The sequence below is a fragment of the Pangasianodon hypophthalmus genome, chromosome 9 (genome assembly GCF_027358585.1).
Source record: "Pangasianodon hypophthalmus isolate fPanHyp1 chromosome 9, fPanHyp1.pri, whole genome shotgun sequence".
Taxonomy (NCBI): Eukaryota; Metazoa; Chordata; class Actinopteri; order Siluriformes; family Pangasiidae; genus Pangasianodon; species Pangasianodon hypophthalmus.
The window spans coordinates 9,460,040-9,581,556 of NC_069718.1; the positions used below are offsets into that span (position 1 = coordinate 9,460,040).

Below are 121,517 nucleotides of genomic sequence, written 5' to 3' on the forward strand. Positions count from 1 at the left end.
CACACGAGTGTCTCCTGACGTGTGTGGAGAGACTAGAGAGATGTACAAGGACCATCGCTTACTCATGTGAAGTGGCTGCTATTCTGTCTGTCCTTTCCCTGGCACTACACACCACCTTGCTGTCTCCTTTGCTTCTGTGTTAAGCAAATTGAGCCATTTTAAACATTAAGCACAACACTTTTGGGCTGTCAGTCAACCCTGATGCTGTGTAGGCAATGTTCAGGTAGTCCACACATTTCCAGCACTGGTCCTGGAGTACTCCTGGTCCAGCACATTTACTCCAGGACCAGGGTTGGGAATCTGAGAGGTAGTCATTATCCAAGACCTATGGAGTGTCATGCAATGGATGTTTATTATTAATAATAGTAAATTTAATGACAAATCTAAATCCCAAGTTATCATGTGAGATTTACCAATACTGTATTGAATGCAAATGGAGGATAAAGTGTTGATGTATTGCTTTAATTCCAGTCATCAGTCAGTGAAATGGTAACACGCCAGTGAGTGGAGCATGTGCTGTGGGTCAGGACGCTTTAACAGGAAGAGCTGTCACATCAGCTTCACCCGATCCACCAAACATGCTAATGCTCTCCGACTTTCAAATAAATATTTGCAGGACGCTGATTTATGTCCTTTTAGGCGCTTTTCAGGTTCCAGGTTTGTTTTTTTTCTTTCCGGTTAAGAAACCGAGGGCTTTCGAAGTCGGACTGATGGTCGATTCCTGAAGGAGCTATAAAGCTGTCATTACCACCCACAGCTTACTGAATGAAAGTCTGTAATGAGCTCTCGAAAAGATTGAAGGCTGACTCTAAACACAGTGGAGAAGTCTGTCCGGGAAAGTGTGCTGTTATTTTCTCATCTTTATTAATGGAGAGGCCGGTTTTTAACCATTAACCCAGGCACACACTTCAGAATGTATAATAATAATAATAATAATAATAATAATAATAATAATAATAATAATAATAATAATAATAATAATAAATAGTAGTACTAGTATTATAGTATGTATATATATATATATATATATATATATATATATATATATATATAAAATGTACAATATACATCCCTATTGAAGACAGAAAATGACGAAGAAGAAGAAGAAGAAGAAGAAGAGTTGGGTAAAAACAAAGGAATCAACGTTTGAAAATGACGCACGACAATAATAATAATAATAATAATAATAATAATAACCGAAATAGAATAAATGGTAGTAAGCTATTAGTAGTAGTCGCTATTTTATAAACTATTTTTATAGTTTATATAGTATAATAATTTATATAGTAGCTATAATAGTTTCGGTAATATTATAAAATATTTATATATTATAATATTTACATTGAAAACACATATCGAAGGCAGAAAATCAGAAAATAACCAATAATAATAATAATAATAATAATAATAGTAATAATAATAATGATAACAACAACAATAATAATAATAATAATAATAATAATAATAATAATAATAATTTCTTCAAACCAAATCATCATTCCATTTTCCCATCGAGTTTATTTTAGATTACAGGATTACAGATCATGCTACAGAAATGGACTGTATGGAAACCTTTGCACTGACAGCCGACTGTATTGACACATAGTGTGTGTTTTTATCACTTTTCAAGTGTGGGTCCGCTTTCAGTGGTCACCCAGGTCAAACTCATATGAGAACAAAAATATGATATGAAAACAAAACAAAAGAAGCAAACATAAACTCACACTGTTGCATGTGTTTGGATGTCCGGCTTTGGTGTTTTCACTAAGTTTTCATCTTTCAGAAGCTGAATTCGTTAAAAACGCCACATTTCTAAACATAGCCTTTTAAACCACGCGTAAGAATTAAGTTAGGCTATATTTCTTACAGTTCTACAAAAGAAAAAAAATACAGCAAACCACATTTAAGTCAAAAGCAGAGTTGACAGCAGAAGCAGAAATGTCGCTACAGTGGTGTGTGAGCAGGAGGAGGACTGGTGCACGTGATGCACAGCTCTGAGAGGCAACATCCCCAGCACGTTTCCTCACTCTGCATCCTCTCATTTCCTTACAATGTACACAAATACAATGCAAATAAAACCATTCATTAATCCTTTATGAGATAGTCCCTAATAAGTTACAGTCTATAGTTAATTAAAGATAGCTAATGTAGAGATTTAGCACCTATGAGCCTGGTACTGCTATAACCCATGAGCATTAATGAGTAAATATCAAATGTATTTTTCTTCATTTAATAAATAGATCTATCTCTCCTTAACAGGCCCTTAACCAGAGAGTGCTCCTTTTTATTTTACTTCTATAGTTTTAGTTCCTGTGTTCATTCCGAAAATATTATTTCTGAAAAAAATAACAATAATAATAATACATTTTTGAAGATCTGCTTAGATGTTGTTATCCATGTGTTAATTTCATTCTCCTGGCAACCTTCTTGAGTGTCGAGTTTCCAACCCTACAGTGAAATATCGATATATTATCATAAATAGCTTTTAAACTAATTATGAAAATACGCCGAAGGAAATATGAACATAAATGTATGGCTCTAGTGACAAGAAATTCACAGAAAATCGAGTTTATCATGTGTTATCTAGACAACACACTGAAAAAAACAATGTATAGGGTTAAAAAATGTTCTTTTTCATTCTTCTTTTCTTTTTTTCCTCCAAAAAACCTATACAATTTTGACTAAATGGCCTGGGCTACTGGTGAATAGTAAAGACGTTAAAAAGAAAAGAAAAAAAAAGTATACCGAATGAATTCCCATACATTTTGCAGAAAAATGTGATAATATCTGCTACTGGCTATTTACATTTTATTTTTTTGACGCAGAAAATATGGAGTATGGCTGTGGCTACACTCTTAGGGGTTGAAAAAGGGTCTTCCAGGGTTCATTGCATAATTTGGGACCTTTTCTGGTAGGAAAACACTCGAGAGATCTCCACTCCCAGAAATAAAGGCACCAAACTGTACAATCCAGGGGACAGGTTTTGCACCCTTACTGTGTATCATTCACCTGGAAACCTCAATAAAAATTAAATAATTAAAGTTATATAGTTAAGGACCACTGATGGACCTTTAAAGCTTTACTCTAATAGCTAATTAAAGCACATGCAACTTCCCAAGAAAAAAAAAAAAAGTTGGTCCCACCTCTACAAGGGAGAAGTACAGTCTGGTATCTTTATTTGTGAAAGTGTACAATCTGCAGCAGAAGCACAACCGAGAACCCTTCAGTGTTCTGAATTTTCTAAGAGTATATAGACAGGAAAAGGACGAGAGCTCTACACACTCCGATTCTGTCCATTACAGAACAATAAAAACAATAAATTAAAAAATATGGGGCCTGTATATGTATATGTTAACTGCATTTTTTCAGCCGTTAATGAATTGAAAACCTCCCTTAATATTTAATAGATTAACTTGAAAGTTCACATATTCAAAACTGCATAAACACTGATTTACAAATTCTCCTGAAGCGGTAAGAATACTGTGTGTGTTTTTGACCATTCGTGCAGTTCAAGCTGGCAGTGTTGCCTCACAACAAGTCGCCTGTGCATCCTGGCCGTGAGAGTTTGCTTCACCAGGCCCGAATGCCGTGTAACGAGGAAACTCCGCCGCTGGCCTGAAACGGCGCCTGCACGTTATTCAGATCCCCGACTCCAAAATTCACGTAATTACCGCTGGACGGTGACGTCTGCACCGGAGGCACGTTTGCGCTCGCCGAGTAGTTGCACGTGTAGTTCGTGTTTCCGGCGCTCGGGAAGTTCACGTTCCCGAAACTGTGGTAGGCGTTATAAGGGAAGTGGTTGATCCCCATGTTGTATGACGCGCTGTACGCGGACGCGGCGTCTCCCAAACAGCGCTTGCCGTCGCGCACGAGCACGGGCACGGACACGCGCCTCGGCGGGCCCGCGCCCACCATCTCGAGCGTCTGGTCCTGGCGCTGCCGCTTGCACTTGTAGCGCCTGTTCTGAAACCAGATCTTCACCTGCGTGGACGTCAGCTTGAGCACGTGCGCCAGGTGATCCCGCTCGGGCGCCGACAGGTACTTCTGCTGCTTGAAGCGCCGCTCGAGCTCGTACACCTGCGCCTGCGAGAACAGCACGCGCGGCTTCCGCCGCTTCCGCTGCCCGGGCCGCTCCGCCTCATCCGGTTTCTGCCGCTCCTCCGGTGAACGCAGCTTCTCTGAAACGACACAGGTGCGCTGATTTTAGTTATTTATTTATTTACTGGGGTGCTGGATTTACGCGGTAGTCTCCTACAGTGGCAGAGAAAGTATCCTTTCAATCCAAAATTTGCCAAAATCTGAATCACATTAAATACATTAAACACACAATAAATACATTAAATACACATTTTTATATAAAACTGAAAATCTATACTATAAAATATCCAAACTAATCAGAGACGATTGTTATTTTATTATTTTAAATTGATAATGTGGTTTGTTATTGCTCAGTGGCCAATTAATAACAGCCAAATCCTTGAAGGTAAATTAACACGTACAGCATATAATAACTGTTATAAAGATAAATTAACACCTACATCATATAATAACTGTTATAAAGATAAATTAACACCTACATCATATAATATCTGTTATAAAGATAAATTAACACCTACAGCATATAATAACTGTTATAAAGATAAATTAACACCTACAGCATATAATAACTGTTATAAAGAAAAATTAACACCTACAGCATATAATAACTGTTATAAAGATAAATTAACACCTACAGCATATAATAACTGTTATAAAGATAAATTAACACCTACAGCATATAATAACTGTTATAAAGATAAATTAACACCTACAGCATATAATAACTGTTATAAAGATAAATTAACACCTACAGCATATAATAACTGTTATAAAGATAAATTAACACCTACAGCATATAATAACTGTTATAAAGATAAATTAACACCTACAGCATATAATAACTGTTATAAAGATGAATTAACACCTACAGCATATAATAACTGTTATAAAGATGAATTAACACCTACAGCATATAATAACTGTTATAAAGATGAATTAACACCTACATCATATAATAACTGTTATAAAGATGAATTAACACCTACAGGATTGTAGTAACTGTTATAAAGATAAATTATTACCTATAGAGGTATATTATATTATAACGATGTACTAAGGCAGCAGATAGAGAGTAGGGCTGTCCTTACACTCTTATAAATAAAAAAAGAGTTTTTAAGGGTTCAGTGATTCATTGAGAGTTTATTAATTCACCACTGTAATTATTAATTCAACAATAAGAGGTATTGCAATGCTGCAGTTCTGTAAGAAGTGACTGAACACCTTCAGCATATCTGATGTTAAAAAAGAGCACCCTCAGCCCTAATCAACATTTTAGGCAAAAGCTACTGTAAGAGTTCATTCAAAAATTTCCACTATTAATTCACTGAGTGTATGTGTTGCTTCAGCAGCTGAAGTGTTGCTTCACGGTGAGAAATGTTACTGGGTGAATCTGGATGCAGTAATGCTGACACTGCGAAATCAGCCTCCTTGGTCATTTGTCAAATTGTTTGGATGAGTTTTCTGGGAAAGATTATAAATCGCGCACAAATGTTCACTTGTAGTAATCATAACAGTGTAACTCTGACATGAAATAATTATTACTGAGATAAACACATTTCCGTGGAGCAGAGAAAATTTGAGTCTGAGATTACCAAGTTCACTTTTTATAAACGCCAGCACCTTGACAAACAACATGGAAAATCAATCGAAAATAATAATAATAATAATAATAATAATAATAATAATAATAATAAATTTTAAAAAGCGAGGGGAAGATATTGTGGAGCCTCGTGCTGTAAAGGACACAGCGATAATGTGGGAAACCAAAATACCTGGATAGAAACAATAGGTTTACATATTATTATTATTATTATTATTATCATTATTATTATTAGTAGTAGTAGTAGTGGTGGTGGTGGTAATAACGATAATAATAATAATAATAATAATAATAATAATAATAATAATAATACTTTTTTCTTTTGAATAAATTATGTGGTGTTAAACAACTTGAATAATTCCGTCCAACTTTGTACAGCTGCCCAACACAGAATATATGCGAGATTCTAAATATTTTAGTTAGCATTTCTGTGACCTAGTAAGCTTTTCATTCACATACAATATACTTCTCATATAATATCACCTTTTCTCTCTTTGGCATCAAGCGTGTCGTCCGACTTTGCGTCTTTGGCTAGATCCATTTCTAAGAAACTCTTCCCATAAAAGGCAGGACTAAAGTCCAGAGACGTGCTCCTGTCACAGTGTCCTGCTTTAGTGTCCTGCTCGTCTCCAGGAGCGAAGAGCGCGGCTCCGTTCACCGCGTCCACGAACGGCTCCGGTTTGAACATCATGCAGGAAGAAGTGGGGAGCGACATTTCCAGCGAGACCATGTCTTCGTGGTTCTGTTCCAGGTTCAAAATGTCCCGGACTGAGAAGGGAGTGGAAGACATTTGGCTCGAAAACATCGCCATGTGGCAGCAAGTCCTATTCAAACACGTCCGAGTGCCCCTGCTGTCATTTACCAGGGCGACGCGTTGCGTCTTTACTGCATGGAGACCCAGCGATATTTCTCCAGGCTGAATTTCAGTCGCTCAGATCGACCCCTGAAACATCTCTTTCGCGGGTCCTATAGGGCGGAGGAGTGAGTGCTGTGTGTAAGCAAGGGGGGCTTAACGCGTAATAAGGTTCCAGGGATCTGATTGGCTTAATGCAGATTCCGTGACGCCGTAATTTACAAATGCACTGTCACAGCAAATATATGCACACGAACCGACCAATTGTTCTACTCCCATAAGTGACTGATATTATTAATGGCATCTTTCTTTCTTTCGTTAGTTTTTATTAATAATCTTTATCTGGGGAAAAATGTAGATTACATTTTTAGACATCTCATTTATTTTTGTCACTGTATAGTATAGTATAGTATAGTATAGTATAGTACCAAAGCAGTACAGCCGCATGCTTAGAATTAAAGCATAGAATTAAAACATATTCCTCACATAGCAATTGTCACTCCATCCACATACACACATTACACAGGAACTAGAGATTTCACACATCTCAAAACCAGCACACCATGACTAACAACATTACAGCAAAAACATTCCAAACACTTAATTATAAAGAGGAAATTGAAAAGCAACTTTTATTTTAAACAGATCGACATGCTAACTGTTATAACTGCTAAGCATGTGGGGGAATTATTCAAATGAGCAAATCCCTGATTGGACGCAGTGATGCCATAGTAGAGCACAGTACAGTATAGTGGAGTATAGTAGAGCAGAGTGTAGTAGAGTAGAGAGTAGAGTATTTAAGGACTGTTTTGCACTAAGGATGAGTCCTTTCCAAAAGTGGGCTAAAGCTATAGTATAGTATGGTATAGTGTAGTAGAGTATAGTATAGTACAGCATAGTACAGCATAGTACAGCATAGTATAGTGTAGCAGAGTATAGTATAGTACAGCATAGTACAGCATAGTATCGTATAGTGTAGTATAGTATAGTGTAGTAGAGTATAGTATAGTACAGCATAGTACAGCATAGTACAGCATAGTATGGTACAGTGTAGTAGAGTATAGTATAGTACAGCATAGTACAGTATAGTATAGTATAGTGTAGTAGAGTAGAGTATTTAAGGATTCTTTTGCACTGAAGGATGAGTCCTTTCCAAAAGTGTCCTAAAGCCCAGTATGGTATAGTGTATTGTAACATTTAAGGAATATTTTTCAGTCAAGTCCTGGCAAAACATCACAAATGGTATAGTATAGTATAGTATAGTATAGTATAGTATAGTATAGTATAGTATAGTACAGTATAGTATAGTATAGTATAGTAGAATAAAGCTTTTAAGTACTGTTTTGCACTTTTTGTTGAGTCCTTATAGTATCAAGTCTATCTCAAGCTAGAGTATAGTGTAGTACAGTTTTTGAATACTATTTTGGACAGTTGGACTGAAAAGCGTTAACTTCAAAAGTTATTGATCGTTAAACTGTTTTTTTTTTTTTTTAAATACGTTTATTTCAGGAAAACCGGGGGTTGAGAAGATTCTTCAGAGAGTGTGTGTTCCAAGATGCCATAGTGCTGGAACTTGAAACCTGCATTGACAAACCCAACTGTCTTCACCGACAGATCGCGGTGTCACCGACTGTTATCAGGATGTGATAACAGATGACAACAAACCAGCAGCCACCCACATCCACCCAACAGCAGCCTAGTTATAAAGGTCAGGCCAATTATACCCCAAACAAATAGTGGATCTCAGCAGTCTACATGCAGGAAAGCGGGATGTTGCTTAAATGGACATCAACATGTAAAGTTAATGGATAAAGTAATTTTGGATGTAGACCTCAGTCCCTATCCTCAGCACACCAAACCCAGCTCGTTAAGCGCTTAATCATTAGCTGATCAGTTGAACTGAATCAAGCGTGGCGCAGTAAGGAAGACCTGAAACATGCTGATGTCCATGTGGGATCCCAGGTCTGAATGTAGAACCCTGCTTCAGCCTTAACACCTTTCCCAAAAGATATTAAGGCATTTTTTATGTATATATAGTCTGTGTTTATTTTTATTCTGATATCAAACTGGAGATTGTTTTAAACCGATATCATTAGATCTAAAAGCCTAGGAATTACACAAGCCGAATTCTCAAAAATTCTAATGGAAAAATTTATAAACAAATCTGATGCTAAATTTATGTCCAGTCTGTTATGGGCTAAACACAGTCTCCGGCAGTTTTGGCCCCTGGTGTGAAAGCTAGAAGCTTGGCACGCTCCGGCCTCAACTAGAAATAGAGAAATCGAGAGAGCTGTAATTCCTCACGGCAGACAGACAGCATTATCGTTTGTTTTTATCTCCCCCGGTTGGCGCTGTACGCCAGTGTAAATGGTCCCGCCGTGTCTCCGGCTCCGGCTGCGTGTTTATAGTGTTTTTAGGGGAAGATCTGCCCGTGTCTGATGAATGAACGCCAGCACTTTTGGGCGCAGTGTAGAGTGAGCAGTCCTGCAGGCCACCGCAGCAATAATTGGCGAAATAATGTAAACTCGCGTAAGCTTATGGAAAGCTGGTTTTCCTCAGGATGATTTATGAACAGACTCCTGCTGTCCGCCTCTTCCAGTTTTTTTTTTTTAAATGTGGGTGACAATGCTGATGAGGAAAGAATCAGGAGGAAAAAGTTAATAAGAATAAGAAGAAGTAAAGAAAAAGCTTAAACAGAGAGTTAAGAGAGTTTTACGCATTTTTCTTTGAAATGAGTAAAATAATGTCAACACGTAGGTTTCATAGCTGGACCTCTTAAAGGATTTAGCCTGGTGGTTTGCTTGCTTGCTAAATTTGATATTAGCCTGGTTTATAAAATGATAAGCCTGATGGTCGACTCTGGATGGGATGGGATGGATGCGACTTGCTCGTTTACGCGCGTTTGCGCCTCAGGGTTTGTCTTTCAACAGCGCGCTTCCAGCAGATAAAAAAAAGAGGATAAGAGTTCTTGAAAACTTCCTCCTTGGTGACCTGCAGAGGATATTCTCGGGCTGAGGGCTGAAATGGCCCAATGGGTCTTATCTAAATTGGTCTGGCTTACTGAACCCACGAGTGCTGTGTTTCCGTCTCTTCACCTGCGTATCCGCTGTTATCCTGCAGCTCCCAGACTCAACGGCATCCACACTGTTATCACAATATTCAGCTAGGTGCTTAAGATATGTACTCCCTGAGTAAAAACCCAGATCTGACCTTGCTATAGACCTAGCCTAGTCTTTGTTGGTGCAGTTTTTAAAACAAATAACCTAACACCCATCTTAAGTTTGAATAATGCTCAATGGAATAAATATTTATCTAATTCAATTAATTAATGTCCCCATTACTCTGTGTTCACCCCGACCCTTAGCCACTGTCCCAGGGAGTAAAAGTCAGCAATGTGCACTTTTTAAATATCCCCCAAAGTATCTATCACAATTTCTCAGTGACCAAAACTAGCAGCCACTTAAAGAGATTTCTACTCTACACTTTCTCTCTTTTCCAGTGTTACTGAATCTTTTCAGGGGAAAGTAGTAAAGTATGCTAAAGTATGCTCAAATAGTTCCTAGAAGTTGCCAAATGACCCCACTGACTAATTTGCATAATTATATAATCGTCATAATTATTTGCATATCCAAACGTGTCAGATGAAAAAGGAAGATTTTCTGAAGACACTTTTTTTCATATACCAAAATAATCCATGCCAGAGTGGTGTGATGCCACAGCACTACTGGATTCTCAAATCAGAAACTGATGCTGATTTATTTCTAGACATTAGTTCCAGCAGTAACATAAATGATAGGTTTATATTATTGCCCTTATTCTAATATGTTACTGTTTCTATAACAGCTCATTCACACCCTGAAGTGTGATATTCTACCTATGCCACAGCAATACGCAAACAATTACATTTTCGAATGTATTATTTTTTAATCATGCATTTTATCTGTTTATAGCTATGTTTAATGCTATAAAATGTCCATGAAACAAGTTAGCTCCTGTCCTCACTTAGTTATATCAGCTATAAACAGTCATTTGCTCACCAGTCTCTCTTTTTCTGTCTCTCCTGAAATTAATGAGACACCGGACAGCACAAAGTCTTCTGTCTCGAAGATGCTCCATGTCAGGAAACTGTTACAAACTGCTGAGACTGGAGATTCCTTCCATAAATGTTACATAAATGTCTCCTAAGAGAAATCCTCACCTTATCAATGATTACATGTTTTCCTTTGTTAAATAACATTTTCTTAATCTGTTTATTATTAGGCTAAGATTATGCTTGAGTGTCCACCATACAAGTTCCTGTGAATGAGCTGTTACTATAGACATGATAACCTACTGTATTAGAACAAAAGCATTAATATAAAGCTGTTATTTATGTTATAGCTGGAACTATTATCAGAGCTGCTGTTATAGAAAATTAATTCAGTAACTCTGTGGCATAATAGATTATAACTTATTTCTTATAGATAGATGAAGTAGTTGGTCCTAGCACCACAAACTATTTACATATTTTACAAAATACTATAATTTCTATCAAGAAAGACAAAATGAAGTAGTGGTAGTAGCTGGGAAAAGACATGAAGGAATATAGAAAATGGAAAGATTTTATTACTTGTAAATTTTGCCAAGAGTTCACAATGAAGAATAAAGAAATGTGTGGGTGGACAAACAATGGTGATCAGTGATTGGTTCAGGTGAAACAATGGTGAACAGTGATGGGTTTTTGGAAACGTAGACTCATGCAAGCACAGCTCAGTCTAGCTTTACACACTGGTGTTGAGTCGAGCGAACCTGCTCTCTCATCTCGTATAATCAGCAGCTGTGATGTGAGCTGGAGAGCCATATTAAGTGCAAGACAGTCACTAACATCTGCCCACAAAGTCGCTAGATCTGTCACTAGGCTCGTTTTTGAAATAAAGTTGCTTAAGGAGTCTAAAAAGTCCAAAGTTTGGCAACACAGCTACTAAAGCTAATATGTTGTGCATTATAGGCCTAATATTTACCTCTGTGACCTGACAGATTGGTCCCCAGTTTAAAGGACTTCAGAAATAATATTTTCTCTATAACATCACTATAACTGTTTTTGAGTAATTTCACTATTGAGATTGTCTTTTATTTTAAATAGTTTACATTAGATATTACTAGACAACAGATACTATAATATTCTTTATAATATTTAAACATCAATGGTTGTTTTTTTACATGTACAGTATTTTTGTGAAACAAACATTAACCAACATTTAATATTGCCTATCTATAGGCTTAAAACCAGTGCATGTTCTTGCTGCTGATTCACTGGCACTAAAGTAATGTAGATATTTATTATTTTAAATGACTTCACATTAAGAAATTCAGTAAAGATCCTCCCAATGTCTATCACACAGTCTCACCGAGAGTCAAGGACAGTCTTAAGTGTCCCACCTGTCTCACTGTGTGTTTCTCACTTCACACATATGATATTCATTTCATATTATACAATTATTTTTAGAGAGCTACAGCTTACAGTGGCCTTGACCTGGGAGTCAAGATACTGCATTACATAGCCACCATAATGGCTTCAAATACTGTACTCTGAGCTTGTAGTGATAGTTTACATAAAATACTGGGAAAAAATAAAATTGTACAATTTTATTGTAAAACCTTGATGACTTTTACATATAAATCTAGTTTATTCTACAATAATTATGATTGTTAACATACTTGTCTTTTCAGTGTTAGTTTCTCCGCACGCTAACATTTATTGGTGCTCTTAGCAGTGTTTTTAGCAGGGCTTGTCTTTTTAAAATAATAAAAGATAAGGATCTGCTAAAAAGCTTCAAGTTAGAAAAGAATTTACAAAATGTATAACAAAACACATGACATTAAAGTACCATTGAAAATGAAAAATAATCAGAGCAAATTCAAACCCAAGTCTTTTATCATCGCACAATTTGTTCTCCATTTGTCTCGGGATCATTGGTTCATGTTCAGATGTTTGGCAGTAGATTAGACAGTCTATTAGCGTCCAGAGAGTAACATGGTGGCTCCCACAGGGAGTTAGATGACCTGTCCTCTGTTAGATGTCAGGAAATAGTTTTGTCTACTTGCTCAGATTCAACTGATGTTCAGGTTCTCGCATTTCAAAACCTTAGAAAAGGCCTTGCACCTAGAGTCTATTCGTCATGTTTAAGTGATACTTTTCCTGCTGGGGATTTTCCGTTAAGGCATCTGAAACTGCAGATGTCATTTTCTTGACTTGTTTTAACTTTGTAATTCTTGTTCTCTGTTTATGTAAATTCAGTAGTTGTGCCCTGAAAATGGCACCATGGTACAGCATACATTCTGAACTTTAAGCCTCAATTAAGACAATAATGGCATAACCTTGGAGACTATATCTATTGGGGACTATTACTATATCCATTGGAGTGTAACCAAATATGAATACATTGTTTGATTCAGTGGAGAGAACAGATAACAGTTTTTCCAAGTGAGCAGTTAGATATGAAGCTCTCGGGACAAAGAAAGACCACATTCTTTAATATGTGATGCATTTGCATCATTCATTCATTCATCCTTAGTAACTGCTACTAGTTTAAGGCTACTAGCTTGCTTATATTTTGGGAAATAGAACCAACTAAATTCATTAGAAAATATTGTGAGCAGGTCTAAATAAAAATAATAACTGTGTGAGTGGGATTAAAACCATATCTAGTTGAGATCTATTATGAACTTGAGTGATATAGCTGAGGTTGAGGAACTGTCAGAGCCTCAATTCACATACCATGCTGACAGTTCTGGCATTTCCACCTCTGGGGTTTTTTCAGTGTTTTCAGGGGAATATTGGTAAGGTCACATCCACTTCAGTTCTTCATGTGAATACAGTAATTGTCATTACGCTACTCCCCTAATATCCATAATAGCAGTGCTGTGCAGGTTGGTGCTTGGATTTTCACCTTTCTTGCAACATCATGGAAGATCACAGTGCTCTAGTCCAGTTCAAACTACCAGTTCTTAGTGTGTTAAGGAAATAGTCCCGAGGGAGGAAGTGCTGAACAAGGAAGCCTGATGGTTGCAATTTGCATTTCAATAACAGAATCAGTATCAAAATTAGATACATTGCCAAGATTTTGAACACACTTTATTGTGTTGCTTAATATTCCGGGAACAAATCTCTCTAAAATTATAAAATCTATGTAAAGAATCTGGATACGAGAATAGAGAAATGTCTGTGATGTATTTTACTGGAAACAATTTAGATCTAATAAAACAATGAGCGTTAATATTGATTAGTCCAATTAAGCAGTTGTAGCACACCGCATGTATTTCTGTTAAAATAGATCCTAGCCCTGTCTAGGAGTCTTTATCTATAGGCTTAACTTGTTTACCTTCCTTTAATAAGGATCTAATGTAGTGTCCCATTAGGATATGTGAGTGGCCAGTTAATAAATCCTTAAATGTTATGTCTTCCTTAGAACATTTCTTTAATATATTATTTTCTTATTTATTTAACTACCATTTCATATCATTTTATGATACTTATAGCAATTAAACTAATAGAAAAAAACTGAAACTGGCCTTGTTCAGAAACTTTGGCTGGTATTGTAATCTTTTAAAAAGTACTAAACAGTAGCCAATGACCTCAAAACTATACGTAGGTTCTATTAAAATTCTTTATAAATGTCATGAAGTCATAACAAGACTATAAGGAGGCTGAACTGAGCCCTGAACATAGACTTTAAAAGAGTGCCAGGACATGATAGTCTGAATAAAAGAGTCAGAGAAAATGATAGTTTGAAGAGTCTGAAATGACTCATGAGTTATAGACAACTCTATGCCACATAAATTGACCCATATACTGGATTGTTTGGAGTTTCAGTTATAGTTGTATACAGCAGATCAAACATGAGCTAACATACTTCCCCTCCTCTCCCACTGAACTGCACTGTGTTTGAGTGGATGTGTGAGGAACATCAGCATGCTGTCCATCATCTCCCTGTGTGTTTGGTTTTTGTCTCCCCTTGCTGGAGCCTTTTCTGCCTCCTTTTTTATCCCACTGAGCCATGAACCATGTCTGATGCCTAGAGTTAGCTAGAGCCTGTTAAGTGGTCTTTGTTCTCTGTTAGTTTGTCTCTGTTTCTGTTGGTGTGTGCCTTTTTGTGTTAGTTTTGTTTCTTTGAGTCACTTGTGCCCTTTTCTCCCCATGTTCTTTTCCTCTGTGAGTTTTGTCTGGGTTCTCCAATTTCCTCCCATGTTTCTAAACAAGCACCCAGGTGGATTGGCTGTGTTAAATTGCTCTTAGATGTCAGTGTGTATGTGTATGGTGCGCTGGTGTGTGCATGGTGTATTCCCATGTCATGCCTCCAGATTCACCCTGACCTTGACCAGGAGAAAACATTTGCTGAAGATGAATGAATGAATGCACTTGTCTCCTCTGAGGTGATTTGTCTTGTGTAGGACTTAACATGCCTAAAGTATGGCAGTTAACTCTTCCCTGCTCCCACAGTATTTTAGAAATTCTAACTGATTAATGTGATTTTTGATTGACAGCTCAGAATTTTATAGACAAGGGGAACAAAAAGTGAGTTCTGATCAGAACTCTGATCAGAGTTGTGTGATCAGTTTAAAAATTGTTTCTGGAAAACTGACCTGAAACCTGAAGGCTTTTCACCAGCTGTGGACATGATAATCTCCAGTGTGACTCGTTTATGGGTCCCCAATTCTGACGGGATTCTGAGTGGCACAGCAGTCAAAACTTTGCATTTTTTGTCTAGAGATCGTGATCTGTGAGAAGTGGCAGACTCCACACATCTTGGAGAAAGCATGCATTTGTCTTTTACTGCAGTCATGTGGGAAAAAAACGTAATTCCCACCTTCTGACTGGGAAAAGTTGGAAGTTTTCCCATTCTCCAAAATTCTTCAACATGACATGAGTTTGTACAATTGCATTGTCTCTTTTTTTTAAAAGCACTTTTACATTATCCCTTCCTCTAGAAAGAACTTGGATCTGTTTAAAGTGCAGGATGCATGATTATACTTTGTGTCCAGCCTTCATATGCAGTCAAACAGTGCTGTAGTTCATATTTTTTGGCCTAATGGTTGCATTATGCTCAGCAGTACTGAGCTTTAAAGCCATGCTGTTTATGTATGCTGTTGTTGTAGGCAAACACTTAGTCTTTTAGGCAATTCCTTTTATAAACAAATATAATGTAAGCAAAGCAGCATGTTACTGAACAGGTTCCAAACCTTGGTCCTGGGTTACCCCATGTTCTGCACAGTTTAGTGTTTTCCCTGCCGCTTGACCTCAGGAAAAGCTGTTAATTAGCTGATTAGTTGAATCAGGCATGTTAGAGTAGGGAAAACACTAAAATATGCAGGACAAGGGGGACTCTGGGACCAGGGGGTTACTGTATAATGGGTTTTGTATGTAATTTTTTGTTTGTGGAATTTCTTTAACCATCACAAATGGCTCTAACAGACTTTTATTTCTTATATATATATATATATATATATATATATATATATATATATATATATATATATATATATATATATGACAAAAGCTGGTTAACAGATAGTAGATGATGTTTGGGCATAAATTATGAAACTGTACATTGAATTTTTTCAGCTACCGAAAAAACAAAAACAGTTCAGATGCCCCATTAGCTGTTACAAAACAGGGGTTATTTGTATGAAGCCTTGTTCTCTTTGGAAAGACAGCAACGGAACAATATAAAGTCAATGGACCTCAGTGAGGAATCGAAAATATCCAGATGAAAATTATTTTCATCTGCAAACTGTCTATAAATGACCTCAAGGGGGCAGTAATGCATCATTGTTCTTCAGGGGAGATCACACTTTTTCAAGAGATTAAGTGATACCAGTGTCTTTTATCCAGTATGTATTTGGCTGTCACTTTCCTCCAAAGCGTCTTACAAGTGAACTCAATTCAGCTTCCTATCTGATCTCAAGTGGTTGAAGGTTAAGGGTCTTGTTTTTGGCTGACTGAGGACTAGTTCTGGGTTATGGATTAGAAGGTTGTGAGTTCAAATCCCAGCACTGCCAAGCTGGCACTGTTGTGGCCCTGACCAATTGCTGGATCTTTATCAAGCTTCTGCCAAATTAGTAAAACTAAATGTAGGTAAAACAATAGGTATAGATAACTATTGATGCAGTATATCATCAGCATCCTTACTTCCATACTAGTGTCTGTGGGAAATGTTTGATATTGAATTTGTCTGAGAGTGATTTACTGTCCCAGCTTGCCCTAAGTGTAAACCAGAGCACTGATGCTGAGGACACACTGGGTGACATTCACTTATATCTCTCACCTGTCTTGACTTCAAGTTACTCTGCATGTAACTCACCCCACCAGAATGTGACATGTTAGCATGACTGCTTGTAGGAAACTGGACAGAGTGTCCAGTATGACATCTCAGTAATAAGAGACTGTAGTGTGGTTGTAATATGACGTACGAGTGTTTATGCTAACCTGCTCCAGAGTATAGGTTCCCAGGCCTACTGGAAGGCTGACTGAGCGTCTTTGACTATCCAGACCAGTTCCCCCACACCTCAAGTCCTGTAAATTCAGGAGTTTTCAGAAAGGCCACTTTGTTGCGGCACTGGGCAGTCATGTTTCAGGTGCAGCCGTGCCCGCCGGGGCCTTGTAAAGCCTGTTTATAGATCTCCAGCCTAGTGACGGCGTGGCCTGGGCCAAAACGTGGGGGAGCTTATTTACGGTGAGAGAGAGAGAGAGAGAGAGAGAGAGAGAGAGAGAAAGAAAACGTTTTTTCCCAGGCAGGCCTGTGGGATTCTGCAGCAGCATGAAGGACGTGCTTGCTGCCATGGCATGGCTTGACGCCAAGGCCATGCCACACACCCTGACAGCTTTATGTGCCAGTTTCGTGGAGCGCTCTTCAGATTATTGCTGCTGGATCGGAGCAGCATTAAGGCTTGCTGTTTTTCCCGTTAGAGAGAGCAGATTCTTAGAATCAGCGCCTGCTTGGACCCCACAGTAGCATGATTAATGCCTGTGTACTCTCTGGTGTCAAATAATCACAGCTTGTGTGTAAATCCAGACATGGTGTCAAGCGCACTTGGCCATACATTTACTGTGTAATTGTAATGTAATGTATGGACAATGTAAATGCAGAAAATTAACTAAAATGTGCGACAGAGATATTTAATAAGTAGTTTAAATGTATGCTGCATTATAAAAAGTATTGACATACTGACACTAAATACTGATATGATTGTAATGAGATAAAACTTAAGTAAGTAACTTAACTTACTAATATTTCAGTACATAGATAGGGCAAAATTTCAGAAATAACATATGACTATGACCATTATCCATAATAATGTCAAACATTTAATTGCAAATCATTAAATTACTTTTCATAATGAGAATGCATGCATAACTAGAAAATCTAACATCACAGCCATAAATTTAAAGGTCTAAAACCCTTTTGTATATGCAAGCATCAACATTTAACGATTGTTTTTCTATTTTTTTTTTTTTTTTTTTTATCAAGAATGTTCACAGTGCTTGACAGAAGCTTGTAAATGGAAGCCTTTTTTCCATAATATTATTCAGTCCAAGACTAGATTTAATCTGGAAATCTAACAATAAAAGCTTCACAAGTTTTGTCTGTATGCAGTACTGTGGGCAAATGGTGATAGATTGCGCCAACAAAAATGGCCAAATTATGCACTTAAATGGTTAAAAAGTGCACTATTTGTGTCTCTGTACTCCTTATAAAACCCTTCTACTGTCAGGGCTGAAGGGAATTCTCCTATGGCTGTAGCAAAGGTGGTATTTTCAACAATAGTATCCATAATAGCTTTTGCTTCTTGTGTAGACTTAACCTAGTTTCTAGGTCTTAGACCAGTTTATTATGGCTCCAACCGCTGCCTCTTTTCAGTGGAGAGAGCGAGGGCTGCTATTTTTTTCTACTTGGAACCAGTAGAGTTGTCTGAAGGGTTGGCTAGAACACAAGCAGCCTGGCTTTCCATGACACACACTCTGAGCTGCTGCTGTTTTTGTGTCAGACTAATGTGTTTGGGGTAAATCCCAAATAGTGCATAAGTGACACACAAATGAGATAATCATAGACACTTCATCATTCTGGGACTGGTGAGTGACTGCATTTTCGTTATGTTAGCAACCACTGTGTGTGTGTGTGTGTGTGTGTGTGTGTGTGTGTGTGTGTGTGTGTGTGTGTGTGTGTGAATAAGATAGTTAAGGGTTGTGTGTATTCAGGCATCTGAATGTTTAACACATTAAAATATTCATAGAAAAGTATTTGTGTAAGATTAAGGCTTTTTGTGTTGCTTTTTTCAAACCAATAATAAGCTCTTATTATTTTATGCACAACAACTGGACTTTACTGTACACTTTATATTTAATCAACAAGTATTCCAAATTACAATACACGCAAAATTTCAAACTTTAAAAAACAAACGAAATATGTTACATATCTACAGTCTGATTGTAGTAGGTGAAATAATGTAACTAATACAACAAGCATTTATTTATTATGTATACTATATTACATATAGTATATCTGTACTGCATACAATGGCTATATTTATACAGGCTTGTGTAATTATAGATATACATGTATTTATATGTACATTTTATATTTAAACATTGCATAAAGAATAAAATAAATAACTTACAGGGGGTATGCTTATGAAATAGAAATGCTATGTTAGAGTCATGTGACAAGAACAAAAGGACCTATGATCTGCAGTATCAAAAATGAGCTACATCACGAATACCCTGCAAAAGTAAACAAACAGTCTGGGAGATCTGGAATGACCGCTGGAAGGGAAAAGGACAAGAGGAGAGCTTCACTGGGCCTGTTACTCAGTCTGTGCTTGGGGGATCTTCACCTCCGGATGTCAGTGTTCTCAGGGTCCTCCTGCTCAGCCATTGTGGCGTCGAGGCTTGCGCGCCGCGCACCCTGGCCACGACTTCTTGGATGGGTGCTCGATCCCCCTTTGCCAGGCTTTTCTTTGTCTGCTTGACGCGGACTTTTAGGGTGCTCGTGTTGGCTTGCATGGCGCTCCTGGTTGGCAAGGGGGGGTGGCGATGAGCAGAAGCTCAGGCTGTGGCAGAGGGCACCCCAGTTTTGCTCACACTGTATCCGCACACTTCTGCTAATGGCCTCCTTCACTTCTTCACCACAGGCTAGTAAGATGTTCACCAGTTCCACATAGGGCCTAAGAGAGACAAAACATTGCACCTTTAGGACCATGTTGCAAAATACAACACCAAATAGTGCACGTTTTGGACCACGTGGAATTCTGGGACTTCTGGCCAAAGCCTGGAACTCTAGCTCAGTATGCCAGCAAAAAGAAACGAGAGAAGCAAGCCACTGCACTGGAAGGTTATGTCACTGTACCGATGACAGCATGGACCTTCCATGAGACTCTACAAAGACCCATTTAACACTCTTCTGACTTAAGCCCTCCCATTATGCAAGCCTGTGCACAAACATGGGGTTGAAAAACAGATTTGCCATTTTTACATTTTGCTTCTGTCTAGTTATATTTAGAAGCTAATTTTTTTTAATTTTGAGAAAAATTATCTTTCCAAACGTAAAGCAAACATGTAGGTTTGGACACTCCACAGTCTTTTTTCTTATGCAAATTTAAGTGCACAGAAATGTGGCATTTAATAGAAAGTGGCTTTGTTGGTTTGCTTGGCAGGTTCACTAAGCAGCACTCCATGTAAAGGAAGGAACATGCAGGGAACTGGGTGAAAGACTGGCCTGTAACTGTGTGTGAGCACTCACCCTTTTGGGAGCAAGTCCTGGAAGTGGATCATCTCCACAATGACATTAACGTTGTCCTTAGCCGCCGCACACAAGTTGTGCTTTGTGTAGCATTCACGCTGGAGCTGGAACACCATGTCTTTTATGGCCAGGCACTTTCGACTGATGCAGCTGAATTTGTGCCTCAGGCCATGGGCCATGCATTTCAGTGCATCTTTGATGAAAGATTTGCCCTGCAAACACACAAGATTAGATTTTCTCCTGATGCTTAAGGGTACAGCGGAACTCTTGCACAAGATACAATTTTGTCACACCAGCAAGCATTGCAATACACACAATATTCTCAAGCAGAGGGCCCCATGCATCTGCTGGGATAACATGATCCAGGGCAATTCCTGCAATGCGAGTTAAGAGGTCATTTATGTTTCAACACAAACTTTAAGGCCCCTGTGTGATGCAGAGCAGACGGTGTCATGAGGCTGTTTCAGGCCGAAAGCCTTCTGCTCCAAATCCACCTGCAGCTCGTGAAACCGGAGCCGAGGCTAAGACCACCTGCCATGGGGGGACACGACCTCTGTGAGAGAACAGAGTAGCACTCAGGGACCAAGAGACATTTCATTACCTGGGAGTCGAACTTCCCGGCATTGTGCAAGAAGGTCAGGCAGATTTCCTGTAGTCCCCGGATTTCACACGAGTTGTTCTCGAAGCACTCAAACACACCGCAGCCCACATCTCCAGCATTCACCAGACAGTGTTGGATCTCAGCTGAAACAGCGGAGAGAGCGAGAATGTGATTTGTCACTTTAGTAAAAGGCAGACATTTGAGCCTAATCTTAAGATTCCTTTGATCCTATACCCTGAATGCACTTTCAGACAAATTTGAACTCCAACCTCTCTTTTTATATAAGATTGCTACTTGCTAAAGGGCTTGCTGAGTTTGGAGAGAAATAAAGCTAAATGGCACATGAGTATGTAAAAAGACATAACCTTTCACCTCATGTGCTTGGAAGAAGATCGCCTAGTGCCTATTTTAGACTTTGTTTCTCATCTGAAAACGCAAGAACTGTACTTAGAGGACAGATTTAGCACAGAGAGAGAACGCGCGCAGCTGAGGTAATTAAGGTATGCTATTAAAGTCAAACTGGGAGGCATCTGGCAGTGAGTGTCTGTGCTGTGGAAAAGCAAGGTTAACTGTATGGGGGGCAGGATGAAATTATGTTTATCTCACTCTAGAGAAAGGCTGCAAAACTGCAGAAGAAACTCAGTGACACAGGAAGCTCGCGGAAGAACAGGTAGCTTGGATGTGAACGTGTGACAGTGACTGAGAAGCTGGTGGTGCAATGCAACTGCCTTTCTGCTCTTATGATTAAAAGCCTCACGAAAAGGCTTGCATATTGCATAGAACCCTAATAGTAGTCACTGATTTTGGTTCTCCGATGTATGGAGATAGATGAGCTCACATGATCGTATTCTGGTGTGCAAAATAAAATAATTCACCCAGCAGAGGAGTGTCTGGCAAACATGCCGATACTGATTCATTGACACAATGCTTATACAGGACTTGTTTAAAGCCTACACCTATTGTAGAAGAAAGGTTCCACTTAGCACCCTGGAATGTTCTTCAGTTTGTCCCTCTGGAAAGAATGCATAAAGGTTCTGTAAAGTAGAACCCTACAACAGAGTGTTTTTCTGTCAGAAAATGTTGCAAGAAGAACCACTTTAAAATCCCACGACCATTAACCAATCATGGAAACCTTGAGGACCTCTTGAGGAGTGTAGCAATCTTTAATTAGCAATTTAGCTACTTTGAATCATAAGAAAAGCTCTGTGTAAAAAATATACAGATGAGTAGTCTTAACTGACATCGTTAAAATTACATGCTTATACATATATTCAGAAAAAAAGTATTTAAGTGAAGTTTGAAGATATAAATGCTCATCACATGGGTGATACCCTCAAGGGTGTATCTTTTTTAAATTTAGTATGTCACATAATTGAATGTATTTTATTAGATCTTAATGACTGTGGTTGGAAGAACTTTAAGGGGAAAAAATACACTTTTAAGGAAAAATGTTCCATGTGACATCCTAAAGGGTTCTTCCACTGGCCCCATGTGGAACCCTTAAAGGTTCTATGAAGAATTCTACTGAAAATGATTAGAAAGATAGAACTCTTGAGCATCCAAACAGCCAAAAAAAACTGTTTGTAAAAGTGTATAAAAGTGTGGCATTAATGGGCTTAAAATGGACCATCAACAGTCCAGTGCATCTAGCTGCATTATAATAATAATTTGGTGCTGGGTAGAGGTGTCCTCCATGACTGAGGCATTTCTTCTTTAAGATCGGAAGTGTGCACGATGCATTCTTGTGCACTGAGAAGGCTTTAATAACTCCTTATTAGCGCGTTATGAGTCCGCGCCTTCGGTGGACAGCAGCGCTCTGTCCGTGATGAAGCTCGGCGCGCGCCTAGGAAAAGTGAGACTCTCGGTCGCTCCGCGCTGCTTGTGTTGGCGCGCGCGGGGAATGCGCTCGGAGCGCGCGAGCCTCCCGCAGCTTTGCATCGGGTTACAAGAGGCGATCTAGGGACTCTGCACCTACCTACATATATACATTCCTGTATGCGCGGCTGCTGTATATCAGCTCCTGCCTCCTGCATTTCTAACCACCACCAAAAGTCTCTGCAGCGACCCTTCTGATCGAATTCCAACGGAATGATTTCAGGATTCAGTGTTTCTTGCTGCACGAGGTGTCGTGTAGTGCTCTTTAAAAGTTATGCAAATCAGTCTGGCTAACATGAGAAAGGCTTAACGCGTGTAATGTGAGGGGTCATTGCATCACTCATGCAGCTCGCGTGCTACTCCAGGAAAGTTGCGCCGATGGATTTTGGCTTCCAAGCGCGCGACGTTTCATTGATCAGGAAGAGAGGGTTTTGCTTGCTATCTAAGAATAAGGCTTAGTAATTCCTAGAATGCGGTTGTCTTGGGCTTTTGCAGAATACAAACACTAGTACGTGGAAAATGAAAGGCACACTCCAATAAACACTCTTAAAAAGCAACCGTATACATTACCTCTCATTCGCCTACCTTGCGCCGCGCTATTAATAGTTTACGAAGCTATTGGATTTCCGCATCTCCGTGTATTTACAACGTGATAGTTTTTCCTCGAGATCAGAAAACGCAGCGTGGCCATTTTCCGATCAATTAACCTATTTTGTTCTGATATGGCACGCCACGGACTGGGACGGTTACCGTGTAATTTACGGCTACCAGGAACGCAGGAACGCAGGCTCCTTCCACTTTTGTGCAAAAAAAAAAAAAAAAAAAATCCAGAAAATCAGGTCACAGGTTTTAAGAGTGATTATCTGGACTCCTGTTTGCTGTCTGTGTCCCTTGGTGTCTTACCTGTGTTGTGTAAGGAGAGTCGTCCTTTCTGGTTTGGGCTTGCCGCTTTTTCCGGGTGACTTTCATGCGCGTCGGTAGCGTCTGTTCCCTCCGTCAGCGCGATCACCGAGAAAACGAGCAGCGCCACAGCGAATCTGGCCAACATTTTTTTTTTCCCGAGACACCTTGGATAATCGAGTTTCACAGAGACACGGAGTGTTTGTGTATGCTGGCGTGTCTCTGTCGGGAATGAGCGCGCTGAAACGGGATGGATGCTGCCTATATCTCCCGCGGCCCGGCCTGTCAGTGTTGATGAATCGGTCGAGCAGGTGTTGTCACGTCGCCGCGGCGCAGCGACCAATCAGAAACGCCGACAACCACGGCCAAGTTTTTTTTTTTTTTGGTGGGGGGGGTAGTATGTATGTACGCGTGCGTGCGTGTGTGTGTGCGTGTGCTTTGCGTGTGTGTGTGTGTGTATGTATGTGTGTGTGTGTGTGTGTGTGTGTGTGTGTGTGTGTAGGGAGTAGGGGGTAGGGGGTAGGCGGTGGTGGGCACTAGGGGGTGTGTCCCTGGCGAAAGTTGCCCCAGCGCGCCATAACAAACTAAAGTCGACTCGTGAAGTGTGTACGCGAGCGGGTGCATGTTTATCTCCCTTGAGGAATGTGCTTAAAGTTACCATTTTTTGATTTTGTGTATATATATATCTCATCATTATAAATCGAATTATATATATATATATATATATATATATATATATATATATATATATATATAAATCGATTTATAATGATTGAGATGTAGCATAGGCCTATTGCAGATTAGTGATGTCTTTCTCACTGTTACAATAATCATACATGAGCTTTAGGGACACACATGAATCCTCTTCATAAGAACATTTATGTATAAACATTAAAAAAAATGACACGTTTAAGGCCCTTTTGTGGCTTGAAATCATAGCATGCACAGCAAAATCTCCTGTAACTGGCTCAACACATCATTTACCTTGTTCACTCAGTCCATCTGGACTCATATTACACCAAGTGCTAATTCAGAGCATGGGCTTTAAACGTGTTGTTGTTGTTGTTTAATCTATTGCACAATCGTATGCATGTATAAAACGCACACCCAAGTCCGCTGACAAGACTTTTCTAAGCAAATCCGTGTAAGCTACTCAAAGCCACTTAATCCTCATGAATATAGTAATGCATAGGCAGAGGGAAAGTGTCATTTATATTTTGTATGCTGGATTACACACGTGAAGTGTCATCGTTGCCAGAAAGAATGAGTGCACGCACATGGAAATGAACAGAAGGTGACATTTTACACTGCGTCGCTATGAAAAAGTCACTAATCAACAGACTTAATCATCTTCTGCCTCTATTGTGTCACTGTAGCCAGTGTGTGTGCCAAGTTCACACAGTGGAGAAAAAGAGGGCAACTTTGCTAATGGCTGGCAGGGATTGCATCATTCAAAACCACCCCCACCCCCAAGGCAGCTGCTCCATTCACACACACATACACAAAAGCCATGTGAACGTGCAGCACTGGCTGACTGACTCACACACACACACACACACACACACGTCAAATAGTCTGACGAGTTCTGCCAACAAAATATGGCACTCCACCTAAAAGCCTCCACGACGTTTGGTTTTGATATCACTTCTATTTCAAACTGCCTGGATGTGATTAAGCTATTAATATCCTGCACTGTGACTGACTGTAATCAAATCGGTTTTTAAGAAGGTATGGCATGCTTGATAAATCTGTTTTAAATGACATTCACACTATATTAATCTGCTGGAGAATGGAATAATGTCTGGTTTAATTATGTATTCCACATACACACCAATCAGGCTACACTGTACTTATTCTTGTCTTAGTACCATCAAGTGTGCATCTTTTGTATACCTTCAGTATGTATCCTGTACCTGTAAAGTGACTATAGTAGGCTCTACCTTCAAAAATAATTTAAGTTACATACCTGGACTTTAAGGACCACTGATGTACCTTTTAAAGCTTTACTCTAAAAGCTAATTAAAAGTAAACCTCATTCACCTTCACAGGTAAAAGATACACACTAAAGATATAAAAGATAAGGAAAGGTACAGTTTGGTACCCTTTATTTCTGAATCTGCATAGGCTTATACAGATGTATTATATGTATGTATTATAGATTAGCCTAATATACTGGTCTATATCAGTTTTAAATATATACAATGATATGGATTAGACTGGAGTTTAAATCTGTATTCTGTGTGTTGATGTGTGTTGTTTGGGCTCCATGTTTTTCTCTCTTGCTAGAAAGAAAAAAAGTTTTTTAAATTAGTATTTAAAGCCATGCATGGTGGCTTTGAATAAAATGCCTCCAACATGAACAAATGTAAGTGTAACTTAAATTTGTAAGTCCAGTTTGTCTCAAATGAGAGAAAATTGAACCACCCACATTAACCTGTAATGAAGAAACATTACAAAGAAATCATAAACGTCTCACACTCTTCCTCTGTGTGGTACATCAACCACAACGAATCATCACTGTAGGCTATAAAATGCTTGCATAGAGCGAAATCCCAAATATCTCCTCCCCCCTGTTAACTATATAATGTATGTGTGGGGTGTAGAAGCTGATTTGCAGTCCACTATGAAGTGAAGTTATATAGGGAGTAGGCCTATGGGATACAACCCTAATTTAATTAAAAAAAAAAAAAACTTGAGGTTACTTTTTTTGCACATTTGTTTGCACGTTTATCCAAATGACTTACAGCTAAGACAGGAGACAGGATACAACTGAGCAGATGATGGTTTAGGATCAGACAGTGGCAGCTTGATGGTGCTGGGGATTGAACTCACAGCCTTCTGATCAGTGGCTTTAAAAAATCCCAACCAGTGAACAAATACTTCCCCTATTTTATATATGTATATATATATATGTATGTATATATGTATATGTATACACACACAAACGTGGCACATTGCTCACTCAGTTTTGAGCCACTAACCGATTGGACATCATGCGTTTGGGACCGCAACATTCTCATTTGAAAAGAACCTACCCGGTATTTAAAAAAAAGAAAGAAAGAAAGAAAAAGCCTAAATGACCGTCCCTTGAAAGAGAAAGGCTTAGCTGTGCCCATTGCTTTCCAGGAAACGTTTCAAGAGAAAATTTCACAGCTTGCAGAGGCATGTGCTGCCCGAGTCTGCAGTCCGATTTGGAACATTTGGGCAGTAAAATCCGCAGTGTTGCATTAACTCTGGCACTGTTTATTTAAGTCCAGCTGGACTCACATGAGCATAAGTGCTCGATTGTGTCCTGCGCTGGTGGATGTTGAACTGACGGTGCCGGTTATTATAGGATGATATTCTGCTTAAGCGCATAGATATGTGCAGGGATTTCAGAGGGACAGTCTAAGAAAGTGGAGTACTATGCCTATTTTTGCACACTATTTAGTACACTAGTATGCTGTCTGAGAAGTAGCCGTCGTTATTTCAGCATTTTCCTGCTCCTCTCCATCTTTCTTTCTCTATTCCGGCGCAGACTGTGCTGTATAGATGAATGACCGCGTGTAACAAGCTCCGCCCACTCCCCGGACACACCCTCGGCCTCGGCCAATAAGAGACGGCCGCTCAGACCCCAACCCTGTAATGGCGCGCCACCACAGATGATGAAAACAGATGATGCTTTTTTTACACGAATAAAAAGCAGTAATTTAATGCAAGTGTCAGAGCACGTGCTTGCTGCTTTTTTGTTTTGTTTTGTTTTTAACAGGTGATATCAGATCCTGTCATCTGGAGAACAGATGATACTATTTCCATGTTATGTGCTTCACTCCAGCACTGATCTCACAATAATGAAGGTTAAGAATGCTGTCGTTTTTGAGGAATCTTATGCACACTGCTATATTTAGTCGGTGGCATAGGATGTATCAGATCAATTATAGGGTGTATCAAATTCAATTCAGTTCAGTTTTATTTGTATAGCAGTTTTTGCAATGGACTTTGTCACAAAGCAACTTTACAGAAATATATAAATTCATAAATATATAAATTTTAAATTTATCAGTTTATCCCTAATGAGCAAGACAGAGGCAATGGTGGGAAGGAAAAACTCCTGGAGATGACATGAGGAAGAAACCTTGAGAGGAACCAGACTCAAAAGGGAACCCATCCTCATCTGGGTGACACCGCGATGATAAATAATTCCCTCCTATAGCTGTGTACTACATGGTCAAAAAGTGCAATTGTGTAACCAGGAAATTCATTATAGTTTTCACAAGTCTGTTGAAGTTTTCAGCTGTTCACTGATTGGGAACTTGACTGATGGCAATTTCAGTCCTAAAGCTATCATAGCAATTGTAGTCCTAAGCCATCATAGTAAAACTGTTCATATCAACTGCAGTCCAAAGCCGTCTTCATGGTTTTTAAGTGGTACCATCGACAGTAATCTCGTGTATCTTTAGGCTGTGTGTGTGGGGCCATCCTCAGCAACATCAATTCTTGATTGTGAATGTAGACCCTAAACACAACAATGATTACATAAAAAATACAGGTATAGAGAAAGCTATCTTAGCTATCTTAGTTGAAATGCATGGCTCATTTTATTCACCACGTTAAGATAAAATATGAAATTAGAAAAACACATTTTGCATAAAATGTTACTTTTACAATTATATAAAGCTAAAAATACAATAAAATATTGATCACGGAACTTAATATATTCACCATATTATTGAAAAGTATTTATTTATTTATTTATTTATTTATTTTTTAACAATCAAATCACTCTGTCATACATCAACAGATGTTATGGCAAGAATATGAAATATTTTTTTTTAGTTTAATATAAAAATGTTCAACATGACACTCTAAAAAAGGGTTCTCCAGTGGGTTCTTTGTATAATTAAGGCTTCTTAATTTCCTAACAGGTTTCTAGTTTGTTTGTCTACCAAAGGAATAACTGAGATTTGATCCTTTTTTCCAAGAGTGTATATATATATATATATATATATATATATATATATATATATATATGTATATATACACACATACAGTATACTCTTAGAGAAAATATTACTGATACAGAGATGTAAAAAAAAGATATAAGTAGTATAATTTAGATGAAAATTTTAATTAAATGCTTATATTAGATAGAAATATCTTTTCATAAATAAAATGTTGGATTTGTATTAAATAAAACATTAAATAATATTTAAAAAATATTTATTTGCAATTATACAAAAAAAAATCCTAAGTGGATCTAGGATAGTTCTAGGATAAGAATAGTGTTGAAGAAATTTCTAAAAAAATAACCCCATGTGTTATGATGTGTCCAGATGTTTCTTCACTGCTCTGAACTCTGAACATCTTTAATAAATAAATTAATTTAAAAAAAAACCTTTTTTATGAAATCTTTAGCCTCTATATTTCTGATGGTCAGGCTGATACTTTCTGTGTGAGAGAGAGAGAGAGAGAGAAATTGAGAGGGAATCTGGATGAATAGAGGGACCGAGAGGGAGGCAGTGTGTGTGATTGAGTAAGTGAGGGAGGGAATAAGGGAGTGAGTGAGGGAGTGAGAGAGTGAGTGATTGATAGAGGAATCATATTTGTCAAGCTTTTTTTCGGGATCAGTGATGGGTGGAAAATTGCCAGTGAAGCACCCCATGTATTTGCTGTTGTTTGTCTGTGTGTGTGTGTGTGTGTGTGTGTGTGTATGCGTGTGTGTTTGAATAAGTTATTATACACAGTTAAGTACACTGTTATGCTGGGAAAAAAGACCTGGTGGGGTGAAAACAAGAAAGCCCACTCTGGTGTATAAACTCACCTGACTTGTGAAATGAGCATTTACAAGCAGAGTACTAATACATGTCCTACATTTTTTTATTCACCTCAAACAATGTGCTATTATTGTGTTTCCATTATTTATATTGCAACAGTTTTGGCAGTGGATAAGCAAGCCTTTAGCATCAGCATGATACAATGGCTGTGGTAAGAACCAAACCAGGAGTCACCAACTGATAAAGTGCTGGTGCTGGTCCTGGTTTCAGTACTTTATCCCAATCTGTTGTTTTTCCCTGAAAAAAGAGCTGGTTCTTGCCTGTAAAATCCGTTACAGAAAGAAAATTACATATATTTTACAAGTTTTTCACACGTGATTATGTGAATAATATGTTATTCACATTTAATCAAATGAAAACACTTCATGACCACGAAAAATCAAGTAAACACATGACATTATGTGAATAATATTTGAGGATGTGAAAAAATAAAACACAAATGTTCTATATGTGAAAAAAATCCATGAAAATGAATAAATGTTAAAGTCAAATATGAAAATAAAAAAACATGTGCATTATATGTTAAACAACATTTGAAAGTAAATTAATCACATAGAAATTAATAAATCATGTAAAAAAATCACATGTGAAAATATAAACACATGCACTACATATGAAAACATGTGAAAATCAATCATTAAAAAAAACACATGTAAAATGTAAAACTATATGCCCTGCATGTGAAAATAAATGAATCATATTAAAAAAATAAATAAATAAAAATTACATAATACATAAATAAAAATACGTACAACATGTGAAAAATGTGCGAACAAAATCCATGACAGTCATGTGACCTCTTACGTTGATTGCCCTGCGGATGAAGAGAGAGGTTGAGGTCATGCCGTTTTTTTTTGCATGGTGTTTGGGCAGAGAGACAGGACAAAGGCTCAGTCTGACATAATAATCCCACATAATGAGCCTGAAAGTAGGAGACGTGGTCTTCATCGTGGGTGGCACATAGTGTCATAGCCGGATGAGCAAAGATGGCAGCAATGTGTGTGTGTGTGTGTGTGTACTTGCATGTGTATGGTGGGGGTTCTGGCTTCCAATGCCAGCATTTATTATGTAACGAGGCAACCAAAGCCTTTTCTCGGTTATGCTGCATTTCATTAGACCCAGTGATGCTGTATTGCTATATTTATCAATGTGAAGGACAAAAAAAATCAATCAGCCACAGTGTGACACACTCACTCCTCATTAGACATGAATGGTGTATTGTGGTGGACTGGGGGTCTCAGCAGATCATTAAAACCCCTTTTCCTTGTTTACTTTTTGTTAACTAATAGCTGCCCTGTTACCCACAACCAGCAATGATGTAGGCAGTGAATCGCGTGTTAATTGGCAATGCTCAAATAAAAAGCTCACATAGAATGAGGCTGACGTCTTTCTCTGTCCCTCCCAGGTTCTAATCATCTCTACAGACATTAGTGAAGTAAAAAATACTATGTGGCAAAAATATACAAACTGGCACATTTACTAAGGTCTGTTTCAGCTGTATATGTACAGGATGTGTTGTGAGCCATCACTGTTATTGGTGCAGTATGTGGTCCACGGCACATCAAGAGGACCATTACATGATGTGAGAACCTGGAGAGCTAGCATGCATAGCTATTAGCCCTTTTCCACTGACAAGATGCCTGTGTCTAATCTTGATATTTTAGCTATTTTCCACCACCAGAGACATGGTTCAATTCTAGCAACAAATTAGTGCTGGTCTGGGAACCAAGAGCCAATGACATCAGGAGTTTGAGGGCCATTAAATTAAGACTTGAACAGTGTGGGAGGTTTTGATGATCACTGTTGAAAAATTAGCAACATGAAATATGTGGTTCAAGGATGAAACAACCATTTTATTGACCTTGACAACAATGTAAATAGGAGCTAAAAAATCTGAGGATGCATAGCTAAAAGTAATAAAAACTTCTGTCATGTAAGGAATAAAATACACCAACATAAAGCGGAATTACTTTTATCTATTTATTTTCAAATATCAGTCATGTTTTTTATCCTTACATGATGTTTTATTGATTTTAGCTATGTATATATTCCAATAACATTAAACAAAGTGTTTTATTCCTCTCAAACCACAGCAATTTGCCAAGAATTACAATATTTTATTTATTAATGAATAACATGGGATACATTTAAGTGTTTATAGTTACATTTAATGTTGTGGAACGTCCAGAAGACAAGTTAATTCCTGTAATCTCTTATGTTATAGCAACTACAAACAGTCTTTCCATCACCTGCCTTTATACAAAAAACAATGCAGCTTGTCATTTTACTAAGAAACCGCAATGTCCTCTGTTGCGAAGACTGTCCTGTGGGGAAAAACTTATAGACTGTTACAAAGTACTGACAGTGGAGACTCCTTCCGTAAATGTTATATAGACACCTCCCAACAGACAGCTTCACTGTATCGATGATTAGATTTTTACTTTGTTAAATAATAAAACTTTTTTAATCCATTTATCATTAGTCTTAGAATATGTGGCACATCCACCGTACAAGTCCCTGTGAATGAGTTGTTACTACAGAAATGCTAACATATTACAACAAGCGCATTAATATAAACATGTGTTTTGCCTTGCAGCCAGCACTATTTTCAGAGCTGCTGTTATAAAACATTCATCAACACCTTCTGACCAATCAGATTCAATCAGAGTTCAGCAGCACTGTGGTATAACTTGCATTATAATTGTTGCCTATTACAATGTCACTGTGCCATGTATAACCAGGATTTAACTTTAGATGGCAAAATATGTTCTCAAAACCAGAAATACAGCTTGTAAAATCTTCCACAGTTGTTATTATTTTTTTACGCCGTACATTTTTAAGCTCCCACATCATTATGGAACAGTTTAGGTCTTTAATACTGTGGAAACGTGGAGCAGTTCTTAAAACGCTTTGCACTGAGTCCAGTATCAGCACCGCAGCGTCTCAGTGAAAAAGGGGCAAATAATTGATGTGATTGATTTGGCCCTGGTTGTATGTGAAAGTACCACACATGGCTGGTTGACTCTTCACATTAATCTTCTGCATAGTTTCTCACTCAAATTTTTCTCCAAGATCAGAGCCCCTTACCTTAATTGCACTACTGAGACAGTAGCTGGCAAAAACAGAGTATGCAACACAAACTCTCCCACATAAAACATATAAAGGAGTGAAGTGATAAAACAACCAAACAAAAAGATTTTTTAACACAGTTGGAATCTAATTATAGTTTCCATGAAGCCCTGGCCCATAAAATCCACTTCCAAAGTTTTTCTTCCCTTCAGCGTGCATCTAATGAACTTCAAGATGATCCAGTGATATTTTTGTCTCACTCAAGCAGCATTTTCTTTCTTTCAAAACTCTATATATTTTCCTTGTGAACAAGCATGCCCTTGTTTGCCATCTTGTTAAATCACAAGTAGCCTCTGGCCCAGATGTAATAAAGGCTGGGCTGCACTACACATCTACTACAACTACAATTTAGTCATTACAAGTTCAGCATTAAATATCGTAAGCTTTGTTTTTAATGCCACACCTTGTAAAAAAAAAAAAAAAACACTGGAGTTCATAAGGAAAAAAAAACTTCGAGATCAATAATGGCTGCTCAGTTTTCCTTCTCAGCACTTTGATGCACTGATACAACTTTTGATTTGTACTTTTAACACTAACTCTCTCTCTCTCTCTCTCTCTCTCTCTCTCTCTCTCCAGCACTGGTCTTGGCCTGAAAGTTTTCCATGCAGAGTTGTAATTTTATAATGGCTGGGAATTCAGCAAATTGATGCCAAATTCTAGACTGACAAACCAGCTTGATAAGAGAGCAGTCTGGCTCGGTTTAATGATAGGTCAGTCAAATCAAAAAGATTCACAAATGCATCAACACAAGACACTCTAATGATATAACAGCTCAATAAAGTCATGGCATCCACACAACAATGTTTGTGATTTTGTTTATACAGTGTTTTTTTATTGTCGCTCATAGAAATTGACCCTGTAATCTTGATCTCCTGGGCCTTTGTTGATGCTTCTCCCTCCTGCTTGTGGGAACACGTCGTCCTTTTTCCAAGAGGCGGTAAGCTTAGACTTTAAAATGAGATGAAACGAGCTACTACGAGTGTCAAAGCTCCCAAGGAATTCTGGGAATGCTTCCCCATAATTATGACATCCGTAGTGTAGGACCTATCAACACCCTTTCTTGACCTCAGCCCCCTTCCTATAACACTATATTAGAACAAATGAGTGTAGGTCTGGTCAGGACAGGCACACGGCCATATGAGTGTAACAGCAACTGCAGTTTATACTTTATCTCTGGAGGGTCAAGGCTTGGCAAACTTTGCTAGCTAGTCTAGTCAGAAAGCCAAGATATCAGAATGAAAACGACTCTTTTTCTGAAATACTCTGATGGAGAACATGGCAAAAAAATGTATAGCAATACTCAACGACATCGTGATATACTATATGTATCATGATATTTAGTTTGGCTGAGGGACCTCGTTATTAAAAAATATATTTTTTTATGCGAAATTATACAACAACGCTTCAGAGTTTGAAGTCAGAATTTTCTGTAACAGCAACTCTGACAATAGTTCTCTCTGTAATTCAAATCATAGTTTTATACCAGTGCACTTGTTGTAATACATTATAGTTAATTATATACATTATGATAAACATGTTATTTAACAAAGAAAGGCATATAATAATTGATATTGTGAAGTTATTTTTGTAAGGAGACATTTATTTCACATTATGGAAGTCTCCAGTGTCAGCTCCAGTTTTCATGCTACATGGACATTTTTTGGTTTTAGCCACTTAGTGGTTTCTAAGTAACATGATGATTGTTTATAGCTGTTATAATGTAAATGATAACAGGAACTAACCTGTTTTTTGCAGATGCTCCACAACATTAATTTTATCTATAATTGATAGGAATTATGACGTGTTATTCCTTAAGAAAGTTTAAAATATTTAATCACTGACAATTATGCTGTGGTATAAGAGGAATAAAAATTTTGGGTTGTCCTGTTATAGGAAAATAATAACTTTGGAGCATCACACTACTCCATCATTGATTATTTTCCTATAACATCATGCCCTGTTGTGATTTATTTCTCACTTAATACTTAACAAAGGAATTGAGTAAAATTAAGAAAATGGCTAAAAATGTATTTTACCGTGCAATCAGTTCATGTATTGCCATAGTTTTCAGTCTAGCTTTTATTTTCAGAAATAGTTAAATGACAATGAAACTTTAGCAGCAGGCACCTAGTGGTGGGTAATCATGTACTCCCAGGCTCAAGTCACATGAGCAACCCTCTGACCTGGAGGTGAAAGTTCACCCCTTATCATTACTTCCTGCTGACAGTTAACACTGGCGTTCCTGCCCCCTACCAGAATAGCCTGAGGATGTTTGTAGGTGAATGTATGCAGCTCGACTACATGCTGATTGTTGCCTAAATTAAACACTTCCAATTTACAAATCAATGTTAAACTGTATTAATTTTTCTGGTGAACTGGTTATACCCGGTGTTTATGAAGAACCAGCATTTGTGAAAGACTGTCAATATTATTTTAAGTATCAATATTAAAAATTATGGATATTCATTATGGATATTAATGTTAACACTATCTAATGAGTAATAATACTAATGGTCTGATATGACTTTAAGTCTGTGGCACCAGCTAGAATGAGGGTTCCCTGCTGTCTATTTATCTCTGGGTGTATCGGTTGGAATCCTGGCATTGTTGTGCGGGCCGTTTTACTGACATGCCCAACGGTGAGAAATATATGATAATTATTGTCTTTGGGTGGCCATCTGTTCACTCCTCCATTCCAGTGAGGGTTATGGAGCTCACACATTCTTATTGTTGGATAGGCAGGTGAATGCCAGATGAAGAAGGGTGTGTGGGGCTTGTTGCATTGTGACATTAAAAGGCATTAGGAAGGCTGTGTGTGTGTGTGTGTGTGTGTGTGTGTGCTTATTTTAGGAGAGATGATGAGTATTGCACTGCAGCTTGTTAAGGTCTCTCTCTTTCCATCTCTCTGACATGGAAGATCTCCATCACTGCTCTTTCGTATTGTTTCCTTTTTTGGAATCATTTACGTTTTTAGAACTGCAACTGTTTTCCCTTCTTGCTGGGACTCCTGGCCTGTTTATATACGTGGCCTATGAAGGATCTGCCCAGTCAATGAGGACACATAAAACTTAAGGGAGTTTCTGTCTCGCAAGTCTGCTTTGGTTCCAAACAGTGGGATATGTTTACATTTCAGACAATTCAAGTGAGTGAGGGAATGTCTATGGCTTTGTATTGTTCAAGCACACTAACATAAGTAATGTTACGGATTAACATAAAAATGAACTACATAGTATGCAATGGCATTCACTGGCTTTATTTTTATAATCCTGCATGTCCCCGCATCTAACACTCTCTCAAACTGCTGCATTTATTATTACATCCACTAGCAGATCAAAATCAGTATTTATCTCTCTCATGCCTGCACAAATAATGGTCGAGTAAGGCTTTTGGAGTACATGACACAGCAAGCAGATTATTATTAATTCACAGCTAAAAGAAACAGAATGTATCTAAAATGAGTTGGTCAGTGGTCTGACTGTCTCCCTTGAGGTTACTATGTGGCCTACTATGTGTGAACTAATGAGTTTTAATACTGCTGTAATAGTGGCTGGCTGAAGCAAGCCGCATATTCCACTATAGCTAGCCAAGTTAGCTTGTTGCCTAAAACCGTGTTTATACTGCCAGGTTAAACGCTCATAGGAGCTTGATAGAAAATGCTCCACATTACCTTGGGTTTGCTAGATGATAAGGTTATTTTTTCATTAAAAAGAAGCTCATAATTGCATTATCATTTAGGGATTGTTGTGATCATAGTCGCTAATACTAAACCTTTCACCTTGCATTCAACAGCCATATGAATTCTCACTCTCTTTTTCACGTAATCCACTTCTGACTGGAAAGGATGGAATAAGAAAGCTAATACTTTTTTTAACATAGAAAAGTTTGTATGATGATTCCTTGAACCTTAGCAGATGATCAGCTATATCAATATGTGACAGGTTCAAAATCCATGTATTTTGTTGTAACATTTTTATAGTCTTTTTACATTCATTACTTCATGCATCCATTCATTCATTCAATAATCATCAGTAACACTTTATCCTGATCACTAGGGGTGTAACAATACACTCTGGTCACAATTCGATTCAATTCATGATTCGATTCAATCCGATTCACAGAATATTTTGAACAAAATTTTAATCAAGAAAATTTATGACTGATTTTTTACTTGGGAATCATAAACAATTCAAAACAATGTGCATTTTTGTATGTATGAAACTAAATAAAACAAAATTGCTATGAACAAAGGTTTAATATCATAAACAAAATGTACTACAGATTCACAATATAATAAAAATAAATAAATAAAAAGCTAAATTCTCCCAAAAATTTGATTGAATATATAGTCTCTGACCTGGAGAAAATGATTGTTTGAATCATAATGAGCTCCACAGCACCACCTGAGGAAACAGAGCTCCAAAGATGGCTAAAATGTCTGGCTTCCACAGTGTGGATCTGGTGTCATTTAAAAGCTACTGAAGAGCTCTTTTTAAGGGTTATAACATGGTTATGTAACCTTATAACCTATGTCATTGTGATCTGAAGCAATTGGTCACTTCACAATTTCTGATGATTCCTGGTAATGGTGCAAGTTCTTCACGAAAGAATGTGATCATGTGACCAGCATGCTCTCTATGTATTTTTACTCTATGGGTTGTGCAAATTGGGACCTCTGGTGTTCAAACAGTGCAATTGCCTTAGATGCATAATTATACAATGCTGATTTCAATTATGTGAATCACACATTTCCATGGTGAATGATGATACTGATCAAGGTTGCAGTGGATATGGAGTCTATCCCTGGAACACTGGGTATTCAGAAATTCACCCCAGATGGGATGCCAGTCCATTGTAGGGCACCATGCACACACGTTCACACAGATATTCACATCATAGCCAATCAAACTTACTGTGTGTTTTTAGGAGGTGGGAGGAAACCAGAGAACCTGGACTGGTAGCTATTTTGTGAAGGAAGAAAACTAGCTTGTGGGTCGGAATTCTCAATGACTAAAATGGGGTGAAAATAAAATTGGGTGAGCATTCTGGTGCAATGCTCTAGCTTTAATTGTATAATACTCCTAAAACTTTGGAATTATGACACATACTAACAATTTGTTGATTGCAGTTTATATACAGTAAATGGGCACAATCTAGATCTGTTCTATCACTAGATCATGGTCTGTTATTTTTACTTGCTTAGCAAAGTGTAGACTGAGTGGTTCCTTTCACATCGATCCCAAGTTGTGCGTTCAGCTGAGATTGCTAAAAATGCCACCAGGGTGAACGATCATTGCAGTATGATCATTCTAAAGTGATTTATTAGTATTTGTTTGCTTGCAGTCTGCTGTATTCAGACCTTTAATCGACAGGTCACGCATTCTTGCTTTTAAAAATCACTTTGTTTAGTTTGGATAGGGGGAATTTAGTGATTCCCCTATGGCCTTGTATGACAAGCTAGAGGCCTGCAGTTGTGGCTTTTCAAGTTATACAAGACCTGAGTGATTCTGAATAATATTTTATAGACCAATAAAAACATTAGAGTAAACAGAGGCTTCACTCAGCTACACATGCAGCAGCTCCAGACCAATAAACCAAAGACCCACACTGCGCTAAGCTGTGTGTATGAATGTGTAGGCTTTTACGTGATGTGTGAGTGTACGATCCTGCGTCTCATGTGTACTTTTTTTTTCTCAGCCAAAATTCCCTGAGTCATCAACTTGAGTGTCATTGCACCCCTAACTCTGTTTTAAAAAAGGCCCATTAAGCGAGGGAGTCAGGTTTTGTTACCTCAGGAATGTTTGGGAGTCTCTCAAAGCACCACTCACAAAGGCTGCCATGAATGTCTGGATAATTCAGAGGCAATGACGAGGCATGAGCTCACTCTCCTTACCTGAGCTGTCTCTGTGCTGGGAAGATCAGGATGCGGAATCAACATTCCAACATTCCTACAAGTTCACTCCATTTTGTTAAATGATTTAGGCCATGCTGTTTTATGCGCTCAGTGGGAAAGCTCTTTTGTTAAAGACAACCTGAAATTAAAACTCACCTTTCTTTTTTACATTGTTAGTTCATATCCTTGTTCCTATTCTGCATGATCAAAATCAATCACTTTAAAGACAGAATTATTTTTTCTGCTCTAATCTTCTGTTAAATTGCAATGACTTTTGCATGCCTCTAAATGTCATCAGATTTTTGTTTGTCACTATGTACATGTCAGTGGACAAAAATAACATTAACATTAATAACTAGCAAACAGCTACCTAATGTTTGTGATGTGAGTGATTTACCTTCTCAAACTGTAGGGTTAATGTAATAGATTTAACCAACTTATGTGTCTGTATGTTGATTGATCCAAAACAAATACTATATATACAGTCAGGTCTGGAAGTATTTGGACAATGACAGAGTTTTTGTGATTTTGCCTTTATACACCACCACAATGGATTTGAAATAAAACAGTCAAAATGTGATCGAAGTGTAGACTTTCAGCTTTATTTTAAGAGGTTCCACAAAAATATGGCATTTACTATTTAGGAATTACAGCCATTTTCAGCAAAGTACCTTCATTTTCAGGGGCTCAAAGGTATTTGGACAAAGTGACATAATTGTAAATATAACCATAATTTTAATACTTGGATGAAAATCCTTTGTAGTCAATGACTGCCTGACGTCTGGAGCCCATGTTCTCAAAACTCAAATTCTGAGTTTAATCCCTGGAGAAAGTCTCTGCTTTGCCAGGCCTTCACTGCAGCCACCTTCAAATACATACATACATACATACATACATTGAAATTACAGGCTGATCCAACTTGCATGAATTTCATCACAGCAACTCATAATGTCAGTAGTGTGTATGGCCCCCACGTGACTGTACGCACTCCCGACATCAGTGAGCTCCTGGACAGTCTGTGGTGCTACCTGGCAGCTTCGGATGCTCCGATACATAACGTCTCAGAGGTTCTCAATTGGATTCAGGTCTGGGGAACGTGAGAGCCAGTCAATGGCATATATATATATATATATATATATATATATATATATACTTGTGCCGCCATGACCTCTGAAGGTGTGCTGTGGTATCTGGCAACAAGACATTAGCAGACATTCCTTTAAGTCCTGTAAGTTGCAAGGTGGGGCCTCCATGGATCAGATTTGTTTGTCCAGAACATCCTACAGATGCTTGATCAGACTGAGACCAAGTCAACACCTTGAACAATTTGTCATGTTCCTCAACCCATTCCTGAACAATTTTTGCAGTGTGGCAGGGTACATTATCCTGCTGAATGGCACATAATCCTGCCATTAGGGAATACAATTGCCAAAGGGGTGCCGTTGCCGAAGGGGTGTACTTGGTCTGCAGCAATGTTTAGGTAGGTGGTATGTCCAGAGCATCACACTGCCTCCGCAATTTTTTTTTGCAGCAATGTGTGCTACAGTAGCTCTTCTGTGGGATTGGACCACTTCCTTGGACCACTTTTGATAGGTACTAACCACTGCATACCGGGAATACCCCAAAAGACCTGCTGTTTTGCAGATGCCCTAACCCAGTCATCTAGCCATCACAATTTGGCCCTTGTCAAAGTCACTCAGGTCCTTATGCAAGGCCATTTTCCCTGCTTCCAACACACCAATTTTGAGAACTGACTGTTCACTTGCTGCTTAATATATGTCACCCCTTGACAGGTGTCACTGTAACAAGATAAGCAATGTTATTCACCATATATATATATATATATATATATATATATATATATATATATATATATATATATATATAATAAAATACCACTTCTGCACTTTCAAATGAGATAATAGTATTGAATACAATACAATACATAGTATATATATATATATATACTGAACAGAAAATTTGGACTAAACTAGCTGGCTATGCTAGCTATCACTAACAAAATACCGTTAGCTAGGGGAGATGGGTGGCCTATAGCTTGCAGTACTAACATGGCTCGCAGTGTTGTACATTATCACTGGTACTCAGATTACCTCTATTTCAAGCTGTTTCATTAACATCCGCTTGGAAAATCTAATGATGCATTCAACTAAATCTAGTAACTTTCTAGGAATTCTAGGAATTTCCAACCTCTGGCTAGGAAAATCCAAAGTAAATGCCGCTTCAACCTGGGAATGTGTCCACAGCCCAGAGTTCAACATGGCTAGTCTGAACATCTACGGTAAATAAAATACCAATTCTGCACTTTCAAATGAGATAATAGTATTGAATACAATACAATACATAGTATATATATATATATATATTTATATTTTATTTACCGTAGATGTTCAGACTAGCCATGTTGAACTCTGGGCTGTGGACACATTCCCAGGTTGAAGCGGCATTTACTTTGGATTTTCCTAGCCAGAGGTTGGAAATTCCTAGAATTCCTAGAAAGTTACTAGATTTAGTTGAATGCATCATTAGATTTTCCAAGCGGATGTTAATGAAACAGCTTGAAATAGAGGTAATCTGAGTACCAGTGATAATGTACAACACTGCGAGCCATGTTAGTACTGCAAGCTATAGGCCACCCATCTCCCCTAGCTAACGGTATTTTGTTAGTGATAGCTAGCATAGCCAGCTAGTTTAGTCCAAATTTTCTGTTCAGTCTGTCAGTGTTTGGGATTGACAACCATATATACTAATCAAGGCAGCACAGTTGTGCAGCATTTGGCATTGCCGCCTCACTGCTTCAGGGGCCTGGGTTTGAACCTGAGGTTGGGCTACTGTCTGTGTGGATTTTTTCTGTGTCTGTGTGGATGTGCTCCCTGTGTCCATGTGGGTTCCCTCTGGGTTCTCTGGTTTCCTCCCACATCCCCAAAACATGTCAGGATTGGCTAAGATAAATTGCCCCTAGGTGTGAATGTGTTTGTGCATGATGCTCACCGATGGACTGGCATCTCATCTAGTGATCCCAGGATAGGCTCCGGATCCACCATGAACCAGATGAGGGTAAAGCGGGAATTGGGTCACAATGCTACATTGTAGCTAACAGAAGGAATGGGCAGGTGAATGGAATCAGTGATAGCCTTGAATACACCCGTAACCACAGTCACCATCTCAAAAAACATTGTTCACTGTTGTCTTGGATTGGTTCATCATCAGAGATAATGAAAGATAGTTCCTCAAAATAACCAAAAGTGTACAATAAAAATTAATTTGGTTAGATACAGAATACAAGAAACTTTAGGACAACAATAACCAATCCAAGACAACAGTGAACAATGTTTTTTGAGATGGTGACTGTGGTTACGGGTGTATTCAAGGCTATCACTGATAAATAAAAATTAGTTTTTATTGGTTAGATACAGAATTATGCAGAAAAAACAATGTTGAGGGAAAAAAAATTCAAATTTCTTAAATGTAAACGTTCTCCAAATAAAGAGTTTGTTTGAGTTTGCTTGAACACTCAGATAAGATGGCTTCTTTTGGGGTTTTGAGATGGAGTTGAACTCAGCAGGAAGGAGAATTTCAAAGAGGACGGATAGTGATCACTGCCCTAGAAAGGAGAAGTTTAAGAAAGGTTTTACTCTACCAGAAGCTTTGAGAGTGAAGAAAGTCTCCGGCTATTCTCCAGCTATATACACATAGCCATAGTGGGTCAAACTCAAGCACTGTATCACTTGCTGCAAAACCATCTGGAAAGTGACTCACAACGCACTCACATCTACTCCTCGTCTCAACGCCACAGAGCAAAACTGGACTACAAAGTCCCCACACAAGACAAAATGAAGAAAAAAGGAGGATGAGACAGAGCTGTTTTGCGTAAATGGAAATAAATACATGAAGTGCCTGAGGTTTTTTAAGTGGCCAGATTTTATGAGTGAATGATTAATTCCTCATATTTGGACACCTTCGCTTTACCGCAGCAACGTTTTTCCTGGCTCGGCAGCTGGTACCAATTTCTGCACCCCAGCCACATTGGGGTCCAAGTACATGTACGGCCCGTAGCTTATCTCAGCAGCAATGCCCTCCCTTCCTCTCACGCTTGAGTTATTATTAGCTCTTTTCTTCTCCTTGTATTTTTAGTCACACTCGCGTCTCTGGGTCGTTGAAGTCATGCGTGGGGCCGTGTGTGTGTGAGTCACAGCTGCTAACCATCAGCCAAGTCATGACACACTCCTGACCATCGTTTTGCACGTCTCTCTTCATTTACATGTTCAAAGGCCTGCTCTTCTTCTGAGAATGAGATCCATCACCACAAATCCAGAATTGAACTGTAGAAGAATGCTGCTTCTTTTTTTGGCAATAACTGAAATATGTGTGGTGCTCATTTTTAAGACATTCCCGGAAGACTAATCCAGGATATAACGACTGGCAAAATGAAAACAAAAACATAAATAATCTCAGAGTGGTCGATAATTCTTTACTGAACTGGCTCGTAACTGTCGCGCCTATTGCGTTTTCCAAGCCATCTCTTAGCTTTTCCAGATTAAGGTTAACCACATAACTTATGAACACTGCTGTTGTTTTCTTTACCTGTTAAAGCAGCCAGAACTTAAATTCCACTCTGTGCTTTACACAACAGCTTTAAATGAAAGTAAGAGAACGTTTACTCCCCCATGCAATATAGAAGTGATGCGGAGGTGTGCCCTGCTGCTGGGATCAAAATTTGAACCCCAGCTGTGCACTCTCTGGCCCGGGATCCCTGAGAATTTAATCGATTGTTCTCACTGGAAGTCAAGGCTAGCTCATTCACTTTTCCTGTCAATATGCAGCATTTCACAGGAACGGTTGGCTTTTATCAAGATGGGCATCTATCACAGAGCATCTTTGAATACTATTACATCAGAATACTATATACTTTGCCCATCTGTAGTCAAGTTAATGGTGCCACTTGTTGATCTTGCATTAAAAATTATTTCCATTCATTGGTATTAACCAGTAGAATAAGCAGTATGGAAAATTGATGGGTGGATGGATGGATAGTATTAACCATGAATTTCAGGTCTAGACAGTCAGTACATTCTGTGTCACTGAGAAAAGAATTTTCAGTTGAACAGATCACAGTGTGGACATCATAAAATACCAAGCTTTAACACACATCCGCAGAGGACATTGGCTTTTAAAAACCGCACACGAACAGCCACTAATGAAAACAATTCAACGCAACCACAGCCAGTCAGATTGCTGGACTGATTCCTGTTGCTGAAGCACGCTAACTAAAACCCGTGATAAGTGACCAACCACCATGCAGTGCTAAGTACATGCTTACAAAAGGGGTTCTTAGGAAACGTAATGGTTCTTTAGCTTCCTAACAGGGTTTTAGGGAAATCTTTAAGGCAAAGTATTCAACTAAAATTTGCAAAGGTCCAGTAACATAAAATTTCTTGCTTACAAAGGTCCAGAAAAGTAACTAACATGACTGGTGGTGACAGCAATTACTTTTTAATGCTTAACTATTAATGATTAGTTCATGGCTAAATGTAAGACAATTCAAAGTGATTATATTTTTGTTTCATAGTGCGACTTCACAGGACCACTTTTGGTTAGCACCATGGACTGTTTTTTTTTATTATTCCACTCAAGCCCACTCCCACAGAAATTATTTTTTTATACTTTACCACAATATTTTCTAACACAATTAGTTCTGTTTCCCAAAATATGAACAAATTATTCAAACCACCATGACACTGACCAGGACAAAGCAGTTATTGAAGATGAATAAATGAATGTGGTAAATGCATCTTGTGGAGCAATGTGAGCAACCTGTACATTCCGATTTTAATGAACATGGCTTTTCTTTGTCCAGCATATCTGACTTCCTCTATTAAAGTAAAAACTGCCTGCTCCTGTAACTTTTTGTCCTGATGCACACCTCTACTGAGACACAGCTGTTTTGAATTTGAAGCGGGTCGAATACTCACATGCCTCTGTCCATTCATCTTTAAACATTCTGTTTCTGTTGAAACTTCACTTTCTGACCTTTCTAGGTCTCTCTCTGGCCTGGTGTGTTGCCTTTAGCTATATAATTTACATAAATGCATGTGATTGGATAAACAGCAAAAGAAGATCTGCTACAGAAGCCAAGCTGGTTCATGTTTAAAAATTAGAATCTCTGAACTATGGCCACTTTTTTTCATAGGCTACACTGATCTGCTTCGCTACTGTATTTTTCGAGTGGTTCGGTCCAGTGATATGCTTTGTTGGGTCTGCATCCGGAGCACAGTCTGCCAGTTTATGACCTCTGCTTTAAGGGTTTCCCAGGAGGGACAAACCAAAAATCACTTTAAGGTTGTTAAATGAAGTGTTATACCACTTTCTTTTTCTAAAAAAACTGTTTTAAAGTGGCCGCAGCATAAATCAAAGAGACCAACACTGGACTCATCACTCTGCTGCTCATGTACCGAAACACAGAGAGAAAGCCTGCTGCCAGAAGAAAATAGTGCTGGGGTGACAACAGAACAACAAATAAAATACTATGAACTAAGATTCCAAACCACCTACGCTAGTCCAAACAGAACTAAATAAAATACAATGTGTACTCCTCCTTCCTGCCTAACCAAAAACAGAAGAAGGTGGCATGATCCCAAAATAAATGGTACTTAGCCCCACTGTTTCCAGGCAGTCACAGTGATTACAATTATCGGGTAATTACAGAGCACAAGTATACGATATCTGACATCTAGGAAATTATACAAGCTGACCAAACACTAAAACAGTATATATCTTTAATATACAAAAATATAAAGCTCCAAATCATAGCGTATTAAGTTAATGGTGAAGCATGAAGTCATGAAGAGAGAGAGAGAGAGAGAGAGAGAGAGAGACTCAAAATACATCTACATACCTAACAAGAATGAAACTAGGTGATGAATTAATGTTAACAGCAGTGCTGATTTCCTATTCCTAATGATTATTTTAATGTTTTTTGACAATAAGTCTAGCTGATCCCTCTATCATTGCAGAATTTTGATGTCATTTGTATTAATTAGACACATACTAACAAGTCTTACTCTATAAATCTTACAACTGATGCCCTCAACACAGCACTGATTGTAAAATTAGCATAGTTCAGGGTCAGTTAATGGTTAGGCTGCACTCATTCTCACTGTCAGTGAGGTATCTCAAATAACCACGATGCCTAAACTAACATTTTCTTCCCCATGAAATGGTCCCATCCATTAAGAGACATTGGGCCTCATTTCTCAAGCTGGATACAAACGGATTTGTTCCTAAGTCGTTCGTATAAGCATGTACACAAGAAATTTGGTATTCATGAAAATCCCCCAAAAAACATTCTAGACTAATATGGACTTCGACTTGATTGACTTCAAACCATATAATTTGCATGGATTACTACACTTTTATATAAATTGATTATACTGTCAAGTTTTAATTGCGTATTTTTATTACGTTTATAGTATTTAGCAGACACCCTTATCCACAGCGACTCATAGAACTATGTTGGAGTCTCTATCAAAACAACATCTACGTGCTAGTTCACTAAGTCAGGGACTAAGAGTACCATCCAGAACATTTTGTGAAACCCAGTCATTTTCTATTATTGGTATTAATTAAAGAATATAAAAAATTAAAGAAAGCGAGCCAACACAAACCCATAAATTAAGAAAATAATACTAATCATTCAGTTATGAACAAAAGAAATGCTGCTGTATAAATGGAGGCTGGCCGGTTTGTCTGCGCATAGCCATAATGCCTCAGCTGACCAAAAATTAAGGTCATGCTTATGAGGGAAAAGTTTAAATACCAGATTTTTTTTTTTTGAAGGATAAAAGCTGGCTTATAAATCAGTTCCATTTGCCATGGCATCTTCTTTTAACGCCGTGCAACACTTCCAGCATATCAGTTGATACACTTTGAATAATTTAAAAATAGCAGTTTCCCTGTGTGACATGCTTGTTTTCAGGACAGCCCCGGTAGTGACAAAGAACTACACTACCCTTCGTACTCAGGACTCCATCAGTAGATTTTAACCAACCGGACTTCTTGCAAAAACTGTGATGAATTTACTGGTTGCACAATTGCACTATTTGTCCATATAGTACACAATAATAGAAGGGATTTATTTATAATTGCACTATCCGTTGCACCTAGATGAGGATGGGTTCCCTTTTGAGCCTGGTTCCTCTCAAGGTTTCTTCCTCATATTGTCTCAGGGAGTTTTTCCTTGCCACCATCGCCTCTAGCTTGCTCATTAGGGATAAATTCACATATTTACAATATATTTTTTGTGAATCCATTTATTTCTGTAAAGCTGCTTTGTGACAATGTCCATTGTTAAAAGCTCTATACAAATAAAATTGAATTGAATTGAATTGAACTACCCATCAACCCCAGCACATCACATAGCCCTGTAACATGTCTTGAACACTTGCACCTGTTTCATATAATTAGCACGCCTATTTAAGTTCTGTGTTTCATCTGTTTCTTTGTCAAGCTTTTGTCGTGTGTTCACCAAGTTGTTCCAGTGCTTGTTTTTGTTTGTTCCACAGATCAGACTTGTCTCTGCTTTCTTTATTTTGTTTGTGTTTTCTTTCAAAAAAAACCTGCCTGGACTTGCATCTGCCTCCAAACCCCTTATCTGACACTTCGTCTCTTGATCACTTAGGTACAGTGTAGATCCTTTTTCTCCTCCTTTTTCTTGTCACCTAACTTAATTCATGCCTAATTTACCTTTTCTATAAATTTTCTCTATATTTGGACCTTTTCAGGTGTTGGTATACTCTTAAATATTTTTATTGACATATATTGCAAGTGAGTCAGAGTTTTCTTTCACTGTTCGTTTTGTGCTCCCAGCCCTTTGTGTTCTTGACCTTTTTTGGAGTTTTGTGGGCATCACAAAATGTAAATGAGCTGTCGGGAACGCACTTTGCACTTTACGGGTGATTGAAAATCAGACTTTCCAAAAACTTTTGTAAATCCAATGGAACATTTTAGTTTGGTTTGCCTTACGCAAACATTTAACAACTGAAAGACTGATAAATCACCCAGATGAAGATGGGTTCCCTTTTGAGTCTGGTTCCTCTCAAAGTTTCTTCCTCATGTCATCTTAGGGAGTTTTTCCTTGTCACTGCCACCTCTGGCTTGCCCATTAGAGATAAAAGTAAAAATTTGTAAGTTCAAAGCTTATATCCTGAATTTATATACTTCTGTAAAGCTGCTTTGACTGCCCATTGGTAAAAGTGCTACACAAATAAAATTGAATTTAATTAAATGTGGCCCATCAAGTGTTTTTAATAATTATCTGGAAAAATTGTAAGAGATTTTAACCCTGAACACTAAAAACACAACAATAAAAAAAGAAACAAAAAGGCACTTTTTGTTTCTGTGTATTAACATACTGTCTGTATCAGCACTGACTGGCAACGCCTTTACTTGTGTCTGGCAATGCCTTTACTTGTTTGGCACCTTTAGACTGGGGCTGATCTGCAATAGCTCAGAGATTTGTTTTCCAAGTAGACAACAAAGCACTTCTGTAAGTCGCTCTGGATAAGAAAAAGAACGTCTGCCAAATGCCACAAAATCTAAACGTAAATGTAAGTCTCTGTCAAAGGACTGATGAACAGCCTGCAGCTCCTTCTAAAGCTCAGAGGATCGGCCTGCAGGTCAGTGAAAGTGGTTAAAACCCCAGGAGTGACAATGGAGAGGGATCGAACCCAAATCCCTGTGGAATTTCTTGGTTTTTCCTGTCAAAAATGGTTTTGCATGAATGGTGTGTAAGTATGTCAAGGCGTAATCCTCCTGCAGCTGCTCCTCACTTTCCAATGGGGTTTTACGTATATGGACAGCCTGCATTCCTTACTTTACATTGAAACCAAAGTTGATATTAATGGTTGCGTTTTGCTGACTGCAGGACCAGCCCCTGGCTCCAGAGCTCAGCTCATGTGTGGTGAAATGGCTGGCTGGAAGCTGCTTTACAGCTCTGTGCCCAAAAGATAGTAGCTGATTCCAACCCAGCCTGTGCGCTGAGCATAGGAACAGGCCAAGTGTGGATTTGACTGAGTAGATAATGGCAGTGCAAGGGGAGAAGAGAGCTTTTGCTGGACAGAAATCAGAATTTACTGCCCTATATCAATGCAAAAATGATTAGAGAGCATGCATATGAGAGAGAGAGAGAGAGGCAAGAGAGCAGACATAGGAGTCTATACTGGTAAAGTAAGCACTTTCAAACCAGAAAAACCATTATTCTTCCAACCTCACATTCCTTTGTGTTATATGATGTAATTCAGTAATGTTGTACCAGTGAAGGATGCTAAATTGTTTGGAAAAACTTTAGAGGTGAAAAATGTTAATTTATCAAGAGAATAAAAGAGGCTAATAACCTAGCTGCCAATACAAACTAACAAAACAATAGAAAGCTTTTTGCTTTCAGATACTGGCCGATATCATGATCTCAAAATATGCTTTTGCCTAGTTCACTACACCATCTTATCGCTATTCATAGCACTCTAATAGCTTACTAATCATTATTCACAGTGCAAAATTTCTTTATGTACACACTATGCATTGATTATTATTGATTCTGCATCATTATTCACTATATAGTATGTTATTACTCGTAATATATGTACAGTGTATGTTTAGACTGTTTTCTTCTGTGTGCACCGTCACATCCACAAATAGCTTCTTCTCTTAGATCATTTAATAAATTCTTCATACCACCACACTCAACTCATTTGAGCAACTTTTATTTTTCATTAGAAATTCAAAGTAGTGGAGGGCATTGCTAATGATTCAGCTGAAGGGAAGATGGGAAAACAGTGGCTGGAACGGAGGAGTCCTGCGGAGAGCCAGACCCCTCTGGCTAATGCAGATCAGTGTTCTCATTAAAAATATGAGAATAAAGTTTGCCTTGTCTGGAACAAATCTGTCAGACTTACTGCAAAACTTAGCTTTCTATGACTTTTTTTTTATCCCATTTAAACCGCCTGGCAAGTAAAGTTGCCACAGTTAATGTCCCTTATTTATCTTTTCGAAAATCTAGTAAATTGTTATGAGTTTAGTACAAGTCACAAATTTTCTGCAAAATAAAATTTTACATATATTTACTATACATTTTTGAACATCTTAATATTTATTCAATTGTAAATATGTATATAAAAAACTAAACAAAAATACTTATGTTTTCTCTTTTTTTGGATTTTCATTGAGAGAATATTCAGAGTTGAATTATGCATACTTAATGAGGAGTTAATTCAGAGACACCAAACCAGAAGTATTCAAACCTAAGACATAAGTAGTCTTGGTCTTAGACTTAATATGACATGATAAAATTTATGTTTGCATGTTGTAAATACACTCAAAACACTTTAGAATGTCATATGAAGCGAATATTGAACACATGAATATTGCACAACTAATTAATTAAAACAAAGGGGCAATTCTAATTAAATAAGTGGTTAAGTGATGAAGTAATTAAATATCACCACTTTAAAGTCAACAACTTTTTTTGCACAGAGGACACACAGAGGAGACAGTATCTTAATCAGAGACTAGGAACAACAAACACATTGTTACAGCAAAAGCTTTGACATTATTTTATTAATTTGACAAATCAAAATAGCAAATTTAATGTGTGATAAAATAGCCTACATTCCATGCACACATTATGATTTCATAACCAATTAGTATCTTGTGACTTCATTGTAACTGTCAGTGCCTGATGTAAAAAATGCAAAATAATAGGATGTGCTGGATCAAGTGCTATTTTAGTAGCTTCTGAATAATGAAGGTGGAAGCCATATTGTTAAACTATGCCAAATTTGCTGTGATTAATGTGAAAATTACTACTAGGACTGTTCATCCAGTAACATATTGGCAATATATTAGACTTGTATAAGATGTTTATTTCAGCGCTTGAAACCTTCTCATTCATATATCATCATATTAGTCTTTATTACTTTTCATTTTTAAATTGCTTTTATGTTACCTGGTATTACATTTCACAGCAGAGAAAAAATAGAGATGAGTGCCTAGCTTATCTCTGAATAAGAGTAACTTTCCCTGCATAAATAATGACATAACTTTTGGACTTAAGTCAGCAAATTTGAATACGGCCCTGAGATATTCAAACAACAACAAAAGCAGATGCACTTCGGGGCCACTGATAACACTTTAATTTATTTCTTATCATTTATTTCCAAATGGTTTTTAGAGCTTTTAGAATTCTTTAAATATTTTCAGTAAGTTTTATAATGGTCATTAAAAAAAACTTCTTTTTTGTGTTCTTTTGACATGACATGACTAATTTCCCAATTGTATATAATTTTCCTTTTATAAACTTACAGTTAGCACTTAATACTGTCCTTGTACTGTATGTGCAATGTCTCCTACTATGTATGCAGTCCAAAAAGTGACAGTGTTTACAATGTTTACGCTTTGTTATAATTTTTACTTGTTTAGAGTGCATTAATAATTTTGCAAGGTCTTTTGTCTGTCATTTTTGTGTCTGGGTAGGAGTGTGTAACTGTAGCACAAGAGTTTCATTTTATATAGATGCTTAAGCACTCTTTATGCATATGACAATAAAATTGAAACTTAAAATTTAATATATATAAAATGGTGATAACTAAACAGCCACCTCACAGCTCCTCGGTTTGATCCTCAGCTCGTCTGTGTGCTCCTGTGTCCACATGTGTTTCCTTTGGGTTCTCCGTCCCATCCAATGTGTTTTTCTGCCTCACAGCCAGTGTTCCCTGGACAGGCTCTGGATCCACTGTGACCCTGACCATGATAAAGCATTCAATGAATACAAACGAATGAATAAATGAATGATAATTATGCACCCTGACTGACACATTTGTCAGCGGTTGTCACTAAATCACTGGCAACTCAGTTTGACTCTTCATCAAACTGAGGCTCAAATACATGTGTAGGGCTGACTCTCACTGATTTTGCCTCTCACCACTGTAAAATTTTGAATGTTCAAATCCATTTTTCATTAAAAAGCACTAACATTTGACAAATATAAACAGTGAACCTCTTTAGATTCACTGGTATGTAATAGCAATAATAGTACTAGTACTTCTGCTGATACTACTACTACTACTAATAATAATAGTAACAATAATAATAATAAATCATAATAATAAATCAACCAAATGTTTATGCAATCACAGGGAAAATTGTGTGCAAATTTGTAAATGAATGCTGGGAAAACTGATTTTAGATTTGACTTTAGCTTGGTTCACTATCTTGTGTTGGCCAGTGTGGAAAACTGGGGGTAGTTATATGGGAGGAAATTTTTTTTCTTTTGAAAATCAATGGTGAATCTGCTGGCATCAAGACACTGGTGTAATCCTGTTATTATTTATGCTAATAATATTCATGCCAATAACAAGTTATACAGACAGGCAAGATGTTTACTAAAATTAAAATAAATTAAAATTTATTCATACTATACAGTCAACATCTTGGCTGTCTATATAATTTGTTATTGGTCCTACAGTCTTCCAATGAGGAGGCTTATTTGGAGACCAGTTCAACTGATTCCTTTATATTTCTAATCTACTGGAATGCAGCAGGTAGGAGGAAGTTGTTCCTCTATCAGTCCTAATTCCTCTGTGAGGTAGTCAGTTAATCAGGCTGCTAGCTCCTGCAGAAGTGGGAATGGCAGCTGCTAATGATCCATAAGCAGAGTGGAACAAATGGAGCACAGTGTAAAACATAATTTGGGCTCCTAAATCATCAGTGCTCTGTGTGACAGGCCCGCCGACTGTTAGCCAACACTCAAAAAGCACGAGTGTACTGCCAGGGCCGAAAGCATTCAACGCATCTGGCCAAGCCCAACACTGGCATGATGCCAGCCCCGTTTGGAGCACCGGCATGCAGCGGCACCCAGAGCAGCCTGGGTATGCAGGAGTTGGGACCTGAGGGCACACGTAGTAAAGATACAGGTACGTCACAAGCATGATCTGGGAATTCACGGCTATTCACAGACAATTGAACACGTGAATATTTAAGTGGGTTTAGTGGGACAGGTTTAGTGGCCTCATGACTTTTTGAAGGAAATCTAATGGAATCTCCCTCAGTCATAATAAGTGAGGATTATACAGCTCACATAACAAACAGATTACCCAGTATCATGGGCATTCAAGTATGAAGAGTGGTGTACAGGTCATGGCATCCAGACGGTACATATCACACAGTTTGTTTACAAAATTATGAGACATTAATGGATTGGAATTCTGAGATATCAAATGAAGCGGTATTGGTCACACTGTTTGAAATCGTAGTTAGGCATTCAGATCCAGCATAGCTCATGGCTGCTATGTTAAATGAGTGAGACTGTCATCACCAGGCTAATCTTAGTATGACATAAAGCACTACCCAAACCCTTCCCAAGTGTGTGTACACTTGTTAGTGTTTGTGTTTATGCATTGCTATCCCACATATATTCAGGTCAGTTCAGATTCTTGGCCAAACATATTCAAAGTCCAGATCTTGAAGGAAAACTACTGTTTATACTGTATATGTGTTCATATTGAAATATGTGTTTAGTGATTCTGGTGCAGAGTTTTTGTTTGACGCTGTATTGTTGTTATTCTTGTGAGAAATTAGCGTTGTGTGCTGCCCTGACATCACAGGGGGGACATTGCTAGTGCAGTTACAGTGCTGTTTAATTGGAGAGATTTTCAACGATCTCACATCAGGGATAACAGGCAGGTTTTGCTGTTAGCTCCTAAAAACAAATAAGCTCCATATTTTCCAGTGACATTCACTGTTGTATTAATGAGAAATCAATCTCCAGGATGGACTCAAAATCCCAGAATGCAATGCAGTTACACAATGTAGTTGCACAAAGCAATCTATGAGATGATAAGCACAATTGGTGTTGACGGTGTTATTAGCATGAAAGTTGAAGCTTTGAAACCTGATCTGTTGGAGCAGAGTGTACAGATGAGGAGGTGAGAGAGCTGGATAGACTAAAGAACTAAAGCACTGCTGCATCACTGTCTTTAGCTGAAGATGAATTTTCACTGGCACCACTGTCAGCAGGCAGTAGAACAAATGTAGGAAATCATTAACCAATAACAATAACTTGTCAGTGAAAGAAGTTTAAAATAAAAAAGTGCATTCAGAATGTAATCATAAAATAAATATTTGGCAAAATTCAAAATCACATATTCATTATAAATATTAATATGCAAGTCACTCAGGGTCTTTTCAGCTTTCACAGGCCATAAAACGATCTCTCTCTCACATACATGTTGCTTTATTCATGCCCCTTTCTCCATGCTTCACCACAAACTCCAGTGTTTAAATGTATAGCAGAATATTCGCTGCTCGTTGGTTGTGAGTTGGCACATTTTAGGATAGATATACAGGGAGGCTTTTCAGTATGACCTGAGCAGGCTCCATCATGACAGAGCAAGGTCGTAGGACTGGGAGCAAGATGAATGGCGACAGCATCAGCCAGTTTTTTTTTTTTTTTTTAAGGATAATTCATCAAGCTGCTGATTTATTAAGAAGGGCAGTTCATATAGAATGTAGTGTTGGGGAATGAATAAATGCCATGCACACATCTCCTAACTCAGCAAATCTTTCAGACTCTTATTCATTAAGGGCTGCGTCCTGATGAATGATCCAGGGAGCCTATGTCTGGCAGAAACTTGAAACTGAAACATGAAAACAGACTTGGCAAAAGCACCACAAATCCCACATCAGGCCTTTGAAAACCATAATTGTCAGTTACATTTTTCAGCCTTGTTTATTTCACAGTCTGGGGTTACAATTAAGGGAATTTGCCTTGCAATTAGTGTGTTAAAAATAATAAAACAGTTTACTTAAAATACATGCACTTTGTGCAATGATTTAAACTAGCAAATTGAAATTACAATGTTTGGTCATGTTGGAGGAGATCTGTTAAAGCATTTGAGTGATGGAACTGCATTTTCATGGATCAGGAGTAAATTGGAAAAACAACCCAAACCTATTGGATCAAAGTTATATTCCATCAATCCAAAATCAGAATGTGTTCCCTTTAGATTTGCAATGGAATGACCCATTGTAGGGTCAACCATTCTCTCATATGTAACTGTGAAGAAGAACAAGATGATGATGCCTCTGAATATAGCCCAAGTAAACTGTAAAAATACAGTCTACTTGGGCTATATTCACAGGCAGGGAGAGGTAAGTATCGATTCATGTCCAGATTGGATGTTTGCATAGAATGAGATGCTTCATCTGGCTGATTTCTTAAGGCATCATACATCTGTCCTTTTCTGTCCTTCATATCTCATAATCCTGTGTGGAGAATATTTGCTTTATTTTCCCTAATGGTACTTAATTCCATCTCACCTAACAAATTTTAGGATCAGTGAATGTTACATCAACCTGTCTTTTTGGATTTATGATAATGGATTTACCTTTGATGATATTTGCCTGGGTTTTCAGAATGTTGAAGATTCATGATACACAGTTACGCCTAAATAAAGCAGATGTACTGATTCTGGCTTGTCTTACACAAAAGAAGATGATGATGAAGAAAACCACTTTTTCCAACTGTTTTTACAGTTTTACAACATTGTCCCTATTTTAGAAGCTGTCCTTGTTCTTGTTTATTCACTTGCAAGGAAATTGTGTACATATGCTGTTGTTGCCTTTCAGATGGACCCAGGCATCGATTGCCTCAGATGAGTCTCAGATGCTGAGGCCAATTAGTATCTGATAGGCTTAAAATAGTTCCCGTGATAAAAATAAATGACTTACTTAGATGAGTTGAGATGCCACAGCACGATCTTAAACTTGTGCTATAAGCCCCTGACTGTCTGGACAAAGCAAACGGGCTGTTCATCTGCGTGGCGCTTTAATTGTCCTCGTCTGGATTGTAACTCGGCAGAATCTGTTCCTTCTTTTTCCCTTGAACGTAACACATGTGCTTGGGGAAGGCGAGAGCGGACCACAAAGAATGGCTCGTCGTCCCACGCAACCCGGCCTGTCGTGCAGAGAAGCTCACGGAAAGCTCACTCACATCAGAAATCTGCAGCTCAAAATTGCTGAAGGAAAATAGATGTGATTTATTGAACCCAGAGCAATGTCATTAAGCGTGGACTCAAAGCAACTGGTCCACATGTTGAACATTTTGTACGTTGCACTTGACTGCACTGTGTGCAGTCATGTGTATATTAGCCTCTGTGTTGTATTGTATTTTGCAACGTATGCAACAAATGTAACTGCAATATTTCATCCCACTGTATACAGTACATATCTATGGATGGGATGACAACAAAAATTGACTTGAGCCTTGTGACAAGCACAGCAGGTCCTCATTTTGAACGCAGCTCAGGGCAGCATACCAGCACTTTGAGCCTCCCGCTGAGCGCACTGCGGCTCTGAATGCGTTTACTAAACCCGCAGCACATGGAATGACAACTAAGATGTGCAGCGGGCTGACTGTGCTGCTTTTTCTCTCGCCGCCATTCCCCAAGCTCGCTTTCTCGTCGTTCTTCTTCCAGCCCTGAATTGCTGTAATAAGGCTTGATTTCCCACATGCATGCGGTTAGGGAATGTGGACTCCAAATTCCAGCATATATTTAACCACCTCTAAAAATAGTAGACCAACTGTAAAATGAAGAAATGAAGATAAATGTACTGAAATGAGCATGCTGGACACCCCCTACCTCAGGTATTTAACACATTTCAGGATGGCATAACTTGCCAGTTTTAATGCCTTAGCAATGTCATAATTTATGCTCCTGAGTGTAGTCAAGGGCCTCACATCTCTGCTTACTGTGGAATGGGCCTCTGTGTGTGTGTGTGTAAGTGACTGGTGTGGAGCAGGGTCATTTAGTTTGCCATGTACCTATCTGATCATCGACGTCAGCAGGTGAATTATGAAATCGAATCTTGAAGCCAAGTTTATAGTTACAGTGTCATTTAACACAATGTGTCTTTTGTTAGAAAGGCAACAAGTAAGTGAGTGTTCAGTCCTGATTTGGGGCTCACTAATAACTATGTTCTTGCCACTGCACTGCTCTGCAATCACAGAGCAATTACAGAAGTAGACACTTCTGTCAATGCCATAATGGTAACATATTGAGATTGGCATCAGATGTGCAGCTTTTGGAGAGTAGAGATGGAGCGCAGAAGGAAAAATGTGAAAGCTGTAATATCTGACCACCTGTCTTATTTTATAAGTGCTTCCCTATTGCCAATAGCAGAGAGAATAATATTGACATAGGTAATAGAATCTCAACGCGTGCCTTGGTGTGGATAGTTATAGTAACTTTCTAACATTTTTTACGCCATCCTCGAAATGAAAACTCTTGCAATAGGAGAATTAGTGCGGTGGGAATTATAATCATGGGTGGACAAATCACTAGCCTGAGCACCTGGGACGAGTAGATTTTATGCCTAGGTTATTCTTTTTTTTATTCATAGTTGCTCAGTGGACAAGTAGGTTCAAGAATCAAAGAAACAACAGGTGATCTTTTCAGAATGAGGAACATGCAGGTATGTGAAAACACTGATGAAACCAAGCAAAATAAAGTTCAGTGTAAAGCTGTTATATAACACTCCTGCAAACAGAACACACATTCACCTTGCAGTTAAATTTGTCAAGAGAAAATAAAAGCTGCTCTACTAATATTTTTTACTTGTGATAAGATATAAGGAGATAACACTGTAGCTCATAGCCAAAATGTTGGCCAATGCCTTGGTGGCTTCTTGTTAAGGTTGCAAACAGGGTGTGCTACTTCGAAATCTTTTTCAGGAGTGGATGATATGGCTATACCATCAACTCCTATCCAGGAATTCATATACTCCGTTTGCCCCATGGACTAGCTAATAAATGTGTATTTACTTGACATTATGTGATATACTGTATGTATATATCCAGCCATTCTCTGTACCTCTTATCCTACACAGGGTCGAGGGGGAGCCTGGAGCCTATCCAAGGGGACTCAGGGCACAAGGCAGGGCACACCCTGGACAGGGGTGCCAGCCCATCTCAGGGCACAATTGCACACTCACTCACACACCCATTCACACACTATGGACAATTTGGAATCAGCCTACAACGCATCTTTGGACTGGGGGAGAAAACCGGAGTGCCCAGGGGAAACCCCTGAAGCACGGGGAGAATGTGCAAACTCCACGCACATAAGCCGGAGGCAGGAACCCCTCAAGCCAGGAGGTGCGAGGCAACAGTGCTAACCACTAAGCCACCGTGCCATCCTTGTATGTATATATAATAATGATAACACAGGGGTTCTGGTTGTTGGCCTCAAAAGTGTTTCTAGCTCTTGGTAGAAACTTTGGCATTATTTTTGATTCTCATTAAACTTTTCAATGCATATCAAGAAACTTGTTCAATCTTGTTTTTTCCAGTTAAGAAATACTGCTAAAATTAGATATGCTTTGTCCTTTCAGGACACAGAGAGGATTATTCATACAATTGTAATCGTAATGCCTTCTTTACTTGCCTTGGTCAAGGAGCTTTGGGTCGGCTTCAGTTAGATCAAAATGTAGCTGCTCATCTTCTTACAAAGACTAGACATAAGGATTGCATTAGCCCAGTGCTTGCCTCTCTCCACTGGCTACCAGTGAAATTTAGAATTGATTTTAAATTACTGTTGCTTACCTATCAGGCTTTACATAGTGAAGCTCCTGAATATATTTGTGAATTGTTAGCTCCGTATGCAAGGGGCAGGTCTTTGAGGTCTTCTTGTCAAGGGCTTTTGGCCGTTCCAAGAACAAGATTGAAGCGAAGGGGGGGCTGTGCTTTTGCTTCACATGCCTTTGGAACAGTCTTCTCTTTGATATTAGACTCTCTGATTCTACGACATAAAACCATGTTTATGTTTTAGCTTTTATCAATCACAATCACAGTGTGTTTTGCTGTGTACATTTCTTAGTGTTTTATTGTTACTGTCTGCTGCTGTGTCTTGTTATTTTATGGCGTTTTTGTTTTCTTTTATTTTTGTTTGTAATATTTTATTGTGAAGCACTTTGTAGCCTTCAGCTTAGAAAAGTGCTGTATAAATAAATTACTTACTTTTTTGCTTACTGTTAAAGGTATAGTCAATCATTTTGCCAGAAGTTAGCTGAAGCTAGCTGTCTTGAAACTCAATTCAACCTCATGGTTCAGTTTTTCCCCAAAACCTACGTATCATATATGGAATGCTTTCCAAATTGACATCATGATTCACAGGAAAGTAGAGACGCCTTCTTGTCCTGGATGTTGGATCTTAATGGTCCACATCATTTGTGTTATCTTACAGAGCCTGGGGCACCACAGAGACTGAAGTTTCATCCTTGACTATATATTTTATTCACAGCTATATAAGAACTTCAGCAAATGGTACAAAAAACTTTCTTGTTCTGACATAGAAACGACCATAGGCATTTTACACTGTTTCATGCATTTATTCATCTTGTTGGTCTGCCAGGGGCTACCGCTCAACAAACAAATACAATGTTCTCAATGCCTTTTCATAATGACCTTGATTTCTTTTTTTGGTTAAAAAAAAAAAAAAAAAAAAAAAAAAAAAAAAAGATGATGATATTTTTTAGGAATGTCTTTAAATGCCAGCACACTGAGACCGGCACTGTCATACTGCAATGATGAATCATTTTATTTTTCAGAGCTGGCTCAAATTCTGTTTTTGGGTGCAGGGAAAAACCTCATCAATCATTCGATATGGATTGTTATTCACATGCCAAATGGCTCACATGATATCACCCAGAACAGTTGTATGACAAACAGCATAACAGTTACAAATATCTGGACCTCAAAGAAACTACCGTATATGTGTATCAGTGCTGATCTAGTGTAAAACAGTGGCAAAAGATGGTGGTGGTAGCTCAACAGTTAAAGCTTTGGGCTCTGATCGTGAAGTTGTGAGTACTTTTCTTTTTTTTTGTGCCTTTTTTTTGTCTTTTTTGTTTACATAGGAAAAGGAAACAACACAGTTGCCATTCTTTAAAAAGATTTTTACCTAATATTCTCCAGGTTCCCCTCACTAGCTAGATCCTGTATATTGCATGACAGCTACCAACCAGGTAGGATCTGAGACATGTTTCATCTGAGATACATGCAGCTTTATCACCACAACCGCTACTCATGCAATATCACAGGGCAGCTGAAGATGCTTGAAGTAACTGGTAAATGCTCCCTACTATATACATGCAGTAAGCTTACACATGACCACAACTGGTTATTGTCACACTAATCGACAGGGGAGAAAGAGGAATACCATCCTTCCCACCCAAAGATCAGGACCAATTATGATCAAGAGAAATTATAATGGATGAACATATGCACAGGTGCATAATTTAAAAAAAATGTACAAGGAAACCCTGAGGTTAAATACTAACACAGCTATACTTCAATACTAAAATATTAACCCATGTATATGTGATTTATCAGAAACTTTACATATGACGCACATGTGGTTCACTTAGTCAGTGATCAAACCCATAGTTCCAGGCACACAACTCTTGCATCCAACTCAGCTTCCTGCAGCTTCCACAACCAACTCTGCCCCACTATACCTGTGATCATGCCTATGGGTTACAAGGGTGGCCTAACTTATGATATTAAAAGAGTCTCATTCATATGGAACTGCAAAGTGACAAAAATGAAGTCTACTATCTACAATTATTTACAATTGATTACTTCAGTCATTTAGAAGATATAACATAGCCATAGCATGTATGTCTCTGACCCAACACAGCTGAAGTTTTCTTAAAAGCTTAAAAGGTTTTCAAAATGCTTAGATATAACACTGCATGCTCTTTACAGCTGATGTTAGTTACATTTATAACATAAGGAGAGCAAATTGCACAAACAGCTACTGAACCAACAGTCAGAAGTAAGAGATTATTAGCTGCAGCAGTTCATAGGAAATCTTGTTGATTATACAAGTTAGGCCTTGTGTTTCTTTCTTTCTTTCAGGATCTATTTCATTCAAATGTAATAAATGTAATGACTATATTATGGGGAAAAAAGGATCAATTATGCTTTTTTTGTGTCTGGCTATGGCATCACCTTGATTCTAATCGTTCTGTAACTCAAACATTTCAGACTTTTCCAACATTTTGCACTTTCACAATCTTTTTATTTACATTCTGTTTGACCTGAATAGACTTAAAAAAGACACAAAACAATGACAAACTGGACAGATACTTATAAATTTAGATTATACACAGCATCAAGAGGGCAGGAGGTGTGTATGGAAACTTCACCAATACTTACAATACTTCAGAAGCTAGTAATCTTCCGTTGCAATCTGTGTTCAAAATGACTGAAGCCCGAATCTGTGCTGACAATCACATCTGTCAGTCATTTTCGGTCAGTTTAAAATGTTTAGGAAAGCAGGAAGTCTTATCGTTTCACAGGTTTCCATGTGACCCTGTAATTCCAATTCCATTTTCCAATAGCGCATTAAAGTATCTTTTTCACTGTGCCGTGAAAGAAGAGGTGACCTCATGGCTGATAAACATCAGTACACAATGCACTACCCATCAGCTACAGTACATAGCCATGAGAGCAGATGCTGGGCTTTACTACTGCTAGCCTCCCTTCTTCTCACCCAAAGCACGCACATGCACTCAAAGACATGTAAACACGCACACATGTGAAACTGGGAACAAATTGTAGCTAGCATTCCTACAATCCCCCACACTTGACAACAAGGCCATACTGGTCTTCTTCTTTTCTCTCTTAACAGAATCAGAGACTCAATATTTCAGAGTATACTGAAAAAATGATTCAAAGGTTCAGTAAATATGACAAAAGCAAATCTGTGATTTTTACACAAAAAAGAAAATTATTAGAATTGCTTAATTGCTTTAAGTAATTGCTTTCCTAAATTAATTCATATAAATATGCGGCTAAAACCCAAAGTGTATATTTTACTTACTTTACTGGTTAAATTTAATATTATTTTCCAAGTGCTCACCAAACTAGAAAAAAAAAGAATTTCATTTACTTGAACTGATTGCATACTAAAGTGGGGGCATGGTTTTTAACTCAGTTTGAATATGCATTTAATATGCATTTAAACTGATTTAATTTTGCATTATGAATGGGTTGTTTTCAATATTTCTTAGGCTTTAAGGCCTAAGGCTATTGTATTATGAAATGTTTTGAAAGATCAAGTGTATCAATTAAGATTTCTTGGTTCACCCTCTTTGTGTTTCTCAGTCAGGTGTATGGTTTTTGTGTTGCATGAGCACATCAGTTAAGTAGCCATTTTGGGTTGTATTAGTCAGTCTTTATTAAGGCTGATCTAAGTGCATTTACCCATTGGAGTGATATGTGTGGTTGGAGCCATTTAAGGTGTTAGTGGCTATTAAGTAGTAATAATAATGTTTAGATGATGTGTACTTTGAGCTCTCTTGCAAAAAGTAGAAAAGTAAAGTTTTATTAAAACATAAGAACAAAATTTTGATCTACTTGTTTTAGTCGTACAATTTAACTAAAAAATTGAGTAAAATATACTTATAAAAGAAAACTGCTAGAATAATCTTTGGTGCCATGTAAACCATACCAAGACATTATGTGTGGAAATTGTTACCATGCTTTTCTTGAGTAAATCTCACTCCAATATTTTTTTCAGCGTAAAAACCATGGGAAAAGGGAAATCAAATAACATGCTTTTAGGATGCTTGGGTTTTAAAACCAGAACATTAGTAGAAACCATAAGAGCTGGCGCAGTGAGAGTGAGTTAGGTAACTCCAGAGTCCCTCACACATACACACATGCAGTGATGTAACGCCAGACATTTCTGATGAAGTATTCACTTGTTGCAGACTGAGAGGTCTATTTATACTTTATTCCTCTGCTCCAGAAAGCATTCCATGTTTTGTTGGTGGCTTTTTATAGCTCACTTGTACCAGCTTGTACCACTTTATGCTAATGGTTTTGGAAATGCTTCTTGCATGTCGGCCATGTGACAAAATAACAGACCTCCTGTTTCAAAATAGTGACTAAAATAAACACAAGAGGAATAAATGTGAAGTCAATAAGTTAATGAATAAAGAAAAAATGACCAAATAAATGATTTAATGAGCAGCCCGATCTTGCTTTCACCACTTTTGTAAGACTGATAGATTTCTCTGCCATTCTTTAAGTCATCTGGCTGGAGGAAGAAAGGCCTGTAGTGGGATATAAATTAAAAAAAAAAAAAAAACTACACAGAGTTGCTAAATTTAACATGACCATGAATGAGTAGACATAATCCAGAAATGTATTTAGCACAGGCTCTTTTGGAATATTTGAAGGACTTCATTGGTGTGCTGACTTGTGGTCCATATGAAACTGATATGTGATTGTTGAAACATTTCTCAATGTGATTGGCCATACCATGGCCTTGCATAATACACCTTTTTCTGTCTTTCTTTATTTGGCCTTCTCTCAGATCATCTACAGTTTCAACCCTGCTTACACAACATTTAATGAAGAATCAATTTGAAATCAGATTTCCAGAGTTTATGTAACACCTTCACATATACTGGACATCTGCTAAACAGCATGGCAGCTCTGGTATAATAATTGGATCAGTGTTACATTAATTTATCTATGAATTTATGGTTTAAATATTTGGGGAAAATAATATGACTGCAGATAAGTCATAATCAACTTGGATCTTTTGTCTAGAGATATATCAGTGTGGGTTTGGAAGTATTAAGAAGACACTTTGATCCAACCCGAGCTCTTGGGGTTACAAAAGACTTGGTGGTAAGGTCACTGAAATCATTTTGCCCCCTGGTGGCTGCTGTCAAATAATTCACAAATAATTCTTTTTGTTTTACTCTTTCAACTTACTCTTTAAGTTTGTTTCCAGGCTTTTCTCCTCCTCATAAAAAAGGCACTGATGTCTAATTTATAATAAGTCCAGACAATTTCATACTGCATTCTGTTCCTAGTGACAGTGAAGTTAAACCAAGTTGATGCATTGTCTCCATGTTAAATAGTGTTGAGCAAGTGTACAAGTGCAAATGTCTTATTTTGCTGGAACTGTCTTACACTTAAAAATAAAAACCTATTGTTTGCACTTTCTGGGGGGACAAAAAAAAAAAAAAAAAAGACAGCCCACAGCCACCCTAAAGTACATCTGCACTCAAAAATGTGAATTTTAAATTCCTAACTCCTCTTGGATGAAACTCAATGATACAGATTGGTATTTGGCTCACAGGGCTATGTTTACATTTTTTCCACCTAAACCAGAGACTTTCTCAGTACTTCTGTATATAAAAAACTGATTTGAGGAGCATTATGTATGATCTCTATCTGATGAAATCTTCCCACAGCTTTGGAGCTATCATGGTCTGAATTATTATAAGATTATTATAAGAGAATAACATGCTGTGTAATAAACTGCATGCTAATAGCCAGCTAGTTAACTTAGCTAATACTAATGTTACAGTTCAAATTAGGCTCCAAAATTGAAGTCTACTTATGACTGACCAGCTAATTAAGTAACAGTAAATTAGCAAGCTAGCTATAGCTATGTGCCAATGTTACCTACAGTAAAATAAATCATTAAAATGAGTCAATTACTGAAGTGAATGCTCAGCTAAATCAACTATTCCCTGATATTGGTGGACATTTCCCAGTGTAGCCCTTCATCTAGTTGTTATTGCAGAGCTCATAGTTAATAGTAAAGTGTAACCAGCAAAGGGGGAAAATTTTTGGATTTAAAAGAAATGATATACATCACTGCTTCACAGAGAGAGAGAGCAGTATGATGGAAACTCTCTGCCTCTTTTTTGTGAGTTGTATATATCACAGTTATTCAACTCTAGCCTTAGGAATCCCATGCAAAATTCATGCTTTCCTTGTGAAGACACACCTCATCCAGATCATGAAGGACATGATAATTAGTCAATGAGCTGGAATGTGTGTGTTTACCTGTGCCTGTCTTTTTGACAAGACATTAATAATAAAGGAACCTTGGAAGGTTCCTTGGCAATTTCACAGTCATTGTGTATAGCGCATTGTGCACATATTTTTCCCAGCTTAGATAAAACATAACTAGGCTTAGTTCTTTCAATGTTCAAATCATTGGCAGATTCCATTGTGTTAACTAGCCTACTGAGGAAGGTATCATTATAATAATACAGTGTGCAAGGCATACTGTGGTATACCATATAAACAGTTATCAGCACATACCCATTTCCAGCACTATATATAATTATTTTCTTATGTCTTTAAAGACCTGTGAGATCTAGGCTGTAAGAAGCACATCTGGGCTCCATGGTGGGTTAACCGTGGAGACGTGCGGGCTGAGGGGCTGATTTGATGGCCATGTCGTGGCCTTGGCTTCTGCTTCTTCAGTCGCTGAGGCTGATCTGGATCATGCTCAGAGCGTCACGCCAGAACCACTCACCGCGGTCATGTCCAGTCCCACGCATTTCCCATGCTTCCTCACACCAGGCAGTGAGGTTTACCACAGCTTCATGTCCCTCCCTCCCTCTCTGGGCTGCAGGGGCTGCTGCTCACACTCCACTATAGCCCAATGCCTTTTGCCTGTTTTTTAATTTTTTTTTTTTTTGTCTTTGGATGTAATCCATTATGGTTTAGATTCACTCTTTGCAGAATGTGCCCTTGATTATTCACATTGTCTATGACCTGTCTTGAAAAGTCATGATCATTCATACTAAGGACATTTTTGCACTTGGTCATAATACTTGAGTCAGCATTCAGGACTGATTTTGTGCTCATTTGGAGCGGGGCTCATAATCGCAGGTTTGCTTTCACATAAAGAAGAATTCCTTCTGAACCATGGGTTAATTGCACAGATTTATACATCACTTCTGTGCATACAGGTTTGCAATATATGGTAGGCACTAGGTTCATGCATGTCCTGTTTTTTTTTTTTTTTTTGGCTGAAGAACAGTATTTTTTGGAAGTAGAGCATGTCATTCTGCAAGAGTACCTGCAAATGTATAAGAAGATTTTTGGCCATGCGGCTGGCACAAAACGTGTGTTTTTCACGATGCTCTTTGTGTAAGCATTGATATCAAAGGTGAGCAAAGGTGAGCTAATTACAGTACTCTGATCCACCTGATACAGCCCGTACCAGGGTTTGGGTGAAGCAAGCCCCAGACCACCGCCAGTTCTGTGAAGCTTTCACACTTCACCAAAAGTACTGAACACCCAGAGCTATCGGCCCTGAGTCTAGAAAAAAAATGGAAATGTGAAAATGACCTAAGAAGCCAGGGATTGATTAGTGCTTGCTCTTTGCCCAAAAACACCTTCTGTGTGTGCGTCTGTGTGTGTGTGTCCATTACCTCTGATCTCCATAATTGAAGCATCTTAGAGTTATGGGGAGGTCATCAATCAATTGTAAAATTGCACAGAGAAATCGTTCAGTTTATTACTAATAAGCATTATTGGCTATTATATTGCTACACAGGCCTATTTCTCTACACATAACATGAACATGAAAGGAACCTGGGACTGAGCTTCTTCTGGGACTGAGTTTTATGTTCCCTTCAGCGAGTAGGATTGAGGCAGTTCAGAAAAGTCACTCTCTGAACCAGAACCAGTCGGATGAGGCACCCACCTCTAAAGTGATTGTCCAGAAGAGAGGCTTATCATGAAGAAATAAATTGTGTTTAGGGGAGACTGTCTGGTAGTGAATGTCTGTGATTTGATACTTCCTGCCCGGACTATAAAGATACCAGGAAACATCCTCATGTCTGTCAAACCATTCCACCATTACATTTGAAGACACACTTTCACCTATTTGCACCTGCCCACACCCACTGAATGCTTCATGTTTTAAAAATAAATGAACATTCCATGGGTTTAAGAGGTTTGTTTCAGGCAGTCCCCAAAAGCACTTTTTTAAGAAGAATACCTTCTCACTTCTGATGAGACTAGAAGTTAAAGTTCTTGCTCAAGGGCCCAGTTAGGACAGGGTAGTGGCACTAATATTCCTCTAGCCCCTGGCCTCTGACAGTTTTGGAACCTGAACACTGAATTTCTGGTCTTGGATGCTTGGCCTTTACCATCTGAGCTACCATGGCTCCAAAATGTGTCATATGTGTGTTGATGGAAAGATTTTTATATTAGGATCATCATAGTCTTGATCAGTCATCTGGCATGACTGATCATAAACAAGAACAAGATGAATCTGAAACATGATACTGCATTAAAATGTGGTCAGTGACTTGGATGGATTTGGATGACGAAATTTATATAGGAGCTGGAGTGGATGATTACTGTACTGTACATTTCTCAAGTGAATGGTTGGGTCTATAAATCAGTTTTATGCATCATGCTTACGGGAAAGTACTTAAACCATTTGTTTGTGACGCAGGTAGTGAATGAACAGCTGGTCAGTCAGAGGCTAGAGCAGGAGTGCTGGTATTTCCCTCTTGTTGCTCTTCACTGTGGAGTTTTGTTTAACGGGAAGGTGAGGATAGATGTTCAGGCTCGGGGCTGCCATATTCCAGTCTCTGGCAGCAATTTTTCACATAGCTGAACCTGAGCTGAGCTTGCTGAGAGCACATCAGCCCATGTGTAGGCGTACGTGTCCAGTGGCCACTCACAGAAATGAGGCATGTATGTGCAAAAAACGCAAGCTGGCTTGCAGCTCAGGCCGGAGGAATGCATTGCCTATCTGTCAACAGAAGACTTTTTACTCTCTGGCAGTGTTCAGGAATTTCATAACCTGCAGACTGGGTGGATTTTAGAACGCATTCCTAATGCCATAGTCACCCCACTCCCACTTTGGCAGCACCTGTCCTTGAATATGAAGGGTCACTGGAAGACTAGTTAACCTTGCACCCCAAACTAACTTAAAGTGTGCAAAAAACATGCAGTACATACCCTCACAGCCCTATTTACCACTTTTGTTCTGTTTTCTTAACTAAAAGATAAAATAAAAGCTTATTATGTCTGGTTTTGATGGAAACTGTCAGGTAAGATGCTGGACTAACCAACGCTTTTGAGTATGTTTTATAAAATAAACTAAATACAAAAAGGACCTGAATTCTGGAAAAAAAAAAACTAAAATTTATGGGGAAAAAATCAGGTTTTGAACAAAATTTAGTTTTTCTGCCAATAATATACTTTGATATCTCTACTTTAAGAAAACGTGAATACATTTTACAAATAAAAATTAGAAATGATTTTAATTAGGCTAATTTCTAAGCATTGGTTATCTTCCTGCAAAAATCATGTTGGATAAGGAGCCAGTTTAAAAAATACAGAGGCAGAGGCAGATGCAGTCAGTCTGATTAAAGCTCACTAAAACCTTGCTAGCTAAGTGTGTTTTTCACAGGATTTGATAAAGTTTTTGGAGTTACATGCCATAGCCAAATGGACATCGGTGTAATCAATCAAGTTTCTAATCAGATGTCGGTTGTGAAAATGTCCGCAATGCTCTTGTGCCATCATATCATCATCAAAAAGAAAAGAGAGCTTAGACACTCTGTATAGATAACAGTGGAGAAAGTTTTAAATTTTTAATTTACATTTAATTAAAAATACATTTAATTAACAGAACAGAACTAAGTCAGTCAATGAGTGATTATTTTTAAAACCTAATACTCATTACAGTAATCTATCTTTTACTGTGTACACTATTTTTTTTTATCAAGGCAGTTTGTATTGTGACAGCTAGCTATTAGCATTCTGATAGTTTGTATAATGACAGTTATTATCATGGTAGCTAACATCTGAGAGATTAGGACTAAAGCAATAAAGCTAATGTTTTCCCATATTCCTTAGGGAAAGAGGCACTGACCTACCGTTAGCAAATAAAATCAGTGTGTGACTGCTCCTTCACTAGACTAATGAATTACTAATGCATTTGGGCACTTTTACCACCTCTGGAATTACTCTCAACATTTAAAACAATGAAATAAAACTTTCTCAGTTACACATGAAATCTTGCTGTAACACTTCAAAGGAATATTGTTGTAGGAAAACACAGTACACCTTGGCATTTTTGTTATATCTGCATTTCTGTGAATATATTTACTTTACATTCACAGACAACCATTTATTTTACACCGAAGAGAGAATGAGTACTAGTATGGTGGCCAAGTGGCTTCACATTGCTTGGCATAGATTGACGTCATCAGATTTCTTGGTCACTACTACCTATGTCTATGTTATAAACCCAGACATCACATTTTGCTCCCCATGTCCCCTTCTCCCATACTTCTCTATGGTCTTCGCCAAGAGCAAATGAATGCTGTTCTCTGTGTGGGGCCTGTGAATGCACTCGATGCCTGATGGGCACCACCTGAGTGATGATTCTGTGTCTGCCAGAGTGTCTACAGCATGGCTGACCTGCTGGGAACACAGTCATCCTCTGTGCTGCCCCTTCCGTCGCACTCCTAATTAGAAAGGTCCGAGCGCACAGCACAAGCACTGCTCTCATGCTGTCAGGCCACATTAGGGTGAAGGGCACTATCCAGGGACACTAGCTCCCCTGTGGCTCCATCCTCGTTGTGGCCCAACACACACCAGTGACCCCAAAGCACACAGCTCACACAAGAGTCACTCTCAGCCTGGATGGCTATTATTAGCCAAATGTGTTTAGCACTGCCTAAAGTGTGGCAATACCAGGTACTTGTGGCGCATCCAATCATTGCTTACACTCAGCTTGCGACTGTAAGTAGTTCTTGTTGCTGCACTACAAGCTACATAGCAAAAGTAGCTTTATATATATATATATATATATATATATATATATATATATATATATATGTATATATATATATATATATATATATATACAATATGTATATAATATACAATATGTATATAGTATATACAAAAGTAGCTTTATATATATATATATATACACACACACACACACACACTACAAAAAGTATGCAAAAGTCTTAGACACTATTTTTTTCAGAACAAACTTTGTTATAGATTTTTATTTTATGACTTTTACATTATCGAGTCAGTGCAAAAACATTTTAGATTTCCATACATTAGTTTTCCAGCACAAAATTAAATGTTACAGAAAAAATGTTTGTATGACAGTAAAGAAAGCAGCATATTACGTAAGACATTATGTTCAGACAAAAAACATAATGAAGGCTGCTGGGTTTTGTTGCAAAAATAAGAAGCAAGTGTGACAGTCAAAGTCTCCAGAAGAACTGTGGCTGCTTCTGCAAGATGCTCAGTAAAACTTACAGCTAATTTCCTTATAAAACTGCACACACTCTACCTGAGACTACTAATTTATTTTTAAACCAAAGGGTCCTCACACCAAATATTGACTTTGTTTCATTTATCACTGTATACTGCTCTTTGTAATATTTTTTTAAAATGTAGAAACATTTAATTTCATTATTTTTGAAGGCGTCTTTCTACAGGATTTCTTTGCATGTGCCTAAGACTTCTGCACAATACTGTATATATAATTTTATTTATTTATTTTTGAATCTGGGCTGATTCTGGGAGATGATTATGGAACTGCTTAATATTGGGAATGAACTAGAAAAATGTGAAGGAATACAAAGCACATTTCTCTAGTTCAGAAAAAAATAGCAAACCAAATATGTAGAGATAAATGCTAGACATTAGGAGCATAAGAACTACTCCTTAACACCCTTGGATGGTATGGTGGCGCATATCAACCACACCCTCAAGTCAATGCTCCACAAGTTTGTCACAGACACAGGCTCAGACTTGTACCAGTGGGTGCCATAGCTACTCAAACAGAGAAGTTCCGCAAGCCTCTTGTGGATGAGCTTCTCTATGGAAGCAAGTGTGAGGACCACTGGACATCCTAAAAGAGGTGTATGACTGCATCAACCCCAGAGAGCAGCTGACTTTAGCAATCTCTACTTACCTGACCCAGAGAAGAAGAAGAAGAAGAAGTTTTCAACATAGACGTGGTTCAGAACAGCTATAGGAGCAAATGGACAAGGAAAAGGAGGAAACATTGGAGCAATATTTCATGGCAGTTTGATGTGGCCCTTTGACTCAAAAAGCCCATCAGACAGGTCCTGCTAGAACTTGGAGTCATTGAGCCTTCAAGAAGAGACTGGTGAAACTAAGTCATCCTTGTTTCTAAAAAGAATGGCAATGGCCTTTCATAACACAGTGTCCACATTTGTCTCCTAGCCGATGCCAAGGGTCAATGAGTGAATCAAATTGCTAGGCAGAGATAGGTATCTCAGAACACCGCACTGCACTGGTACTGGCAGGTGCCTCTAAGAGAATCAGATCAGCAGCATACTGTGTTTCAGGCACTCTTTTAAGAACATATTTAAAGACTGTTTGAAAGTAAAAAGAGATAGTACTTATCTGTCCGGGGATAATGTAAAGTGCACAGCTGAAGTGCTTCCTCTTAAGGGGTTGGAGCAGGTTCACTCGCAACACTCAAGGGGGAGTCTGGCCTCGGTCATGAGCAAGAGAAATATAGAGACTGCGTAATAGAAAAATATGAAATGTATTGAGATAAATATATTAGAAGTATGTTACTGTAGTACACTTTTTGTACACTTTATGTTTTTGTACTACATTTTTAATTTCTGAACTTTTTTAATCATTCTAGCACCTCCCCTTGACATCTGTTATGTATGTATGTATGTATGTATGTATCTATGTATCTATCTATCTATCTATCTATCTATCTATCTATCTATCACACACACACACACACACACACACACACTGATCAGCCATAAGGTGGAGTGAATAACATTGATTATCCCATTGCAATGGCACCTGTCAAGGGGTGGTACATATTAGGCAGAAAGTGAACAGTCAGTTCACAAAGTCGATGTGTTGGAAGCAGGAAAATGTGCAAGCATAAGGATGTACGCTACTTTGACAAGGGCCAATTTGTGACGGCTAGACCACTGGGTCAGAGCATCTCCAAAACTGCAGGTCTTGTTGAGGTTTGTTCCTGGTATACAGTGGTTAGTGCCTACTAAAGAAGTCCAAGGGAGGACAACCCGTGAACCGGTGACAGGGACATGGGTGCCCAAGGCTCTTTGATGCATGCAGGGAGTGAAGTCTAGCCCATCTGGTTCGATCCCACAGAAGAGAAGGATGGCCAGGTGTGTGTGCGTCACTTACCTGGGGAATGGCACCAGGAATGGCACTATGGGAAGACGGCAAGCTGGCAGAGGGAGTGTGATGCTCTGGGCAATGTTCTGCTGGGAAACCTTGGGTCCTGGCATTCATGTGGATGTTACTTTGACACGTACAACCTACCTAAACATTGTTGCAGACCAAGTATACCCCTTCATGGCAACAGTATTCCCTAATGGCAGTGGCCTCTTTCAGCAGGATAATGGACTCTGTCACACTGCAAAAGTTGTTCAGGAATGGTTTGCAGAACATGTCAAAGAGTTCAAGGTGTTGACTTGGCCTCCAAATTCCCCAGATCTCAAACTAGTCGAGCATCTGTGGGATGTGGTGGACAAAAAGGTCCGATCCATGGAGGCTCCACCTTGCAACTTACAGGACTTAAAGGATCTGCTGCTACTGTCTTGGTGCCAGATACCACAGCATACCTTCAGAGGTCTTGTGGAGTCCATGCCTTGATGAGTCAGAGCTGTTTTGCTGGCATAAGGCATAAAACATATATATATATATTTATATATCCAAACAGTTGCCACAAAGTTGGAGGCACGCAATTGTCTAGAATGTCTTTATATGCTGTAGATGCTGTATGATTTCCCATCACTGGAAGTAAGGGAACCAAACCTGTTCCAGCATGACAGTGTCTCTGTGCACAAACTGAGGTCCATAAAGACACTGTTTGCCAAAGTTGCTGTGGAACAACTCAAGTAGCCTTCACAGTAGCCTGCACAGAGAACTGACCTCAACCCCAGTGAACACCCTTGGGAAGAATTAGAAGCCAGACTGCAAGCCAAGCCTCCTCACCCAACATCCTGACCTGATACAGAGGCCTACCGGTCACTAGGCAATGTCTGGAAATCCAGAGAGTGGCATGGAATTTCATAAACTTCAGTAATAAATATGTAATACTTGAGTGATCATGGTGTTATGGACAGAGGAAGGCATTTGCTTTCTCATGGGATTTCCTACAGACCATCTTAAAGCACAATAAAGCTTTGGTTGAGAAGGCTAACCCTGGGGTGAGAGAAAGAGCAGGATTTTTCACACAGAGCTTAGATGAGCATACCATGAGACCCATGTGAGGATGGTGTCACCCACAGTGCCAGAACTTCAGAGAGGAAACTGCAGAGGAACTTGCTGTTCTCCACATAGATAGGTTACTGTGGTTAGCAATGTCCCCACTGGCTTTGTACGACAGCCATGGACTCGCAAGAGAGACGTGCACAAAACCCAGTGCTCTTTCCAGGCCTCCTTTTGTCTCCCTATGAATAATCTCCAGTCTCGTGAGGTAATCAAGCCTCTTAGACGAAGCACTCTCACAAAGCTTGTCATTTATCCCTATTAGCAATGCTGTTACCTCATTTCTTGGTTAACTCAAATTGCATGGAAAAGGAACAAGTCAGCATGGTCGAAGGCTTGCCAGCAGACTGAATTAGCTGTACAGCGGCACATTATGACTGCGGCAATTACGGTCAGTTAAGCTGCATAGATGCACATTGTATGCCTCCCTCGTGGTCTGGCGAGCAGTGAGAAAGCCAAATAGTGGACGATGAGGTCATGATTATGCAAACGCACATTTATGGGATATGACACAAACTGCTAACCCATGCACCATAACTTGCACACACAATTACGCTGGCACACGCACAAACATACGCACACACACCACACACACAGTCAATCAACGTAAGTACCAGTTTTGAAGACTGAAGTGTTCCCTGTCTCTGTGTTTGCTCAGTGTAAACAGGACGTGGTGGGAGCCAGTGAGTGTTTATGTTGCTATAAATCTGCTATAGTATCAGAGTTCCCATGTTTTAATATTAAAGTTTATGAAAAAAATCAAAGCAACTAAGTTTGGGCTGAAAAGGATGCTCTGCCATACAATCGAACATCACTAATAATAAGGAGGATTAAAGCACTAGCTTGACCAAAAATTAAATTTACTAAGTTTTTCCCTTTCCCCAAATGCAGTAGATAAGATACAGTCTGCAGTTTACTTGTTTTAGTTTGTAACTGGAGCTACAAAGCTCATGTTGCTAACAGGTAAGTGAAACTTATAGCTACCTCATAAGCATTGTGCAAACTGCATGTGTACATCATCGCACACTCATCTCATCAGTTCTCTCACTAGCAAAGTCCAACAGGGGTGTCCAAAGTTCAGCCCCAGGGACAAATGTGGCCCACAGACAGATATTAATTGGCCCGTGGCTTCTCTCTTAGAATGTATGACAGGTGACTCGCCAGCCAACACATTGCTATTTTACTTTTAGCCTGATGGTGGCAGCAGACTATGTTAACACAGTTAGCTAAATTTTCTCTGGCTACACCTGCAAATTAATTTACTGAATGATATTTAGTCATGGCTACAGACAAAAAGAGCAAAGTTAATAGTGAGATAGGGTGAGTTTACAAGAGGTGGAAACACGAATACTTTTTCATCAAGAGCCATAGCAAATGCGTGTGCCTCATATGTCAAGAGACAGTTGCAGTAATTAAGGAATTTAATATCATGAGAGATTATGAAACAAATCATGGGCAATGGAAAAAAATATTCAGAGGATGAGAGGGCTGAGAAACTAAAGCAGCTGGAAGTTATCCTGGCAGAAGCAACTTTTTATGAAAGTAAGCATAGAAAGGCTTTCATGAATTCTTGAAACAGTCCTTAATTAAAGTGGATTTTGCAACAAAGTACTAAAAATGTCTATTTAATTTATGGTTATGTTAGTTTGTCAATTACTTTTGGTAACTTAAATAAGGGAACCGCATATAAAAAGTGCTGTAATTCCTACATGATTCACAGAATTTGGAAGTAAATACTCTTAAATTAAGGCTGAAAGACTTTTGGACTTTTTTCATTGCAACTTCAGTATACTGTGGTAGGCTTATTTTATCGATATGACTGTGTGTATGTGTATATTTCGTATATTACATAATTCATACTTTTATATTTTGGTCTGGCCCACAGGTATTTTTATGTTGTCTAATCTGGCCCCCTTTAAAAGATTCTGGACACCCCTGATTTAGAACATCCAATTTGGCTTCTGATTAACAAAGAATTTAGTTTAGTCTTGTGCAAAATCCATGCCTAAATAATCACACACTTGCCTCAAATAGGTTTGCTTATGTGGTTTCTGTCACATGGCTAAAGGCAGTAGTAGCAGCCATCTAGAAGCTACTTTCTTCCTCGGTGCAAAGTTTGGAATCACTTCATGGAATCACTTCATGCAACTGGACTCTGTTTTAGGTGACTAGGTGTCAGAACAGACAGTGCATCACAGCTTGCTGCGTATTGGGCTACATAGCCGCAGACTGGTCAGAGTGCCCATGTTGACCCCTGGAGTGCCCAGACCTGGACCATGGAGGAATGGAAGAAGGTGGCCTGGTCTGATGAATCACATTTGCTTTTACACCATGTGGATGGCCGGGTGCATTGCATGTGTGTGAGTTACCTGGGGAAGAGATGGCACCAGGATGCACTATGGGAAGAAGGCAAGCCTGCAGAGGCAGCGTGTTGCTCTGGGCAATGTTCTGCTGGGAATCCTTGGGTCCTGGCATTCATGTGGATGTTACTTTGACACGTACCACCTACCTAAACATTGTTGCAGACCAAGTACACCATGCACCATAATGCACCATGCCTCGACGGGTCAGAGCTGTTTTGGTGGCACAAGGGGGATCTACACAATATTAGGCAGGCGGTTTTAATGTTATGGCTGATCGGTGGTGGACAGGGTTGGGCATGAGCCAATCTGCGACTACACAGCCCCTTACATGATGCACAGTGTGTTCTGACCCCTTTATATCATAGCCAGCATTAACTTTTTCAGCAATTTGTGCTACAGTAGCTCCTCTGTGGGATCGGACCAAACAGTATAGCCTTTGCTCCCCATGCTCATCAATGAGCCTTGGACGTCCACGACCCTCTTGCTGGTTCACTGGTTGTCCTTCCTTGAGCCACTTTTGGTAGGTACTAACCACTGCATACCAGGAACATCCCACAAGACCTGCCATTTTGGAGATGCTCTGACCCAGTCTTCTAGCCATTACAATTTGACCCTTGTCAAAGTCGCTCAGATCCTTACCCCTGCCCATTTTTCCTTGTTCCAACACATCAACTTTGAGAACTGAAAGTTTGCATGCATTTTATTTTGACCAAAATATTCTTTTAAAGTATGTTTTACATTTAAAAGCAACCAGATACAAGGGTTATCTTAAGAAGACAAAAGATTAGATCCTTGCCCATTTTTACTCATTGAAATAGACAAGTGTACCACTAGAGGGAGTTATACTACCTGATTCTGACTACCACATAGGCATGTGAGGAAGCCCTGCAGTGAAAGACTTCTTTAAGCCTTTAAGTATGTTATTTAACCAGAGTCTTGCTGAAAATGAATCCATTGAATATTAAGGCTATTATCTGTTGTTTATGCTAATTTTTGTTTTGGCAGTTCTTACTGCAAATGGCCATCTGAGAACATAAAATGTCCTAGAAATTTTAATAATATGCACCTTGGGAAACCTAACATATTAAAAATACAGAATGAGGTCTGTAAATCTCAGAAATTGTTTTAATGTGTCTCCTAGCATGAAGAGTAATAGCATTTGACAGTTTGTGGGGCAAAAATTGAATAGCTGCCAACCAAAGAGCATGGTAAAGTAGGGCATTTTTTAATGTTGCCTTTGCAACAGCTGACTCTCTCAGCTGACTTTCTCATCTGTCTCATCTCATCATCATGCTGGAAAGGATTGATTAATATTTTATGCAGCTCCTGGAAGCAAAATCAGTCAGAATCTGGCATAACAAACAGAATTATTAACAGTGAGAATCATATTGCAATGTGACTGTACACATCCTGCTATGTATACTGCTTTCATATTACATTTATTCACAAAGATTAGCTGACTGAATTAATCTCAGTAATAATGATAATAATAATAACAACAGTAATAAACATAATGATTCAAATCTAGTAACGCAGCATCCAGTAAGACCTCCTGTTGTGTTTAGTACTTAAAAATGAATGTTTGTATTAACCTAGGACATATACCACACACTTCTCTGGAAACATTTCAAACTATGTACATGTCTGAAAAGTACAGACCTTCCTGAACTAAATATCTCCCAATTGCATGTATCATAACCACAAAGAAAGTTATAACATTTTAAAATCTTCTAACACCCTAAATGCAAAAAGGAAGAAAATTGCATTTTTTTTCCAATTCCACTGAAAGACACCCCTCCATTTATAACCTGCTTATTTACTTAACCTACTTATTGACAACCTACCTACTTATGGTAAAATATGACTGACAAATTTCACATGATTACAAGTTAACAATGGTAAATGAGTTCTCATTTTGATTATCAGCATCCACATCAGTTTCATCACCTGAGGTAAATGTCACACACAGCATTTAAAAAGCCTCATCATTGTCTCTTCACTTGACTGATCTCTGTTCACACTAACATCAGCAGGGAAATAATCACTCATTAATACAATTAGTTCTGTTTACTAAATTTCTTGTTATTAATGTCTTTTTATTAGGCCATTTAACCATTTTTAAAAGTTTGTCTGCTGTCATCTGTACACAGTGTATAAGTGCTCTTTTCTGTTTTGATGATGAAGTGAGATTTCACTATGGAACATTGTTATCCAACACCTTGATCAAAGCATGACATTCACTCTGTGATAAAAGCACACTTAGGAGCAAGGTTTTATACATGTTTAGGCTGACTGTTTTAACTGCTGAGTTTGTTGAGCTGGCTTTTTAGAAAAACTGCAGACAGAAAACATTTCCACACATGCATACAAGCCAATTGAGATAAAATACTCTGAACAGTTTTCTTGTGCTGCTGGTGGTCATCATGGAAAGCCTAAAATATTAATTAGCCATCAAACATCAGATTAGGTATGAGTGTATTTGACACTCAATATTGACTGATAGAACTACTTCAGCCACTACTTGAATACTCCTTGAATGTGTATTGACTTGCCACACATAGTCATCAATTAAATACTACTGGGGAAGCAGTAAACAGCACAACTGAGTTACAGATTGTTCTTCCTCTAAGTGCTTGCAATAAAATATTTCTTCCAGAGAGGATGCTAAATCCCTAAAAACCCAGAAGTTCAAAATACCATCTCAATTATTAGCAATATTAAACTGTACATATGGTCATAGACCCCCAAAACCCTTCTCATTTTTAGAGAACCTCCTGATGTCTGTGCATACATGTGTAAATAAGAGATAACATTAATTTAAATTTTTTTTATATTAACAAAGCACTCTAATTTTTACACACTTTTGATTTCACCAAATTACTCAAAAGCAGCTAAACATAATCTGTGATATAAATCTGATTTTTAAACCTATTTGTTTACTGTGATGGACTGGTGCCTCATGTCGTACCACCAATTTTCTTGGGATGCACAGATCCAGATTTACAGCGACCCTGAAATCAGGATAAGTCAGTTACTCTTGATGAATGAATAAATAAATATTTTAAAATATTTTTATCTTTCAATAAAAAATAATGTAATGTGACTTAAACTGATCAGGATTGAAGTCTGTCTAAATTCCTGATAGAGGTTTGAAGAGTCAGTTGTCACTTCCTCTCTTGGCACTCTTGAGGCTAGTGTGAGGTTGTGTGTGTGTGTGTGTGTTTTTGATGATCAGGCCCCACTCGTGTATGTTCTGTTATCACCCCAGGCAGTGGTCATGGGCTCAGCTGTCTGCTTACCTTTCCAGATAAGATAAGAGCTCTGTTGCTGTGATGTCCTGTAGTGTGACAGTTTGGCTGCTCACAGCACAGGTTCTAAAGATATTTATTGATATACAGTATATTTTTATATTTCGTTGTTAATGTAACACTTGCTCTGCTGCTGCAGTGTACATATGACATTGAATGTCACTTTTCTTTTACTATCGAACACTGTCTTTTTTTCCTTTTAATTTTAAGAAATGATGGCTATGTTGTAGCTTTTTTTTTAACCATACTCACAAATTGCTAGCAACACTAAAGACAATAAACAGCAAACTAAGAAGTGTTCACATCAAGAGTGCAGGTCTTAAATACATACTTTCAATGTTACTTTTAATGTAGTATATACCTTATCACATACATTAAATTAATCAGCACCAAGGAATGTTAGTCTAACATCTGAGAATTTAATTAGAAGAAAATCAAATTGCCATTAAAGCAGCTATACCATGAAGAGAGGAATTGTAACAATTAGGTTTTATACTGTATGTGTTATTGAATTTAACACTTAGAATGCAAAAGCAGAATGCCTTTAATTCTGTTTTTCTGTGGCATTAACGTGTTTACTGAGAAAAATCTCCTCATTAATAGCAAATTGATGTTAGAAAAATGTTTAACACATCCACACCCCAGTTCTATCCTCACAGCCAGTCTAAGTCTTTTCACCAAACTAGTTATTTTCAGTGTGCAAGGTTAACAGACAAGGGTTGCAACTATAAAGCGCAAAACCACTTCTGAAGCATAAGGAGCAAAACAGGCATCCTTGTCTCAGTGAGAACAGTGTTTACCTGCTAAATTTCAGAGCTAAAAGCTGAAAAAACAGGATAAAAATTAATCAGGCACAGAATTAATGTGTTTTGTTTAACTGAAGTAAAAACTGCACAGGGTCAGGCTTAGACTGGTAATTTGACATGTTTGTTTATGTTATGTTTAATGTTTACGTGTTCCATGATGAAATATAGTAAATGCATGGATAAATATGATTCACACCTTGCAACTACTTTTTCCAAGTCGCAATTTGCATTTTGTACCTTGGTGAGTTGTCTTTTAGTTTCATTTTATAGCATTGGTGGCTTTTAGTGTTTGGTAAGGTGTGAGCTCAGTCACTGACTCCTACATTTCAAAGAACAGGAGACATGTCAGCATGGAAATTGTGTTTTCTTTAAGGGCCAACACTTGCAAAATGTGTTGAGAGTTTTGCATATGTGGCCTGAGAAGAAGACAGATGAGCTTCAAGCACTGAGAATCAGACAGTATGTTTATATTCAGAAACAGTGATGAGCTATCAACATGTATTCTCTTAGGACATAAGACTGACAGATGGATTGAAATGTTTTGGGTTTTTTTTTTTAGAGTTTGCTTTGGTCAGATTTCATTATCAGTGTGTAAGATAATAAAATAAACTTTTTATGTGAAAGCACTCCTGCCACATTTTATTTTGCAAAGCTGATACCTTTATTAGCCCCATATATCCCTCTCTTATGAAATAAAGCATAGAATATAATATAGTACGGAATATAAAGCATAAAAGGTGACTTACGATGCTATCCTATGCAGGACTAAGACTGACTGCTCTTGCATAAATTTGTGCAATGAGAATTTTAGTGAAACCTACAACATAGCTGTGTAAGTTCTGTAAATTGTTTTTTTCCAGAGAGGGAAACAAAAGCTGTCATCTCTGTGATACCAGCACTGCATGATTAACCAGTCCCGATATATGATGAGGAACCTTAAATGAGTAAAGTAGATAGATGCTGAAACCCATGCATCTCACCCAGGTGTAATCTACAGCCTGGATAGCAATGCGGGATTTCCGCTGAACTATTTCTGTCCCACACATTCCTCCCACCTGATAACACACATGCTACCAGCTGGCCAGGCACTCGCTTGAGCTATCTCTTATCCACAGGCACTTTCTCTGGGTATGTGAGTGTGTAGCTGTCTTGATCATGGTCTGTTATTTTTAAACATTTACAAATACATTGTTTTATTTAGAGTTTTCATATTGGTTAATGAAAGTGAATATACTAAATGTATTAAATGTGCAGTTTGTAATGAATAAAGGTCTTCCTAGGTGTAACATTAGTCCACCGAGGCAAGCGTGGTGATGAACCCAAGTGCAGCTTTATTTAACAAAGTGAAAACCCAAAATACAAATAAAGACTTGACTTAACTTGGACAGACTTGACTTGGCTTGGACAGACTAGACACAAACAGACTGCAGGTTACAACTTCAATACACGACAAGAGACAATTGCTACATGAGGGCTATATATACCAAACAATCAAGGACACATGACTTAACCAACCAATCAGAACAAGACACATAGACAAGGGCAACACATGACAAGATCACAGGAGGGGCAAGGAACACATGACTAGACAGGAACCATGACTAAACTCCAAAATAAAAGACATGAGAACAATGAACAAGAAACAACAAAACCCAAATCCCACGTTACATACTCCCCCCTCTAAGGGCGGCTCCAGACGCACAAACAAAACCCAAACCTAACAAGTCCAGGAGGGTGGTAGAGCGAAGGTGGAACAGGGGGAGGGATGGAGGGCCAGGTCCATGAAGGAGAACAGGATCTGGATAATGACATGGACCGTGGAACAATGGGCAAGACCATGGGTCATGAAACAGTGGTAGACCGTGAAACAGTGGAGGGCCAGGGGACAACCAGGTCAGATCCAGAGGAGCATGGAGCCATGGCGGAGCAGGCAGAGCAGGCAGCCATGGAGGAGCAGAAGGGCACTAGGGCAGAGCAGGCGAGTCCGAAGATCCCCACGGCAGAGCAGACGACCACCACAGCAGAGCAGACGACCACCACAGCTGAGCAGACGGGTCCGAAGATCCCCAGGGTGGAGCAGACGACCACCACAGCAAAGCTAAGGAGAGCAAAGATCCCCACGGCAGAGCAGATGACCACCAATGTAGAGCTAACAAGGCAGGTGCCCACCAAGGCGGATCAGGTGGGAGCTCATAAATGGCCTCCTTGGCCGTGACAGGACAGGCAGAGAGTTCAGAAATGGATGCTGCCGCCTCGGGAGGTTCTGCAGCGGACGTTGCTGCCTCTGGGGCAGGCTCGTGGACAGGGGAGGCCTCTGGGGCAGGCTCGTGGACAGGGGAGGCCTCTGGGGCAGGCTCGTGGACAGGGGAGGCCTCTGGGGCAGGCTCGTGGACAGGGGAGGCCTCTCGGGCAGGCTCGTGGACAGGGGAGGCCTCTGGGATGCCAGCTGCTCGCACTGACATCAGAGATGGATCCATCACACTGGCAATCAGTCTCATCAGTCCTGGCCCAAGCTCCACATCTGCAGGAACTTGGGTACTATATCCCCCTCCCAAAAAAAATTCTTAGCAGAAATTTGCATGGCATCCATTTCATGACAGGGTTCTGGCAAGATGGCCAGGGCATGACAAGGCTCTGGCGTGGCAGCCATCTTGACTGTAAGCTCTGACATGGCAGTCATGATGGGTCCAGACTCAGGAGTATCAGCCGTGACATGACGAGGCTCAGGCGTGGTGGCCATCTTGGCCGGGGAATCAGGCGTGGTGGCCATCTTGGCCGGGGAATCAGGCGTAAACAGTCCTTGGGTTGGCAGCCATTTTGTGAAGAGGCTCTTGAGTGGCCGTGAGCAGGCCCTGGCTTGGCAGGCGTGACGTGAGCAGGCCCTGGAGTAGCAGACATGACAGTCAGGACAGGATAATGCTCCAGTGTGGTGGGTACCAGAAGATAGCAGGATTCCTCATCCACAATCCCCACAGTGAACGAGGAACCACTCAACCGGAGTGCAAAGTCAATATATTTGGCCAGAGTCCAGTGAGGCGTGTGACATGGCATTAACAAAGAGATTTCTTCTGTGAGGCCAAAACGGAAAATGTCTTTCAGGGCCACATCATTAAAGTCCACTAAATGGCACAATCCACAGAAGTCCTCAACATAATCCTCTATGGCCCTGTCGCCTTGACGAAGGCAGAGGAGGCGAGAAGCTGCTGGGTTCATGGTAGCGGTCGTGTATTCTGTAACATTAGTCCACCGAGGCGAGCGTGGTGATGAACCCAAGTGCAGCTTTATTTAACAAAGTGAAAACCCAAAATACAAATAAAGACTTGACTTAACTTGGACAGACTTGGCTTGGACAGACTAGACACAAACAGACTGCAGGTTACAACATCAATACACAACAAGAGACAATTGCTACATGAGGGCTATATATACCAAACAATCAAGGACACATGACTTAACCAACCAATCAGAACAAGACACATAGACAAGGGCAACACATGACAAGATCACAGGAGGGGCAAGGAACACATGACTAGACAGGAACCATGACTAAACTCCAAAATAAAAGACATGAGAACAATGAACAAGAAACAACAAAACCCAAACCCCACGTTACACTAGGCCTCTAATAATCATATAATAATCCTAATTTCAAACATAATAACAAATATACTTTTCTCATTAGTTTGTTTGTTTTAGGCTTATATGTACATTATTCCAGGCTGGAAATTAGTTCCTTACCCAACTGCAACAGCACTGCTCACAACTGCCCCTATTCCATAAAAGGCAAATTATGAGGCATGCATATAATTTTAATAGAGGTTTGGATTTGGGTGGGGGAAGGGGAAGGCCTTTCTGTTTTCTTTGCAATTGCAACTCACCACACAGGCAGCAGATGGCTCTAAAACTTATTGATTGCTCATTATAAATATCCTACATCACCTAGTAGACAGTATAAGCTCTACTTGATATGGCACGCCAGTGTCTCAAACTGCGTTGGTTTTTTTTGTCATTATATACAGATACTGTTATATAAGGTCTCTGGAGGACTAGTGGTTAGGCCTCGGTGCTCTCACCGCCGCAGCACAGGTTCGATTCCCGGCCAGGGAACCGACCCCAGCCACTGGGGTTGCATAGGACAGTGCACTCTCAGTGCTGATCCCAAGCCTGGATAAAATTGGTGAGAGTTGTGTCAGGAACAGCATCCGATGTAAAAACTGTGCCAAATCAAATATATGCAGACCAATGATCCGCTGCAGCGATCCCTAACGGGAGCACCCGAAAGAGGAAGAAGAAAAACAACAGATAATGTTATATATCTAACTACCTGGTGTGTTCACACTGTGAAATATGAACAAGTGTAGAAATATGAACAAGTGTAGATGATGGGCTATATTTACTGAACAAATGGAGTGACACTTCACCATTAACTTGTCCCATCATACAACACAATCCAGGACAGAATCCAAAATCAGAATCAAAATGAAGGCAAAGGTCAAACACAGAAATTTGACGAATAGACCAGACAGAGGGCACATCCAAAAAATAGGCAAACAAGGCAAATAGCAATCACAAAGTAAATGTCTCTGAAATTATGTGAACATTATAGTTGGACAGACTTTTCACTGACCAAATGTTTTAATTGGCTTTATATAGTCTCTAAATGGCAATAAAGGATAAGTTTGTATTCTGGGGAGGGGGCCTCTTGTATTCTGGGGAGGGGGCTCATCCTGATTGCTTGGATTATTGCCTTTCTACAAAGTCTAGGTCAGCTGCGAAGACCAAAGTTTTGTTCTCTACATAATTTATTGACTTCCATCAGAAATTCAACATTGTGTAGTGTTGATGCCACAGATTTCTAGGGTCCTGGGTTCAATTACTTGATTACTGATTGTGTGGTGTTCTCCACTCCCAAAATCATGTTGGTAGGTTATTTGGTGACCCGAATTGCTTCTAGTTTTGAATGAGTGTGTCATCAATATGCGTGTGCATGGTGCCTTTCGAAGGACTTGCTTCCATCTAGGGTGTATTCCTGCCTTATGCCCAGTGTTCCCAGGATACACTCCGGATCCACCACCACCCTGACCGGGATAAAGCATTTACTAAAGATGACTGACTGAATGAATGAATAATACCAGAAATACATCAAATATTTAAAAAAATTCTGATATCTTCTAGTGCATAGTACAATAGTATACAAGTTTTAGATCGTAGTAAACATTTCGAGACATCTATAGCCCTGCTCATCAATTCCTCTTGCACTACTCATATTGGTGTTTCCCTCTTCCACCTCACCTGACATATCTTCTCAGCTCATTAACAGACTCTTTATGAGTTGAATGTTAGAGCAGAAAAGATCCAGTGTTATGGGACTTCAGAATCAGGACTGGGAAACACTGTAGCAGCTGCTAGAATGAAGTGTGAACGTGAAACATTTCATGTCTGATTTTCACCCTATGCATCTCTTCACTCTCCAAGTCATTTCACACAGTATAAACTGTGAAAGTAGGCCGTGAGGAAAGCAGCCACGAAGCAGAGAAGGTGACAGTCTCAAGCATGGGTGTGTAACCCAGAGTATGCACAAGTCAATTTTCCTATTCCATTATAATGTAGTCAGCACATTGCCATCACTCACTTTCTGCCATAAATTTTTACTCTCTCTCAAAAAATATAGTTTCTTTGCAATGATTAATCAGGCAAGTCATTTATTTCTTTCATTTTGCCCTGATTCCCTGTGAATGAAAGGAAAGGACATGAGCATTCTGAAATTCCAGGACAATTGTTGCTGATTATTTCTCAGTTGTGGAAAAAAGTACAGGCGGTTACTCTGCAGGGTTGCTGGGCTTACTGGGAGGAGCTTGGCAATCACAGAGGGCCTCAGAGCTTAACCATTGCTCCTCCAAATTGAGAAGAGCCAGTTGAGGTGTTTCAGGCACCTGACAAGGATGACCCCTGGATTGGCTCTCAGTAGAGCTTTATCGCAGCATGTCCCATAGGATGGAGACCCTAGGGTAGACCCAGGACCTCCTGGAGATATTATATAATATATAATATTATAGATATTATATAGAATTGGCTTAGGAATGTCTGGAGAACCCCCCAGGAGGAACTGAAATTTGTGTCTGGGAATTGAGAAGTCTGGGCTGACCTGCCCAGCCTGTTTACACCGTGACCACCACCAGGAAAATCAAAATGAATGAATGAATGAATGAAGGAGAGTGAGGGAGTTTTCGTGAGCCATTTCGTGAGACCTACATTCATTCCCTGTAGCTGGATTACAGTTAATCCAGAAAAGTATTTTGTATAAGAATATCCTATGTATGTATTATAGATGATTTACTAAATATGCACTGGTCAATATTCTTGTACTTACTATTATTAATAATGTCAACATATCTGGGGAACACAATGAATTGTTGAAACAAAGTGGTCAAAGAAAGTATATCACATGCCTGAGATAAAATCCCCTGAAAAAATGTGGGTTTGTGCTGAACTCCTTGGTGTCTACATACCTCCCTTTAGTCTGGATATAAACATGCCCCCACTGCTCAGAAATGCCAACATAGCAGAATTCAGTGCTCAACAGCCAGAATCACCAGATACTATTGTTTTGGGGACAAAAAAAACATCTGCTGAAAAAAAATAAATAAATAAATAAATAAATTTCCAAACTGGAGAAACTTCCTGATTGTGAATATGATGAAGTTGGCCGGAGAATTAGCTACATTTCTCCTCAGCTTTTTGTGGACATGAGCATGGACAGGAGGTGGGAACAAAGAGTCGGAGCCCAATTACTAAGCAATGCATCTTTAAGGCTATAAATATATAATCACTCATTACAGACTCATCACAGCTTGGACGTATCATCCTATCATATGCTAGAATACGCAATTATAAAGAGACAAAGTATTAAAGCATGGCCACATTAGACAAAAAAATGAGCCTCTCAAACAGGAACTCCTTCAAAGAATGCTTAGCTTACTTTATCTTAACTGCACTTTAAAGAAATTTTATTCCTCCTAATTTAGCCAACTTGGTCTCCTTCTCTTTTCATTTTGGTATACCTGTATGCGGGTATATCTGTATATGTGATTCCGTATCCTCTATTGCCATGACTTGCCAAGCAAAACCATGATCCATGAATTACAAAGGTTCACTCTAAATACACCCCAAAAACAAATGGTCCCTCTGCTGAACCTTCCAGAGAGTGAAAGAGAAAGAGTGATTATGCAGATTATGCAGATGAAACTGAAAAGTCTCAGTCGTTAAGAGACAAAAAGTTAAGAGACAGATAAAAGCATGTGCATGAGAAAATACAAAGAGATATTGATTGTGCTTTTAGGTGTGGTTTGGGGCCCTGAAATTAGCTTGTCATTCTCCCTTTTTCCTTTACTCACCATGATTTTATCCATCAGTTTTGAATGTAACAGTGTTGACATCCTCTGCAGTCACACTGCACTATGAAACTAGGTCACCTGAAGCCAGAGGGCACCAACAAGAGTCATGGATTTGCTGCCTGTATCCCAGAGCTACTGAGGGAGCATGACCTCCACTGCATGGCTCTTTAACAAAAGCCACACCAACATCTTTAATACCTTCTAGTCTAAATGCTCCAAAATACAGAAAGTCAGAACTGGAGTGTTAGTAAATTGAACTATTCAGCCTTGAGGGCTCATCACACACCCACAATGCGTGCACTGTGTTCCACAGCCTACATGCCTCGCTGGCTACAGTTTCTTTCAAGCTGTTGCCATGGAGAAACAAGATATCAAAGACTAAATCTGGATTCCATGTAAGGAAGAGGTTCCTTTAGAAAAGTTGAGCTAAATACTGTAAATGCAGGTTTGGATGCTGACAATATAGATTCTTTTAATCCTTAAAGATACCAAAGGTTTTAGGTAAGATTTTACTTTGAAAGCCCAGCACCAAATTTTACTCTACATCAGCAGTGAAAATTGGATGCTCTTTTCAGCCAACATTAAGTAGTCTTGCAGGGCCAGGTGTGATCTCTAAAAAGAATACACATTGGAGACACTACTGAAAAAGTTTGACTTGAGGTTGTGGTGAAATGTAGTGAGCAAAAAAAAAAATTTTCATTTCCAAGCCAATCCAATGGCCAACAACAATACTGTATCATAAATGCAAGAAAGGATGGCCAAAAAGTCATTTAAAACAAATGTCTTTTGGCAAGGCAAGAATGGTTCAGTTAAATATTTACATATATTTCTGGAAGGAGTTTACTCCTCTAGACATTAAAAGTGCCAGACTGGAAATTGGGGCAGGTTTTAGAGGTAAAGCCTATACTGCTGTTTGTTTTCACCACAATTCACTGCGATGTTTGTGAAAGTCTGTTGCCAGACATGAACTCTTGTTAGAGATCACATCTGGCCTTGCAAGACTAATCCTTGAGTATAATGTGTATCTAAACTCATCAGTGATGTAAGGCAGCACACGCTCTTGGCATTAATTTATTTAATCTCCCCAATCTCACCATGTGATAAGCAGATTCTGCTCAAGTTCCCTCCATGCAACTTTCCTCCCACGAGTAATCAACATAACCTACTTTTTTGGGGGCTGCATTTTGCTGACTACAATCAGCAACTGACTAAATATTGCATCTTGCCTCAAGCAGATCATTAAGAACATGCATTAACAGAGATTCAAATAAATTTTATGCTGAGATCTTCAAAATTAGCAAACAAACAGCATGTGACGTCATTGAGACATATAAATGCCATACATTGGGCTTCATTTTTTCAAGCTGGGTACGAACAGATTTAATTCGTGCAAATCGTTTGTTTGAGCTTTTGCACAAGAAATTGTGGAATTCATGAAAATGCTGTAATTTTGGAAGAACATTTGTATCCTTATTGTGCTCCTGAGTGTGTGTAAATTTACACATAAGAAGACAAACTAATGCAATCAATTGATTGGCTTCAAAGTGTAATGAGTTACTGCACTTTTATAAATATTGCTTATGCTATCAAGTTTAAATAGCTTATGTACTCTATATGGATAAAAGTTTATGAACACCTGACCATCATATCCATATGCTTTTTGAACATGCCCTTCCAGAGTTAGTTCCCCTCTCCACTCTTCTGAGAAGGCTTTCCACTAGATTTTAGAGCGTGGCTGAGGGGATTTGTGCTCATTCAGCCACAAGAGCATTAGTGAGATCAGACACTGATGTTGGGTGAGGAGGCCTGGGGTGCAGTCAGCGTTGTAGTTTATCCCAAAGGTGTTCAGCGGGGTTGAGGTCAGGGCTCTATGTAGGCCACTCGAGTTCTTTCCCTCCAACCTTGGCAAGGTTTGGTGAAATTGCAATGCTACAAAATACAAAGATATTCTATACAATTGTGTGCTTCCAACTTTGTGGCAACATTTTGGAGAAGAACCACATATGGGTGTATTTTTAATGGCATAGACATGAGTCAAAATAACTTTCACATCTACCTTTGAGGAAGTATTTTTTGCAGTTTACTCATTTCAGCTGTGTGAACTTTGCCTTTTATGGAGTTTTGTGGGTGTCACCAAGTGCAAATCAGCTGTGTCTTGTGCGTGTCTGGTAATTTAAAAGTAATTGGCATTCGTCAATATACGCACATGAGTATGAAGAAAATTAGTGTTTCCGAAACTTTTGTAAATCCGGGAGAAATTTTTAGCTTGGTTTGGCTTATGCAAACATTTACATACAACTAAAAGATTGATAAATGAGGCCCATTGTGCCCATGTTGGCTACATTTGTATCTGGGTATTCATCTATTATGTCTTACAATGTTTCTAGCATTTAAGCTGCTTGCCCGTTTTTATCTTCACTTAGGGCGAAAGTTAGGTGATTGTCTTTAGAAAAAGAAATTCCAGGCCTCCAAAATATGCAATACAATCAATATAGAAATTATTAAAAATTTTTGCATGTCGACATCAAACTATTAGCAAAGGCAGCTAATGCCTTTACTAGAAAAAAAAATTGCCACATAATATGGCCAATGCACTGGCAGCTCATCCTGCACTGACTGTAACTAAAGCTAATGGGCTAGCTTGAAGCCTTATGTTAAATGGGGACTGCAGTAGGATGCATTGCTTTTAGGACATATTATTTATCTATTAATACTACTCTTTGCTGCTATAAAACATGGTGTTGAAACTAGCTAGTTTAAGAAAGCAACATAGATGCTAGCTAGCATTTACCAGCTATCACATCAGAGAAGCAATGAGATGTAAAACAAACAAATGAAGGATACAAATTCTAGTTTGGGAGGGGAATGAGAACCTTTCACGTCTTATTACATTAAGGGGGTGGGAAGCAGGGCCTAAAGTGGTCACCTCCGCTGCAAGAATCTTTTATTTCCAAATATTGCTAACCTATTCGGATGGACGTAAGCCTTATTACGTTCATTAATTTACTTTTTTTAATCAAAATAAACAAGTAAAGACAGAATACAATGCAAGCATAGCGTTACGCATGTTGAGGGTTAACTATTGCAGAGCATTAAAGGAATATTCCAGGCTAATCTCAGGCTACCATTGGCCCAGCATGTCAAACATCTAACCACACTGTGAAACACGGAAAACCTAAAGACTGTCATTTATGTTACTACCACAATTAACAATGGCACATATTGGCCCTTCTTAATCGATGTTGCATAGAGACCACTGAACAGAATAACACAAATGAATCTGCATCTGATTCATAAAACTCATAAAACATCAAAACAAGCTGTGATTTGAGTGCAAAGAATGAATCAGTTACAGCTGCGTGGACTCAGTTTCTCACCCACTAGTACCTTATTTACATGTCAGAAGCATACAGCAAACCCCAATTTACCCTCACGTACATCTAATTTACATTAAACACACCCTAATTTATGCAGGTCTTGTATCAGTCGGCCTATAAAAGGAAACCATATAGCAGACTACAGTCATCCAATATTGAAAGAAATGAAATAAGTGGAGAAAGTAAAAAAATACATTTCAATACGGCTGAGATAGAGATGTTTTTGTTGGTTGGTTAGTTTGTGTGTGAGGTTGCTGCATATTAGTATATTTTTCTGGACGCTACAAAAATGGCATAAAAGCAGTGTACATGTACATTTCCACAATGCACATTGTCAGAATTCTGCAGCACTTCATGATGTATCCTTACACTCCTATTAGCACTCAAATTCCACTATATGCAGCTTTGATGAATAAGAACCACTGTGTCTACCATTAAATTTGATGGCTTGTAGTAGTTCATCATCTATCAGACTCAGGGTGAGCAGTTGAGCTGAGCTAAGTCTGTCAGGTAGCTGCGAGCAGTGCATTGAGACTGATTTGTTCCTGTGGCTGCGCACACCTGTCTGTCTCTCGGCAGGGTGACCTTGCGTCTGGGATCTTGTGACACAGCTGCCGAAAGATGGTTATTCAGGGCCGGCCTGGTTTCTGGGAAACAGAGCTACGAACGATGCCAGTCATGCATGCACTTTAATTGGAGAGCGGATCGTATGGTGCCTCTGCGCTGTTTATGGCAGCTTCTGTTTGTCTTGTTGTTGTTAATGACAGTGGTGAGACAGAACCAACAAAAAAAAAAAAATCCTTCCAGGCCAATATATGTGTGGTATATTTATGCATGATTTGCAGCACTGTATTTAATCAGTATAAATCTGTTGAAAGCTACAGAAGCCTTTCTGTGTAATCAGACTTCACTTAATCACAACCACAAATAACAGATGAGCTGGTTTATAGCACAGAATAATATGGGTATCAGCTTCCACACTGGAAATCGGAAGCTTCTGAAAGACAGTTGGTAAATAAATAAACACATCTTCGGATTGTAAAAGTAGCTAAAAAGCTATGCTCTCTTTTTTTTTTTCATTTTTCTGTATGAGACTGTGTAGTGTGACTGGAAGACAATTTTGTATTCCATCTGAGTCACCTACTGAGTGATGCACCCGTTTTTAAACTAATGCTGCCGAGAAACAGTGCGATTTTGATCTGGCCCAGACATAGATAATCAAACGCTGAAGCTCGATTACAGGCTGGAAATAGCAGCAGCTTACTTTAATGAGATTTCAGCCTGCAGTAAACACTAGAAGGGCCCTGCACAGCATTCTCAGAGCCTCCTAACCCATCATTAAAAAGACATGCACAGCTCATATAGAGCGCACTGAATGCAGGCAGACTGAAATAAAAAAGGCAAGCACAATGCATATACACAGCAATGAATACAGACAGGAAAATGAAAACAGCATAAAGATGTGTGAATCAGTGTATATTCATTACATCATCTTTTTCTCAGCACATTAAAAGTGTCAGGTTCAGTCTTCCTTTTCCTTGTATCAAGGAAATATGAAAGAACTCAATTTACCCCAGCTGTGTAGCAGACAAGGCAAAATGCCTGGCTGCTGTTCAGCACATTTGAACTTCTATGTCCTGTGTGACCTTAATTTTTTTTTCTCTTATAACTATGTCTCTGATTGTCCTAACAAAATGAAAATGAATAATTACAAAATTATAAATAATTATGTTGTAGTGACATGGCAGTGTATCTGTATAGGGTTTTCAAATAAATCAATGCCACTGCTGGGTTGAGAAATAGCACACCAAACAAGAATCTAGAATAAAAAGAATAACACAAATGAGCTATAGTCTATAAATGTGCATCTTCAAGGTGAACCAACAGGGTAGGTGTGTCTAATAAAGTGGCCAGTAAGTGTACTGATAGACTTGTATCAGTGCCACATCCACCTTCAGCATAGTGTTACTGAGAATAGTCTTGAACCCAAATAATATCTGGCCCTATGATGGTCCTATGGCGGTCCTTCTATTGTGCACAGCAACATTTGCCCTACAGTCAGTTATGGATTGCCAGCAAGTGCACTTATAAGGTAGCTCACCTTAATAAAGGGGCCAGTGGGTGTATATACAGTAAAACACAGGAGTGCCTAATAAAGTTACTTACTTGCTATATCTAGCAAAAATGACAGTATCGTACCTGATCTGTGTCTGAATGATTTTATGCACTGCTCTGCTGCCACATGATTGGCTGACTGGATAACTGCATAAATGAGCAGGTGTACAGGTGTTCCTATTAAAGCAGCTGGTAATTGTATATTATGTACGTGTATTCATTCAAACAAGAATAAAGATGCGTACCTTAAGGAAAGAGTGTTATACAGGAAGAGTAATAGCAAAGAAGCTGGTTGTATCAAACAATGGACTTCACTTCAGAAAGAAACCAAAGGTTACTGCAACAAAAAGAGAACAGGAAGAAGAACCAATTATATCTATTTCAGCAAATAAGTACATCATTGTCACTAACAAGCAAGAACAAAGCAAAACATCTTCAGAAATTAAAGAGAGAATAAATGGAGCAAATGCAGATAAGCCTTTATCTTAGACAGAAAAGAGGCACTGAAGTGAAACTGGTCTTAAGGGATGCGTCTCTGCCAAGAAACCACTTATTTAACAACCAACAAGAAAAAAAAAAAAAACACTCCAGTGGGCAGAAGAATGATGAGTGGATGATTGTAAGGGCACACTCTGGACTCATGGAAACATCTTTACATCACCATCTTTAAAACATGGTGGAGGTTATAGTGAAGTGGGATATCCTGTCTACCTGTCCATATCAATGGAACAGTGAAGAACAATAAAATAGAACAAAACTTTACTTCACTATGAAACAGCATAAAAAATCCAAATACACTTCAAAGCTATATCCAATATTTATATAGGAAAGAACTGCAAGAAGTACTACCAAAAGGCACTGGTCAGAACTCAGCCATCAAGCTCTTATGGAATGAACTTGACTATTCAGTGAGAAAAGCATGTCCCACAAGCCAAATAGGACCTCTTTAAGAATTTCTAAAGGCATAGAATTCCATACAAGCAACATACAGTCAACTTCACAATTATTGGCATCCTTCAAGAGAATGGGCACCTATGCTGTATTATTGGATAAAACAATAATGATGCATAATGATTCACATTTTCCACTCAAATAATTCTATTTTTAAAATTGCTCTCAGCCCCCAGAAACTCTACTGCCTTTGACCATGTCCTGTTTTCCTGGTGTGTAAATATGAGGTTGCACATATGTTAAAAAATCTGTCATCACTATGAAACCTGAAGAGCTTTCAACACAAAGAGACAGATGTAAGTTGACCTACAAGTCAGCCAATGGACATAAAAAATACATAAGCAGTTTGAAATACATTTACACCCAATCAGAGCCACAATAAAAAAAAATATACTACCAAAAGTAGTGCTGTTATTTTCAGCAAGGAAAAGTTTTGCCAAATAGTATTTGTGTGATTTCTGTTCATATTAATATACAAAACTATTTTGTAATTGGGCGGCACAGTGGTGCAGTGGGTGGTGTTGCCACCTCACAGCTCCAGGGTTAATGGTTCAATCCTGAGCTCAGGTTACTGTCTGTATGGAGTTTCATGTTCTCCCCATATCTGCACAGACTTCCTCCTGGTTCTCTGGTTTCCTCCCACTTCTTAAAAATATGTCGGTAGGCAGATTGGCTATACTAATGTGTCCGTTAGGTATGAATGAGTGTTTGCATGGTGCCCTGCAATGGACTGGTGTCCCATCCAGGGTGTATTTCTGGGTGTTCTCAGGATAGGCTCCGTATCCACTGCAACCCTATAGGATGAAGCACCTACTGATGATGAATGACAGAATTTACTGTTTTAAAGCTGCATATGTTTATAGGCTCATCACTCATTGGATGGTTTTGTTGTTGTTGTTCTTAATTTTTATATAGACTGCACATAATTCTGGAGTCGAACGTAACATTTAAAAAATAAAGCTTGACAGTGGTTTTAAAGCTAAAGAGGTTTTAAAATAAATGTAGAATTTAAGCAAAAACAGTTTAAGAATCAGTTTAACAATTTGCACACATTATTGTGCTACTTTTCTGCAGTTAAAAAAAATTAATTTAATATGTTAAAAATGTAATCTGGTGTATACAGTGTGTGTGTACACAGAGTGTGCACTAAATCTATACATATACACCCTACAATTAGTTATGGATTCTAAACAGATACTATGAAAGCTAATGTCCAATAATATTGCACTAATATTAAACTGGGAGGGGCTCAGAATGAGCGGAGGCGTGGCTAAAGCCGGAAGTGCGGTAGTATTGGCCACTCAGCTGTCAGCTGGAAGGTTAAGAACGTATAGCCTACCTAGGCAACGCCAGAAAGAAAAAAAAATTATAATTTCATTGCGTGGTTTAAGTGAAGAGATAGTACGTCTCAGAAAGCATGAGCTGTGTAAATTATGGTCGGGTGGAGAAGCAGCAGTGACACACACTGTGTGTGCTCTCTAGCAGTTGTAGCTCACTGAAAGTGATGCGTTGTGTCGTCAAGCAACCAGAGCACGAACACTGACTGCTGTTTCACAAGGCTGTGCACTCACCCCGACATATCAGCGAGATTTCAGCGCCGGATATTAGCAAACGTGGCCAGACATTCACCGGTTGCCCTTCAGAGAGGTCTCCGATGGCCGAAAACCCGTCTGTGTGTCTGTGACAGTGAGCAGAAGGGAAACTACCCCCATATCACACACACACACACACACACGCGCGCGCGCGCGCACACACACACGGGAAACGTCATCAGCATTTTCCTGTAGTTAAATGGTCGAGACCGAGGAGGTCACTGGCGAAAAAAGGAGAATTAAAAAAACGGTAGGTCGATTTCCTTTTCTCTGATTTGATATCACGACGCCGGGAGGGCATCGCATTGCTTTGCACACACCTTTATTATCATCATCATCATCACAATGATCCATTTGGTGTAAGGTGGACCATGGTTAGCGTTTAGCACGATATGTACATTTCGGCTTAAATTATACGATACCATAAAACGATGTAGTCGATGAAATTTCTGCCAAACGATTAACTTCCTGCACATTTGCTGTCGATTGGGCTAAAGATTTTCTCAGATGCATTGAGCGTTTCTTCCTAATGATTGCATCAGGAAGCAGATGCTTTCTATAAGCAAGTGCTTTTTAAACCAAAGGTTTTTGTGTTGTGTGGATGTGGGGTGAATGAATGAATGAATGAATGAATGTGATGGATTAATTGATTGTATCTGGCATGGGTTTAAAACGTCTTTTTTCCCTTTCTCCCAAGATATTCAAAGAAATAGAAGGAATTTTTAAAATAAGGAGTCAACATATACTGGATTAGGCTTCCTAAATGGGGGATTACAGTTTTGGAGTCCTGGTTAAAAACAACACGTCTAACAAAGCCGTTTTCCCAGTCAGAATCCACCCGCACCTGCAACATCCGGTCCACCAGCCTTCAAGCCCACCTGCTTTCATAAACAGTAATACTCCAAGCAGTGGTGGAAATGCAGGCTCCGCTTGGCTTTTCCCTGCTGTAACAGCCCATGCTAATACGCAAGATGAGATACTGGAGTCTGACAAAACCAAGGCCCAACAGCAGCAACAAGAAGACCAAGAAGGACAGGAAAAGCGACCTCGTACGCCTCAGGGCCACCAAGAAACGGTGAACATCATGTCTGAACTGGAAAACACCATGCCAGAGGAAGGCCAGCTGGACAAGGGGGGTGTAGAAAATGGCAATGGAAAAGAAGGTCTGCGAATTGAATCTCCTGTGTTATCGGGGTTTGACTATCAAGAGCCTGCTGGCATTGGGACGTTGGCACAGTCCAGCAGCTCCTCTTTGCCCGGCTTCAGCAGCTGGTCCACGGCTATTCCCGCCAATCCTTCTGCCATGATGGAAGAGGTGGGTTTCTTTAGCCAAACTGCCACCACTGCTAACGCTGCCCCTCCATTGCTGTTCCAAAACTTCTCTCATCATGCAAGTCCTGGGTTTGGGGGGAGTTTTTCCCATCAGATTGGCCCACTGTCCCAGCACCACCCTCCCCCTCACTTCCAGCACCCCCACAATCAGCACCAGCAGAATCGCAGGTCACCCGCCAGCCCACACCCTCCTCCCTTTAACCACCGCAACGCTGCATTCAGCCAGCTGTCTCATTTGGGGAGTAACCTAAATAAACCGCCTTCGCCATGGGGAAATTATCAGAGCCAATCCTCCACCCTTTCCTCCAGCTCATGGAGTCCAGGTGGAGGTTATGGAGGATGGGGAGGCTCTCAGGGGCGAGAATACAGACGAGGCCTGAATGGAGGCATGACTGCAATTAACTCCATTTCACCACTGAAGAAATCCTTCCCAAACAGCCAGGCTTCTTCACAGAAGTATGCCCGCAACAGCACAAGCTTCAACTCCAAGCCATGGATGGAGGATAGCATAAACCGCAATGACAGCTTCTTTCCTTTTCAGGTAAGAGGCCTTGAGAATGTGGGCTACTTTGCTTTTTGTTTGTTTCTACTGAGGCCTGGATCTGGGCTGTGAGTGACAGTGAGAGTGGGGAGTATAGAGCATCTGTCAGAAAAAAAAGGTTTTGAAAGGAATTTTCTCCAACTAAATTAACTTAAATACCACTGACACCCAGTCACATGATGCATGACAGCACAATGTGTCAATGTATGTTTATAGCTGTTTGCAATCTACAACTGCTTTCAGGCCAATCTCGTTATGACTAGTAGGCACTCCTGAGGCCGGGTTTGATGGATGTGTTAGATCACAGCCCAGATGTGCAATGTGCCTCTGCCATTGTACTTCTCCAAGCGGAGTGTGTTGCTGATATAAAAAGACACAGATGAGTGAGTCAGTGTTAGAGGATGGGCTGTATGATGTGGAGCTAGACGGAAATAGGAAGATAAATGGTGTCTGTTGTTGTTAATGGCTCAGGACAGCATGATTATCTGTAATTCTGGACTTAAGGAAGAGGAAAAATACCAGGAACTTCTCTAAGATCAGTCTACTCCTTCCACCACCTGCCATGCAGTAATGACAGGGTGCTACAGTGGAACTGTGACATAATTTGTAACAGTCTATTCACACATGGAGTTTGATTATTTTGTTTCCAAATACTATAACAAATACATTTAACCCTCAATTCCAGTACTCTAACTTAGTGTACTTAGTAAATTGGAAGTATGTATTGTATACTAGCTAGTTAGTATTTACTGTTGCATGCTCCGTTTATGTTTACTTAGATGGTGTTCTCATTTGAACCCAGTGGTAACAGTGGGGACTTTGAAAACACACACTGTTGTTTCATATGCTTAGTCAGTCCTCCCCTCTGCACAGCTTCTAGCCTAATTCCAAGAACAGAGCTTGTATTGTGCCTGCAAGCTTTTTTGCCCTCCTCTTTTAGACCAGGCCTGTTCTACTAACAGACAGTTCACAACGATGAGGAACTGCATAGCATTAATTGGTCTTGTGAAAATATACACAATATTTATTGCTCCACTTTGGACCTAGATTAACACCGTTGACATTTTTAAGCTTTGTATCATCATTTCTTATGTATGAAGGCTACACCCCAGATTGAGCACATCCTCAGGTAATTAGACATGACATCCAATATGTCCTTCTATACACTACACTATGACATGCCATGCTAGCTGTGGTCGACTCCAGAATTATTGGTAGCCTTCTTGGAAATGAGCAAATCTTACTGTATAAAATAAGCATTACAATTCAAGTTTTCACACTCCTTACTTTTCTTTTAACAAAAATAATCTAAAAATCTAAATCTATTTACAATATTAAATAACATTTCAAATGTTTTAAATAAATGTCATACTTGACAAAATCTGTTTTCAGGAACCATATGGTTGTCTTACATTTTGCTTCCCTGGAGTATAAATTTGCAAACAAAAGAATCCAGATATCTCAGTTTAAGAACCACACTGTTTAGTTGATTCTTTGGGTTGTCAATTTTCAAAATCAACTATTTTATGTAACCTCCATAACACCCAGCTATTTAGAAGAGTTGCACAAATGATGTTCTTCCTGTGAGAAACACACACTGGGACCTGAACTTCGCAAAATATCAGCAACTGGTGTTGTATGTTGCAGTCAGATGTTTGGATCAAATCTTTAGGTCATCTGCCTGTTTGTGGAAAAAAGAGTTTCCATACAAGGAAAAGTACGCCCACTGTGAAATATGGTGATGCATTGGGACTGTTTTGTGGCTGGTGGGTCAAGCTTTCTTGTGAAGTTTGATGGCATTGTGAATTCTGCTAAGTAGGATATTTCAGCCCAAAATCTGGCTACCTCCTCCAAGATTATCACAAACACATTAAAAACACATTCAAATCAGCACAGAAATAGATTTGGGACACTAAATGTTTCAGTGTTTGGTGCCCCATTTAATATTTGGATGTGAACCCTATTGAAAACAAGTGGAAAAAGAAGCTTGAAGTGTTCTGTATAGAGAAGGGCCCAAGATCGTCTACAAGTGTCTCTAACCTTGTTAGATATAACAGGAAGTGGCTCAGCACTATTATTCTCTCAAGGGAAGGTAACACCTAATAGTAGCAATAGGTTTGAACCAAGCACATTACCAAAAAAAAAAGTTAAATGTTAAAATAAAATATACAGCATCCTCATTTTTTTTAAAGCTCAAAGAGATGTGTTGTATGTTATTTCTGCTCGATTTTCATGAAGGGGGGAATAATCTGGAGTTGCCTATATAAATGACACTAAAAGCTGATTTTAAGATTTTACATATTTAATTAAACCCACAGCTAACCCTGATTTAACATCTTGACTGCTTCCGTCTTTTTTGAGTCTGTTTTTCTGTGCATTGCCAGTGGGCATTTACTTCATGATAGTAGCCTTATTGTACAAAATGATAGTGATCTGTCATGCATTGCCCTACTTCATAGCCCTGTACAATCCATCACAGTATGAGGATTATTTTATTTTCATCACATCACTTAAGACTTGCTGAGACAATCTATCAGAAGGTTCTGAGGCTGACCTGTTTAAGTATTTAAAGATCTTCCATTGCATTGCAGTGCTCAGGGTAGATCAGGTTTATGGGTTACTGCATGTACAAATATGTACATCGACAGTGACAAAAAAAGCTATTGAAAACCCTGTATCTTAGGTCCAAAGGGCATGTTGTAGTTTAGCTGGGGTCCAGTTTAATATCTTGAACTCCACCTGTATAGGACCTGGACTAATTTCTCCTGTCATTTTATCTTCATTTATTTAAATAAATGTTCCTCGTTTCTAATTTCCTTTTAATCGTTGTCATTTTTCTTTCTTACTGTACTTTATGATTTTAAGCAATATTTATTTCATTTATGCATTACTTTTTAGGGTACATACCGTTGTGTATAAAATAAATTTACCTTGCATTCCTCTGGTGGCATCTCTACAACACTACCAAATGCATACAGGTGTCACTGTGCATATCCCTCAATGCAGAGGTGCCTGGGTATAAAATGAACAGAAAGAGGGGGATCTCAGTCTCTAAAGATTACTAACAGTTCTTCCTGGGCTCTCAGCAGGAGCGCAGTCGGTCCTTTGATGGCTTCAGCATGCACTCTCTGGAGAACTCACTGATTGACATTATGAGAGCTGAGCAGGATTCTTTGAAAGGTATGTAATATGTTGCCGTCTAAAGAACTATCACTCACCCAATAGCTGATGCATCTGAAACAAATACTGTGGATACTGTCTTGGAGGAAATAAAATATTTAGCGCTCAATTTTGGAAAAATACACACCAATCCAGGAAGGCCAAAGATGCTTTTTGAGAAAAAGTTATTTTTTGTTTAGTTTTTATATGCTTGATGTGGTATTCTGTGTTTTCAGTATGTGCTGAATTGGTTACTGTGCTTTAATTCTTTTTATATCTCTTGCCCTATGTATCATTTTGAAGTGGATTGTAATGGTGTCATGGTGTCATGTGATATTTAAATCACAACAATTTTTGTAATATTTGAGTTCCCCTTATATTCAGACAGCTTTCACTAAAATACCTGCTTAGAGGCCCAGACTCTCTAATTGGGAGAAGAAACAGATGTGAAACATCAATGTCCAACCAGTCAGGACAAGAAGGTGTCTTCACATGCCTATCAATCATTTTACCAGTCAATTTAGACATATTTCTATGCCTTTCCTAGATATTTTCCTTGCACTAGCACTTTGGGGTGTGACTGGGGGAACACTGGAGGAAGGGGCAGAATTTGTATGTGATCGGAATGGCAATATCCATCCACAACAATTTATTTAAAAATACAGAAGCTATAAGATGCTTGTGGGCACTTATTCTTTAGATGAGAGCACAGTTTTTAAAAAATGAACTCATAATAGCAATTACATGATGGCTTTTTAGTAACTTTGCGATTTATATTTAGTAATAGATCATGGCCATGATTTTCTAGACCTATTTATTAACATTTCAAATTAACATTTCAAATCTAATCTTGCTTGCTATGTACAGTCTGTAGACAATCTCCGTTTCTATGCATATTACATGTTATCCAATCCAAACTTATGCGCACACTTGGAGTGAGGTTTCATGACAATGTTACCACAACAGTCTAGTTAGTGTGTTCAATGTTTTAATCGCACTGCTTGTATTAATAGGTTTTCCGTCTAAGTAACAGATCATCAAGGTGTGATTATTAAACAGACAGCATGAAGAAGAGTTTGTGACTGCAGTAAACGTGCTCAGCATTTCATGTTTGCCTGACAGTGAGGAAGAAGGGCTCCTTCGGTATCCATCGGTAAAACCTATCAAAAACCTATCAAATGCCATTACTCATCTTCTAATCTTACCAACATTAAAAGCCATTGTTTGGGAATAACACAAGAAATATAGGTTTCATCTAAGTTTTTACTTTATTACGGTCAATTCACATCCCACATCTGCCTCAAAATGTTACTCTGATGCCCACACCACATCACAGTTATTTAAAATAGAGTAAAACCTGTAATGAACTGTGCTTTCTTTTGGGATAGTTTTACTGCATTAGGAGCACTTTGTGAACCGAACGCATGTGCAGATTCCCACAGCGACAGTAATCAGACGCAGAGGTTTACATGGCTATTATTCTTTTATATAATGGACTATTCCTCATTCAATAGGATAGAAGTTTCATTCAGATTGGCCTCAACTGGTTTAATGTAATGCAACTGAGGTGTATACATGATGGTTTTTTATTCTGATTGACATATCAGTCAGACTATTAATGGGTTATTAGGCTGCATGTAAACATAGCTAGTGAGTAAGCATGCTTCTGAGTAGGTTTGAGCTTATGGATTTGTCTTGGTAATAAGTCTGACAACAGCTTCAAAGCACTGCTTCGATAAATCCAGGTTCATGTCAAATTGTCAAATGCTCCAATTCAGTTAACTCAGTAGTCATATGTAGAACGACTATGTTTGCAATTAAAAATATATCCAGTAAAGGCAACAATGTAATAATAGTGTACACGGGTAATGGTGCAAATAAGCTGCAATTAGCTGTGCATATGAAATAACACCAAAATTTATTTTTGCAACTATTTTTTTAAGCACATAAACAGAATATCAGTAACATACGATTCTAAGCAAATAATAAGCCACGATAATGTGCAATATACTTTATAAGTTGTGGTTACTAAAAATCAACAATAGCTGATTTGCTTTTGGGGAACTTAGGAAAATAGAATTCACTGAATCTACTGAATTTCAGTAGATTTGCAGCAGCAGAAGTATACTAAGGTGAGAGTTGAAAATAATTGCTGTTGGTGCATCCAGCATTATAACATTGTGTTCTTCATTCTGCCTCTAAATGGCTTTTTAAAATCAATAACACAATTTATTTTTTATTTATATATATATATATATATATATATATATATATATACACATAAATCTCGGTACACCACCACAATAGATTTGAAATGAAGCAGTCAAGACGTGAAAAAGTGTAGACTTTCAGCTTTAATTCAAGGGCTTTAACAAAAATATTGCATTAACCATTTAGGAATTGCAGCCATTTTTTGCAGAGTCCCTCCATTGTCATGGGCTCAAAATTCAATTCAATTCAATTCATTTTTATTTGTATAGCGCTTTTTTACAAAGGTCATTGTCTCAAAGCAGCTTTACACAAACAAAGTAAAATGAAGTGTGTGTGTGTGACGTCTCTGATGAGCAAGCAGGGCGACGGTGGCAAGGAAAAACTCCCTGAGATGGTGTTAGGAAGAAACCTTGAGAGGAACCAGGCTCAACAGAGAACCCATCCTCATATGGGTTTACACTGTAGTGCGCGTGTGTGTGTACAATGTGCGTTTGTGTAGTCCATAGAAAACAGCTGAAGCGTTTTCGTGGCAGTGTGAGGCATTGCCGGTGGACAGGTCCAGAGTGAAGGGGGGGGAGGTCTGGATCACCAGCAGCTCAGGAGTGTAGCTCGGCAGAAAGAGAATGAAAGTGGTTAGGTACACTCACAGTCACCGTGTGGAGATAAAACTTAATGAGGAGTGCAGGGGACTCTGGCAGGACTAGCTATAACAGCATAACTAAAAGGAGAACCAGGGGGAAACACAGACGTGAGAGATCCCTGATATGTAAGGTATACAGTCACTCTGCCATCACAAACCTGAGTGACTAACGAGAGTGAGGAAGACAGCATCCAAACACACCAGATCACCACAACACTCAACATCCACGAGTCCCCCAGATCTACTCCTTTGTCTAAAACACTAGTCGCTAAATGCTAGGTTAAATAAATAAGTCTTCAACCTCGACTTAAACACTGAGACCGTGTCCGCTTCACGTACATTAACTGGGAGGCTATTCCATAATTTTGGGGCTTGGTAAGAGAAAGCTTTGCCCCCTGCCGTGGATTTGGCAATGCGTGATACTGATAGACAGCCTGCATCCTTAGAGCGAAGTAGGCGCGGCGGAACGTAAGGTACTAACATGTCACTTAAATACTGCGGAGCGAGACCGTTTAATGCTTTATAGGTTAGGAGTAATATTTTAAAATCGACGCGGAATCTTACTGGGAGCCAGTGTAATGTAGATAAGACTGGCGTGATATGCTCATACTTCCTAGTCCTAGTAAGGACCCTCGCTGCTGCGTTCTGAACTATCTGAAGCTTATTTATGCATCTAGACGAACATCCAGATAGTAAAGCATTACAAGTAATCTAATCTGGACATGATAAATGCATGGACTAGTTTTTCAGCATCACTTAGCGAAAGTATATTTCTAATCTTAGCGATATTTCTGAGGTGGAAAATAGAGTCTATAAATATAGAGTCTATAATCACACCGAGATCTTTTACTGTTAGACTACTTGAAACAGAGAGACCGTCTAAAGTAACAGTGTGATCTTTAAACTTACTTCTAGCATCTTGTGGTCCCAGTACCAGAACCTCTGTTTTTTCCAGGTTTAGCAGGAGAAAGTTGCTTAGCATCCAGTCTCTTATGTCTATCGCACATGCCTCAACTTTCTTTAACTGGCTATTCTCATCTGGCCTAGCTGAGACGTATAACTGTGTGTCATCAGCATAACAATGGAAGCTAATATTATGTTTACGGATTATGTTACCTAAAGGGAGCATGTATAACGTGAAAAGCAGTGGGCCTAAGACTGAACCCTGCGGAACGCCATATTCTACTCGATAATGTGCTGAGTGGTCACCGTTTAAATCTACAAACTGATAACGATTGGTTAAATAAGATCTAAACCAGTCGAGGGCTGAGCCCTTAATTCCAGGGTAATTAATCAAAAGTAATTGGATTAAGCAATTTCATGGCCAGGTGTGACCTACCTCCTTATTTCATGACAAATTAAGGAGATAAAAGATCTGGGTTTGATTCCAAGCGTTGATTTTGCATTTGTTAGCTGTTCATGGGAGCTCTCAACATGCGGTCCAAAGAGGTGTCGAAGCAAGTGAAAGAGGCCACCATTAGGCTGAAAAAAAACAAAACAAAACAGACCTATCAGAAAGAGCAGAAACTTTACGAGTGGCCAAATCAACAATTTGGTACATTCTTAAAAAGAAGTAATGCGCTGGTGAGCTCAGAAAGACCAAAAGGCCTGGAAGACCACGGAAGGCAACTAAAGTGGATGAATGGAGAATTCTTTCCTTGTTGGAGAAAAACTCATTCACAACATCTAGCCAAGTCAAGAGCAGTCTGGAGGAGGTAGGCGTATCATTGTCAAGGTCTACAATCAGAAGACACCTTCATGAATGTGAATACATGCAATTGTACATTACCTCAACATGCAAACCACTGGTAACACTCAAGAACAGAAAGGCCAGATTACACTTGTTTAAAAAAAAAAAATTAACATTAAATAAAAAAAAAAACTTTACAAAAAGTCTGACCAGTTCTGATGCAAGATTAACTTGTACCAGAATGAAGAGTGTTGAAGGAAAGGAAGGACTCATTATTCAAAGTATACCACATCATCTGTCAAACATGAGGAGGCAGTGTTATGGCATGGGCATGTATGGCTGCCAATGGAACTGGGTCACTGGTGTTTATTGATAATGTGACTGCTAGTACAAGTAGCAGGATGAATTCTGAAGTGTATAGTGCTATCTTTTCTGCTGCAAATGCTGCAAAACTGATAGGACAGCGCTTCACAGTACACATGGATAATGACCTAAAACGTACTGGGAAAGCAAACTTAGAGCTTCTTAAGACAAAAAAAAATGTCTGATGACCTCAACTAAATTGAGCATGCTTTTCACTTACTGAAGACAAAGCTGAAGACAGAAAGCCCCACAAACGAGCAGCAACTGAAGGCAGCTGCAGTAAAGGTCTGGCAAAGCATCTCATGGGAGGAATTTGACGATGTCCATGGGTTCCAGACTTCAGGCAGTCATTGACTGCAAAGGATTTGAAGTATTAAAGTATTAAAAATAATCCTAATATTTATGACTGTTGTTTGTCCAATTACTTTTGAGACTGCGGAAATGGAGGGACTATGTAAAATGGCTGTAATTCCTAAATGGTTAATGCAATATTTTTGTTAAGCTCCTGAAATAAATCTTGTGTGAATGTCTACACTTCAATCACATCTTGATTGCTTCATTTCAAATCCATTGTGGTAGTGTACAGAGGCAAAATTACGAAAAATGTGTTACTGTCCAATTACTTATGGACCTGTGTGTGTGTGTGTGTGTGTAATGAAGGACCAAACAGGAAATATGAAATCTGAATATATATTTATAAATCCTGAATATATAAATGCAAATCTGAATATATATTGTTTACATTTCAATATAAATATATCTTTATGAACAGACATTTTCTTATTGAATCTTTTATGAAAACAGTAGGCCTATACATCCTGTATACATTTATCAATGCAAATATTGTACTATTATATAATTATTCTATGTGCACATCACTGATCTAAATCAAAGGAAGTATGTTCTTCTGCTTTACAAAAGGCTGGCCATAGTGCCAAATGGTCCTCACATAACATTGTTAATGCTATGTAGCTTTTCTGCAGAATTCAGCATGACTGAGAGGGCTAGGGAAAGTGTCAACAATCTATTGATGACTTATGATTTTATTGAGACAAAAACTGCTTACACCAAGCACGTTTATTGGATTCGTCAAATAAGGAAAAATTCAGAGCTTGTCTATCAATATGCCTGATAAAATGTATAAATATATAGTCAGTGTTTATAACTATATATTCAGTATTTACATTTAAATATTCATGGTTTATAAATATAAATTCAAAATTATAACTATATATTCAGGTTTATAAATATATATTCTGATTGACATTTATATATTCTGAATTATAACTTTATGTTCAGGATTTGTAAATATATATTCAGATTTCATATAATTATTTCCTGTTTGTCTCTTCATTATATATATATATATATATATATATATATATATATATATATATATATATATATATATATATATATATATATATACGCTGCTCAAAAAACATTAAAGGAACACTTTTTAATCAGAGTATAGCATCAAGTCAATTAAACTTCTGGGATATTGATCTGGTCAGTTAAGTAGCAGAGGGGGTTGTTAATCAGTTTCAGCTGCTTTGGTGTTAATGAAATTAACAACAGGTGCACTAGACGGGCAACAATGAGATGACCCCCAAAACAGGAATGGTTTTACAGGTGGAGGCCGCTGACATTTTTTTTTTCCCTACTCATCTTTTCTGACTGTTTTTCACTAGTTTTGCATTTGGCTAGGGTCAGTGTCACTACTGGTAGCATGAGGCAATACCTGGACCCTACAGAGGTTGCACAGGCAGTCCAACTCCTCTAGGATGGCACATCAATACGTGCCATTGCCAGAAGGTTTGCTGTGTCTCCAAGCACAGTCTCAAGAGCATGGAGGAGATTCCAGGAGACAGGCAGTTACTCTAGGAGAGCTGGACAGGGCCGTAGAAGGTCCTTAACCCATCAGCAGGACCAGTATCTGCTCCTTTGTGCAAGGAAGAACAGGATAAGCACTGCCAGAGCCCTACAAAATGACCCCCAGCAGGCCACTGGTGTGAATGTCTCTGACCAAACAATCAGAAACAGACTTCATGAGGGTGGCCTGAGGGCCCGACATCCTCTAGTGGGCCCTGTGCTCACTGCCCAGCACCGTGGAGCTCGATTGGCATTTTGCCATTGAACACCAGAATTGGCAGGTCCTCCACTGGCACCCTGTGCTTTTCACAGATGAGAGCAGGTTCACCCTGAGCACATGTGACGTGAAAGGGTCTGGAGAAGCCGTGGAGAACGTTATGCTGCCTGTAACATCGTTCAGCATGACCGGTTTGGTGGTGGGTCATTGATGGTCTGGGGAGGCATATCCATGGAGGGACGTATAGACCTCTACAGGCTAGACAATGGCACCCTGACTGCCATTAGGTATCGGGATGAAATCCTTGGACCCATTGTCAGACCCTACGCTGATATCCTGGGATCCTCCTGGTGCACAACAATGCCCGGCCTCATGTGGCGAGAGTATGCAGGCAGTTCCTGGAGGATGAAGGAATTGATACCATTGAATGGCCCCCACGCTCGCCTGACCTAAATCCAATAGAACACCTCTGGGACATTATGTTTCGGTCCATCCGACGTTGCCAGGTTGCACCTCAGACTGTCCAGGAGCTCAGTGATGCCCTGGTCCAGATCTGGGAGGAAATACCCCAGGACACCATCGGTCATCTCATTAGGAGCATGCCCCAACATTGTCAGGCATGCGTACAAGCACGTGGGGGCCATACAAACTACTGAGTACCATTTGGAGTTGCTGCAAAATTTCAGCAAAATGGACTAGCCTGCTGCATCATTTTTTCACTTTGATTTTCGGGGTGTCTTTGAATTCAGCCCTCTGTAGGCTGATAATTTTCATTTCCATCAAACGATGTGGCCTCATTTCATTCCTAACACATTACCCAGTCCATATCAGTATAGATATCCAGCATGATATTTTTCCCCATTGAGACTAATGTGTTTTCAAAGTGTTCCTTCAATTTTTTTGAGCTGTGTGTGTGTGTATATATATATATATATATATATATATATATAAAATTTCAACATGCATATAGTGCATTACATACAGTGAAGAAACCATTATGAAGAAAAGGTAAAGACAAGCCTTGTGAGTACTGAACAAATACCAAGGTAATATTCAAGTACTCAAATTATTCGAGCCTGCCCTAGAATGTATAGTAAGTTAGCATTTCTGCTTTACTGACAGCAGCAGTGGAAATGTGGATCTAATTCAGCCGACTTGATGTACCAATTGATTCTGGACATAATATCTGTCACAGTGTTCAGTCACTTGATATAAAAGCAAATATTTAGCTTGCACTGAATCTGGTTCGACTTTGAAACATGACAGGTGGCAGGATTACAAAAATTCCCCCCATGACAAGCTTTTCTGACAAGGGTTTTAATCTGAGCAAAGCTGAACCCTACAACAATAACATAGTACAGTGAAGTCACACTCTAAATGGAGAATTTTCTCACTTCACTGATATCAGTACATGATAAGACTTGCATTTTCCAAGAAAGGTATCTGTGTTAGACCTTGAGGCCACAGCTGTGGCAAGTTGTGAGATATGAAATCCTAATGCCTTTCAGCATTAAACCAGTTTACCTTATTCTACATGACCATTCACAACTTGTCAATCAGTGAAGCATTTTCGTTAGGTTGTTCTGGTATATTTGTTCATTGGCAAACCCAGTATGTGCACATAGTGTATAGGAAGATTAAGCATGTTTAACTATCGGATTTTGCTCTCCAACAAACATTGGACATGCTAAATAAACAGCATAAAGACATGTTAAGTCAATTTGATTATATAAATGCAAAATGTTTATGTAACAAAATTCAGATGTAGGCTAATCCAGCCCAGGCAGACATCTGATTCTGATGAAGCTGCTCTTGTGTTTGGGTTATGTTTCTATAACATAATCAGAAACTGTTTCATTTCAATGCTATATTTCCTCAGAAAGTTGTAACTATGTGACATTAAAGCAGCAGTGAAGGTCATGATTACCTAAAAGCAAAATAATCAGGACTCCATATCTACATAGCAAAAACATCATTAATTGGACTAAATTTACTGGATATTAATTTGATTATCACTAATGTGACATAATATTGACTTGAAATTCTTTTACTACTAGTTACAAACTCGCACCAAGAACATATTCCAACAGAATTACATAGTTCTGTACACAAATACACTTGTAAACTAGCCTATTTAGTGTAAATATTAAATCAAATATTTCCATTTTAATTCAGTTCGAATTTATTTGAATAGTGCTTTTAACAGCAGAAATTGTCACAAAGCAGTTTAACAGAAATCCGGATGTAGATTTTTTTTTTTTACAAAAAATTGTAAATATGCTCATCCTAGGATGAGCATAGGACAGTCTTTATTCTTAAGTCTATGGTGTTCAGGTGAGATTATCCACAGCTACAAGAAGCAATTTGCAGCTGTGGAAAGCTCCAGATGAAGAGGCATGAGTAGAGCATCAAGATGAATCAGGGAGGTCTGGTGGGTGAGAAAGTGTGCCAAGATCTGGCACTGGCATCACATCAGGCAGAATTTATTGAAAATAAATTGACATTAATTAATAGGAAAAAAAAGTTGGACAATGCCAATGCCCACAAGCAGTAACAGTAGCACTCACTACATGCTCACAAGAGACGAACTACAAGTGACTTGCCACTCGCTAGTGCGAACTTACCGTAATATTAACTGTCAGAACATGATATGAAATGTAAAACAGTAGTAGGACCCAAAGATCATTTATAGAGATTCAGTGATCTGGTGCTCAGAAGTGACAGATTTCCAAATGCCTCAAATGATCAGACAGTATTAAGTGCATTGAACAAACGTATCTTCAGCAGACCAGTGTTTTAGTTATTTTACGTTAGCCGATAGGATGTTTATAGTCTGTGTTCGGCTTTGCTGTAGGTCGCTTTGGCTTTTCCCATCCACCTGAGGAGGGCTCTCTCTCTGGGAATGGTATGTCATATTTCACAATGTTTCCCTTTGCCGTGCCCTTTGCACCCGTGTGCACATTATTAGATTTTACTGAGTGATACCTATTTTGAAATCTATTTTGTCCTACTTTGCATGCAGCAAGGAATTATGGAAGACGACGAGGTAAATGCTGCGTGGTGTATTTGTGTTTAGCTTGGCTTCAGGTCTTTGACCATATATGTATGCTCAGAATGAAATGTTACCCATTATATATCCCAATTGTTTTTATTCTTTTGTCTTTTACCATTTAACCACTGAATAATGATGATGGCTTGTGCATGTTTGTGCTAGGTCCCTCGTCCCTGTTCCCCATGGAGGACGAACGCAGTTTTGGGGATGATGAGAGGTCTGAGCAGACTCTTGGTGGTCTAGGTTCCCCACACTGCTTTCCTCATCAGAACGGTGAGCGTATCGAACGCTACTCTCGCAAAGTGTTCGTTGGTGGACTACCTCCTGATATAGATGAAGGTAATCTGAAAGTGCAACCAGTAATTTTAATTCTTGCCCATTGTGCTTCAGCCTCTGCCCAGGCGTATTGCCACTTTCACAGTTTATGCTAATTTGATATGAGTAGTACAGTCACTGCTTCTTCTATTCAGATTCTTTTTAATATGCATATTTCCACCAAGGGTTAGGGTCCTGAACGAGAACTACAGTTTATGGATGAGTTCCTGTTTTGTGTTTCCGCTGCACTGAGTTAACCCTGATTGTTACCGTTACAAAGCTTATGCAACTGTTAACAGAATGATGCAAACTGTGCACAGCAAAATTTCAGCAGCAAAGTGGACATGGAAGTAGTTGAGATTTGAAGTTATGTTATTCTTTTACTGTTTTTGAGTACTCTTTAAGTGCTCTCTTCACTAAAAGAAAGACAGAAGCACTGCAGGGTCGTTCTGCATTGCTGGTTGTGCTGTTTGATATAAAACTAGCTTTAGTATCTCCCCCCCAGGGCAATGGGTTGATCATTCCAAGCTCTATCTGAATGATTGCAGTCCACAGAAAAGTACTTAATATGGTGCAGGAACTAAAAGGTTTCCTTAACACACAGCTCTGGAACTAAAATCATCCCTAGTTCCTCCAGTGGAATTGCCTCTAAGCTCCTGAGAAATATGCCTAATATGCAAACAATAGTATTGTTGGTAATGGTGTTATGTCTTATTTTAGATGAAATCACTGCTAGTTTCCGTCGGTTTGGACATTTGTTTGTGGATTGGCCTCACAAAGCAGAGAGCAAGTCCTACTTTCCACCCAAAGGTAAGTCTTATAAAGTTGTACATGTTCTGTCCTATGACTATGACATATGACTATGTCCCATGTTGGTGAACAAGTCATCAAATCCTCATAAGATGAGCACTTAGAGTAAGTGTTGATATAAACCTTGCAGTCATGCATCCATTACCTCTCTATAGCACCATCAATCCTATGTCCCATTCCAAACCAAGTCCTGTTTATTTATGTATTTACATGACAGGGATATACATTCATAGACTTATATATATAAATCTGTCTATCCCGGGACAAAGGTTGCAGCCAACACAAGCTATAATAGATAAGTTAATGGTCAGGTGCTAGTTATAATTTAAACAGGACATTAAAGCTATTGTAGTTCTTCAGTCCATAATTTTCATATAGAAGCTCATTAAGGTAAATGCTCTAATTAAAAAAGCCTACTGACCTGGGTCATTAGGTACAAGCTCTGTAGGTAGTCCATACTAAAGAATATGTGTTTAGCCTATGTTATACAGGTTATATCACCACAGAGAGGATAATACAAAAATATCAACATATTTTTGTGATAAAGCAATAGAAGTTGCTATTTCTCTACTCTGAATAAGTGTGCAAACATGTCCTCTTTTCCAAGGTTATGCATTTCTACTGTTTCAAGAGGAGAGCTCAGTCCAAGCGCTGATAGATGCCTGCATGGAGGAGGAAGGGAAGCTCTACCTGTGTGTGTCAAGCCCCACCATCAAAGACAAGCCTGTAAGAGCCAACAGCCTGCATATCCACTCCATCTCACAAAGTATTTTTAACCTTCTACAGGATTCATGAAAAGAAGAAGTGGCCACTTTGCAACAGTGCTCTCAAAGTAGGTAGAGTTAAATATAAACCTACAGAGCAACTCCGGACTTCTGCACACACAGTGCTCCATTTGCACAGCATATGGGTCAGTGGAGCCGTGTTGCAGTGCCAAAACTCACAACGTCAGGGTCCTTTTTAAAAAGTCTTAAACGGTGTGAAATTGAGGGTCTTAACATGAAATGCATTATGCCACCTTTTGCAGGCTGTGTTTTAGTATGTTATAGTTTTTGTCAGGCAAAAATAAATATATAAACATTCTGGTCCAGACTTTTCAGAACTTCATTTGTCCAAAACCCAAAAATTCACAATTTTGTGAGGGTGTTAAAAATGCCTTATAATTAGGGATGTATCAATACTCTTTTTTTCAGACCAGTTACAAGAACAAATGTATGTTTGTGGTTGATACAGTAACCCACTTAGCATAAAGCAGTCAGGGCATCAGGTTCATCAAGGGACATGTTACTTAGCTCTGTTTGTTTCCTCAGTATATTTAGTGGCCGTGAAAAGCACATACGTGCACATTTATGCACATATGATACTAGGCTCATGCTTTATAATGTTAGCTAAGTGCATTAGCTAACCACATTAGTTAACTTGGATTAGCTATCAGTGCATCCCTTTTTATAATAAAATAAAAATTGGTCATTTACAGCTGAGGCCAAGAATATTGCTGTGCATTATTAGGTACAAATCCGTCCATGGAATCTGAACGACAGTGATTTTGTGATGGATGGCTCTCAACCTCTGGACCCCAGGAAAACCATCTTTGTTGGAGGAGTGCCACGACCTCTTCGAGCAGGTATGGAGTTGGGGGTTTGAAGACATGATTTTTTTTTCCCTAACGGACATGGTGTGAAAGCCAAACTTGTATTCAGCTTCACTGAAATGTATTTTTCTCCTTTCTGTTTCCTTTTTTTTTTTTTTTAAATCTGGAACTGACTATAGCCTGCTGAATACTTTAAATTAGGATGCGTTTCATTTAATTTGGCCAAAAGTTTGTGGACACCTGACCATCACACCCATATGTGAGACTTCACAAGCCCACTGAACACCTTTGGTATGAATTGGAACACCAACTGCACCCTGGAGCTCTTCACCTGACATCAGTGCCTGACTTCACTAATGCTCTTGTGGCTGAATTGGCAAATTCCAAAAGCCATGCTTCAAATTCTACAGGAAAGCCTTCCCACAAAAGTGGAGGTTATTATAACAGCAACAGGGGATTAAATCTGGAATGGAATGTTCAAAAGGCACATGTGGGTGTGAGGGTCAGGTGTCCACAAACTTTTGGCCGTATAGTGTATGAGAGTAAATTGGGGTGTGCCATATGCATATGACGTAAATAAGGGACTAGTGGGCAGGAGCTTGCATCCACACACCTGAAGCTGATTCATCAGCTGTGATCAATTCATGGTTCATTTTGAGGTCAGGTTCATGACAGAAATCAGACAGAAATTAATATGTACATCATTCCATGTGCTCAAATATGGGCTTGTTTCTATGCAACTTTGATGAACATGTGTTTGGTAAGTCTGCCATATGGTGTATGTTTACTGCATACACAGGCAAACAGCTGAATAATTATCACCATAATTAAAGGAATATGCCTTAAAGGAGTATTCAAGGTGAAAATGGCTAATATGGAAAAAGCATGGTCTTGTTTATATAATGTTAGAACTACGAGATGTCATTTAGACAAGCTTTGCTACCTTATTGGCTTTAACATTTGGGGTCAATTAGACTTTTCACACAAATTTCAAATGTCTCCTGGTAGCGTGCTTTTCAAATGTATACTTGCATTTCAACACAAGCCTTGTCAAGTGATTATACTAAACGTTAAGGCTATGAGCTGTGGTTTTCTCTCCTCACATCACATCAGATAAAAAAGGTTTGTTCTTCCTCATGTTTTCAGGTTGTTCTCCTGTCCAAGATTCTCGTTAGCACAATATCTCAATAAAGACTGGTTGAATGTTTGCAGGATTTATATGGAATTATCTTTGTAATTAGTACATGATTACATTTTGGAATTGATCCAAATTGGGTCATGGTCACAGGAATGTCAAATGTGTGAAATAGTTTTTTTCAATAGCTTCCTTCCTACAGAGATCTTCCTTACTTACATGTTCATATTTAGGAACTCAAAGCCCATTTTCTGGCATTTGCCCATCTGAAATAGTTTTTCTTCAATAGCTTCTTTCCTGTTTGAAGTGTATTTTAAAGGTTTCAGGCATACAAATTAGTAACAAGAAGAACTAGACTTGTTGGCAGTGGAGGAATCCACACTGAGTTTTACTTGTTTAAAAAAAAATAAAAAATACAATGTCTTCATTTTAGCTTGACATGCTTACTGCAAGTGCAACACCAGTTTACTCACAGTTAGAGCTGTATGTTGTAGGTTTACACTGCACTGTACTGTATTTTCTGCTCAGGTTTGTCAGTGTTTCAACATCTCTACATGTTCCTGATTCTAAAAAAAATCACTTGTCACTTGTCTAAGATGATTTATCTAAAGAGTAATAAAAGTTACTACTGATGCCCAGAATCCATCATTGGCTGGTGTTCAGTACAGGGTGAGATTTGGGAGCTAGTAGCGCATGCCAAAGTTACAGCATCAAGGTTTGATACGAGCTGTGGTTATTTAACACACCAGTGTCAGTACACGTCTAACTTCAGTCAGTAGGCTAACTTTAGCTAAGTATCGCTAATATCATGTGGCTCATCATTGATTAATTAAGGAATCCAAAATTTATGATTAAAAGAAGACAATTTTTTTTTTTTTCATGATTACTGCTAATTATTCTCTGAAGTGTATGCTAAGACATAAGAGGTTTTTATACTGCAGTGCTGCAGTCACTGGTTATAGCATGTCTTCTGGGACAGAAATGTTTCAATCGTGCTGACACTACGTGTGTGTGTGTGTGTGTTTTTCCTCTGTGGCCTGTGGCAGTGGAGCTGGCGATGATTATGGACAGGCTGTATGGAGGGGTGTGTTATGCTGGCATTGACACTGACCCTGAGCTGAAATATCCTAAGGGAGCCGGACGCGTGGCCTTCTCCAACCAGCAGAGCTACATCGCTGCTATCAGCGCTCGATTTGTGCAGCTGCAGCATGGCGAAATTGATAAACGGGTTGGTGAGGGCACACAATTGGGTGGGGGGGATGGGGGTCTAGCCGAGAAGCAAATGACTAGATCAGAGGTTCCAGCTCAGCATTTTAAAGCTCATGGCCCACACAATCAACCACAAAGCATCATGGCCCACACCAGGCTGGAAAGATGCAATTACAGTTCCAACACCATAATCACCATTGGTAATCAGAGAAAACCAGACTACACCAGCTACAGTGTGGCTTTACAATGACCTCATATTGATTAAAGAAGAAGCTGCCCAGTCAGGTCTTCACCGAATGGGACCTATAATTGTTTGTTTGCAAATAAATGAATATCACTCACCACTTACCATAACCAGTGGTAGTGCAGGCAATATTGTGCAGTGGAAAAGGAAAAAACTCTGCTTATATCAATAATGCTATCAGCAATCTCAGATGGATTACTATTTTATTTGACTGACAACATTCAATTAAACTATTATTATTATTATTATTATTATTATTATTATTGGAAGATCATCAGACAAAAACCATTTAAGTTGCTAAAGACCATGAAGGTGGAATTCTGTGACCTTAATATTATCTCCTATTCATTCTTAAGTCTTATAATACTAATGTCATTTGTGTCATGCATGTGGAAGGCAAACATTACACTGTATTCTCAATTGTTGCTGAAACACCTGATAGACCAAAATTTGTAGGTTTTGGTTCAGGTATATTATTTCACAGCAGCATACCAAATGTCTTTGGCATGTGCAACTTGGTTTGTACAATGTTTACAAAAAAAATGCCCACTAAACTACTTACACAGAAAAATAGTAGTGGCATCTCAGTTAATGTTTTTATGATATTTTAGTAGGTGTTGTTTAAGGAAACATGAAAGCAAAGGCAGTAACAGATAGAACAGTGTTTTGTGAAAAAGTCAATGGTCTGACAGCTTATGAGCTGTATGAGCTAGCTGACAAAATTACATATTTGACTTCCTGGGATTTGCATAAAAATACACCTATTGTGGCTCATATCAGAATGATCAATGATTGCTTTTTCTGTTTAGAATTACATAGCTACAGAGCATAATTACAACCAAACTATTTCAACTTTAACTCTAATTAAACCTTTTGGAGATGATTCTTTTTTTTCTTTTTTTTTAGTAGAGTTTCAAATAATAATGCCATTTTTTTTTCACACCAGTGAACATTGCTTGTAACCTAAACCAGATAATCTTAAATTGTTCAGAATCAAATCATGATTCATCATTGTAGCCATCTTCCATTCCTTTCTATTTTGTGCTAATGATCTTTTTCACTCTCCAGGTGGAAGTGAAGCCATATGTCCTGGATGACCAGCTGTGTGATGAGTGCCAGGGCACACGCTGTGGGGGCAAGTTTGCACCCTTCTTCTGTGCCAATGTCACCTGTCTGCAGTACTACTGTGAATACTGCTGGGCAGCCATACATTCGCGTGCAGGGCGAGAGTTCCACAAGCCCCTGGTAAAGGAGGGAGGAGACCGGCCTCGCCATATCTCCTTCCGCTGGAACTGACCCAGCACACGGGATGACTGACCTAGCATACATGCACTTTTCCTCTTTTTGTTACATTCCTTTTATTTGGATTTCTTTTTAAAGTCTAAAATTTAATTTATTCTATGTTTTTAAGTTTTGACTATGAAATAATGACTATAAAAGAAGTGTAATCTCAGTTTTTTTTTGTTTTGTTTTTTTTGTTTTTTTTGCCGGACCGCCAAATAGGTCGGCCAAGAATAGTAAATATCCCTAACTGACTGAATGACTGACTAATTGATTCCTTATTGTTGAATCGTGCATGCGAAAGATCTTAAAGGGTTCTCACATAGTTTAGATGCCGATTTTTGGTTTGGACTGGCAGTATGAACAATTATTTATTTATTTGCTGAAGCTGCAATATTCACATGCAAAAAAAAAAAAAAAAAAAAAAAAAAAAAAAAGTTTAAAAACAGTGAACATTGCATGCAGCAATAAATGGCTGCCATACATTGGTACTCTGCTAATCAAAGACAGGCACTTATACAGACACTTAAACAGATTAATCACATCCAAGAATGATTATTTTCTTTGGTGTTAGTTGACTAATAGCCAACATGGCTAAGTTTACAACTAAGGAATGAACATATCATATATCTCTCAGTCACACTAGCTAATATGAAATAGATTCAAGCTTAGATTTGCCCACATCAAATTTTATACTTTCACCACTGTATAGCCACTTAGCATAATGCTTTTGGTAACACTGAGCAACATAGCTAATAAAAGCTATCTAGTAAGAAAAAGAAAATTGCTAGAAACCTGGAATAGGCCAAGCAACATGCTATATAACAGAAATATAAGATCTATATTCCTGTATTTCCATGATCTACATTTTACATCACATACATTTAGATAAGATACTTACCAAATTATTTCTTTATGTCTCATTGACATTCAACATGGAGGAAGCGCAGAGTCACCTGGAACCTGCATATACAAGTTGACCAGGAAGTCATTTATCACCCTGTTGGCTGCATTTGCGGTCCGGCTAACCTAGATTAATGAAGTTTTAATTTAATGAACGTCTTAATTTGGTGTGCATGAAAACTTGAATGCTTTAGACTTTTCATTATAGATGTTTAGAGTGATGACTCAAAATTGCTGTTTTACTTTTATCATACTACTGTTGAGACCTTGCCTTTTTGTTATGATGGGTCGCATTTAGGACATAGACAGAACTACACTTTAAGACAGTAGTTGACTGGGTAGAGGCAGGATCATTAAAGGTGCATTTCACTGTAATTAAAAAAAAATTTAAATATGGTGTTGACTAGTTTTGAGACCGCAAGCTCAAATAGTTGCACAAATAAACACATGTAGTAACTATTCTAGCAAGAAACACTCGGACCTTACTAGCAAGAGACCAAACCTACTGTAAAACTAACAAGATGCAGGTTTTTAAAAGGCTGTTTGAGCATCACTGGCATGTTTAGGTGGAATTGCGTTGGCCACTGAGGCAGACATACTGCTAATAATCTACATAAATATGCATATTAATTTCACTCACTGCAGGCACTTGCAATCACTTTAACATGATCATCTTGGATTATACTCGCATGATGTGCTCAGTATATGTCTAAAGATCTCAAGGAGTAAGCACACTGTTGTGTTGCCTGTTCCGCAGGTCAGACTGACCAAAGATAAGCCTTAGAGATAACAAATGTCTTGACCTCCCTGAAATTACTGTTGTGCAAAGCAAGTAAGGCAGACTAGTGTTCATGTCATTTGATAAAAAACACATCTAATAAGATTACTTAAGAATAATAATGCTTGTGATGGTAACAGCGGTAACATTGCTCACTTGTCAGGGAATTTGTGCAAATATTGTAGTGCTAATGAGAATTACCATGTGGTGTATTGATAGTGCTTTATTGCATGTTTTTTTTTTTCCCAAGAGTTTTTGCCGTTCTAATTGAGCAGTGTAGTAGCTGAACGCATTTTGAAGAATTTTCTGTCACAGAGAAACAGATATTGTTTTATATATGGTATGCTAATTTTTGTACTGTGTTTTCTAGATGGTTATTTTCTCATTAACATAAACATATGCACTACTTTTTCTATATATTGTTTTTTCAAGTCATTTAGGCACTTTTTTTCCACAAACAAAATGTCTTTTTGCAATACCTCATTTTTTTTTTTTTTTCTCTCAATTGTTGGGTATAGATTTTGTACCTTTGTTATGAAGACACCTGGAAATAAGGCAAGAATTAAGAAAGTAAAACAAAAAAAAAATAATAATTTTCAATTAAGCTTTTTATAAATATAATCGCAGGAGTAAATATTGACTTATAAAAAGAAGGAAATCTTGAAATGTGTCACACCATTAGAAATATATAAAACACCAACCTGCTATTGATAATGAAAATGATATTACGTTCCTCGTTAGTGATTGTGGAAATAAAATTATGAGCAATGTAAATAAGGTTTATGATAGACTGTACTTTGTACCACAATTAGGAATGTTCCGTAGTGAAATATCAATGCTTATCACTATAGAAGTATATATAAGTGTACTTGTACACTACCTGTCAAAAGTGTGGACATACCTGCTCATACATTACTATTATTATTATTATTATCATTATTATTATTATTATATACTATTTTTGACTATTTCAAATAATAATGAGAACATTATAATTAACACGATGAAATAACACATATGAAATTATGTAATGACAAAGAAATAATTTTAAACAAATCAAAACTATTTTATATTTTAAATTCCTACACATTATTCCTGATCTTACACACACTTGGCATCTTCTCAACCAGCTTTACTAGCTTTTGTTAAACTTCCAAAATCGTCCCAGCTCCTCACTGCTTCTCTAAAGTTTGAAATAAACACTACTTTTTTGGGGGAAACAATTTCATTTAATTTTAAGTAAAACTACTTAAGTACTCATTCAGAAATCTGTCTGAATCACTAACTTTACCATTTACATTTGTCTTAGAAACAAATTTCAACCATATAATATATATATATATCTTCATATATATGACATCTCTTACATCTTCAAGACAAATGTAAAATATTTATTCACCCTCTTGTGTGCAAACTTTTGACTGGTAGTGTATATACATTATAATAAGCATAAACCCGAATGCAAGAAAGGCTAATATATGTATATTAATATGCATGAGCTAAAGTTAAGCTAATATTGTATGATATGGCTTCAATAAAATCACAGTAATGTTTTATGTAACTTCTTCCAACCTCACTGAAGTATAGCTTTCTTGTTCTCAAGATGGGTAAACTACAATATTAGCTCTCACCAGTATACTCCAACCTTCAGAATCCCAGACCTCAGAAAGAGTCTTTTTTCTTTTGTCATAAAGCCCACAGTGATTCGGGCCTCTGAGACTTGAATGTGATAGATCTCGCAAAATAACCTCAAATTATGTGCAATATGGTTCTCTCCAAAACCAATCTCTGCAGTGTATTTCTTGAGTTGCTCACAGACCCACCTCCTCTCATTATAACCTCTTCTTCATTCTGATTTTTACTAAAATGCCACTAATACGTGTAAAAAAAAAAAAAAAAAAAAAAAAAGTTATTTTTTACTTTTTGTGTATTCACATATTTTCCTACTTAATTTTATGCTACTGTGATTAAAATAATTGTAAATATCCAGTGAAGAACGTATGAAACGTTATATTTTCAATTGGAATGTTGAACTTTTGTCATTGAAACATAACTAGCGATTGGTAAAATGGTACGCTTATTAGAATTTCAAGTTTTATTAATCACAATATTGTGCATCATGTCTACAGAAAAATAAGAAAAGTATCAGAATATTCTTGGTGTAACTGCTAATTTAAATTGACATAGTTTATAACTATCAGAAGGTTGTATTTATCAATAGATTTTTATAAGAGGTCTAATTTTTTGCTATGCCATTTATAAGTTTAGATTTTCTTTTTTTTATATATTTTACCACCATATGGAATTGTGGGAAAGAAATCATTGTTTTATAGTCCAGTTAGTCAGTGTACTGTTGTAGGTGAGTCCAACGTCTTAATTATTTGCAGCCAGCTATTTATAACAGTATGCCTAATTTTTAAGTATTTGTATTGTGAAATGTTGAATGAATAAACTTAATAGCAAGAACTGCCACAGTGGTCTTTTCTGATCTGAAAATGCATGATTATGAAATGAAATGTCCCACGATCTGTGTGTGTGTGTGTGTGTGTGCGTGCATATACAAGTGTAACCTAAATCCCAGGTAGGCAGGTAGCGTGTGGTTTTTCTGGCACGAGGTCAGATGTATTTTTAGATTTTGTCTTAAAGGGTGTGCTGCTGCAGAAGTGGACCAGTATAGACATAAATACAGTACCAGCCTAAGGCATTTTAAACACACACAGAATAGATGTATGACTTAAGAAGTCAGAATATTTGTTCAAAAGCAAAACACAATACAATTTTCCCCTTTAGGCAGGTTATATATGGTGCTGCACTTGTAAGTGTCCTGGAACTGTGTCATTTCATACATTATTCCATATAGTCCACACTGATATGGGTAATTTTGAAAATGCAGTTTTTATGTTTTGGCCATACCATTGGTTTCAGTCCATTTCCCAAAAGCTTCCCACCCACAGTGTAATGGGAGGGGAAAAATAAAAAACCTGCACGCTGGTCATGAACACTGAGTACCTAACACATGACTTCACATAATTTCCATCATTTTAGTTTGTTTTAACAAGCATGAAAAAACATGCTTTACTGTGCATCCCAGTATCACTTATACTATAGAAAGCAGACAAACATGGAATTAAAATACCTAATACTGTACACAGGAATGGCAAGTTCCACCATCTTGGAATTGTTGTGTGGTCATATGACAATTGCATTTTTAAAACTCTGTTTTCCCTCATCCAAACTACAACGTGAAAACTGTTTTCAGATTCATCTATTTTGGACAGAGGATTCAAACATACTTTCAGTGGTGGAAAACGCTGTTTTAGTGTGGATGGAAAGTCAGAGTGAATAAGAAATGATGTATTTCTAAATCTATCTGTTAGTGAGGACTAGACCTTACTATATACAGAATTCCTACAGTCTTTGTATTGCACTGTGATCTTCCCACTGATTATGGGCATATGAATGGGGTGACAATAAATCTGACTTGTCTAATGCACATTCTCAAAACCATGCACTGATTTAAGTCATTATCATTTAAAATGTACATT

The 121,517-nt window shown here is 38.6% G+C and overlaps 3 protein-coding genes and 2 long non-coding RNA genes across 9 annotated transcripts; 2 read left to right on the top strand and 3 right to left on the bottom strand.

The window, feature by feature from the left end:
• Positions 1-1,499: 1,499 nt before the first annotated feature.
• On the bottom strand, positions 1,500-6,676 carry nkx2.5 (NK2 homeobox 5). The gene is made up of 2 exons (XM_026918882.3): positions 6,182-6,676; positions 1,500-4,178 (listed from the first exon to the last, which is right to left on the bottom strand). Exons 1-2 carry the CDS (start codon positions 6,507-6,509, stop codon positions 3,571-3,573), a joined length of 936 nt encoding a protein of 311 aa, XP_026774683.1. The 5' UTR covers positions 6,510-6,676; the 3' UTR covers positions 1,500-3,570.
• Positions 6,677-18,912: 12,236 nt separating this feature from the next.
• On the bottom strand, positions 18,913-24,082 carry stc2a (stanniocalcin 2a). Its single transcript, XM_034307194.2, has 4 exons — positions 23,706-24,082; positions 20,928-21,070; positions 20,327-20,538; positions 18,913-19,751 (listed from the first exon to the last, which is right to left on the bottom strand). Exons 1-4 carry the CDS (start codon positions 23,848-23,850, stop codon positions 19,418-19,420), a joined length of 834 nt encoding a protein of 277 aa, XP_034163085.1. The 5' UTR covers positions 23,851-24,082; the 3' UTR covers positions 18,913-19,417.
• A 436-nt stretch (positions 24,083-24,518) lies between these two features.
• Positions 24,519-33,581, top strand: LOC128318912 (uncharacterized). The gene is made up of 3 exons (XR_008302336.1): positions 24,519-25,430; positions 33,221-33,354; positions 33,492-33,581. It is a non-coding gene; the product is annotated as an uncharacterized LOC128318912 (long non-coding RNA).
• Positions 33,582-49,762: 16,181 nt separating this feature from the next.
• LOC128318859 (uncharacterized) lies at positions 49,763-94,747 on the bottom strand. Its single transcript, XR_008302299.1, has 3 exons — positions 94,609-94,747; positions 92,332-92,423; positions 49,763-51,344 (listed from the first exon to the last, which is right to left on the bottom strand). It is a non-coding gene; the product is annotated as an uncharacterized LOC128318859 (long non-coding RNA).
• Positions 94,336-120,438, top strand: cpeb4a (cytoplasmic polyadenylation element binding protein 4a). Of its 5 annotated transcripts, none has more exons than XM_026919494.3 (11): positions 94,336-94,879; positions 95,327-96,502; positions 99,589-99,682; positions 109,509-109,559; positions 109,677-109,700; positions 109,869-110,045; positions 110,742-110,831; positions 111,439-111,557; positions 112,341-112,455; positions 114,604-114,785; positions 116,079-120,438. In XM_026919494.3, exons 2-11 carry the CDS (start codon positions 95,393-95,395, stop codon positions 116,304-116,306), a joined length of 2,190 nt encoding a protein of 729 aa, XP_026775295.1. In that variant the 5' UTR covers positions 94,336-94,879; positions 95,327-95,392; the 3' UTR covers positions 116,307-120,438. The 5 variants fall into 5 exon arrangements, with proteins under 5 accessions (XP_026775295.1, XP_026775296.1, XP_026775297.1 ...); XM_026919495.3 differs by having other exon boundaries at positions 99,592-99,682; XM_026919496.3 differs by lacking the exon at positions 109,677-109,700.
• The last annotated feature ends 1,079 nt before the right edge of the window (positions 120,439-121,517 follow it).

Excerpts from the sequence above, each read along its gene's own strand:
- nkx2.5 (XM_026918882.3), bottom strand. The coding sequence starts at position 6,509 with ATGGCGATGTTTTCGAGCCAAATGTCTTCCACTCCCTTCTCAGTCCGG. Across the intron at positions 4,179-6,181 it reads TGATGCCAAAGAGAGAAAAG|AGAAGCTGCGTTCACCGGAG; the intron begins GTGATATTATAT and ends GTGTCGTTTCAG.
- stc2a (XM_034307194.2), bottom strand. The coding sequence starts at position 23,850 with ATGTTGGCCAGATTCGCTGTGGCGCTGCTCGTTTTCTCGGTGATCGCG. Across the intron at positions 21,071-23,705 it reads ACTCTCCTTACACAACACAG|CTGAGATCCAACACTGTCTG; the intron begins GTAAGACACCAA and ends CCGCTGTTTCAG. Across the intron at positions 19,752-20,326 it reads CAGGACTTGCTCCCAAAAGG|GCCCTATGTGGAACTGGTGA; the intron begins GTGAGTGCTCAC and ends TGTCTCTCTTAG.
- cpeb4a (XM_026919494.3), top strand. The coding sequence starts at position 95,393 with ATGGGGGATTACAGTTTTGGAGTCCTGGTTAAAAACAACACGTCTAAC. Across the intron at positions 110,832-111,438 it reads GTCCTACTTTCCACCCAAAG|GTTATGCATTTCTACTGTTT; the intron begins GTAAGTCTTATA and ends CTCTTTTCCAAG. Across the intron at positions 114,786-116,078 it reads ATGGCGAAATTGATAAACGG|GTGGAAGTGAAGCCATATGT; the intron begins GTTGGTGAGGGC and ends TTCACTCTCCAG.